The following is a 137,340-nucleotide window of genomic DNA, read 5'->3' as shown; positions in this document are numbered from 1 at the left end:
CTCACACATTACATGACAGTGATTTAGCAGACGCTTTTATCCAAAGCGACTTCCAATTCAGATTCTATCACACCGTAGGCACAGCTACGGGAGACATTTCAGGGTGAAGTGTCTTGCTCAAGGACACATCAACATGCGACTGGTGGAGCAGGAGCCAGGGTTCAAACTGCCGATCCTCTGATTGAAATAATACATTTATATAAGAAACAAATTGAATTGGAAATTAAACATCAAACCCCATTCTTTAACAAACACATTTAAAAGTTTAATTAGCTCTCCATGACAGCTAGCTCTATCATGCACACTCTCCTCTTCTCTCTCACACACACACACACACACACAAACTATCTCTATCTCTCGGTGTGTCTCTTTCTTTTTCTCTTTCTCTCCTTGATGCAAGCAGACCAGTTCATAGCAGTGAAACAATTAGAAAGGGCGAAGGGAGAGACAGAGAACTGCAATTTTTAATGTTGACACACTAAACACTTTTTCTATTTTTCTCTTTCTGAAACTCATTTTCTTGAGAAATGCTAATACATGTGTCCTCTGTATCTGCCTCTCTCCCTGCTGTTTTAGCCCTCAGGAAGTCCAAACAAAGATGGGGAGATCTCATCACTATCAGAACTTTCATCTGAGCCACTTGCAGCTTCCACGAGCTTGGTAAGTGTCAAAACAAACCCTTTGAACTGGTCCTGTCCCTAATGACAGGCCTCCTAATAGTTTACTTCACCCTGTTATTGTTACTTGCCAGTTACAATGCAAGTATCCACCCAGGTAATCAGAAATGATTACTTGCTGGCTGTACTGTAGAGTTGGAAGCTTCAAATCTTCAATCATAAAAGATGATAGGCAAATTCTAAATCAACATTTGAATTCTCCACTGCTTTTTTTTTTTTTGCATGTCTATTCATTCATTGTGTTAAAGCCCGACGGAACCGAATTCGGGTCCGCTGTAGCATTTACCGTTGAAAAAAGTCCATTTATGCATGTGTACAATTTATGAATATGAATATGAATATCCCCCAAAAAAATAAAAGATCTGGGTAAAACGTACAATCTAACACATTTTTACAAACTCCATTCTACACAACTATTATACGCAAATAAAAGATTTATCACAAAATCACGTATTTCTAGCCATAACTCGCTCTTTTTCGAGTTAGCATAACAAAGCTAACGGTTAGCATAGGCAACCGAGATAGCAAAAAGCACGAACATTCGACACAGATTCCAGAACTACCATTAGATCGTCTCTCCGGTAAACCCTCACAAAGCTGTGAGCAAACAAACACCAGAAACACAATGCGTAATATCCTTCAAAATCATCCAAAGCTTTTTCCCTTTTCGTTGTTCTGCTGTAAATCTCCCTTAATTCCGTCAACAATATTTCTACCTATTTCCGGTGCGTCGCTGAAATGTCCCCGTGTAGAAACAAGGGTCTGTCTAGCAAGGCGCCGTGGGGGGAAGGGATCGATTTCTGGCGATCTTTTGCGCAGGTTTCAGGTGACGCGCCACGGTGTGTTTGTTAAATAGCCAGGACTCAGACGCTTCTAAGGAGGGTCCATTGACTGAAATCGACCAACCATAGGCTGAGCTAGGAGACCTGGACTGGAAGCCAGATGAGAAAATCCCATGGATGACAGACATAAACAGGCTCAGAGAGGATCCAGGCTCTCTAAATGATGCCAAACTGCTGCATATGATAGATTGAACACTATTAGTCATAAAGAAAGTGAAATATATAATTATATACTATATAAAATTACAATGGAACAGCTGGAACAAAATTACATTTTGGTTGCCCTTGGCTGAAATCTCTGCACTCAAACCTCTCTAGCGCTTGAATGCTTCACTTTATCAAAGAAAACATTGTGCAGAGAGACTCTCAACCTATTGGGCTATGATCTGGGAGAGGTTTGAGCTTTCAACTACAACATTAAAAAAATATATCTTGTCAAAATTGGATTAATTTATAATCGGAGATAAAGAATTTCAATTTGTGCTGTGTTCCATCTTAATGTACTCTTAACCAGTAACATATATACTGATATTTACAAATCTGAACAAATCTCACAAGTGTTAGCTTTCTAAAATATAAAAACTATGAAAATACACCTTATATTTAGACGAAAATCACTCTCTTTACTATGGGTATGCAAAAATCGAGGAGAGGCCTACAAATAGGCATAGGGCTTAATAGGTTTTAAAGACGATAATTCTTGACAGTTGCAGATGAATATTAGGTAACGCCAATATTAGTAAGCTATTATACTATTTGTGGGTGGGTGGTCCGTTTTTTTACATTCTAAGCTTTTATTGGGGTTTTTGAATGAAGCTTTGAATGTAGGTTGTCATATTTTAAGATGTTATCACCCTAGAATCATGGAAATGGGTTAGGGTTAGTAAATATGATTTAGTGTTTAAGTGGTAATATAAATGTAATTGAAGTTGCTGTCGGTTGACTGCATTGATAAGGTTATTTGGTAATGATGGTGGGGCTCTTTAAAAAGTGATACAGTATTCATAGAACCAAGACTTGAACATCTGACCTTAAATTACAAAGACTTTTCAATGGGGCCTCTTGCACATTATGTTTTAGTTTTAGTAATAAAGAAAATGTGTGTATGAGTGTAGAGATCTGGCTCTTCAGCTCTTTGTGAACGTCTTGTTCTGGAGAAATGGTAATATCTGTTTGTCTCTGGTGTTTAGTCCTCAGGAAGTCCAAACCCAGAGAGGGAGACCTCATCAGCACCAAGCCTTCCATCTGAGCTACTGGAGTCTTCCAAGTGTTTGGTAAGTGTCAAACAAGTAGTGCTTTTAGTTTGTCCCATATGACAGCCTCCTGATAGGTTATTTTAACCTGGCCTTCATGGCTGGTATGTTATATATAGATGGAAATGCATATCTTCCCCCAAATTCTATATACTTTGCCTCTTTGACCTGAAAAACTCACACATTACATGACAGTGATTTAGCAGACGCTTTTATCCAAAGCGACTTCCAATTCAGATTCTATCACACCGTAGGCACAGCTACGGGAGACATTTCAGGGTGAAGTGTCTTGCTCAAGGACACATCGACATGCGACTGGTGGAGCAGGAGCCAGGGTTCAAACTGCCGATCCTCTGATTGAAATAATACATTTATATAAGAAACAAATTGAATTGGAAATTAAACATCAAACCCCATTCTTTAACGAACACATTTAAAGGTTTAATTAGCTCTCCATGACAGCTAGCTCTATCATGCACACTCTCCTCTTCTCTCTCACACACACACACACACACACACACACACACTATCTCTATCTCTCGGTGTGTCTCTTTCTTTTTCTCTTTCTCTCCTTGATGCAAGCAGACCAGTTCATAGCAGTGAAACAATTAGAAAGGGCGAAGGGAGAGACAGAGAACTGCAATTTTTAATGTTGACACACTAAACACTTTTTCTATTTTTCTCTTTCTGAAACTCATTTTTTTGAGAAATGCTAATACATGTGTCCTCTGTATCTGCCTCTCTCCCTGCTGTTTTAGCCCTCAGGAAGTCCAAACAAAGATGGGGAGATCTCATCACTATCAGAACTTTCATCTGAGCCACTTGCAGCTTCCACGAGCTTGGTAAGTGTCAAACAAACCCTTTGAACTGGTCCTGTCCCTAATGACAGGCCTCCTAGTTTACTTCACCCTGTTATTGTTACTTGCCAGTTGCAATGCAAGTATCCACCCAGGTAATCAGAAACGATTACTTGCTGGCTGTACTGTAGAGTTGGAAGCTTCAAATCTTCAATCATAAAAGATGATAGGCAAATTGTAAATCAACATTTGAATTCTCCACTGCTTTTTTTTTTTTGCATGTCTATTCATTCATTGTGTTTAAGCCCGACGGACCCGAATTCGGGTCCGCTGTAGCATTTATCGTTGAAAAAAGTCCATTTATGCATGTGTACAATTTATGAATATGAATCTGGGTAAAACGTACAATCTAACACATTTTTACAAACTCCAAACTCCATTCTACACAACTATTATACGCAAATAAAAGATTTGCGTATAATCAAAAGCGAAAGCCTTAACTCCAAAAAATATGGATTGATGCACAATAGTTTGTTCAATAAAACATGTTCTTTTTTCAATCAATTTTGAGTTTTGGACTGGACAATTACAGAGATGAGGACTGCGTCACTCGCTGTGTGTGTGTGAGTGAGAAAGAAGGTGAAAGGTGTACTATTGCATTCAATGTTTCTGTAAGTTATTAATATTAGTAACTTGAGTGTCAACGTTATGAATGATGCTTAAAAGCTTCAAACTATTCAGTATAGCAAAAGAAAGTTAAAGGAACATTGCATGCAATAGTCCACCTTTTACCTTCCCTTCCCCTCTCTCTGTCACTCTCTCTCTCATTGACAGCAAGCACCACGGCACTCTGCACCTATTGTTATGTCATTTTGTGAACAAAAGTTATTTTCATTCAAGGAAGTTCATTTAATAAAAAGGACTACCTCATTTCATTTGATGAATCACTTCATTCAATGACAATTTTGTTTGAGAAATACATTTTTTGGGTGATGACGACATAAGCAGATGACAGACATTCTGAGCTTCATCCGTAAACCTCAAACAAATGTCAAAAAATGACATTGGGTAGAGCCCCAGCTATATGTGCAGCTACAATGAGATTGCACTATATTTGAGTTGTGGGTGTTTTGAGACAAAATAATTCATTAGTGGTTGTGTGCAAGCTATATGCATTCACCAAACCTAACATTTGGCTACAATGTCTACACCTGGGCAGCGCCTCACATTTTACTTTGCCATTGTTACTAATGGGAAAATCTACTGCATTTGGAACTTGCAGCATGTATCTACTCTTGATATCTGCTTGTTTGCAGCCCATTCACTTTTTTATAATGTACAGTTTGTATCAGAATGAGTTAGGTTGTCATATTTTCATCACATGGGAAAAAATGGCAAACATGGTCCCAACCATACATTCACCGCTGTGTTGTTATCATGTACCTTTACTTAAAACTACAAGGGTTTCATATCCTTCTTCAATGTATAACAGTAACTACTGCCAGTGCTTTATATTGTTTTGTTTTTCCCTTATAGGAAACAAGCCTGGACTTTGAGAGCAACACAGAGATATTATCCCCTGAAAGTCCATCCTCTGGTGTTGGTGATGACCCAGATGTTCCACCTGTGGGGACCTTCAAGATGATGACAAAAGGTTGGACATTGAATTATTATTGAAATGAACATTTCATTAACATTGAAATAAGAAATTCTTCAACTCAAAATGCAGAGAAATCCACTGAAGGGAACATTAACGACACAACCAAATCTTACTTCTTAGTTTCTTCTGCCATTGTCTTCTCTTCACTTGAGCAATCTGGAAAGAATAAAGTTTGGAGAAACACGGTCAAAGCAGAAAGATTGTCTGTGATAGGAAACCGATTCAGTCATGGTGGTTATCACACCCTTACCTAACTCTGACCCGATATGCTTCATGAATCAGCAACCTCCTCTAACACCTCTAACAATGGCGCAGCCCCCCCTCCTCCTCCCCCCGTCTTGAATCAGCGCAAACGTTTGGGGTAAACATGTAATGCCTTTTTAAAGTCCAAACTTTCTAAAAGCGTGACAAAACAGGAGAACTTTGACGGTTCAAACACTTAAACCAGGCGAAGCAACTAATTCTAATGAATAATTCCACTGACACACTACTGTATCAGTTCACATAACTGACAGGGCGCAAATGATTGCGCTAATTGCAGAGAGGTGTCACACTTTTTTTCATTCAATTTCCATTAAAAGTAACGGAGGTAAACACAGAGAGAGAGGGACCTGCTTTTACCGTGTCTGAAGATGAGTGTCGACAGGCCAGAGGTGGGCCGTTCTGAGAAGCTTTACCAAACCCCATACTCTGATTGGCTGAGCAGCTCAGGGGGGCAACGTGACCCCCAAAGTGAGCCCGCTGTCATCATGGAAATTTAAAGAACAAACAATGATGAGATAACGTAAATGTTAATATTCTTATCACTTTCATTATTTCCCCCCATGTTTTAGGGATGCTAGAGGTTTTGACTTGAGTTGTTTTGACCAGAAATAGATTAGCAACCATTTTTCTCAAGCATTTCCATTTGTTGGGCATACTTGTTGATCATTATCAGAGAAAAGACAGATGTGATAGATTGTTTTCGTTCTGACGTTATTTCATGTCTCTTCATACCTTTATCCTTCCCCTCTCTTCCATGCCATCATACTTTTCCTCTCTCGCCATCCTGCACACTCCTTTTCACATTTTCATCGTTCCCTCTCCAGTCCATGTAGATGGAAAGATGGCCTTGTTGATATTGTAGTATCAAACCGAAAAAAAAATCTTTGCATTTCATTTTTTTGTACTTTCTCCGACACTCTTAGACACTCCCAGGTCAGGTGGTGGTCTCTTCAACTCAGAGTGTCAGGTTTCACAGATCATCCAGTCAGAGTTGGTCTTCAATACAACCCCACTCCTGTCCTCTTTCTTTTCTTGATAGCCTAGAGCCTAGAGTTTCGCTCACCAAACCCGTAAGGCACGTGACTATGCTGCCATGGGCAAGTGTGTGACAAATTCATACCTGCTCTCTGAAACGTTTATTGAGGATCAATCGTACATTCGTTAACTAGACATGGGCTATCTAGACATTCTAAATGTTTAGAATGCACATTTCTAGTCACTCTGAACAATCACAGCGACTCAATCAAGAGTGAAATCGACCAGCAATTTCACCTCTGTTGTGACTTCCTGGGCACCACCGCTTTTACGGGTGACAGGTTCCCTGAAAGTGACACGCTGGACGTAGAAGGGTTCTTTACGGGGCAGACACCCTCGCTCTGCTCTATAAGACAAGCTTCCACGCGAAGCACGCAGTAGGACTTTTGACAGACAGCAGTTTGATTCTGCTGTTCCTAGCTCTGGCCAGCAGAGGGCACTCTAGGACCTCTCTTAGAAAATGTCACAGGCCCTTTGAGCAAACTCAAGCTACAGCAGGGACCTCTGACCTCCCATTTGTAGCCACATATCCCCCGTCTACTGTTGAACTTGTCAAGAGTGATTAGGACGTACATTTAAAATGTTTACTTGTATGCATCTCAATCTGTATATTCTTTGTACTTTTAATAGTTTATCAGGTAACTCCTCGTCTCCACCTCAATCCCTATATTTTATGTATTTGTAATAGTTTCATCAGATGTCACTGTGTTTTTACTTCAGAAGATGTTAGACTGCTCCATTAGCCTGCTGGCCTCCAAAATCCCGCTATCACGGGGTTCCTCCACCGCCTCCTCCGTCTCCTCATCCTCCTCCACCGCCTCCTCATCGTGCTCATGTTCTGGACTCAAGTCCATCTCCGTGTGCATGGGGACGGCAGGGTTCGAGGCTCTCAACTGCGCCAGATGCATCACCGTCACCTGATATTTGGCTGCCTTTTGTTGTAGCTCCCGAGCACCACGGTCCAGCTCGAGGTGGCCTTTCATTTTTCAGATGGTGGGGCATGGCCGCACATACTTTCTGACAGAGAGGGCAAGCGTGAACCATCTTTGTGCGAGTCATATCTGGAGGGGGGAAAAGGAAGGAAAAAGAGCCATTTAGATACGGTATTTCATCATGCAATTCGGGGAGAGGCAAACTGTTTGCCTGTTATCTGCTGCTGCTGCCTGCTGAAATGGCGTGGAACCGCCCCGCCCTGAAGTAGAGGAATCGGGGGGCAGTCGCTCCAGCCTTGAAGGCATTCATTCCCCCATGCTCCTCAGTAAATTGCTCAGTATGGCCATCTGTAGGGTTTTTGCTTAGCCTCCAGAACACACCCTTGCTATCAAATCATTCATGCCCACATGACAGCCATGCCATAGGAACAAGCTAAAGCCACCAAACTTGACACACACCTGCTCTGGCTTCATACTAACACGCACACCAAGTTTCAGGAGAATTGCACCACGTGACCCAGCACTATGTGTAGCGTGCACAGAATGACGTCACACAGGCTCAATCTGGTGCTACACATTCAATGAAAGTGCTCTGTAACATACAAAAATATACATTTAGGTGTACAGTCGCTCCACAGCGCGTTCTACTTCTATCCTGTACAGAGATTCTCATCCTCGCGAGACTTCAGTGTGGCTCTCCGTCACAGACACTGCTTATGTCGCAACACTGACACCTACTGGCGATCCACTGGATCTACTGCCTAACATGTAGCTGATGATAAATAACGCTGTACCCTCAATTTTAACTACAATTAACACTTCCTCCTCATAAACACATAGGAAACATAGTAAACTCTCTTAACTTACATTACACCCAAACAATTATTGTACTTTCTGAACGACATATGACTTGTTGTGCCACATATACACCATCTGGGCCTCTTCATCATATATGATGCAGTCTATGACAGCCATGCTGATTCAGCATTCCAAGTATTGTTCTTCGAATCTTTATTCCACTATTTCTTCCGTCGCGCTTGAAACTCTTCTTCTTCTTCAGTTTTTAAGCTACAGAAACCGTTCAACGATGTAAATGTTCAGCTCTTTCAGCTCATGTGTGTTATGTCTCTTCATATTTTCAATCTTTCAACTTTTTGAATTATGAAGCTTTTTGCAACCTATTTTTTGAATGGGATGTCTGTGGAGAATATTTTTAAATCCTCTTAAACTTCTTCAACTTTCAAATCCTTCTACTTCCTCATACTTTCAGCTACAGACACCATTTAAACTTTTGAATGTTGAGAAAACCCTGATCAATCATTGTATGTTATAATCATTTTGATATCTTTTACACTTTTTGAACTGTAGCAATTTTGCTTTTATGTGTTTTTCAGTCCTTTTCTGCTTTTATAATGGGTGTGTATTGCGCAGCTTAGAGTGCGTGATGTCACCGCTAGAGTGAAGAGGAGCTTGAGATTCCTGTGAAAAAAATATTTGTCTTTTGCCACTAACTCCTCAATTTTCACTCTTCATGCATAATTTTTGGATGGAAACGTAGCTAATCTTGTCCTTGTCGTAGACAAATGACTGTGGAATCCCACATATTTACACATTTGGAACAAAAGCCTTTAATTGAGAGGAAAACCAACTTTCTCCTCCATAGACCCCAATGTTAAAACGTACTTCAAAAAAGTCTTGCACAGACAACCGTACCCCATTTCTAAATCGCCATTGAAGCCACTTTTTTTTACACTACAGATCCAATTTTCGCATGATCTGTTCTTCAAGTCATCCTTGCGCTCCACTATTAATATTGGAAGAATAGGGGCTATGGTTATGGGGGTTTGTGGTTTTGTTTGACAGGTGTTTTCCAGTCTTTTTCTCATGAAAAGGCTGCCAGGCTGACAGGTGTTCGTGCTTGAACTAATTACTGATGTTTATAAACACACAGACTCATAGACTCTCCAACCGCTGCGTCGTCACCATGGGAACCAGTAACACACACACACACACACACACACACACTCTCTCTCTCTCTTTCTCTCTCTCTCTCTCTCTGTCTGTCTGTCTGTCTATCTGTCTGTCTCTCTCTCCCACACACTCAGTCCATCTGTCTGTCTGTCTGCCTGTCTCTCTCTCTCCCTTTCTGTGAATGAATCCTGTCATTTAATAACCTCTGTTTGTGTGTTTCATACATTCCGATTCTGTGTCCTCTCCTCCTCTCTCCCCCACCCAGCCCAACTCTTTCAAAATAAAAGCCCCATGGATTAACTGTATTTAAACATTAAGCTCAAAATGAGGCTTTTTTGTTGAAATAATTAATGCTGTTATTAATACTGTGACAACTACTACTACTGCTGCTAATATTTCTAGTATTACTACTACTGCTAATACTACTACTACTACAACTCCAACTTTTGCTGTTGCTACTACTACTACTATTACTGCTACTATCAATATTATTACTACCACTACTGCTATTCCTACCACTACAATTACTTATACTACAACTGCTACTACTACTACTGCTATTCATGCTACTACCAGTACTAATACTACTACAGCTATTAGTAGGACGGCTATAGTACTACTACTACTGCTATTACTGCTACTTCAAATACTGCCATTACAACTACTACTACTACGACTAGTACTACTGTTATATTAAATACTACGACCACTACTACAGCTATTACTACGACAACTGATACTACTACTTCTACTACTTCTTCTAATTACTAATACTTCTACTACTAATAATACTTCTACTACTACTACTCCTACTACAAATATCACTACTGCTACTACTAGTACTTATTCTAATGCTACTAGTACTTCTACTAATGATAATACTTCTACTACAACTACAACTTCTACTACTACTACTACAAATATCACTACTGCTGACATTGTTTAAGCCACAGAAACCGTTAGAATATCAAAATGTTCAGCTCTTTCAGGAGAGGGTGATATGACTTCATATTTGTAATCTTTAAACTATTTATAATATTAAGCTTTTTGCAATTTGTTTTGAATGGGATATCTATGGAGAAAATCTTCAAATCCTGTTAAACTTCTTCAACGTTCAAAGCCTTCTTCTTTCTCATACTTTCTGCTACAGACACCATAGTTAGACGTTTCAATAGAAGGGTTTTCAGCAGTGCAGTTTAAATGCTTTCGGGCTTCAACATTTTTCAGACAGGTAGTCTCTCATTTCTGTATTTTCAGCAATGTTTTTGCAATTCATTTCAGCTTTCAGCATTCCAACGCATTTTTAGCAGGAAATGCATTTTCTAGTTTGTATTTATTCTTTAGTCAAAGCGGAGGAGAAGCAGCCGTTTGAGAAGCTGTACCGACTGGGCTCGGTGCTCGGCAGGGGGGGGGTTCGGCACCGTCTACTCGGCCGCGCGCCTCTCCGACGGGCTGCCGGTAAGAAGAGCGCAAAGAGCCGCTTTTTTTTTGGTCCCACAGCACATGGCCGCTGCTGGGCGAGCACGCGTCAAGCTACACACACCGCAGGCGGCTGGGCTTCCGGTTTCTGCCTTCAAAAATAAAAGCAGCACTAAAGCGTTACAAAATATTAGCAAAAGTTATTTGAATTGTAAATTGACTAAAACAAAAACATTTTCCGATTATCCTAGCTGTTGTAGATAACAGATATATTTCACATATATTAGTTTTTTTTTCCCATATTCTACTTTCTTATTTACCTACATTTCTATTTTGTGATGTTTTTCTTACTTCATTTAATTTTCTCTTCATATATTTATTGTTCAGAACCAAAACACCGAGGTAAATTCCCATGTGTGAAAACCAACTGCGCATTATGGTTTGACTTTGTGCTTTTATTTGGAAGGCGGTGACTATTCCACCTTACTTCCGGTTTCCCCTCATGTCAGCTGTGTAACTTGACTCATCCCGGGTGTGCCTGGCATGTGGTCTTTGTTTTCACAAAGAAACGTGGTCTGTGACGCTTACACTTCCTCTTATAGTGAAAATCAATCGTGTTACTTCGCTTTATTCTCTTTGAGGAAACGGTAATAGTTACATGATTGATCATATTTTTATGAAATTATCCAAAAACTGGTGGGGGAATGCTTTTTAATTCACTATTGAAGAAAAACAAAGAGCTTTGTGTGACTGTTAACAGTCAGAGATTGATATTATGGCAGTTTATGATGTGTTTTTACAGATAACCATCATCTACCCTCTTATATAGTATGTTATAACTGTACGGTGTGTTGATGGCGTTTGTTTACATGCAGGTTGCTGTGAAGCACGTGTGCAGAGACAGAGTGACGGGGTGGGGCTCTCTGGTGAGATCATACATGCAGATATAACTGTTGTATAACAACTTCCTGTCAGTTTAACCACCACTTCAGCTACTATGTTAGTTCATTCATCCTTTTATGAAAAATGCCCGTGTACAAGATGACAACAATGAACAATTAAAACACATTATTTACCAGCACAAAAGACTAATTAGTCCCACATTTAGTAATTGCATGCATTTTAATTCATGCACAGCGAGCTGATGATCCGTTTCTTCCTCAGTGTGGCGCTGTGGTTCCTCTGGAGGTGGTGATGTTGAAGAAAGTGGGCGGGGCGTTCGGCGGCGTGGTGCGTCTGCTGGACTGGTGGGAGCAGGCGGACGGCTGGCTGATGGTGATGGAGCGTCCCGAGCTGAGCCAGGACATCAAGGACGAGAACCTGCTGGTGGACCTGAGGACCGGGCAGCTCAAACTGATCGACTTCGGCTCGGGGGCCCTCCTCAAAGACGAGGCTTTCACCGAGTTCAATGGTGAGTCCGATCAGCTGAGAGAATCTGAAGAGCTGTGGGGATTGTTTCTGAAAATCTAGACGTTTTAAAATATTGGGAAGGTGTTTTGGGTCAGTGACTACCGTCCCATCATGCACCGGTTCTGTAATGTCGTCAGCGTCTCCGGGAGTATTTTCCCGCACGATGGTGATCCGTCACTTCCTGCTCCACTCTGACACACACTGTACCTGTAGTGATGTAACTCTCCTCCCTCCAGGCACGCTGGTGTATGGTCCTCCGGAGTGGATCCGGTTCCGTCTGTACCACGGTCGCTCGGCCACAGTGTGGTCTCTCGGCGTGCTGCTGTACGACATGGTGTGCGGGGACATCCCCTTCCAACAGGACAAGGAGATCCTGAGAGGACGGATCTACTTCAGACGCGACGTCTCCTCAGGTGAGCCGGAGCGTGACGAGATCACGCGACCAGGTTTTTACATCGAAGTCGGAACAAAACCAGAGATGAGTGTTCTTCATCTCCTCCTTGTTTGTTTTTACTTCAGAGTGCCAGCAGCTGATTGGCTGGTGCCTGAGCCAGCAGCCGTCAGACCGGCCAACCCTGGAGCAGATCCTCCTCCACACGTGGGTGACTGGCAGCGACGGGCAGCGCACGGACGCCGCCGACGCCGCCAACGCTGCCAACCCCATCACACCTGACTCCTCCCCCAGCCAGCAGAGCCTCTGATTGGTCAGCGTTTGGCTGCTGGGAAGAGTTTATTTTTTTTGTGTGCTCCACAGTGACCCCCTGCTGTTCACGGGGGACGGAGCAGTTCCTCGTAGAGGCTCGACACTTGTCGAGGGTTCGTGTTCAGAGTGCCTTGAGTTTGAAAAGCTGCAGATCAGGAGTCGGAAAAGATATGTTTTTTTGAATATGTCTGCTCCCCTCTTCAGGTAAAGCTTTATTTTTCTACAGTGTCGGTTCATGGAGACGGTTGGTTGATTGTTTCTGTTGTTAAATGTTTTGTGTTGATAAACTACAACGTCTTCTCTCTGCCCTCGGTCTCTGGGTGTTAAATGCACGGTCAATGCAAATATATATATTTTTTTTATATATATATTTTGTACATTCTGTTATATTTCTTTAGTAAAGAGACATTCCTCATCATTTGTTTATTTATTTAAGTTGTCGAACTTTTCTAAAATGTTTTTACTTTTTGTAAAAAAAAAATCTTTTTTTCCTGAAAACCAGAATCAGGATTCCTCACATTCTGATTCTGTTAGTTCATGTTAGTTCAAACAATTTTTTCATAAAACTTGTTTGTATATAAACTGATTTTCTGTGTGATTTTGTGTGTCTTTTACCTAAAAAAAAATACATAAATAATGAAGTCTCTAATAGAGGAGCAAAATACATGAATTTGAACTTTTGTTTAAGACCGCCCTGAACAAACACTTAATGTTGTGACTATTTAATTGATAATGAAATGAACAATATAGGAAGACACAACTCTTTATTTCTCATTTCAAGGGTTAAAGAAGTCTCATAGTCTTCCATTAAGGCAACGAATGTTGAAATCGCTGAATAACTGAATATAACAATATAATTTATTGATGATTTAATTGCTGAATTGAAGGTAATCCATTTAATAATCATTGAAGCTCCACGAAATGGGCAAACAAACCCCTCAGTGAACACGTGGACAGCATTGGTGTTAATCAGTGATGGTAAAGAAGTAAACTCTTATATTTTAAGCAGCACGTTCTGTGATTATTTTGTGCACATGTGTTGTAGTAATAGCTGGTTGTTGTAGTCACTGCTTGAATTCAAACCGTCACTGTTCACTCTGAATGTGGATCGGTACTTTGACTGGAGGACACACATGACACCCAGAAACATCCCGAAGAACAGAGAAAACAGACCCCACCACACACTTCTAGTGGGCCATAAGAGATCATTGAGAGAGGGATTCTTTTTGTATTTTATCTTTATAAAATTCTGACAAATTAAACTTTTTAATACAAAATATAGTTTCTATGCGGACGACACCGTTGTGTTTAGTTCTAATGAATTTAAACACTTTTTTAAGTTTAGAAGTGGAATCTAAAATGTTGGCATTGACCAATGAATATTTCACAATTATGAAATCACTATTATGGATGATTACAAACAGTACTACGCCTCACACGGGACACCATTATGTTGAAGTTTGAGCTGGTCTGGTTGTTAGGAAATGACAAATATAATAAATGTTATCAATAGAACTCAATGTTTAAAAACATTAGATTTCAATAATAATGGGGAACCACAATGATGTTGGTTCAGTAGTTCAAAAAGGAATGAAAATGTCTACTAAAAGTAATTATTTATTATCAAAATGATACAATGTAATTAACAGGAAATCACATTTTTTACCAAAGGAAACTTTCAGCCATTTAAGGTAGACTCATAACATTGCTAATACTAAACTATCAATTTGTAACTTTGATTAATATTCAAATGAACAAGAACCAAATACCACCATATCAACAGCTGATAAATTGAAGTATTTTAGAGTTCCTGACTAGTAGTAGTAGTAGTAGTAGTCGTAGTTAGTAGCTGTAGCTGCTGATGTTAACACATCTATCGGAAATCATGAGAAAACACCGACAGCATTAATCTGATATACATCTCAGCCTGTCCTGGTTGTCATGGAAACATTCCTATGTCTGCAGTCAGTCAGCAGCTTCTTGTGAAATCAGATATAATCAGTTTCACACAACCGCAGTTCGGAAAGATGTGAATATGATCTGTAAAACTAAAGACGAGTCTCAGTAAAGCTCCACCTCATCCTGTACGCAGACATAAACTGAGGACAGCACATGAGACAATCAGAGAGACAGACGGGCAGAGAGACGGTCCACCTGGACGTCATGGATCACCTGTTGATGATGCTGCTGTTGTTGTTGTGGATCTCAGGTAGGACTCTGAATTAGAGATGATGTGTTTTATTACAATATTTCTGTTGTATCTTTAAATCAGAGAACACACACACACACACACACACACACACACACACACACACACACACACACGGGTCAACCACAAATAACTCTTTTCAAATTGGATGTAATGCATATTTGTGAACAATGTGTTTAAACTCACAAAATAAGGTCTCATTTGTTCACTTTTCAAAGTGGTTAAATATATTTTTAACAGTATTTTTTAACTTCATCTAAAAAATGTCAGGTGGCACCACCACATATTTGTAAAAATATATATATATATATATATATATCTATTTCCCTACTATTCATTATCACTAATACTTTGACAAGTATCCCTCAGAGTGTCTACAATGCCAAACACATACTTATTTTGTAAATGTCTTATTTTGATATTTTCATAAAGTAACACACAAAAGTGATTTAAAAGTATCCAAATGCATTCATCAAACGTATTAACATTACATATAACATTAAATTAAAACGCTCAGCAACTGGAATGCAACACTACTACAGACTAAATACAAATGGATTGTGAACAAATACAGGTTTGAATTTGATTTAAAAAAATACTTGAATGATTTTGAAACTTGTGACAAAATATTTCAAAACGTGTTGAACCATGTAAGGTCAACATTTCAGGTATAAACACACGGAAGAAACAATAAAACTGAAAAACTATTTCATTGAAATTTCACAAAACAGTTCAAGATTATTACAATCAAATAGAAAACTTCTTACTGAAAAATATAAATCGATGTGTTATTAATTATTGACTGCATGAACTGTACCGGCCTCCATGTTTAAATAAAAACACCACGAAAGTTTCCTCTTGGTTTAGAAAACGTGATGATGTTTCCTGAACTTTGTCAAATCGAACACATTCAAGTTAAAAATCCCCCAAAAATGAATCTAATCATAAGTCATTGATTATAATTGTAGTAAATCAATATTCCTGTAATGAATGTATATTCAGTAATGGTCTCTGTGTGCAGTGTTTTATAGTGTTGGTGGTAGAGTCCTCCATAGATTCACACTCATGACTAATAGACAGGAAACGATGCAGCATGTGATCAGTGATATCAGCCTCACTGTTTCCTGTTCACTCTCCTACAGACGGATCAGAGCAGCGTCACGTTACTGCTAATGCTGACTCAACAGTTCCTGCTGATGCTGCTTCATATTAAAACACCTCAACAAGACAATCACAATGGGAGCTTTTATTGTGAAGAACTCACAGGAAACACAATGTATTCATCACTGAAATCATGACTCACTGCCTATATATATATATATATATATATATATATATATACCTTATATAGATACATACATAGAATTATGGATATATTTATATATATACATACATTTATTTGTGTGTATATATATATACACACACACGTACATATACATACATATATTTAAAAATGATGGCAATAAAGTGACACTTAATATATTTGAATAGATTTTAAGTTTGATAAAAAAAAATTGAATAAATTAAAAAAAGAGTATATATAATAATAAGTATATCCAAATCAATTTCTAAAGCAAAACTGATTTATATTTACTAAGTATCGGAGAAAAAGTAATTTTGATTTACTCAATATCTGGGTGAACTTGATTTGGTTTTACTAATCCTCTGAAGGAAATTTAATTATATTTACTGATTATTTGAGATAAATTGATAAAAGCTTACTAAATATCTGGATAAACGACCAGTCACGCTGCCAATATTCTCAACGACACAGTTAAAGACTGTCAGAGGTGAATTTAATGATGAAATATTATACAAAACTTATAAAAAACTTACATTTCTGGTCTGTTTCTCTGCTGCGTTGGTGCTCAGCCTTCTGGTATCTCCGGACCGGGTAGCCTACCTTTGGACTACTGGAACAAAAAAATAAAATCACTCTTCTTCCACCTTAGCTAGACTAAAGTTAGCATATAGCAGACACCTGTAACGCCTGGAAGGGTGGAGCCAATCGAGGGCAGAGTAGGGGGCGGGTCTTTCCACAAGGCATTATGTCCCCTCCATTTACTGCCTGATAATAATCAATATAATATGCTGTTATCATAAGTAGTAGTGAGCTAATGACTGCTTCTGTCTGAAAGCTTCTCACACTGAAGTACACTCAAACAACACAAAGCTTGTTGTGATTGTATGTAATGGTGTGTGTGTGTTGGAGAAGTTTGGATGTGAGCTGCTATCTTCTTAACTTTGGACATTTGTCTTTTGTTAGCCCCTTCCCTCAGGATGCTCTGCCTTCTGAGGGAAGGGGCTGAATAAGAATTACAAATTAAATTAAAGCTGCAAGCAGCATTGATCGGGCCCTCGCAACGTCACACACGTCGAGGGTACTGGCAGGACTCTGGTTGATGCGGCAATAAATTTCTGTGACCATCATACACTGCATGCACAAGTTAGATGATATTTCCTGCGTCGACCAGCAGCATAGCAAGACCATGTTGCCAGGTCTTAAGCCTCAAATGTTTTGAGTGTACCTCCGATACAATCATAAATGTAAGCCTGTTAAGATCATTAAGAAAATGAACGTGTGAATGTGCTTCAGTATTTGTAACATAACAGACTGTCAGGTTACTGGGATGGAGTTCAACTCCCTGCAGTGTCCTACTGATTGTATTTGGACTTACATGAAAGTTAACAGAACAGCAGTGTCATTTGTTTTTACTTTAACACTTTAATTTAACACTGTTTTCATTTTAAGCTCTTCTGTAACTTTAGATTGTAGTGTGAAGCATTCATTGTAACATTTAACCTGATTCTCATGTAGAAGCTCTAGACAGATCATTTATACTAATGCCCACTGACATGGTTTGAAAAACACTGTTGATTAACTTTTGTTCTCCAAGCATCTTAGTTTGCACATATTTAGATCAGAGAAGTCTTTTTCTCATGGTGTGTCCACAAACCCTTTTTTTAAGATCAGTGTTCGGGCCGCTGTTATTATAGAATCCTGCTTACGTCCGTGGTTGCCAGTAGGTGGCGCTATGACTATGAGTTAATATTGGCATGCAGATGCCCTAAAATCATGACAGTAATCAAGCATGTCAACTTTGGGACAGTTTTGACAAAGTACAGTTGAGTTACAACAGCTTGATGGATGATGGCGAACCATGTAAAATGGCTGCTACACCAAGTCCATGTTGTTTGATGAAACCTCAAGCTTTTAGTAACTTTTAATCGCTATGGTCTTTAGATTGTTCTGACCAAATTCTAAGTTGATCGGATTAATTCACTAGGAGGAGTTCGTAGTACAGCACATGGAAATGGAAAAAAACAGGAGAAATTCATACAAAATTCAAAATGGCTGACTTCCGGTTGGGTTTAGAACATGAACCCCTAAGACTTTTTGTTAAGTCTACATGTGATACATCTGCTTACCAAATTTTATACAGCTAGGTGAAACGTACTGCGAGGGCTGCATCGTCAAAAAATTGTAGGGGGCGCTATCGAGCCAACTTGCCGCTCTGAAGCATTAAAATGACATCAGATAACTACATTCAGGATTTTAAATGTGTTTGACAAGTTTGGTTACGTTTTGAGCATTTTTAGCCCCTCAAAAACACTTTTGTTTTTCGTGGCGAAGAATGCGTCGCCACGGCAACGGCCTTTCACGAAACAACAACCTTTGAGTAACTTTTCATCACAAAGATCTTTAGATTGTACTGACCAAATTTGAAGTCGATCTGATTAATTCCCTAGGAGGAGTTCGTTAAAGTAGAGCCCCTGGAAATGTCTAAAATGACACTAGAAATTCATACAAATTTCAAAATGGCTGACTTCCGGTTGGGTTTAGGGCATGGCCCCAAGAGACTTTTATTTAAGTCCACATGTGATACATGTGCCTACCAAATTTTGTTCATCTATGTGAAACGTACTGCGAGGGCTGCTTCGTCGAAATTTTGTAGGGGGCGCTATTGAGCCGATTTAACACTCTGATTGAATAAAATCATATTATAGAACTACATTTTGGCCTTGTGATCTGTGTGTCAAGTTTGCTTGTGTTTCGAGCTTTTTTAACCTCTCCAAATGACCATCGTTTTTCACGGCGAAGACTGCGTTACCACGGCAACGGCGTTCGACGAAACATCAAAAGCTTAGAGAACTGGCATTATGAACTTCTTACATTTGTGTGGAACAAATTTGATGTTGATCTGATTTTCCAACTTAGAGAAACAAGCCAAAGTATAAAGACTTTAACTTACTGTTGCCAGTAGGTGGCGCTATGACTATGATTCAAAATTGGCTTGCAGATGTCTTCAGGCCTGGAGTTTAATCAAACATGTGAAATCTGGTAAAGATCTGATGATGCGGAGTCGAGTTACATCAGTTTATTCGTTCATGGCGAAGGATCGAAATTCGCAGAGCCGCCACGTCGCCACGCTTTGACAACTTCCTACAATTTTCACAATGAAGCATTATCAAGGTCTTAAGGCTTTTGTGACAAAATTTGAGAGGGATCCGATTAATCTGTGAGCAGTAGGGTGTCAAAGTACACAACCTATGACTTCCTGTTGCCACTAGGTGGCGCTATTACTATGATTCTAAATTGTCATATACATGTGTTCAGGGTCAAGATGTTATGACATCTGAGAAATTTGGAGCAGATTAGGCAATGTACAGCCAAGTTACAACAACTTCCTGTTTCATGGCAAATGGTGTTTTTTTGCCGCCACGCCACGGACACATAGTTCGATAACTTTTTGATCTTTGAGTATCGTTTCACTGCCAAGGTCTCAAGAGCATACTGACCAAATCTGAAGGCAATCGGGTTTAATCTCTTGGAGGAGTTTGTTAAAGTACGGTGCCTTGAAACGGTCCAAAAACGTCATAAAATTCAAAATGGCCGACTTCCTGTTTGGTTTAGGATATACCTCCTTTTGACTTTTTTGTACGTCCCATCACGTTCCACACACCTACCAAATTTCATACAGCTAGGTGAAACCCAAAGTTGGGGCTACTCTGTAGGGGGCGCTATCGAGCCAAAATGTCATGCCGCAGCTGGACACCCCAATAATACTGGAATTTTCACCACGATTGAATTTTGTGCCAAATTTCAAAAGATTCCCAGTATCCCAAGCACCTCCTTTTTGCGATGAAACTGGTACGATAATAATAATAATAATAATAAAAAACATTAGAATAACAATAGGTCCTCCGCTCCGACTACGTCGGTGCTCGGGCCCTAATTAAAGCTGCGAGCAGCGATGAACGGGCCCTCGCCTCCTCCCGCACGTCGGCGGTGCCGGCGGGACTCCGGCTTGCGCGGCCACCTGATGCTGGAAAATGCAAATAGTCCACCGCTTCCTGTGTCCACTGTGTGGCGCTACAGAACACGCTCAAACATGTATTATGTTGCTCTATAACAACTGTAAACCACATCGTGTAAAAGTCATGTCAATCGGATGCTGTTTGTCAGAAAGCGCAGATTTCCTTTCGCCAGCAGGTGGCGCTGTGAGTATTAGGGGATATGAGCTTGTAGACATCCTCAGGCAGTTCAGCTATTGGAAGAGAAATAGAGTTGCATGATGTTTGGACAATGATCAAAAAGATGAGTGGGAAAAGAAAATCAGTTAAAATCCCAGTTTTGATAGATGGAGACTATCGGGCAATTACAAACGAGGAGAAAGCTGAGTTATTGGGGAAGAAGTTTGCAAATGTTCATAGCGGACGCCATTTACATGAGATGCACAGACAGAGAAAAGAAGAAATTTTAGCAGCAAATACAGAAGTTAAAAAGAAAAAGGTCAATGAAGGAACACCTCTAGATATGGAGTTTACAATACAGGAGCTGAAAACAGCGTTGGAGGGAAGTGGGTATACTGCTCCAGGTCAAGACCAACTATGCTACGCTATGTTTAGACAATTACCAGAAGAAGCCTTGGAAATAATTCTAAAATTATTTAATAAGATTTGGAGGGAAGGTGTAATGCCAAGCAGCTGGAAGAGTGCTTTGATTCTACCTTTTGGTAAACCTGGTAAAGACCTAGCAAATGCTGGCAATTACAGACCAATAGCACTGACATCTCACTTGTGCAAGTGGATGGAAAAGATAGTTACGCGCAGATTAACTTATTTTATAGAACAAAGGGGCTTGCTAAATAAATCTCAGAATGGTTTTCGTAAAGGTAGATCGACACTTGACGCTTTAATAAAAGTCAGTAACGAGGCAGAGAAAGCAATAAGTATGAAGGAGATTATGGCTATAGTTTATTTTGATATAGAGAAAGCATATGACTCCATGTGGAGAGGGTCTACTGATTAAAATGTATAGAATAGGTATTGGTGGAAGGATGTATAACTGGATATTGGATTTCTTGTCAAGTCGATCATTCAAGGTAAAAGTTGGAGATGCTGTTTCAGATGAATTCAATATTGAAAATGGGATCCCTCAAGGTAGTGTTATTAGCCCTATATTATTTAATATTATGATAAATGACATCTTTATGGATATTGACAGAAATATTGGCTCCTTACTCTATGCTGATGATGGAGCGATATGGAAAAGGGGAAAACATATTAGACAAGTGATCAGTAGCATCCAAAAGGCTATATTTAATGTTGAAAAATGGTCATATGACTGGGGGTTTAAGATGCCTGTTGCTAAGTCCTGCTACATGATAATTACCAGAAAGAGAAATATAAACAATACTCATCTTAAATTATATGGACAAAGTATGGAGAGGGTGGCAGAGTTTAAATATTTAGGTTTATGGTTTGATGAAAAATGTTTGTGGAGAACTCATATTAAGCATATCGAAACTAAATGTAAAAAGGTGCTTAATGTTATGAGAGCAGTTTCTGGTCATGAATGGGGAGCAGACAAACGGTCACTAATGGATATCTATAGGGCCATTATACAATCAAGTATAGATTATGGATGTATGGTGTATGGAGCAGCTGCTAAGAGCACATTAGAAAAGTTAGATATAATTCAGTTCAGAGCTCTGAGACTTAGCTTGGGTGCAATTAAATCTACCCCAAACAACGCTCTTCTAGTGGAAGCTGACGAACTGCCATTGAGCTTAAGACGTTCAAAACTAGCTCTGGCATATTGGGTGAAGCTAAAGGGATCAGGAGAGGAACTTCCCACAACTAATGTGCTGTGTGAATGCTGGGAATACACCCGAATTAAAGGCAAAGGGTTTGGTTGGACAGTCAGTGCAATAGCCAAAGAATATGGTTTAAATGGGTTACAGTATGGTCCCAATGCAATGTGGGGAAATGTTCCTCCTTGGATATTACCAGTTCACAATGTAGATTTATCACTCATAGAACAGAGGAACAAATGGATGGAAAGAAACTCCTATGACATTGGACATCAGACTCAAGTATACATCAACAATAATTATTATAACTATCTGCAGATTTATACAGATGGATCTAAAGACAACGGGAATGGACACGTAGGATCAGGGGTTTTCATTCCAGAATTCAGTGTGACCTTATGTAAACGAATTAATGACAGACGGTCTGTGTTCACAGCTGAAATGACTGCAATCATCTTGGGACTGCAATGGGTAGAAGAGGTCAGGCCTGAGAGAGCGCTCATCTGTTCAGATTCTGCTGCAGCTTTAAACAGCCTAAAGTCAAAACAAGCAATAAGAGAGGATTTAGTGATGGAAATATCTCTGATCATGTTGAGACTTCAAAGACTGGGAATAATTGTTAAATTTTGTTGGGTTCCTGCTCATGTAGGAGTGGAGGGCAATGAGAGAGCAGATATGATTGCAAAGAGAGCACTAAAACTAAAAGAAGAGCAAATATTGAATATTCCTTTTGGGAAGGGGGAAGCCAAAGCATTAATAAGAGAGGCAGTACGGGATTTATGGCAGAAGAAGTGGGACAACGACAACAAAGGAAGACATTATTATAACGTTCAAAAATCCATAAATGTGAAGACATACAAAGGGAAGTATAGAAGAGAGGAGGTAATAATATCGAGGTTAAGATTCGGACATACAGGACTTAACTCAACGCTGTATTTAATGGCAAAAAGGGATTCAGATAAGTGTACTGTTTGTAATGTCACTGAAGACGTGGAGCATGTTATCCTAAAATGTCGAAGATACAATTCAGAAAGGAACATCTTGAAGCAAAAAAATTCGTCAATTGGGACGGAGGTGGAGTTTGGAGGGAGTTCTTGTAGTGGACGAAGAATGGCGTGAGTGTTGCAGGGCACTATTGAGATTTCTTAAAGAAACGGGATTAGACCGTTAGCAGGTGTTGATTAGGTAAATATTATTAGTAGTATTATGTATTTATTTATGCGTTTGAATTTATTTATTTATTTTTTAAGAACAGTAATGAAACTTTTACTCTGAAACTGCACACTCCGGTACAGTAGGTGGCGGTATGCACCTATTCAAGTTGGTTGCGACCCGCCAATCAAATTTAAAGAAGAAGAAGAAGAAGAAGACGGCAGCGGCTCGTGCAGCGGCGTCTGAAACCGGAGCGAGTGTTTACCGAGTTTACCGTGAGTACCGGGATGCAGAAAGGCCTGAAGAAGTACTTCGTCAGCATGGACGAGTACCTGTGCAGTCTAGGCCTCTACCGGAAGATGGTGGCGCGAGACGCGTCCAGTCTGTTCAGAGCCGTGTCCGAACAGGTGAGTCCGTTTAGAGGGGGGGGGGGGGGGGGGGGGTCAGAGCGGCGCTAGCGCGCGCGCGTGCGTGCGTGTGTATACAGTTGTGGTCAAAAGTTTACATACACTTGTAAAGAACATAATGTCATGGCTCTCTTGAGTTTCCCCGTTATTTCTACAACTCTGATTTTTCTCTCATAGAGTGATTGGAACAGATACTTCTTTGTCACAAAAAACATTCATGAAGTTTGGTTCTTTCATGACTTTATTATGGGTTAACAGAAAAAGTGATCAAATCTGCTGGGTCAAAAATATACATACAGCAGTGCTAATATTTGGTTACATGTCCCTTGGCCATTTTCACTTCAATTAGGCGCTTTTGGTAGCCATCCACAAGCTTCTGGCAAGCTTCTCGTTGAATCTTTGACCACTCCTCTTGACAGAATTGGTGCAGTTCAGTTAAATTTGATGGCTTTCTAACATGGACTTGTTTCTTCAGCATTGTCCACATGTTCTCAATGGGATTTTAGGAAGGCCATTCTAAAACCCTAATTCTAGCCTGATTTAGCCATTCCATTACCACTTTTGATGTGCGTTTGGAGTCATTGTCCTGTTGGAACACCCAACTGCGCCCAAGACCCAACCTTCGGGCTGATGATTTTAGGTTATCTTGAACAATTTGAAGGTAATCCTCCTTCTTCATTATCCCATTTCCTCTCTGTAAAGCACCAGTTCCATTGGCAGCAAAACAGCCCCACAGCATAATACTACCACCACCGTGCTTGACGGTAGGCATGGTGTTCTTGGGGTTAAAGGCCTCACCTTTTCTCCTCCAAACATATTGCTGGGCATTGTGGCCAAACAGCTCGATTTTTGTTTCGTCTGACCACAGAACTTTCCTCCAGAAGGTCTTATCTTTGTCCATGTGATCAGCAGCAAACTTCAGTCGAGCCTTAAGGTGCCGCTTTTGGAGCGAGGGCTTCCTTCTTGCACGGCAGCCTCTCAGTCCATGGAGATGCAAAACACGCTTGACTGTGGACACTGACACCTGTGTTCCAGCAGCTTCTAATTCTTGGCAGATCTGCTTTTTGGTGGTTCTCGGTTGACTCTTCACCCTCCTGACCAATTTTCTCTCAGCAGCAGGTGATGGCTTGCGTTTTCTTCCTGATCATGGCAGTGACAAAACAGTGCCATGCACTTTATACTTACAAACAATTGTTTGCACTGTTGCTCTTGGGACCTGCAGCTGCTTTGAAATGGCTCCAAGTGACTTTCCTGACTTGTTCAAGTCAATGATTCGCTTTTTCAGATCCATGCTGAGCTCCTTTGACTTTCCCATTGTAGCGTTTGTGGGCGTTTGTATCCAATGAGCCCTATTTAAATGGCCTCAGAGAAGTCACCAGCTGTAGTCACTCATAATCACTCACAAGAAGTTAAGAGGCCATGCTATGAAGCTCATTTCATTGACACAACTTTCTAAGTCACCAAAATTGCTAATTCATGTTGCTGTATGTATATTTTTGACCCAGCAGATTTGATCACTTTTTCTGTTAACCCATAATAAAGTCATGAAAGAACCAAACTTCATGAATGTTTTTTGTGACAAAGAAGTATCTGTTCCAATCACTCTATCAGAGAAAAATCAGAGTTGTAGAAATAACTGGAAACTCAAGAGAGCCATGACATTATGTTCTTTACAAGTGTATGTAAACTTTTGACCACAACTGTATATATGTATATATGTATATATATATATATATATATATATATATATATATATATATATATACACACACACCGTATTTTCCGCACTATAAGGCGCACTTAAAAGCCTTTAATTTTCTCAAAAAACGACAGTGCGCCTTGTAATCCGGAGCGCCTTATATATGGATCAATTGGTTAATTGGTTGATCCATACTGGTTGTACACGGCGCTCTGTCAAAATGTTTCAGTACGACTGGTAAACTACAAAGCCGCACCGCTTGCAGCATTACGGCTACCGTAGTCAGGGGCGTCGCCGAAGTAATAGCGGTAAACACCGGTACTGTGCTTACCGCTTGACTGAGTTTGACTGAATGATTTATCTGACTGTTTTGTTGACATTCCCTTTAGCACAGCTCCATCTAGTGGATGCATAATGCAACCCCAGTCAAACGTTTGACTGTAGTAGCTTCTATTCTATGCGCCTTATAATCCGGTGCGCCCTATATATAAAAACAGTTCTAAAATAGGCCATTCATTGAAGGTGCGCCTTATAATCCGGTGCGCCTTATAGTGCGGAAAATACGGTGTGTATATATATATATGTATATGTATATATGTGTATATGTGTGTGTGTATATATGTATGTATGTATGTATGTATGTATATATATATATATGTGTGTGTGTGTATATGTATGTATGTATGTATGTATGTATGTATGTATGTATATGTGTGTGTGTGTGTGTGTGTGTGTGTGTGTGTGTGTGTGTGTGTGTGTATATATATATGTGTGTGTGTGTGTGTGTGTGTGTGTGTGTGTTTGTGTGCTACACACCTGTACTACTCAGCACATCTGGTGTCAACTACCTGTGTGTGTGTGTGTGTGTGTGTGTGTGTAGTTGTATTACTCTCAGAACTACCATCAGAGGATCCGTCAGGACTGCGCCGACTTCATGAGAGCCAACAGATGCAACTTTGAACCGGTATGTTACATCATTAACTAGCTAGTTAACAGACACTTACTAGTTAATTAACATACACTAACCTGCTGGTAAACAGACACTAACCGGCTAGTTGACAGACACTGACCGGCTAGTGAACAGGCACTGACCGACTGGTGGACAGGCACTGACCGGCTAGTTGACAGGCTAGTGGACAGATACTGACCGGCTAGTGGACAGGCACTGACCGGCTAGTTGACAGGCACTGACCGGCTAGTTGACAGGCTAGTGGACAGATACTGACCGGCTAGTGGACAGGCACTGACCGGCTAGTGGACAGGCACTGACCGGCTAGTTGACAGGCTAGTGGACAGATACTGACCGGCTAGTGGACAGGCACTGACCGGCTAGTTGACAGGCACTGACCGGCTAGTGGACAGGCACTGACCGGCTAGTTGACAGATGTTGACAGGCACTGACCGGCTAGTGGACAGGCATTGACCGGCTAGTGGACAGGCACTGACCGGCTAGTGGACAGGCACTGACCGGCTAGTGGACAGATGTTGACAGGCACTGACCGGCTAGTTGACAGGCACTGACCGGCTAGTTGACAGACACTGACTGGCTAGTGGACAGGCACTGACCGGCTAGTGGACAGATACTGACCGGCTAGTGGACAGGCACTGACCGGCTAGTTGACAGACACTGACCGGTCAGTGGACAGGCATTGACCGGCTAGTGGACAGGCACTGACCGGCTAGTGGACAGATATTGACCGGCTAGTGGACAGGCACTGACCGGCTAATTGACAGACACTGAACGGCTAGTTGACAGACACTGACCGGCTAGTTGACAGGCACTGACCGGCTAGTGGACAGGCACTGACCGGCTAGTTGACAGGCACTGACCGGCTAGTGGACAGATATTGACCGGCTCGTGGACAGGCAAGGCAAGTTTAGTTGTATAGCACATTTCAACAACAAGGTAATTCAAAGTGCTTCACATAAAACCATTAAAAGCATCAAAACACAAGACAAAAGAAAAGATTTAAAAACAATTAAGAACATTCCTAGAAACATTAAAAACAGTCATTAAAACACTAAGACGCAGTTTAAGAAATAAAATACAGTATTAAAATGCAGGAGGTTGATTAATATCCTTGAATCTGGTTCAGTTATTAAAGGCAGCAGCAAACAGAAAAGTCTTCAGTCTGGATCTAAAGGAGCTGAGGGTCTCAGCAGACCTGCAGCTTTCTGGGACTTTGTTCCAGATATGTGGAGTAGAAGAACTGAACGCTGCTTCTCCATGTTTAGTTCTGACTCTGGGAACAGAAAGTAGACCGGTCCCAGACCACCCGAGGGGTCGGGATGGTTCATAAGATAGCAGCAGATCCCTAAACCATTCAGTGCTTTATAAACCAACAGCAGGATTTTAAAGTCAGTTCTTTGTTGGACAGGAAGCCAGTGAAGACCTCAGAACTGGAGTGATGTGATCCACTTTCTTGGTCTTAGTGAGGACTCTGAATCAGCTGCAGCATTCTGATTGACTTTTTACAGAGACCTGTAAACACACCGTTACAGTAGTCCAGTCTACTGAAGATAAATGATGGACACGTTGAGACATAAGTCCTCTAGTCCTTGATATGTTCTTCAGGTGATAGGACGCTGGTTTTGTGATTGTCTTGATGTGGCAGTTCAGGTTGAGGTCTGAATCCATAACTACACCTAGACTTCTGGCTTGGTTTGTGGTTTTTAATGTCAGTGATTGAAGCTTTCAATCGTTCGTCCTCGATACCAAAACCAATTACTTCTGTTTTATCTTTGTTTAATTGAAGAAAATTCTGGCTCATCCAGTTGTTGATTTGTTCAATGCATTTAGCAGCCCCTGTATGGGATTATAGTCGGCTGGTGATATAGTTATGTAGATTTGTGTGTCGTCTGCATAATTATGATAACACACAGACACTGACCGGCTAGTTGACGGGCACTAACCAGTTAGTTAACCTACACTAACCCACTAGTTAACCAGGTTGTTTACTCTTTCAGTTTGTTGAAGGTTCTTTTGAGAAATATCTGGAGCGTCTGGAGGACCCTAAGGTGAGTGTGTGTGTGTGTGTGTGTGTGTGTGTGTGTGTGTGTGTGTGTGTGTGTGTGTGTGTGTGTGTGTGTGTGTGAGACAGACAGGCGGGGTGTGTATGTGTAACAAGCGGTGTGTGTGTGTGTGTGTGTGTGTGTGTGTGTGTGTGTGTGTGTGTGTGTGTGTGTGTGTGTGTGTATAACAGGCGGGGTGTGTATGTGTAACAAGCGGTGTGTGTGTGTAACAGGCGGGGTGTGTATGTGTAACAAGCGGTGTGTGTAACAGGTGGGGTGTGTTTTCAGGAGACAGTGGGTCAGGTGGAGATCAAGGCTCTGTCTCAGTTCTACAGGTGAGAAACACTCAGGTACACATGATCATGTCTTTCATTGACTACAGACAGTGACTACAGACTTTTGTACTGCAGACTGCAGACATGTGCAGTCTGTAGTACAAATGTGTTTTGTGTGCAGCCGTTGTTTCCTGATCTACCGTTACCCGGGGAAACCAGCCACGGTGATCTCAGAGGACGACTTTGTTGACAAGGTGAAGAAGTTTGTGTCGTTTATTGTATAAAAATCATCTCTCAGTATTTTCTACAATTGTTACTTTGTTGCCTAGGTGACGCTGTGTTGCTCCATCAACGGTCACTATGACATCGTTTACCCGAGGACTTACCCCGTCTCTGCTGCCCTCTGTCAGTGTGAGTACTGGTCACTGATTGGTGGCTCGGAGTGAGTGACAGCTTTAAAGGGACAGTACAACATTTGTGTGTGTGTGTGTGTGTGTGTGTAGCTCTTTTCTATGAGCTGCTCTACACTCAGGTGTTTGGGTTTGAGGAGGCGGAGCTCTGTCAGGCTATGGAGGCCTTCAGGGTCGGAGGTCGTCGCTATAGAAACAGCCCATCAGTGTGTAGTGACGTCGACTTTGGGTATGACACACCTGAGGACCGATGTCACAGGTACGCACACAAACATACACATAGATGATGTCATGAAACAACATTCACCCAAACTTTAGTCCTGCAGCAAAAACATTTAACAAAAAAGCAGTTTGAGTCAAAATTGTATAAATGTGTTGTAGATCATTATAACTGACAATATAATAAGATACTCTTCATCATCACTTCCTCTTTGTTCTCTGTGTTTACTGAGTCACTCTTCATTGTCACTTCCTGTTTGTTCTGTGTTTACCGAGTCACTCTTCATCGTCACTTCCTGTTTGTTCTCTGTGTTTTGATGGCTGCTCACCTGTACTGTGACATCATGTTGTACTCAGGTGTGTGTTTGTTTTGCTCCACAGGGAGGAGGCGGAGTCGGCTGGAGCTGCAGACGATAAACTGCGCACCGTGACAGCCGAGACAAAGGTGAGGGGCCGACTCGTCATGATGTCATGTGACCATATCAGGGTGTTTTGTGGTGGTTAATGAAGAGTACTCAAGTTCTTTTCTATTTTGTTTTCCACTGCAGATAGCCGCCTCTAAATCCTGACTGAAAATCAAATTGTCTAATAAACTATAGTTGTAGTGTAAAAGATTGTTACATGTTCTATTTCAAAGCCAGAATAACGTGTCGCTTTAAAACAGCGAGAGGGTTCATGTTCACTCTTACAAGAAGCCAGTCAAATCTAATAATGAGATAAAGTACTAAAGCTATCATTATCAACGTCCACGTGAATATTAAGATCACCTACAATAAGTACTTTATCTGTTTTAAGGACTAAACTTGATAAGAACTCTGGACCTGAGACGCGGTACAAGATAAATATATAGAAGTGTTTTATTATACAATCCTAAAAGCTGCATTCATCCTGACCCGTTGTTTTTAATTGGTCAGCCTCCTGCTGAAGCCCCGCCCCCTTCCAGACTGTCTCTTCCTTATAAGGTCATGAAGTCTCTGGATGGAGAAGCATACAGAAACCTGGAGTTTGACGTGTGGCAGGACACCTGTAAAGGTACGAGTCCTGGAGAGGAACCTTTTTAAAACCTCAAAACATTCATATTGTATATATAATTTAGTTTTAAATATGAGCTCATATGTACTCACAATGATGGTTTCTAACATATGAATCAATAATCAATGTTTATCTGACAGAGATGCAGAAGACGGACTACGTGGTGTTTGCAGGGAGGCAGTACTTCCTGGGAGACAAGTGTCAGGTAACATTAATACTGGAACCACTATATCCAAATACTGCTTCAGGATCAGTACTGCTGGTAGTACAGCAGTAGAGTAGTTCTCTAAAGGATTCAATGTATCTCGTATCTTTTGTACTTGTAATTCTTTAAAGGATTCGATGTGTCTCGTGTCTTTTGTACATGTAGTTCTCTAAAGGATTCATGTGTCTTTTGTGCTTGTAGTCTTTCTACTTGTGTTTCACCTGCTTTTGAAACCTCCCTCAAGGAGTTGCATCGACCAATTGGCTTGATCGAGGTCAACATGATGGTTGTCATGTGGACGTCTCTGGGACGTTGTCCTCCTGTAAGACAGCCTCAGGTGTCTCCATAGTTCCATCTGTGTCTGTCTCAGGTGCGTCTGGAGCCAAAGGGGAAGTACTACAATGCCTTCATCCAGGAAGTAGAAACACACCCATCAGCTGTCACTGTCTTCATCGAGGAGCTGGGAGAAAAGTAACACACAACCTGACTGAAACTGACTTGAGCTGAGAACCACAAAGACGTCTTTCATGTCCACATGTCCTTCTCTGTCTCAGACAACTGGTTCCTCTAACGGATCTGAAACCAGTCAATCCAGTTCCAGCCTGGAACGTTGCTGCTCCCACCAGAAAGGGAGACCTGGGTTCGTTCACTATGAGGTCCACTTTGTCCCCTCTCCAGATGTTTGGTCTAATACCTCATGTCTCTACTGACTCCATGTTTCTACTGTCTCTATTGTCTTCATGTCTCTACTGACTCCATGTCGTCTTGTCTCCATGTCACCTCGTCGCCTTGTCTCCGTGTTGCCATGTCGCCTTGTCGCCATGTCTCGCAATGTGTTGCCATGTCTCGTTATGTATCGCCATGTCTCGTTATGTGTCGCCATGTCTCGTTATGTGTCGCCATGTCTCGCTATGCGTCGCCATGTCTCACAATGTGTCTTGCCATGTGTCACCATGTGTCGCCATGGCTCGTTATGTCTCCTTGTCCTCATGTCTCACTGTCGCCTTGACTATATGTCTCGGTATATCGTTATGTCTTGTTGTGTCTCGTTATGTATTGCCATGTCTCGTTATGTCGTTATGTCTCGTTATGTGTCGCCATGTCTCGTTATGTCTCCATGTCTTCTTGTCTCACTGTCTCCATGTTTCTTCTGCCAGACACGGACCCTCGTGGTCAGCGACATCATCACCGTCATCGCTACTTCAGGAAGTCTCGTGGCAGCAACGGGTTGAAGGGGGCGGAGCTTCTAATGCCGCCGCCGTCCTACGGAGGCCCGGCTCCCTCCGCCCTGCCCCCCCGCTTCCAGCCAGCGGGCCACCCCCGCCCGCCCCCACCCCTGTCACCGGGAGCCATGACCTACGACCCCTACGCCCCCCCACACCACCACCACCACCATCCCTCAGCCAGACCTCCTCGCTACGGAGCCTCCAGGTGGGACTCAAGCAGACCAACACCTGAGTGTCACCTGTAGGTCACAAACATGTCTGAGGAACTCCGCTCTCTCTCTGTGTGTGTGTGTGTGTGTGTGTGTGTGCGTGCGTGCGTGCGTGCGTGTGTGTGTCATGGATTCCGGTCAGAAGCTCCACCCGTTTCCTGAACCGTCACTTGATTGGTCCTCAGTTGACCTATTACCACCCTGGCAGGAGATATTACCATGACTACGAGAGCTATGCCTTCAGGTCACGGTAAACATCACATGACACATGGTGACCATGACTTTGTGGTAGTCTAACAGGACTACCACAAAGACAAACTTTTGTTGTTAACGTCGTTTGTTGTTGTTCAGTCGCAGTCGCCGTCAGCTGGCGGCAGCCATGAATAAAGACGGTCAGTTTGGTTTCCCCCCGGAGGTCGAGGAGGAGGAGCCGTCCGACCTGGACGCGACCATCACCTTCTACCAGCTGGACGACGCCGACGGTGTCTTCCCTCCACTGGCCGTGAGGAAAATACCTTGTCGTCGTATCTTCATGTCTCCTTGTCGTCGTGTCTTCATGTTTCCATGTCTCCTTGTCGTCTCATCCTCATGTCTCCTCGTTGTCATGTCTCCTTGGCGTCATGTGACTGTGTAATATAATGTGGCTCCTCCCCTTCTCAGGGCCCCACTGTGGCCCCTCCTCCATCCATGGGAGCTCCGCCCCCTCCCACTGGCTCCTCCTACAGAGTTCAGAGAGGCTCGGGGCCCCTCCCCCCCGCTCCTCCTCCAGGGAGCACCCCCGTCTGTTCATCAGAGGAGGACCAGGAGGACACCAGTACTTTGGAGGACCAGGGTAAGTCCTCTTTTATTGTGGAGGAGTCAGCAGGAAGTTGTTCCATGTAATCTGATTACTGTGTGTGTTTCTGTCAGTCGAGTACACTGACGATTACATCTACATCACTCAGGGTGAGTAAAGTTTACCTGGAAGTCTTCACTAAGGGACAAGGTCACAAGAAAAAGATGTGATGCAGTCTGAATGTGACCTGTTTTCAGATCAGAACTACCAGACCTCAGGTGTTTACTCTGCTGCTGAGCCCTCCACCAACCAGGTAACACACCTGACCTCAGACCTGCTGGATGTTTTCATACTGGGTTTGTGTTGTGGCATCTCAAATCTACAAATGAGACAAAACATGTTTTTCTCTTATTTTGAAAGGACGACCAGGAAAGAGGAACTGCTGACTCTCCACCGAGACCAGAGATGAACTACAGCTACACACAGCAGGTACACACCATGTTTACACATGTTGCCCTCGCCTACGTCTCACTTATGTCCCCTCGCCTACGTCCCCTCGCCAACGTCCCCTCGCCAACGTCCCTTTGCCTACGTCCCCTCGCCAACGTCCCCTCGCCTACGTCCCCTCGCCAACATCCCTTTGCCAACATCCCTTTACCTACGTCTAGGGATGCACCGATCCACGTTTTTCACTTCCGATACCGATACAGATATCTGAGGTTTAGTATCGGCCGATACCGATCTAATAGAGAAAAACAGTGCTGAATTGATTTAAAAAACGCAGCCGACGCTACGCGCCCCCAGATTGTCCATCGCTTTTCTCATGTTGCTGGCGTTGTCCCTCAGAATCACGTGGATTTTGCTCAACTGAATTTGCCACTTGTCAAACATTTCCTTCAGGCTAGCTGCTATCGCTTCGCTGGTGTGCGACCCACGAAAGTTTGTTGCATTTAATATTGCACTGTGTGGCACAAAAGTTTCATCCAGCCAGTGTGCTGTTAAACTTAAAAGTGACACAGGGGAAACGTCGGAGCTCCAGATGTCTGTCGTGAAACTTATCGATTTGACATCTTTTATCTCCTTCAATATGTGTTTGCACACTTTACCGTGCAGTTCAGGTAGCGCCGTCTCCGACAAATATTTTCGGCTTACCATGTCGTAGCGTGGTTCCAGGTGGTTAACTAGCAGCCGGAATCCCTTATCCCCGACAACTGAGAACGGCTGCCCGGTTCCAGATGGCTGATCCTTTAGCTCGCTCCATTTTGAAAACAATCTATGCGGCCAGTTCGCTAGCGCATGACGTTACGCAGAGCACAACGCATATAATTGGACTGAATAGATTTGCCTTTATGGATCGGTCACATTGTCACCGATACCCGATCTAGAATTTTTTCCTATATCGGGACCGATACAGATATTGATATCGGATCGGTGCATCTCTACCTACGTCCCCTTGCCTACGTCCCCTCGCCAACGTCCCCTCACCAACGTCCCTTTGCCTATGTCCCTTTGCCTACGTCCCCTCGCCAACGTCCCCTCGCCTCGACTGCGTCCCGTGATCCTCTTCCTCACCCCCCTCTCACCATCGTTGTCAACATTGTCACTCGGCCGACGCATCTGATCTTCTCTTCACTTAAAACACGACGATAGCCGACTGAACTTCCTGAAATGGTTTGATTCTGAACTAATCCCTGTGTGTGTGTGTGTGTGTGTGTGTGTGTGTGTGTGTGTGTGTGTGTGTGTGTGTGTGTGTGTGTTTTTTCAGGTAGTGAAACCATTAGTCATTTGCTCTTCACCCTCCTCTTCCTCCTCCTCACCCTCTTCTCCATCATCACGTGTACCTGCAACTGCCCACCTGCCGGCAGGCACACAGACACGCTCAGGTACACACACACACACACACACACACACACACACACACACACACACACACACACACACACACAGCAATACAACAAATGTGATTGTGTTTTGTTTTTTTTCTGTTCTTAGTTGCCATGGCGATTCCAGCCTCTTCTCCTTGGTTGGTTAATGAGTTAGGTGAGCCTGTCTGCACCAAGGTAGCTCCGCCCCCTTACTCCTATGACCCTAATGGCAACGATTTACCCCGAGGTCAGAGGTCAACCAACATAAACAACACACTGTGTCACTTTTTGTTGCAGCTTGTCGTCTCACTTCCTGGCTTGTGTGTGTGTGTGTGTGTGTGTGTGTGTGTGTGTGTGTGTGTGTGTGTGTGTGTGTGTGTGTGTGTGTGTGTGTATAGACTGCAGAGTTCTCCAGTATTACTTCAACTTAGGAGTCCAGGTAAGAGAATAACTAACTCTGCGCGGCCCCCCCCCCCTTAACTATTTACTAACTAACCCCCCCCCCCCCCTCCTCCTCTACAGTGGTACCATCAGAGCTGTTGGCAGCAGCAGCAGCAGGCGTACCCCGCCACCTCGCCGGAGGCCTCCTACTCCTACCAGCACTACACCCCCTACCTGAACCAGGAGCCCCCCCTGCATGGTAAGACCTACTCACTCTCTGATTGGCTGCTGGGTGAGAGAGAGCTGTCAGTTCATTGGTGGAGGTGTGACCACCAATCAGCAGCATCCTCAGCTCTTATTGTCAAATGTCAAACTGACACTTTTTACTGTACTTAATTAATGAGTGAGTTAATGCGTTAGTTTGAGTGAGTTAATGAGTTGGTTTGAGTGAGTTAATGAGTTGGTTTGAGTGAGTTAATGCGTTAGTTTGAGTGAGTTAATGAGTTGGTTTGAGTGAGTTAATGAGTTGGTTTGAGTGAGTTAATGAGTTAGTTTGAGTTGGTTCATGAGTTGGTTCAGTGGGAGCTGCGTTCACATGCTCTGACTGTATGAAGACAGAAGAACACATGTTGCTGAAACGTGTGGAACATTGTATTCATGTTGCACAGCAGTGGAAGGTTTAAATACAGTCACACACTGAGCACAGATAGTAGAAATATAACCGTGTGAAGAATACTGCTGTTAACAAGAACCTGATCTGTTTAAAGTGATTCAAACCAAATGTTATTGTACTTCTGTTCATATAGCAGTACTTTAAAATACAAGTGAGTAATACACTACTTTTAATTCATTATTGAACTTTGTGCACAACAGTGAGATTAATCAAGATTAAACATTGTAATCGTTGCCCAGCACTAATTATTATATACATTATACTTCTGCCCCCCCAGCCATCCCTCCTTTGTACCCTGAAACAGGAGGACTCCATCAACCCCCCTCCTATTACCCAGAATCCACCAGGGCAGGAGACGGACAGACTGACGGACACAGCGGCGGTCTGTACTCTGTTGTGTCATATAGTGAAGATGTGTGTGTGTATATGTGTATTTGTGTGCGTATATATGTGTGTGTGTGTGTGTGTGTGTGTGTGTGTATATATATATATATATCTCTCTTCTTCCTTCTCAAAACCTGCTGCCTACATTACCCACAATGCACCTCTCCCTGCTGACAGCAGTGTGGTAGGTTGTATTGTTATACAAATAAGCTTTGATATTATTATGGTCATTATTGGTTAATATTAATCGTATTATTAATAACAAAGATTATGATGATTATCAATCACACAAGAAGTTTTTAGATTAAACATGAGGTCATCGATGACCACGCCTTGTGATGAGGACTCATCTCTGACTCGACTGACATCACTGGAGGCTCCTCTGATCTAATGTGATCTGTTGTCTCCTCCATCAGGCCCCGCCCCCTCAGGAGAAGGCTCCTCCTCATCGACTAGCCCCGCTCCTCCAGGCACCGCCCCCTCTCTCCTGTACCAGGATCAGACGCCCCTCCCCTCTCCGTCGCTGCTGCACCTGCCGTACAAAACTTCGCCCCCCGCCACTTACCTGCCCTCGGCCCCTCCCCCTCACCTCACCCATCACTCCTCCTACTGCCTCCCCCCCTCCGCCCACTGGGGGGCGCTGCAGACTGGAGGCCACGCACAGCGGGTCTACTGCCCCGCCCCTAACTCCGCCCACGTGGTCGGTTACATCACAGCGCCGCCCCCCCACTAAGTTCCCCCCCCCCCCCATCTAACATTTGTGTTCAATGAACAGGGCTAGCAGCTAACAAGTCAGCAGGAAAACCTTGTTTATCAAACAATAAAATAATAATAAAGAGCCAAGAAGACCAAAACAAAGTAAACATTTTAATGTTGAATAGACGTTTTAAAAATCTAAATTGAACTGTAGTTTTCCTGTGTTAGCTTCACATGCTAAATGTTAGCTGGTGGCTAAGTGAATTCGAAGTGAATCACTTCCTGTTCAAAAGGTTCGTTATTTTTTTTTTTTAGAGAACCTACAACAACGTCAAGAGTTCTCATGTTTTGTCAGCCAGCCAATCAGAGAAGAGAGGGGGCGTGGCCAGTCCCTGTTTATTGATGAGGGATCTATTTGTGTTGAGTTTGTTTGTTTTTGTTTTTTTGTTTTAATAAAGTTTGTGTTTCACCAGCAGATGATGATGCTTCCTGTCGGGTCACATGACCGTTCTCATGTCTTCACGTGCTAACAGGCTAGCATCCTCAGTTTATTTGGATTTAAACGCGTGTCTCGTTGTCGTCAAGGTAACAGCTCGGGGGGGATCTCCACAGTCCAGAGGTCCCGACCCCCCCGGGTCCTCAGAGGCCCCCTGAGCCAGCGGGGGTTGGACAGGTGAGTCAGGTGTTTCTCCTGTAGACCAATCAGAACAGCCGACCGCTCCAGAGGCCGTAGCTCCTCCTCCTCCTGCAGGGAGGTGGGGCACAGCCAGGTCCCGCCCACATCCACCAATCCTTAAAAAAAGAGGTAGTCGTCACAGGTGAGGTGATGATGCCTTCAGGGACGACTCGTAAACACAGACTGACGTCACATTCTATGGAAGCCCATTCCACCAGAAACAAAACTAAAAACACAAAAAATCTCACAAAAAATCTCACAGTTAAGACTTTAAATCTCAGTTAAGACTTTAAATCTCATAGTTTCTCTTTAGTTCTTGTATTTTTTTTAATGTAAATTTTATTTTTACTAACAGTAATGGGTTTCCATACACGTCCCACCTGCCACCACGCCGCGGCCGAACCTCTCTCCGGAGTCCAGGAGCGCTCGTATCTGGACCCGGTTCATCCCCAGCGGGCCGCTCAGCACCGCCCTCCAGTCCTCATCCTGGTCCCAGTCCCGCTAGGCGATGTGGACCGCCAGGGTCTGGTTCTCCAGCGGGGCCAGCAGGGGCCTCCAGCGGCTCTCCACCGTCTTCAGCCCGTCCAGAACCAGACCTGCGTACGGCTGCCGGAACGACAAGCACCGCACCTGGAGCGACATGTCTGCAAAACAAGCGCACCTTTAACAAATCACGATGTTAATACGTTTAATTATTTCATTAATATAAATGTTTGACCGTTATTACAGTAACACATTCACTGTGATCATGTATTCTTTAATGAATTAGTGTTTGGTTCTAGACAGAGGAACACTAAAGGAGCAGCTCTCTGAATGGAGTCTGGTAGAACGTTAGAACACGGTACTAAAGGAGCAACTGTCCGGAGAGAGAAACGGTCCGTTAATGTTCATCGTTACCGGTCAGTAAAGTATTCACGTCTCTCTTCTGTTGTTCCCGCTGCTTTCACTCACTTCCGGTCCGAGTGAGTTTCTTCTTCACGTTAAACAATGCGCAGCTCTGCTGCCCTCCACAGGTGTGTGTGTGTGTGTGTGTGTGTGTGTGTGTGTGCGCGCGTGTGGATTCCATAGACAGTTGTGTGTGACAATATTTCCTATAATTTTGGCCATAAATGGTGAATAGAGAGTATAAACTGTGACTGGAGCAATTTGTTTGTAAAAGTCACAGAATATTTTCCTGCTCTGCTCCACTCTGACCGTGATGTCATCACTCTAACAAGTGAATGGGGCGATTTTGCTCCGTTCGTGATTTTTGGGAAAATGGGAAAATTGATTTTACACAAATCAAGACACAAACATTCTTCTCCCACATTCCCCCTTGAGTGACTCGAGTCACTCGTACTACAAAAACGTTAGAACCTCCCGCTGGTCTTCAGGTCCATGTACTTTTGTTTCTTCTATGTTTAAATTTTCATTGGTCGGTTATCTAACATAAAGAGCTTATGCATATGTTTGTGGACCGTCTACTGTCCTAAGTTTGTCATGTTTTCTCTGTAATATTTCACTGTATTGTTACTGAATCAGTTACCTAGTTAACATACTAAGTTTACTTTCTCTTCTCTTTTAACCTCTAGCTGTGGTTCTAGACTCTTTTAGACTGGGATCAGGATTAAGGGATACAAGTTATATCTAAAAGAACAACAGTTCCCCTCTTCGGCCATTCAAGTATTTAAAATGTATCAAAACAACACATATCACCCAGAATGGTTTATTATGCACATCATTAATCGATGTTGTAGCTATCAGTGGAATGTTAACTTCAACATGTTGAAATAAATCTCCTGAGATGAGATGAGACGCCTTCATCTCTGGTTAACTGTATAATGAGACAAGTCAGTGAGGTTCATAACAAACAATAAGCAAACAAACAATTTGTAAGAAATGACATCATCTAAGTATTTATATTACATTACATTACAGTCATTTAGCAGACGCTTTTATCCAAAGCGACTTACAATAAGTGCATCAACATTGGTAATCAAAAGAACTATCACCAGAAGTCATAAGTACATTTCCTTTAAACAAGCATCTAAGAGCATGAAGCAGAGCATAACTCAGAGCCAAAGTACAGAAACAAGAAAAACAGTTAGTGCTATAAGTAATACAAATACAATTAAAGCTGCAAGCAGCATTGATCGGGCCCTCGCAACTTCACGCACGTCGAGGGTACTGGCAGGACTCTGCTTGACGTGGCCATACATTTCTGTGACCGTCATACACTGCGTGCACTAGTTAAATGATTTTTCCTGCGTCGACCTGCAGCGTAGCAAGATCATGTTGCCAGGTCTTAAGCCTCAAATGTTTTAAGTGTACCTCCAATACAATCATAGATGTAAGCCTGTTAAGATCTTTAAGAAAATGAATGTGCATGAATGCACTTCAATGTTTGAAATATAACAGACTGTCAGTTTACTGTGACGAAGTTCAACTCCCTACAGTGTCCTACTGATTGTATTTGGACTTACATAAAGTTAACAGAACAGCAGTGTCATTTGTTTTTACTTGAACACTTTAATTTGACACTGTTTTCATTTTAAGCTCTTCTGTAAATTTAGATTGTAGTGTGAAGCATTCATTGTAACATTTAACCTGATTCTCATGTAAAAGCTCTAGACAGATCATTTATACTAATGCCCACTGACATGGTTTGAAAAACACTGTTGATTAACTTTTGTTCTCCAAGCATCTTAGTTTGCACATATTTAGATCAGAGAAGTCTTTTTCTCATGGTGTGCCCACAAACCCTGTTTGGGCCGTTGTTATTATAGAATTCTGTTTACGTCGGTGGTTGCCAGTAGGTGGCGCTATGACTATGAGTTAATATTGGCATGCAGATGTCCTAAAATCACGACACGAATCATGTAAAATTGCCGCGACACCAAGTCCATGTTATCCGATGAAACATCAAGCTTTTAGTAACTTTTAATCGTTAAGGTCTTTAGGTTGTTCTGACCAAATTCTAAGCTGATCGGATTATTTCCCTAGGAGGAGTTCGTAGTGCAGCACCTGGAAAAGGAAATAAAACCACAAGAAATTCATACAAAATTCAAATTGGCTGACTTCCGGTTGGGTTTAGAGCATGGACCCCTAAGACTTTTTTTTAAGTTTACATGTGATACACCTGCTTACTTAATTTCATACATCTAGGTGAAACGTACTGCGAGGGCTGCATCGTCGAAATATTGTAGGGGGTGCTATCGAGCCGATTTGCCACTCTGAAGCATTAAAATCACATCAGATAACTACATTCAGGATTTTAAATGTGTGTGACAAGTTTGATTTTGTTTTGAGTATTTTTAGCCCCTCAAAAACACCTTTGTTTTTCATGGCGAGGAATGCATCGCCACGGCAACAGCATTTCACGAAACAACAAGCTTTGAGTAACTTTTAATCACAAAGGTCTTTAGATTGTTCTGACCAAATTCTAAGTTGATCTGATTAGTTCCCTGGAAGGAGTTCGTTAAAGTAGAGCGCCTGGAAATTGAAAAAACGACACTGGAAATTCAGACTAAATTCAAAATGGCTGACTTCCGGTTGGGTTTAGGGCATGGCCCCAAGAGACTTTTATTTAAGTCCACATGTGATACATGTGCCTACCAAATTTTGTTAATCTCTGTGAAACGTACTGCGAGGGCTGCTTCGTCGAAATTTTGTAGGGGGCGCTATTGAGCCGATTTAACACTCTGATTGAATAAAATCATATTATAGAACTACATTTTGGCCTTGTGATGGGTGTGTCAAGTTTGCCTGTGTTTCGAGCTTCTTTAACCTCTCCAAATGACCATTGTTTTTCACGGCGAAGACTGCATTACCACGGCAACGGCGTTCGACGAAACATCAAAAGCTTAGAGAACTGGCATTATGAACTTCTTACATTTGTGTGGAACAAATTTGATGTTGATCTGATTTTCCAACTAAGAGAAACAAGCCAAAGTATAAAGACTTTAACTTACTGTTGCCAGTAGGTGGCGCTATGACTATGATTCAAAATTGGCTTGCAGATGTCTTCAGGCCTGGAGTTTAATCAAACATGTGAAATCTGGTAAAGATCTGATGATGCGGAGTCGAGTTACATCAGTTTATTCGTTCATAGCGAAGGATCGAAATTCGCAGAGCCGCCACGTCGCCACGCTTTGACAACTTCCTACAATTTTCACAATGAAGCATTATCAAGGTCTTAATGCTTTTGTGACAAAATTTGAGAGGGATCCGATTAATCTGTGAGCAGTAGGGTGTCAAAGTACACAACCTATGACTTCCTGTTGCCACTAGGTGGCGCTATTACTATGATTCTAAATTGTCATATACATGTGTTCAGGGTCAGGATGTTATGACATCTGAGAAATTTGGAGCAGATTAGGCAATGTACAGCCGAGTTACAACAACTTCCTGTTTCATGGCAAATGGTGTTTTTTTGCCGCCACGCCACGGACACATAGTTCGATAACTTTTTGATCTTTGAGTATCGTTTCACTGCCAAGGTCTCAAGAGCATACTGACCAAATCTGAAGGCAATCGGGTGTAATCTCTAGGAGGAGTTCGTTAAAGTACGGCGCCTTGAAACGGTCCAAAAACGTCATCAAATTCAAAATGGCCGACTTCCTGTTTGGTTTAGGATATACCTCCTTTTGACTTTTTTGTACGTCCCATCACGTTCCACATACCTACCAAATTTCATACAGCTAGGTGAAACCCAAAGTTGGGGCTACTCTGTAGGGGGCGCTATGGAGCCAAAATGTCACGCCACAGCTGGACACCCCAATAATACTGGAATTTTCACCACGATTGAATTTTGTGCCAAATTTCAAAAGATTCCCAGTATCCCAAGCACCTCCTTTTTGCGATGAAACAAGCGATGAAACTGATGTAACCAGTAGTCCAAAGGTAGGCTACCCGGTCCGGAGATACCAGAAGGCTGAGCACCAACGCAGCAGAGAAACAGACCAGAAATGTAAGTTTTCCATAAGTTTCGTATAATATTTCATCATTAAATTCACCTCTGACAGTCTTTAACTGTGTCGTTGAGAATATTGGCAGCGTGACTGGTCGTTTATCCAGATATTTAGTAAGCTTTTATCAATTTATCTCAAATAATCAGTAAATATAATTAAATTTCCTTCAGAGGATTAGTAAAACCAAATCAAGTTCACCCAGATATTGAGTAAATCAAAATTACTTTTTCTCCGATACTTAGTAAATATAAATCAGTTTTGCTTTAGAAATTGATTTGGATATACTTATTATTATATATACTCTTTTTTTAATTTATTCAATTTTTTTTTATCAAACTTAAAATCTATTCAAATATATTAAGTGTCACTTTATTGCCATCATTTTTAAATATATGTACGTGTGTGTGTGTATATATATATACACACAAATAAATGTATGTATATATATAAATATATCCATAATTCTATGTATGTATCTATATAAGGTATATATATACAGTTGTGGTCAAAAGTTTACATACACTTGTAAAGAACATAATGTCATGGCTCTCTTGAGTTTCCAGTTATTTTTACAACTCTGATTTTTCTCTGATAGAGTGATTGGAACAGATACTTCTTTGTCACAAAAAACATTCATGAAGTTTGGTTCTTTCATGACTTTATTATGGGTTCACAGAAAAAGTGACAAAATCTGCTTGGTCAAAAATATACATACAGCAACATGAATTAACAATTTTGGTGACTTAGAAAGTTGTGTCAATGAAATGAGCTTCATAGCATGGCCTCTTAACTTCTTGTGAGTGATTATGAGTGACTACAGCTGGTGACTTCTCTGAGGCCATTTAAATAGGGCTCATTGGATACAAACGGCCACAAACGCTACAATGGGAAAGTCAAAGGAGCTCAGCATGGATCTGAAAAAGTGAATCATTGACTTGAACAAGTCACTTGGAGCCATTTCAAAGCAGCTGCAGGTCCCAAGAGCAACAGTGCAAACAATTGTTTGTAAGTATAAAGTGCATGGCACTGTTTTGTCACTGCCACGATCAGGAAGAAAACGCAAGCCATCACCTGCTGCTGAGAGAAAATTGGTCAGGAGGGTGAAGAGTCAACCGAGAACCACCAAAAAGCAGATCTGCCAAGAATTAGAAGCTGCTGGAACACAGGTGTCAGTGTCCACAGTCAAGCGTGTTTTGCATCTCCATGGACTGAGAGGCTGCCGTGCAAGAAGGAAGCCCTCGCTCCAAAAGCGGCACCTTAAGGCTCGACTGAAGTTTGCTGCTGATCACATGGACAAAGATAAGACCTTCTGGAGGAAAGTTCTGTGGTCAGACGAAACAAAAATCAACTGTTTGGCCACAATGCCCAGCAATATGTTTGGAGGAGAAAAGGTGAGGCCTTTAACCCCAAGAACACCATGCCTACCGTCAAGCACGGTGGTGGTAGTATTATGCTGTGGGGCTGTTTTGCTGCCAATGGAACTGGTGCTTTACAGAGAGGAAATGGGATAATGAAGAAGGAGGATTACCTTCAAATTGTTCAAGATAACCTAAAATCATCACCCCAAAGGTTGGGTCTTGGGCGCAGTTGGGTGTTCCAACAGGACAATGACCCCAAACACACATCAAAAGTGGTAATGGAATGGCTAAATCAGGCTAGAATTAGGGTTTTAGAATGGCCTTCCCAAAGTCCTGACTTAAATCCCATTGAGAACATGTGGACAATGCTGAAGAAACAAGTCCATGTCAGAAAGCCTGAGTCAGCATTAGCAGTAACGTGACGCTGCTCTGATCCGTCTGTAGGAGAGTGAACAGGAAACAGTGAGGCTGATATCACTGATCACATGCTGCATCGTTTCCTGTCTATTAGTCATGAGTGTGAATCTATGGAGGACTCTACCACCAACACTATAAAACACTGCACACAGAGACCATTACTGAATATACATTCATTACAGGAATATTGATTTACTACAATTATAATCAATGACTTATGATTAGATTCATTTTTGGGGGATTTTTAACTTGAATGTGTTCGATTTGACAAAGTTCAGGAAACATCATCACGTTTTCTAAACCAAGAGGAAACTTTCGTGGTGTTTTTATTTAAACATGGAGGCCGGTACAGTTCATGCAGTCAATAATTAATAACACATCGATTTATATTTTTCAGTAAGAAGTTTTCTATTTGATTGTAATAATCTTGAACTGTTTTGTGAAATTTCAATGAAATAGTTTTTCAGTTTTATTGTTTCTTCCGTGTGTTTATACCTGAAATGTTGACCTTACATGGTTCAACACGTTTTGAAATATTTTGTCACAAGTTTCAAAATCATTCAAGTATTTTTTTAAATCAAATTCAAACCTGTATTTGTTCACAATCCATTTGTATTTAGTCTGTAGTAGTGTTGCATTCCAGTTGCTGAGCGTTTTAATTTAATGTTATATGTAATGTTAATACGTTTGATGAATGCATTTGGATACTTTTAAATCACTTTTGTGTGTTACTTTATGAAAATATCAAAATAAGACATTTACAAAATAAGTATGTGTTTGGCATTGTAGACACTCTGAGGGATACTTGTCAAAGTATTAGTGATAATGAATAGTAGGGAAATAGATATATATATATATATATATTTTTACAAATATGTGGTGGTGCCACCTGACATTTTTTAGATGAAGTTAAAAAATACTGTTAAAAATATATTTAACCACTTTGAAAAGTGAACAAATGAGACCTTATTTTGTGAGTTTAAACACATTGTTCACAAATATGCATTACATCCAATTTGAAAAGAGTTATTTGTGGTTGACCCGTGTGTGTGTGTGTGTGTGTGTGTTCTCTGATTTAAAGATACAACAGAAATATTGTAATAAAACACATCATCTCTAATTCAGAGTCCTACCTGAGATCCACAACAACAGCAGCATCATCAACAGGTGATCCATGACGTCCAGGTGGACCGTCTCTCTGCCCGTCTGTCTCTCTGATTGTCTCATGTGCTGTCCTCAGTTTATGTCTGCATACAGGACGAGGTGGAGCTTTACTGAGACTCGTCTTTAGTTTTACAGATCATATTCACATCTTTCCGAACTGCGGTTGTGTGAAACTGATTATATCTGATTTCACAAGAAGCTGCTGACTGACTGCAGACATAGGAATGTTTCCATGACAACCAGGACAGGCTGAGATGTATATCAGATTAATGCTGTCGGTGTTTTCTCATGATTTCCGATAGATGTGTTAACATCAGCAGCTACAGCTACTAACTACGACTACTACTACTACTACTACTAGTCAGGAACTCTAAAATACTTCAATTTATCAGCTGTTGATATGGTGGTATTTGGTTCTTGTTCATTTGAATATTAATCAAAGTTACAAATTGATAGTTTAGTATTAGCAATGTTATGAGTCTACCTTAAATGGCTGAAAGTTTCCTTTGGTAAAAAATGTGATTTCCTGTTAATTACATTGTATCATTTTGATAATAAATAATTACTTTTAGTAGACATTTTCATTCCTTTTTGAACTACTGAACCAACATCATTGTGGTTCCCCATTATTATTGAAATCTAATGTTTTTAAACATTGAGTTCTATTGATAACATTTATTATATTTGTCATTTCCTAACAACCAGACCAGCTCAAACTTCAACATAATGGTGTCCCGTGTGAGGCGTAGTACTGTTTGTAATCATCCATAATAGTGATTTCATAATTGTGAAATATTCATTGGTCAATGCTCTCTCAATGATCTCTTATGGCCCACTAGAAGTGTGTGGTGGGGTCTGTTTTCTCTGTTCTTCGGGATGTTTCTGGGTGTCATGTGTGTCCTCCAGTCAAAGTACCGATCCACATTCAGAGTGAACAGTGACGGTTTGAATTCAAGCAGTGACTACAACAACCAGCTATTACTACAACACATGTGCACAAAATAATCACAGAACGTGCTGCTTAAAATATAAGAGTTTACTTCTTTACCATCACTGATTAACACCAATGCTGTCCACGTGTTCACTGAGGGGTTTGTTTGCCCATTTCGTGGAGCTTCAATGATTATTAAATGGATTACCTTCAATTCAGCAATTAAATCATCAATAAATTATATTGTTATATTCAGTTATTCAGCGATTTCAACATTCGTTGCCTTAATGGAAGACTATGAGACTTCTTTAACCCTTGAAATGAGAAATAAAGAGTTGTGTCTTCCTATATTGTTCATTTCATTATCAATTAAATAGTCACAACATTAAGTGTTTGTTCAGGGCGGTCTTAAACAAAAGTTCAAATTCATGTATTTTGCTCCTCTATTAGAGACTTCATTATTTATGTATTTTTTTTTAGGTAAAAGACACACAAAATCACACAGAAAATCAGTTTATATACAAACAAGTTTTATGAAAAAATTGTTTGAACTAACATGAACTAACAGAATCAGAATGTGAGGAATCCTGATTCTGATTTTATTCCCGTTTTCAGGAAAAAAAAGAAAAAAATTTACAAAAAGTAAAAACATTTTAGAAAAGTTCGACAACTTAAATAAATAAACAAATGATGAGGAATGTCTCTTTACTAAAGAAATATAACAGAATGTACAAAATATATATATAAAAAAATATATATACACACACAAATATAATACTGAATATTTGCATTGACCGTGCATTTAACACCCAGAGACCGAGGGCAGAGAGAAGACGTTGTAGTTTATCAACACAGAACATTTAACAACAGAAACAATCAACCAACCGTCTCCATGAACCGACACTGTAGAAAAATAAAGCTTTACCTGAAGAGGGGAGCAGACATATTCAAAAAAACATATCTTTTCCGACTCCTGATCTGCAGCTTTTCAAACTCAAGGCACTCTGAACATGAACCCTCGACGAGCGTCGAGCCTCTACGAGGAACTGCTCCGTCCCCCGTGAACAGCAGGGGGTCGCTGTGGAGCACAAAAAAAAAATAAACTCTTCCCAGCAGCCAAACGCTGACCAATCAGAGGCTCTGCTGGCTGGGGGAGGAGTCAGGTGTGATGGGGTTGGCGGCGTTGGCGGCGTTGGCGGCGTCCGTGCGCTGCCCGTCGCTGCCAGTCACCCACGTGTGGAGGAGGATCTGCTCCAGGGTCGGCCGGTCTGACGGCTGCTGGCTCAGGCACCAGCCAATCAGCTGCTGGCACTCTGAAGTAAAAACAAACAAGGAGGAGATGAAGAACACTCATCTCTGGTTTTGTTCAAACGTCGATGTAAAAACCTGGTCGCGTGATCTCGTCACGCTCCGGCTCACCTGAGGAGATGATGCGTCTGAAGTAGATCCGTCCTCTCAGGATCTCCTTGTCCTGTTGGAAGGGGATGTCCCCGCACACCATGTTGTACAGCAGCACGCCAAGAGACCACACTGTGGCCGAGCGACCATGGTACCGATGGAACCGGATCCACTCCGGAGGACCATACACCCGCGTGCCTGGAGGGAGGAGAGTTACATCACTACAGGTACAGTGTGTGTCAGAGTGGAGCAGGAAGTGACGGATCACCATCGTGCGGGAAAATACTCCCGGAGACGCTGACGACATTACAGAACCGGTGCATGATGGGACGGTAGTCACTGACCCAAAACACCTTTCCGATATTTTAAAACGTCTAGATTTTCAGAAACAATCCCCACAGCTCTTCAGATTCTCTCAGCTGATCGGACTCACCAGTGAACTCGGTGAAAGCCTCGTCTTTGAGGAGGGCCCCCGAGCCAAAGTCGATCAGTTTGAGCTGCCCGGTCCTCAGGTCCACCAGCAGGTTCTCGTCCTTGATGGCTCGGTGGATAATGCTGCAGCTGTAGCAATGACGCACCGCCTCCAGCACCTGCAGGAAGAAGCCGCGCGCAGCCGCCTCGTCCAGCGCGCCGCGCTCCGTGATGTAGTCGAACAGGTTCTGGCTCAGCTCGGGACGCTCCATCACCATCAGCCAGCCGTCCGCCTACTCCCACCAGTCCAGCAGACGCACCACGCCGTCGAATGCCCCGCCCACTTTCTTCAACATCACCACCTCCAGAGGAACCACAGCACATACAACAGTTATATCTGCATGTATGATCTCACCAGAGAGCCCCACCCCGTCACTCTGTCTCTGCACACGTGCTTCACAGCAACCTGCATGTAAACAAACGCCATCAACACACCGTACAGTTATAACATACTATATAAGAGGGTAGACGATGGCTGAAATGAATTGCAAAAACATTGCTGAAAATACAGAAATGAGGTTGCAAAAAGCTTAATAATTCAAAAAGTTGAAAGATTAGAAATATTATGAGCTGAACATTTACAGAGTTGAACGGTTTCTGTAGCTTAAAAACTGAAGAAGAAGAAGAGATTCAAGCGCGACGGAAGAAATAGCGGAATAAAGATTCGAAGAACAATACTTGGAATGCTGAATCAGCATGGCTGTCATAGACTGCATCATATATGATGAAGAGGCCCAGATGGTGTATATGTGGCACAACAAGTCATATGTCGTTCAGAAAGTACAATAATTGTTTGGGTGTAATGTAAGTTAAGAGAGTTTACTATGTTTCCTATGTGTTTATGAGGAGGAAGTGTTAATTGTAGTTAAAATTGAGGGTACAGCGTTATTTATCATCAGCTACATGTTAGGCAGTAGATCCAGTGGATCGCCAGTAGGTGTCAGTGTTGCGACATAAGCAGTGTCTGTGACGGAGAGCCACACTGAAGTCTCGCGAGGATGAGAATCTCTGTACAGGATAGAAGTAGAACGCGCTGTGGAGCGACTGTACACCTAAATGTATATTTTTGTATGTTACAGAGCACTTTCATTAAATGTGTAGCACCAGATTGAGCCTGTGTGACGTCATTCTGTGCACGCTACACATAGTGCTGGGTCACGTGGTGCATTTCTCCTAAAACTTGGTGTGCGTGTTAGTATGAAGCCAGAGCAGGTGTGTGTCAAGTTTGGTGGCTTTAGCTTGTTCCTTTGGCATGGCTGTCATAGAAGGTTAAGTTTAGAGTTAGAGGTAGGGTTAGGGTTATGTAAGGATTTCTTAAAATTTGTGCTAGGCTCCTGAAATTTTGGGAGCGTATTTCTAGCCCACCATACGACGTTTGTGGTAAGTTTGGTGCTTCCAGCTGCTTCCTTTAGTATATGCTGTTGTCTAAGTACAGGGGTAATAACCACGATCACCAAAACGGTGATCGTCTATAACTTCTTGCAAGTTTGTGCTAAAATCCTGAGATTTTGTGTGTGTGTTCCCAGCACTTTGTGGCACCTTCGTATTAAGTTTGGCATTTGTAGCTACTTCCTCTGGTATGGCTGTCATAGACGGCCGTTGTAATAAATCCCAGGCTGCGTCATATATGATGAAGAGGCCCAGATTACCAAGAGCTATTGTGTAAAGCTCTTGGTCACTTAGTGCTATTCTCCTAAAACTTGGTGTGCGTGTTAGTATGAAGCCAGAGCAGGTGTGTGTCAAGTTTGGTGGCTTTAGCTTGTTCCTATGGCATGGCTGTCATGTGGGCATGAATGATTTGATAGCAAGGGTGTGTTCTGGAGGCTAAGCAAAAACCCTACAGATGGCCATACTGAGCAATTTACTGAGGAGCATGGGGGAATGAATGCCTTCAAGGCTGGAGCGACTGCCCCCCGATTCCTCTACTTCAGGGCGGGGCGGTTCCACGCCATTTCAGCAGGCAGCAGCAGCAGATAACAGGCAAACAGTTTGCCTCTCCCCGAATTGCATGATGAAATACCGTATCTAAATGGCTCTTTTTCCTTCCTTTTCTTTTTTCTAGATATGACTCGCACAAAGATGGTTCACGCTTGCCCTCTCTGTCAGAAAGTATGTGCGGCCATGCCCCACCATCTGAAAAATGAAAGGCCACCTCGAGCTGGACCGTGGTGCTCGGGAGCTACAACAAAAGGCAGCCAAATATCAGGTGACGGTGATGCATCTGGCGCAGTTGAGAGCCTCGAACCCTGCCGTCCCCATGCACACGGAGATGGACTTGAGTCCAGAACATGAGCACAATGAGGAGGCGGTGGAGGAGGATGAGGAGACGGAGGAGGCGGTGGAGGAACCCCGTGATAGCGGGATTTTGGAGGCCAGCAGGCTAATGGAGCAGTCTAACATCTTCTGAAGTAAAAACACAGTGACATCTGATGAAACTATTACAAATACATAAAATATAGGGATTGAGGTGGAGACGAGGAGTTACCTGATAAACTATTAAAAGTACAAAGAATATACAGATTGAGATGCATACAAGTAAACATTTTAAATGTACGTCCTAATCACTCTTGACAAGTTCAACAGTAGACGGGGGATATGTGGCTACAAATGGGAGGTCAGAGGTCCCTGCTGTAGCTTGAGTTTGCTCAAAGGGCCTGTGACATTTTCTAAGAGAGGTCCTAGAGTGCCCTCTGCTGGCCAGAGCTAGGAACAGCAGAATCAAACTGCTGTCTGTCAAAAGTCCTACTGCGTGCTTCGCGTGGAAGCTTGTCTTATAGAGCAGAGCAAGGGTGTCTGCCCCGTAAAGAACCCTTCTACGTCCAGCGTGTGACTTTCAGGGAACCTGTCACCCGTAAAAGCGGTGGTGCCCAGGAAGTCACAACAGAGGTGAAATTGCTGGTCGATTTCACTCTTGATTGAGTCACTGTGATTGTTCAGAGTGACTAGAAATGTGCATTCTAAACATTTAGAATGTCTAGATAGCCCATGTCTAGTTAACGAATGTACGATTGATCCTCAATAAACGTTTCAGAGAGCAGGTATGAATTTGTCACACACTTGCCCATGGCAGCATAGTCACGTGCCTTACGGGTTTGGTGAGCGAAACTCTAGGCTCTAGGCTATCAAGAAAAGAAAGAGGACAGGAGTGGGGTTGTATTGAAGACCAACTCTGACTGGATGATCTGTGAAACCTGACACTCTGAGTTGAAGAGACCACCACCTGACCTGGGAGTGTCTAAGAGTGTCGGAGAAAGTACAAAAAAATGAAATGCAAAGATTTTTTTTCCGGTTTCATACTACAATATCAACAAGGCCATCTTTCCATCTACATGGACTGGAGAGGGAACGATGAAAATGTGAAAAGGAGTGTGCAGGATGGCGAGAGAGGAAAAGTATGATGGCATGGAAGAGAGGGGAAGGATAAAGGTATGAAGAGACATGAAATAACGTCAGAACGAAAACAATCTATCACATCTGTCTTTTCTCTGATAATGATCAACAAGTATGCCCAACAAATGGAAATGCTTGAGAAAAATGGTTGCTAATCTATTTCTGGTCAAAACAACTCAAGTCAAAACCTCTAGCATCCCTAAAACATGGGGGGAAATAATGAAAGTGATAAGAATATTAACATTTACGTTATCTCATCATTGTCTGTTCTTTAAATTTCCATGATGACAGCGGGCTCACTTTGGGGGTCACGTTGCCCCCCTGAGCTGCTCAGCCAATCAGAGTATGGGGTTTGGTAAAGCTTCTCAGAACGGCCCACCTCTGGCCTGTCGACACTCATCTTCAGACACGGTAAAAGCAGGTCCCTCTCTCTCTGTGTTTACCTCCGTTACTTTTAATGGAAATAGAATGAAAAAAAGTGTGACACCTCTCTGCAATTAGCGCAATCATTTGCGCCCTGTCAGTTATGTGAACTGATACAGTAGTGTGTCAGTGGAATTATTCATTAGAATTAGTTGCTTCGCCTGGTTTAAGTGTTTGAACCGTCAAAGTTTTCCTGTTTTGTCACGCTTTTAGAAAGTTTGGACTTTAAAAAGGCATTACATGTTTACCCCAAACGTTTGCGCTGATTCAAGACGGGGGGAGGAGGAGGGGGGGCTGCGCCATTGTTAGAGGTGTTAGAGGAGGTTGCTGATTCATGAAGCATATCGGGTCAGAGTTAGGTAAGGGTGTGATAACCACCATGACTGAATCGGTTTCCTATCACAGACAATCTTTCTGCTTTGACGGTGTTTCTCCAAACTTTATTCTTTCCAGATTGCTCAAGTGAAGAGAAGACAATGGCAGAAGAAACTAAGAAGTAAGATTTGGTTGTGTCGTTAATGTTCCCTTCAGTGGATTTCTCTGCATTTTGAGTTGAAGAATTCCTTATTTCAATGTTAATGAAATGTTCATTTCAATAATAATTCAATGTCCAACCTTTTGACATCATCTTGAAGGTCCCCAGAGGATGGACTTTCAGGGGATAATATCTCAGTGTTGCTCTCAAAGTCCAGGCTTGTTTCCTATAAGGGAAAAACAAAACAATATAAAGCACTGGCAGTAGTTACTGTTATACAGTTAGGTCCATAAATATTTGGACATTGACACAATTTTCATCATTTTGGCTCTGTACACCACCACAATGGATTTTGAATGAAACAATCAAGATGTCAGCTTTAATTTGAGGGTATTTAGGTGCCAATCAGGTGAACGGTGTAGGAATTACAACACATTTTATATGTGGCCCCTCCTTTTTAAGGGACCAAAAGTAATTGGACAATTGGCTGCTCAGCTGTTCAATGGCCAGGTGTGTGTTATTCCCTCGTTATTTCATTGACAAGGAGCAGATAAAAGGTCTAGAGTTCATTTCAAGTGTGGTATTTGTGTTTGGAATCTGTTGCTGTCAACTCTCAATATGAAGTCCAAAGAGCTGTCACTATCAGTGAAGCAAGCCATCATTAGGCTGAAAAATCAAAACAAACCTATCAGAGAGATAGCAAAAACATTAGGTGTGGCCAAATCAACTGTTTGGTACATTCTTAAAAAGAAAGAACGCACTGGTGAGCTCAGCAACACCAAAAGACCTGGAAGACCACGGAAAACAACTGTGGTGGATGACAGAAGAATTATTTCCCTGGTGAAGAAAAACCCTTCACAACAGTTGGCCAGATCAAGAACACTCTCCAGGAGGTAGGCGTATCTGTGTCAAAGTCAACAATCAAGAGAAGACTTCACCAGAGTAAATACAGAGGGTTCACCACAAGATGTAAACCATTGGTGAGCCTCAAAAACAGGAAGACCAGATTAGAGTTTGCCAAAAAAACATCTAAAAGAGCCTGTACAGTTCTGGAACAACATCCTATGGACAGATGAGGCAAAGATCAACTTGTACCAGAATGATGGGAAGAGAAGAGTATGGAGAAGGGAAGGAACTGCTCATGATCCAAAGCATACCACCTCATCAGTGAAGCATGGTGGAGGTAGTGTTATGGCGTGGGCATGTATGGCTGCCAATGCAACTGGTTCCCTTGTATTTATTGATCATGTGACTGCTGACAAAAGCAGTAGGATGAATTCTGAAGTGTTTCGGGCAATATTATCTGCTCATATTCAGCCAAATGCTTCAGAACTCATTGGACGGCGCTTCACAGTGCAGATGGACAATGACCCGAAGCATACTGCGAAAGCAACCAAAGAGCTTTTTAAGGCAAAGAAGTGGAATGTTCTGCAATGGCCAAGTCAATCATCTGACCGGAATCCAATTGAGCATGCATTTCACTTGCTGAAGACAAAACTGAAGGGAAAATGCCCCAAGAACAAGCAGGAACTGAAGACAGTTGCAGTAGAGGCCTGGCAGAGCATCACCAGGGATGAAATCCAGCGTCTGGTGATGTCTATGGGTTCCAGATTTCAGGCTGTCATTGACTGCAAAGGATTTGCAACCAAGTATTAAAAGTGACAATTACATTGATGATTATGTTAGTTTGTCCAATTACTTTTGGTCCCTTAAAAAGGAGGGGCCACATATAAAATGTGTTGTAATTCCTACACCGTTCACCTGATTTGGATGTAAATACCCTCAAATTAAAGCTGAAAGTCTGCACTTGACGCACATCTTGATTGTTTCATTTCAAATCCATTGTGGTGGTGTACAGAGCCAAAATGATGAAAATTGTGTCAATGTCCAAATATTTATGGACGTTATATAACACTGACTGTACCGTTACCACAGCAAACATTACTGCTTCATATTGTTGTCAGGATAGTTTGTTAAGTTGATGAAAATGACTTGTTTTATATTAGAAATAACCCGTTAATTAGCTTACTGGTTTCTTGTCAGTTAATAGAGAGATGAAGTCACGCCCTTGCCGTGTCCTGTGGGACTTTATAAATACTATGTATAGCAGCTAACTGTGAGAGATAAATGTATATTTCATCCCGTTTGAATTGTGCCATGAATTACACATATGTTTGTGATTTTAATATTTAATTTTGCAAGTCAAGAAAGTCTCAGATCGTCATACATTTGTCATAGTATCATTTAGTTTTGTGTGAAACCGATCAGTGAACTACATCTCTGGTCTAGCATCATGCAGGTCAGCCGCACGGTCGTTACCGTGGCTAGCTAGCTAGCTAGCTAGGTAACTTAGCTACATTCATCTACAAATGTACCTATCTAACATGTGTTTTATCCTGCTACTGTTTTTATCAGCAAAGAATGGGAAATACCTGTTGTTCATGCAAGTACAGTCTTTTTTACAGTCTTACAGTTCAACACTTTGACAACAAAATGCTATGTTCTTGACTTAGAAATTAATATTTTACATTGACAAACATCATATGTGTAATTCATTCAGAAAATTCCACAGTCACGGCCGGCACGTGGTGCCCGTAGGCCCAGCAAGTGGACGTGGCGTTTGGTAGTTTAACACTTACATGTACACTTTACATGTCTAGGGATAATACAAAATAGGCCAATTTGTTTTAGATGCTTTCGAAACAGGTCTTCAAAATCTCAATATAAGTAAATATTTTGCAGCCTTTGTTTCTTCATAACGCATGTAATACTTGACAATTTCTTTACAGTGTTTGTATTAAGGCAATAAAGTAGTCCATGAATATGAGATATGAGTTGACAGATAATTACAAAGCCTCTTCATTGTAGATGTTTGATTATGGCGGTTTTGGTACACCTACAGTATATGAGCATATATATGACTTACACATGTTGTCTTTTTAATTCTTCAAGTTAATTTTATTTGTTTGCCCTCTGGCGTTTTTGAGAATAATGCAGCGCTTAGCATAGAGTATAAACGCCTCAGTTCATGCTAGGAGCTCGCGCTACGGCGCGAAGCGAGAGTATAAACAAAGTTTAGGGTCACGTGGTCAACCGGAAAGAGCCGGACTTCGCCTCTCTGTATGACGAACGTTAGCGTTAGCAGCTATGCTAGCGTTAGCACTTCGCTAGTATTAGCAAGTCAATAACACAGTTTTACTTTGATTCACCGGGAAAAAGTTTGCTCTTCTTGCTAAATTTGAATCTTGTTTGAGTTAGAACCCAATTGCAATGCCATTGTAAATGAGAAAGCTTAATTTTTCACGTTGAGTATAGAAACACACTTTGTTACTCACCGGTCAAGACTCAAGAGAACAATGTAGAAGGTCTGTTTAGTTCCGGAGTGAGGTTAAGATGAGGCGTTTAAGGGTACTTGGAAATTCAAGAGTCAAAAAAAATTGATACATCATGTCTTTTACTTTTCATACAACATGTACACATCAAAATATATAAACGTGCTCTTTAACCATAAAGCAAGAGTACTTTGTCACAGTTGATTTTATACACTTTTGCTCTGGGTTTATAATGTCTAATACTCACCTCATCACTGCTTCTGCTTGACTCAGCAGTTCAAGGTGGATAATCTTTTAGAATTTTGAGAATTCTTTCCATTTTTTAAACTATTTATACAGTCAAACCTTAAATTGTTTCAGGCCCTAGATTCATTAACACAGAGCCAAGAGGAAAATATTGTACTTTTACTGCACTACCTTTGTCCAACAGCTTCACTTTCTTTTCAGATTGAAAAGCTTGAACTGTACTGCTGAAAACTGTCGGAAGCTAAACTGTATTATCTAAAGAAGCTAAGAGCTGAATTACAATGCAGGAAAAGCTTGAAGCTAAACGATTTTACTGTCAAAGTTATAGTAGTAGTGGTAGTAGTAGTAGTAATAGTAGAAGTAGTATAACTATTAGTAGTTTTAGTAGTAACAGTAGTAGTAGTAGTAGTAGTAGTTGCAGTAATAGTAGTAGTAATAGCAGTTGTAGTAGTAGCAGTAAAAGTGGTAGTTGTACTATACATAGTATTAGTCATAAAAGTATTCATATAATATATAGTCATATTAAAAGTAGTAGTAGTACTAGTAGTAACAGTAGTGGTATTTGTAGGAGTAGTAGTAGTAGTAGTAGTAGAAGTAGAAGTAGAATTATTTTTCCCAAGGGGCGACATTAGAGACTGAGAGACTGAACTCAATCCTGCTCAATATTATTCCAACCCTTTATAAAAAGCAGTAAATTGTATGGTTTTGATAAGCTGCGAGTGGTAAGAGTAAATATTATGATCAGTGGTGGAATGTAACTAAGTATATTTGCTTAAGTACTGTACTCATGTACAAATTCAAGGTACTTTACTTGAGTCTGGCAGCTTAAGTGCTACTTGCACATTACAATTTTCCAAACTCTTCCTAACTAACAACAGAGTATAAGGGAGTAAAAATGAGCTCCACCTGAAACATCTGCAGCAGGAATAATGATCCAAACAAATATGTAATATCCATATATAATAGTAAAACACTGACAGGGATCATGTTTCTGATAAATTTGTACTTTTATTACTATTGTTTATAGTCCTGTGACCTCATGTTCAGTTCTTCAGTTCAGTGAACGATGCTCTGAAGTCAGGTTGAATGTGTGAGGTGAGATGTGAAGAACAGCTGACAGCTGATCGTCAGTGAGAGAGGATCTGGATCTGAATTTGTTAAACTTCATCACGGAGAAGGTTTGTTCACATATGGAGATCGATCCAAAGAGAACCAATGTCTTCTGAGCGTGTTGCTTTTGCAGTTTAGCTAGCAAAGCCTCAGATGTCCGTGTCCGCTCAACACATCCCACGTATCCAAAATGACCTGGCCCAGCTCCGGCGTAAGCTCGGCATGGCGGAAGAAACATGTCGGGCTGAATCCGGTTGCCGACTCGGCTGTGATACGGCCGGCTGATACACCGGTCCTCTTCCGGGGGAATGTGATTGCAGTGACGCTGCTGCTCGCACACATCCACGAACATACTAACGTACGTAAATTGAGATACACAATTATAAAACAGCAACAGTCGCCTTCAAAATAAAAGCAATACAGCTGTATTCCGTGCATGATGTACAATTATTTACATTTTATTCCTAATTTCCCATTGACGTCCCACAGCCAACGGGCCGGGTATGGCCCGCCGGCCGTTGAATGCCCAGATCTGATTGGAGAAGGTCATGGAATACATCTGTATGCCCAGTACTACATAGATACCGCCCTCATTAAATTTAGTGGCAAACTCTTCCCTTCCGAAACTGTGGCCAATACATTCTTTTCAGTTGACGCTGGTACCGCAACAGTAGAGTCAAACTCCCAGGCCACCACCTGGGGTGCTCCTATACCACCACAACACAAGAAAACATGAGGAAATTTGGCTTTGGAGGCTTTGTCCTCCAAACTAAATTTGGAAATAGAAACACATAGTTTCAGACAGATGACAGATGACTTCTGTTTGGAAATACCGATTGCTAAGCAAGATATAGCCATAATGTTTCAAAAAATTCTGGCAATTTCATTCATCTTTAAAAAAAACAACTTTGAGACATAGGCTAATTTGTGACATGTTTTCTTAATATCACTCGATAATTTATAGGTTAACTTACGATTTGAATCATCACATTTTGAAAAGAGCAACAGTCACCTCTTACAACTTGCATCAGGCTGGACACAGCGTACCACAGAGAACATCTGTGCAGTCACTGAGCCTTTTCATCCCACCGCTTTGGACCTTGTGTGTGTGTGTGTGTGTGTATGTGTTTTGTTTTTGTTTCTTTGCCAGTCACAAATTAACATTGCTAGCTAGATATCTCGGTTAGCAATCGTTATTTCCAAATATCAAACATCTATCTCTTGTTTTAGGTAAACTGTAAGAACTCTTTAATACGAAACACTAGTTTCTAATAATAATGTGCTAAAGAGGCAACACACTGTGAAATAAAAGAAATGTTACAGATAAAAACGTGTAGGCTACTGGCCTACTCCTTAACTTATCCTATAACTTTGTGTGTATTGTATTATTTCAGAATGGCGTTACAAAAACTTCTCTGGACTAAGCCCCCAACGCCTTATTTCAAGCCGCCGCCAATTCACGTATGTGTGTATATACACACATACGTGAATTGGCGGCGGCTTGAATAGATATCTCGGTTAACGATTGCTAACCGAGATATCTAGCTAGCAATGTTAATTGTTTTTAGCAATTTCATGGTTTTCGTCATTAATATATATATATATATATATATATATATATATATATATATAGAGAGAGAGAGAGAGAGAGAGAGAGAGAGAAAGAGACAGAGAATTAGAAATTAAAATATTATTTCACATGACCTTCTACAGGGGGATACACAGATGTGTCTCTGTCTTTGGAGGGAAGCTGCTGGGGACAGTAAGCTGCAGATTGGGACACGTATCAAGGTGTCCCATCTTAAAGGCACGCAGACTGACTATGGAATGCAGCTGCAGTCCACGAACTATACCAAAATTGAGGTAGGCCTACTTGGTTGTTGCTGTTGTATTTATTATTAATTTTTTTTAAATAACATTGACATTTGTTTTTTTAGACAATTCTTTTTACACAATCACATCTTCAAAATACACACAGTGAAGTCTGCTGAAGTGATGTAAATAAAATGTATTTGAAGTGACAATAAAAAAACAAATATGAACAAAGGGTGACATTTAAAATGAATAAGCAGCACCTACGGGCTGTGTAGTTTATTTGGATTTAAAAAATGGTAAAAAGTACGATTGATGTTTGGGTGATTGGTGACAGAGGGAGAATATCTAACAGAAGGGTATATGTCTACATTTCTCACGACAGGAGGTCAGCTCTGAAGACGTGGTGGGGGCATTGGGCGTGATGGACGTCGAGGGTGAGCCAGGCACCCTGAGCCTCCTCCTAGATGACGGTCGGACAGTTCTGATTGCAGAAGCTCTCTGGACACCAATCGAACCACACATGATTGAACCCCCAATCCAAGTATCAATAAAATTGACGGGCAATCGTGTCGGAACGATAGAAATTGTAAAATAATACATTGTTTAATGTTGTTGTATTCGCGTTCCTTAAAGTTGTTATTATAATGTAATAGTTGTGTATTCCATTTTTCATTGTGGTGTTATTTATGTCACTTCATATTCAACTGTTTTTATATCTATGAATTGTTATATATCCCATTAAATACAAATATTTAAATTCAAACTCTGCCTTAGTAATGGTGTGTGTTGTTTCACGTGAACTTCATTTTTAATTTAAATGCTGTGATGCTTATATGTGATGCATATTTTCTATAGACGTTTATATGCGTCTGAGTCAAGCCGGGTCCGCAGAGCATGTTGGAGAACCAAACGGAGGGCGGGAGGTCTGCGGAGTCCCCACGGCAGAGTGCCAGCCATCAGCCGCTGTACAGTGTGTCGTACTCCTGCGGGTGTGGAGCCTTCAACATGCTTTGGGGGACCCTGCTCTCCTCTAACCCGCTATGACTGCCTCTAAAGCCCCGGCAAAATACATCCAAGCAACACATTAATATCATAATACGCACATGTTATTATAGTCAGATATATCGTGCTTTAGAGAGGCAGTGATATTAGAAACCCGTCTATTTACACATTCACGCCGTCGATGATTTATAGCCAGTTGTGATGGTAATACATCGTAAATAATAGTACTTTCTGCATTTGGCAGCTTCAACTGTTTCTTTTAGCCTAGATTAGGCTATGTGTTTAACTTCTTCGTAGGCTATCATACTCTTTTTTCACTATTGCCTACATAAAGATTTCCTTACTTATGGATCACAGTCGTCAGTTATTCTGCCTCTGTGTATTCTCTGATTAGGACTAACAAACAATCCAATTTTTGTTGGTTGATTCTCTCTGTTGTGTCAAGTAGTTTTCTTTTTCTTAAAGCATATTTCCTCGTTTCTTCTCTCCTCGCATGATTTCCTTGAGGAGGGACTAAGACGCAAGGAAAGGACCCAAGTAAGGGAAACGGGGATGCAATTAAGAGACTTGGGATGTACCCATAAACTATCATAACAAAGACAGAAACCCCCATTTGTAGGAGCAGATCGGCTAAGTAGAGAGCAGGGCCGCCTTTCAATCAGACGTCATCTGTTCGATCCCCTGCTCTGCTAGTCTCATGTCAATGTGTCCTTGAGCAAGACACTTAAGCCCAAAATTGCTCCCTTAGCTGAGCCTATGGTAGATAGATACTGAATTGTAAGTCGCTTTGGATAGAAGCGTCTGCTAAATGACTGAAATGTAATGCTTTGAATGCTTTTGCCATTGAGTGTTGTGTTTTTGTTACCATACCCCGTATCCCTTGGCTTGCCTTACTCTGACGATACGGCTGTCAGATTGAGAGATGACGAGTTTATCTATTGTCCGTATGAAGCAGACATCGGTGAAACAACAATATAAAACAAATAGTGGCCCAAATAGATCATACAAAGCAAAGGAGCGATGCTGTCTAGCATACAACTGTGGTCACAGTGGTGATATGTTATCATATTCAAAATATTGTTGTCATACAAACATTAGGAAAAAGCCTTCGGAGCGCTTTTCCATTGAAAGGGTGGGTTGAAGCGCTGTCCAGCGCCCTGCGGCTGATGTGTGGAGACAGGCCCTTAGAATAAACTAAATTAAGATACATGAGCCGTCCTTTCTTCTGAAGCGTAAAATGAAGCGATGTCTGTTTCTGATGACGGCCGATCAGCTGATCACAGCTGTCAGCTGTAGAGACTTTTCAGAAGTTTGTGTCTGTACACATGATCACTGTACTTAATAATAGTAACTAATAATACTAATAACTAATAAATACACACAGTTTTCATCACTGTCAGAGTAGAGATGTGTTATATATACTGTTACCTCTTGAACAAACTGTGTCCTGCTTACAAGCTCAGGACCGATACCGACGGAATGCGTTTGTCATTTTTATGAATTATTTGCGTCTGTACGTTTTGAATTTCTGATTGTGACGTCATTATTGAATGACACAGAATATTATTATGGTTTCTCTTTTGATGTACCCTATATCCGAAAAACTTTCAGGTCTAGCCGTAGTACGTAGGAAATATCAATTACCATAATATCACTCATCGCTAGCACTACTAATACGAGTCTAGCAGAACAAGCGGTCAATTACAGGATCCAAGGTTATTGAGTGCACTGAAACAAATTCCTAATCAACTGCGGTTAGTACATAAATTATTGAATAATGATGAAACTGTTGGTAAACTGTTGCAATTTTGAACTATGCATTATTATTTGCATTGCTGCCACTATTACTGAAGCAATATGCCTTTAACCATGAAGCAGAATATGACTACCAACTCAGGGTAATATTTTATCACGATAAAAAAACAGGAATACATAATAATTCTGCTAGTATGTTGAATTTCAATTGATTTAATTAAAATACATTTATTTTTTGTCAAGTCCAAGGTTTATTTTGTCTTCTGGAAGATTCTTTCTTCTAAATGACAAAACAGACTATTGTACAGATTATAAAGCACGAAAGCATTTAAACTGCACTGCTGAAAACCCTTCTATTGAAACGTCTAACTATGGTGTTTGTAGCTGAAAGGATGAGAAAGAAGAAGGCTTTGAACGTTGAAGAAGTTTAACAAGATTTGAAGATTTTCTCCATAGATATCCCATACAAAACAAATTGCAAAAAGCTTAATATTATAAATAGTTTAAAGATTACAAATATGAAGTCATATCACCCTCTCCTGAAAGAGCTGAACATTTTGATATTCTAATAGTTTCTGTGGCTTAAACAATGTCAGCAGTAGTGATATTTGTAGTAGTAGTAGTAGTAGAAGTTGTAGTTGTAGTTGTAGTAGAAGTATTGTTTAAAGTATCATAATGTTAGATAAACACAAACAGGTTATTAAATGACAGGCTTCATCAGAAGCATTTCAGTTGGAATTCATTCAGTGGGGCTTGTATTTTAAAATGGTGTGTGTGTGTGTGTGTGTGTGTGTGGGGGGGGGGGGTCCTCTAAAAGTCCCTAATATCTGAATGACTGTATGACAGAGAGACACACACACAGAGAGAGAGAGACACACAGAGAGAGAGAGAGACACACAGAGAGAGAGAGACACAGAGAGAGAGAGAGACACACAGAGAGAGAGAGAGACACACAGAGAGAGAGAGAGACACACAGAGAGAGAGACACACAGAGAGAGAGACACACAGAGAGAGAGAGAGACACACAGAGAGAGAGAGACACACAGAGAGAGAGAGACACAGAGAGAGAGAGTGAGGCTTGTGTCTGTGAGTCTGTGTGTTTATAAACATCAGTAATTAGCTCAAGCACGAACACCTGTGAGCCTGACAGCCTTTTCATCAGAAAAAGACTGGAAAACACCTGTCAAACAAAACCACAAACCCCATAACCATAGCCCCTATTTTTCCAATATTAATACTGGAGAGGGAGGATGACTTGAAGAACAGATCATGCGAAAAATTGGATCTGTAGTGTAAAAAAAAGTGGCTTCAATGGCGATTTAGAAATGGGGTACGGTTGTCTGTGCAAGACTTTTTTGAAGTACGTTTTAACATTGGGGTCTATGGAGGAGAAAGTTGGTTTTCCTCTCAATTAAAGGCAATTAAAGGCTTTTGTTCCAAATGTGTTCCACAGTCATTTGTCTACGACAAGGACAAGATTAGCTACGTTTCCATCCAAAAATTATGCATGAAGAGTGAAAATTGAGGAGTCAGTCGCAAAAGACAAATATTTTTTTCACAGGAATCTCAAGCTCCTCTTCACTCTAGCGGTGACATCACGCACTCTAAGCTGCGCCATACACACCCATTATAAAAGCAGAAAAGGACTGAAAAACACATAAAAGCAAAAATGCTACTATTCAAAAAGTGTAAAAGATATCAAAATGATTATAACAATCATTGATCAGGGTTTTCTCAACATTTGAAAGTTGAAATGGTGTCTGTAGCTGAAAGTATGAGGAAGTAGAAGGATTTGAAAGTTGAAGAAGTTTAAGAGGATTTAAAAATATTCTCCATAGACATCCCATTCAAAAAATAGGTTGCAAAAAGCTTAATAATTCAAAAAGTTAGAAATATTATGAGACATAGCACACATGAGCTGAAAAAGCTGAACATTTACATAGTTGAACGGTTTCTGTAGCTTAAAAACTGAAGAAGAAGAAGAGTTTCAACAAACTAGAAAATGCATTTCCTGCTGAAAATGCGTTGGAATGCTGAAAGCTGAAAGCTGAAATGAATTGCAAAAACATTGCTGAAAATACAGAAATGAGAGACTACCTGTCTGAAAAATGTTGAAGCCCGAAAGCATTTAAACTGCACTGCTGAAAACCCTTCTATTGAAACGTCTAACTATGGTGTCTGTAGCTGAAAGTATGAGAAAGAAGAAGGCTTTGAAAGTTGAAGAAGTTTAACAAGATTTGAAGATTTTCTCCATAGATATCCCATTCAAAACAAATTGCAAAAAGCTTAATAATTCAAAAATGGTTTCCACCATAACAGGCACCAATGACCTACTGGACACAACTTTGAGCAGCTCAGCTCAGCCGGGGGCTCGTCAGTACCTCCACACCGTCCTTCACCCTGGACACTCCTTCAGGAGAGAGTCCAGCCCCATCTCTTTCACATTTTAGGGATCATTTTATGAACAGATTTATATTCTGGGTCACAGATCTTCTAAGAAAAATAAGACAGAATGTTATTTAATGTCTGGTGTCTTTTATCTCTCGTCTCTTTCATCTTCTATCATCTCTCCAGACTCTGTCAGGCTGGTGAATGGGACTAGTCTGTGCCCAGGCAGACTGGAGGTGAAGTCTAACCAGTCTAACAGGTGGTGGTCTTCAGTGTGTGAAGATGACTTTGACCAGAAGGATGCAGAGGTGGTCTGTAGGGAGCTTGGCTGTGGAGCTCCATCAGTCCTCCAGGGGGCGCTCTATGGAGAAGTGGAGGCTCCAATGTGGACCAAAGAGTTCCAGTGTGGAGGCCATGAGTCTGCTCTCCTGGACTGTAGAAGCTCAGGCTCAGATAGAAACACCTGCTCACCTGGCAAAGCTGTTGGACTCACCTGCTCAGGTAGAATTTGGCAACAAGCTACAGCCACCAAACTTGACACACACCTGCTCTGGCTTCATACTAATACGCACACCAAGTTTCAGGAGAATTGCACCACGTGACCCAGCGCTATACACCATCTGAGCATCATATATCTATATCTATATCTATATATATATATATATATATATATATATATCTATATCACTTTATATATATATATCTATATCTATATATATATATATATATATCTATATATATATATCTATATATATATATATCTATATAGATATATATATATATATCTATATAGATATATATCTATATAGATATCTATATATATAGACATCCTAAGCAGATGGCTGCATTTTTTGCAATTGATAACATCCCATTGGTTGCCACACTTAGTGTACCGTCCACTGTATCTACAATAGCAGAGCCTGCAATTTTCAGGCCTTCTCCTGCCGCAAAGAATATGCCCTGGATCAAACTCAAGTTTGTTAATTCATATGATTTTCTGTTCATGCAGATAGGGATACAGTTTCCAAACCCTATTTTAAATTTCCATCTGTTGGTGAGGGTCACAGTATCTTCTCTAAAGATAATGTCGCTGTGTGGATTATGTGCTTTTGGCTGTATCCACGACAGTTCTGTTTCCCCACATACCTCTGTCCATAACTGGTAGCCCCTTTTCCATCTTAAATCCCAAGGCACTGGGCTAGGCCAATTCGTTGAATCTCTCACTATGTTTCTAGCACTTGTCTCCAATTGTACAGCATTTTTACTACACCGGGTGGCCCATAATCCAGTGGTATTATTGTATTATGTATGAGCTAATACAGTTCACGCATATGGTCCCGTTTTTGTATCGGGGATAGGCTTGCTGTGGACTGAAGAGCAACTGGTTTTATATATATATATATATATATATATATATATATATATATCATTATAGAGATATATATCTATATATATATAGATATATATCTATATATATATATATAAATATATATCTATATAGATACATATGTTTATATAGATCTACAGTGCTATAAAAAGTATTTGCCCCCTTCCTGGTTTTTTATTTTTTTGCATATTTGTCACACTTAAATGTTTCAGATCATCAAACAAATTTTAATATTAGACAAAGATAACCCGAGTAAAGACAAAATGCAGTTTTTAAATGATGATTTAATTTATTAAGGGAGAAAAGCTATCCAAACCTACTTGGCCCTATGTGAAAAAGTAATTGCCCCCTAAACCTGATAACTGGTTTTGTCACCCTTGGCGGCAACAATTGCAATCCAGCGTTTGCGATAACTGACAATGAGTCTTTCACATTGCTGTGGAAGAATTTTGGCCCACTCTTCTTTGCAGAATTGTTTTAATTCAGCCACATTGGATGGTTTTCGATCAGAAACAGCTTGTTGAAGCTCACGCCACAGCATCTCAATCAGATTTAAGTCCAGACTTTGACTAGGCCACTCCAAAACCTTCATTTTGCTTTTGTTGAGCCATTCAGAGGTGGACTTGCTGGTGTGTTTTGGATCATTGTCCTGCTGCATAACTTAAGTGCGCTTGAGTTTGAGGTCACGAACTGATGGCCGGACATTCTCTTTCAGGATGTTCTGGTAGAGAGCAGAACTCATGGTTCCATCAATTATGGAAAGTCGTCCAGATCCTGCAGTTGCAAAGCAGCCCCAGACCATCACACTACCACCACCATGTGTGACTGTTGCTATGATGTTGTTTTTATGAAATGCTGTGTCAGTTTTACGCCAGATGTAACGGGACGCACACCTTCCAAAAAGTTCAACTTTTGTCTCGTCAGTCCACAGAATATTTGCCCAAAAGTCTCGGGGATCATCAACATGTTTTTTGGCAAATGTGAGACGAGCCTTTGTGTTCTTTTTGCTCAGCAGTGGCTTTCGCCATGGAACTGTCCCATGATGCTATTTGTGCCCAGTGTGTTTCTTATTGTTGAATCATGAACACTGATCTTAACTGAGGAGACTGAGGCCTGCAGTTCTTCAGATGTTGTTCTGGGGTCTTTCCAGACTGAGTCATGTCAGTTACTTTGTTTCTCATCTGTTCTTGAATTTCTTTACAACATCATCAGCATGATGTGTTGCTTTTTGAGATCTTTTAGCCGACTTCACTTTGTCAGACAGGTTCTATTTAAGTGATTTCTTGATTCAACAGGTCTGGCAGTAATCAGGCCTGGGTGTGGATAGTGAAATTGAACTCAGCTTTCCAAAAAATCACAGTTCATTCTTGATTTATCAAGGGGGGCAATTACTTTTTCACACAGGGCCAAGTAGGTTTGGATAGCTTTTCTCCCTTAATAAATGAAATCATCATTTGAAAACTGCATTTTGTATTTACTCGGGTTATCTTTGTCTAATATTAAAACAATTTTGATGATCTGAAACATTTAAGTGTGACAAATATGCAAAAAAATAAGAAACCAGGAAGGGGGCATATACTTTTTCACAGCACTGTATATATCTATATAGATATATATAATATAGATAGATATAGCTATATAGATATATAGAATATAGATAGATATAGCTATATAGATATATAGAATATAGATAGATATATATCTATACAGATATATATAGATATATAGAATATAGATAGATATATAGAATATAGATATATATCTATATATATATATCTATATCACTTTATCTATATATAGATCTATATCTATATAAATATATATATATCTATATAGATATACATATATCTATATATAGATATATATCTATAGATATATAGATATAGATATATATATATATATAGATTTATATATAAATATAGATTTATACATAAATATAAATATATATATATATAAATAAAGTGATAAAGCAAAAGTCAGTCCAAGTTAACAGATGTTAAACTTTATTTAATTCACAGCAAATCTATAACAAGAACATATTACAGCTCTCATATATTCATCTTATTATTTAAAGAGCTCCTAGAAAAGTCTCTGCTTAAATATACATGAGCATCTTAAATAAACATGTAATAAATAACAGAGGATGTTGGTAGCCATACGAGCTTTTAGAAAAAGAGACTCAGAGAGACAGAAAGTGCAAACGTGTGCCTGAGGACAGAAACTCAACTTCCTTCTTAATTTGGTAAATATTCAATGTAATTCTGTGGTCACTGGGATGTGTAGGGAGGTGAGGGGGTCTCAGCTGAGGACAGACCGGGGGTCTCAGCTGAGGTAGGTGAGGATGACCGACTGGATGGGCAGCCTGCAGACGGGACACAGCTTGTTCCTCTTCTTCAGCTTGCGGGCGCAGACGTAGCAGGACATCAGGTGTCCCGTCCGGCCGTGGACGATGCAGCCGTTCTTCGGCCGGGACTGACAGATGAGACAGGGGTTCAGGCACGAGTCCGGCAGCCGCCACTCCGCCGCAACGCTGCGGTCCAGCTGGGGGACCACGGGGTGAGGAGTAGGGGGGGAGGGGGGGAGAAGCTCCTGGGAGTCCATGGAGGAGGAGGACTGGGAGTCGGGGGTCCAGAGTGTCTGCTGTGAGGAGAAGGAGTGTGTGTACCTGGTCATCTGCAGACAGAGGACGGTGTCTGTGTGTGTGTGTGTGTGTGTGTGTGTACCTGGTCATCTGCAGACAGAGGACGGTGTGTGTGTGTGTGTGTGTGTGTGTGTGTGTGTACCTGGTCGTCTGCAGACAGAGGACGGTGTGTGTGTGTGTGTGTGTGTGTGTGTGTGTGTGTGTGTGTGTGTGTGTGTGTACCTGGTCGTCTGCAGACAGAGAGGCGTTGTCTTCTCTGTAGTCGTCAGAGTCGATGGACTCCACCTCAAACTCCACGCTGAAGTTGTCGCTTTCTGAGTCCGAGGCCGCAACCGTGACTTCCGACCTCCCGGACTAAAACACACACACTGCGTTATAAACAAACACAACATCAGCTAAATAACAGTGTGTGTGTGTGTGTGTGTGTGTGTGTGTGTGTGTGTGTGTGTGTGATACTCACTGTGCTGTGAGAGTCTGACGATTGGCTGCTGTGTCTGTCCAGAACACTGTCGGACCACCGCCTCCTCTTCCTTCCTTCCCCTTCCTCTTCCTCCCCTGACTCCCCCTCCTCCTCCTCCTCCTCTAAACTGTCCGAGGGCCCTGAAGAGACGAAGCAGAGTTCAACATCACAGGTTCTGTGTTCATGAGCAATAACGAGGAGGCGGGAGGAGAAACTCACCTGGATCACTGCTCCTGCAGCTCCTCCAGCTCCTCCTCCTCCTCCTCCTTCCTCTCCTGTCTGGTGATGAAGAGCGACTTTCTGAAGCTGCCTCCTAAAAGCAAAAAAAAACAACACAAATTCAGTCTCACTTTTAGTGATCTTTTAAAATAACCCTGAAGAGAAGTGTGAATGTTGTCCATTTGAAAGCCTGTAGGACACTGTGTGCGACATGTTCTTAAAGTCTTATTGTCTTCTACTAAAGTCAGCATTAAAAGTACTTCATTAAGCTTTTCTTACCCAAAAGTGTAAGACGCTCAAAACAAACCAACACAATGATGTCTGAGAGGCTCTTTTGAATTTGGTGCAACACAACGTGGCTGCATTATTATGATATTATTATTATTAGTCTTACCTCTGTCCCTCTGTCTGTCTGAGGTTCACTCGAGCTCGGCGGCGACTCTGAGAAAGAAAGAGAGAAAATCTTCAGCATCAAAGAGTTGAAGTGGAAGAATAGAGCTGAATCCAAATGTCCACTCTTCAAACTTCATTCTCAGGAGCAGTGGGATGGTCATGGTTAAGTTTGGGGATGAATTAGCACACGCCTCACATATAAAGTTCATGATCCTGTTTAGAACTATTCATGTGAAACAATAAGGACATTCATGTGAGATTTGTGCAAAGTCTGTAGCTTGTTATTAGAGTATGAGGAGCAGAGGGGCAGACTCTCTTCAGGCCTCTCGTGGACGCGATGAGCGGCGGTTTGTAAACTCACTCGGCTCTAACTGAAGTCTGAAGACTGTGGAGACATGTTGGATCCGACCAGAGAGAAAAGAATCGGTCCTACCTTGGTTCTTCACGGCCACCAGGTTCTTGGTGATCATAGCAAACAGAGCTCTGGAGAACACAAACACACCAAATACATGTACATCATACTGTACTTTTATTACACGTATATGAATCCAAACAGACAGTTAATCATCTACTTCCTGTTCTGTGTGCGTCTATTTCTCACCGCGGCTCTTTAACAGAGAAGCTGTCGACTCCCAGCACCCGCCCCAGTGCATCCTGGGAGCAGTGGACGATGTGCTGCTGCTTCTGGTCGTACAGCTGCTTCTGGATGATGTACTGACCCAGGTAGAATATCACCTGCGAGACAGACCATCACAGATGCATCATGGGAGACGTGCAAAACACCCGACTGTGCAGAACACCAGCTCCCGATGTCCCCCATCACGCTCAACGAAGCGTTCAAAAGTGCAGGAAACTGGATTTAGACGAGTACTTTTTTAACTTTCCGTTCATAAATGCGGTCCTTTTTTTTTTTTTACCTCCTTCATGGTAAAAACTTCTTTTGTAGCTCCTGCATCTTGCAGCAAAGTCTGGAACTCTACCTTTGGTCTCACCTAAACACACACACACACACACACACACACACACACACACACACACACACACACACACACACAGGCTAAAGTTAATTCAAACCCTGAAACAACCAGTTAACCAGTAAAGAAGTGAGTTAACTAGTTTCTCTCACCAGTTGCTCAGCCGTGTCCGTGTTGAGCTCCTGATCAGCTGACATCGTGACGCTGATTGTTTCTGATCATAAAGACACAAACCGGTAGTTAGTACCTCTTAGAATACTATTTAATATCCGTATGAGCACGACAGTACGATGGAAAACACCAAATATAGAACCTAATGATGCGCTACAAAGTGTACGGATGACAAATTATGAATTGAAGTCTATTTAGGTTTCTGCTGTAAGCTACTGTAGCTAACACATATCATGTGAAAAACAGAGGAAAACATCTCTATACCTGTGGTGATAATTAAAACATATGTATGTTCCCTGCACTAGTTCAAGCCTGACAGAAGTGCTCACTTAAAGGTGTACTCCCTCTTGTGGCCAAATGGGTCAATAACGCTTGTCTTCAATATGTACTATTCCTGGGTGCAGAAAACTGGAGCAGTCACTATTTTGTAAACTACAACACCACATGAACAATACATATTTTGGAAAACAGTATACAGTTTAGGTCATGCTATGGAGCTTTAATGAGATGAAATAAAATGAAATCAAAAACCATATGTTGGGGTGGCTTCTTGCCATTAACTTTGAAGTCCTTGTCCGAACATACATTCATTTGTTTTATTTGTTTATTTATTTTGCAGGGACAATGCACACCAATCAACAGTAAAACTGTAAGTGAGCCAGAGTTAGCCAGAGAGGCTAGTTTCATCTGCTGTCCCCGGCCAGATATTTGAAGGCTGCCTAAAAATTACAAAATTTCAAATAAAAATAGAATTCAAATTCATAGATAGACAGTAACGTATAGACAAAACCAATACACATATAAGCAAAAGCAAAGTGTACAACACCATTCAAAACAAATTGCAAAAAGCTTAATATTATAAATAGTTTAAAAATTACAAATATGAAGTCATATCACCCTCTCCTGAAAGAGCTGAACATTTTGATATTTTAACGGTTTCTGTGGCTTAAAAATGTCAGCAGTAGTGATATTTGTATTAGTAGTAGTAGTAGAAGTTGTAGTTGAAGTAGAAGTATTATCATTAGTAGAAGTACTAGTAGCATTAGAATAAGTACTAGTAGTAGCAGTAGTGATATTTGTAGTAGTAGGAGTAGTAGAAGTTGTAGTAGAAGTATTATTAATAGTAGTATTAGTAATTAGAAGAAGTAGTAGAAGTAGTAGTATCAGTTGTCGTGGTAATAGCTGTAGTAGTGGTCGTAGTATTTAATATAACAGTAGTAGTAGTCGTAGTAGTAGTTGTAGTAGTACTATAGCAGTCGTACTAATAGCTGTAGTAGTATTAGTACTGGTAGTAGCATGAATAGCAGTAGTAGTAGTAGCAGTTGTAGTATAAGTAATTGTAGTGGTAGGAATAGCAGTAGTGGTAGTAATAATATTGATAGTAGCAGTAATAGTAGTAGTAGTAGTAGTAGCAACAGCAAAAGTTGTAGTTGAAGTAGTAGTAGTATTAGCAGTAGTAGTAGTAGTAATACTAGAAATATTAGCAGCAGCAGTAGTAGTAGTTGTCGCAGTATTAGTAAGAGCATTAATTATTTCAACAAAAAAGCCTAATTTTGAACTTAATGTTTAAATACAGTTAATCCATGGGGCTTTTATTTTGAAAGAGTTGGGCTGGGTGGGGGAGAGAGGAGGAGAGGACACAGAATCAGAATGTATGAAACACACAAACAGAAGTTATTAAATAACAGGATTCGTTCACAGAAAGGGAGAGAGAGAGACAGGCAGACAGACAGACAGATGGACTGAGTGTGTAGAGAGAGACAGACAGACAGACAAACAGACAGACAGATGGACTGAGTGTGTAGACAGAGACAGGCAGACAGACAGACAGACTGAGTGTGTAGAGAGAGACAGACAGGCAGACAGACAGACGGACTGAGTGTGTAGAGAGAGACAAGCAGACAGACAGACAGACAGATGGACTGAGTGTGTAGAGAGAGACAGACAGACAGACAGACAGATGGACTGAGTGTGTAGAGAGAGACAGGCAGACAGACAGTCAGATGGACTGAGTGTGTAGAGAGAGACAGACAGACAGACAGACAGAGAGAGAGAGAGAGAGAGAGAGAGAGAGAGAGTGTGTGTGTGTGTGTGTGTGTGTGTGTTACTGGTTCCCATGGTGACGACGCAGCGGTTGGAGAGTCTATGAGTCTGTGTGTTTATAAACATCAGTAATTAGTTCAAGCACGAACACCTGTCAGCCTGGCAGCCTTTTCATGAGAAAAAGACTGGAAAACACAAACCCCCATAACCATAGCCCCTATTCTTCCAATATTAATAGTGGAGAGGGAGGATGACTTGAAGAACAGATCATGCGAAAATTGGATCTGTAGTGTAAAAAAAAGTGGCTTCAATGGCGATTTAGAAATGGGGTACGGTTGTCTGTGCAAGACTTTTTTGAAGTACGTTTTAACATTGGGGTCTATGGAGGAGAAAGTTGGTTTTCCTCTCAATTAAAGGCAATTAAAGGCTTTTGTTCCAAATGTGTTCCACAGTCATTTGTCTACGACAAGGACAAGATTAGCTACGTTTCCATCCAAAAATTATGCATGAAGAGTGAAAATTGAGGAGTCAGTCGCAAAAGACAAATATTTTTTTCACAGGAATCTCAAGGTCCTCTTCACTCTAGCGGTGACATCACGCACTCTAAGCTGCGCAATACACAGCCATTATAAAAGCAGAAAAGGACTGAAAAACACATAAAAGCTAAATTGCTACAGTTCAAAAAGTGTAAAAGATATCAAAATGATTATAACATACAATCATTGATCAGGGTTTTCTCAACATTCAAAAGTTTAAATGGTGTCTGTAGCTGAAAGTATGAGGAAGTAGAAGGATTTGAAAGTTGAACAAGTTAATAATTCAAAAAGTTGAAAGATTGGAAATATGAAGACACATAGCACACATGAGCTGAAAAAGCTGAACATTTACATAGTTGAACGGTTTCTGTAGCTTACAAACTGAAGAAGAAGAGTTTCAAGCGCGACGGAAGAAATAGTGGAATAAAGATTCAAAGAACAATACTTGGAATGCTGAATCAGCATGGCTGTCATAGACTGCATCATATATGATGAAGAGGCCCAGATGGTGTATATGTGGCACAACAAGTCATATGTCGTTCAGAAAGTACAATAATTGTTTGGGTGTAATGTAAGTTAAGAGAGTTTACTATGTTTCCTATGTGTTTATGAGGAGGAAGTGTTAATTGTAGTTAAAATTGAGGGTACAGCGTTATTTATCATCAGCTACATGTTAGGCAGTAGATCCAGTGGATCGCCAGTAGGTGTCAGTGTTGCGACATAAGCAGTGTCTGTGACGGAGAGCCACACTGAAGTCTCGCGAGGATGAGAATCTCTGTACAGGATAGAAGTAGAACGCGCTGTGGAGCGACTGTACACCTAAATGTATATTTTTGTATGTTACAGAGCACTTTCATTGAATGTGTAGCACCAGATTGAGCCTGTGTGACGTCATTCTGTGCACGCTACACATAGTGCTGGGTCACGTGGTGCAATTCTCCTGAAACTTGGTGTGCGTGTTAGTATGAAGCCAGAGCAGGTGTGTGTCAAGTTTGGTGGCTTTAGCTTGTTCCTATGGCATGGCTGTCATGTGGGCATGAATGATTTGATAGCAAGGGTGTGTTCTGGAGGCTAAGCAAAAACCCTACAGATGGCCATACTGAGCAATTTACTGAGGAGCATGGGGGAATGAATGCCTTCAAGGCTGGAGCGACTGCCCCCCAATTCCTCTACTTCAGGGCGGGGCGGTTCCACGCCATTTCAGCAGGCAGCAGCAGCAGATAACAGGCAAACAGTTTGCCTCTCCCCGAATTGCATGATGAAATACCGTATCTAAATGGCTCTTTTTCCTTCCTTTTCTTTTTTCTAGATATGACTCGCACAAAGATGGTTCACGCTTGCCCTCTCTGTCAGAAAGTATGTGCGGCCATGCCCCACCATCTGAAAAATGAAAGGCCACCTCGAGCTGGACCGTGGTGCTCGGGAGCTACAACAAAAGGCAGCCAAATATCAGGTGACGGTGATGCATCTGGCGCAGTTGAGAGCCTCGAACCCTGCCGTCCCCATGCACACGGAGATGGACTTGAGTCCAGAACATGAGCACGATGAGGAGGCGGTGGAGGAACCCCGTGATAGCGGGATTTTGGAGGCCAGCAGGCTAATGGAGCAGTCTAACATCTTCTGAAGTAAAAACACAGTGACATCTGATGAAACTATTACAAATACATAAAATATAGGGATTGAGGTGGAGACGAGGAGTTACCTGATAAACTATTAAAAGTACAAAGAATATACAGATTGAGATGCATACAAGTAAACATTTTAAATGTACGTCCTAATCACTCTTGACAAGTTCAACAGTAGACGGGGGATATGTGGCTACAAATGGGAGGTCAGAGGTCCCTGCTGTAGCTTGAGTTTGCTCAAAGGGCCTGTGACATTTTCTAAGAGAGGTCCTAGAGTGCCCTCTGCTGGCCAGAGCTAGGAACAGCAGAATCAAACTGCTGTCTGTCAAAAGTCCTACTGCGTGCTTCGCGTGGAAGCTTGTCTTATAGAGCAGAGCGAGGGTGTCTGCCCCGTAAAGAACCCTTCTACGTCCAGCGTGTCACTTTCAGGGAACCTGTCACCCGTAAAAGCGGTGGTGCCCAGGAAGTCACAACAGAGGTGAAATTGCTGGTCGATTTCACTCTTGATTGAGTCGCTGTGATTGTTCAGAGTGACTAGAAATGTGCATTCTAAACATTTAGAATGTCTAGATAGCCCATGTCTAGTTAACGAATGTACGATTGATCCTCAATAAACGTTTCAGAGAGCAGGTATGAATTTGTCACACACTTGCCCATGGCAGCATAGTCACGTGCCTTACGGGTTTGGTGAGCGTAACTCTAGGCTCTAGGCTATCAAGAAAAGAAAGAGGACAGGAGTGGGGTTGTATTGAAGACCAACTCTGACTGGATGATCTGTGAAACCTGACACTCTGAGTTGAAGAGACCACCACCTGACCTGGGAGTGTCTAAGAGTGTCGGAGAAAGTACAAAAAAATGAAATGCAAAGATTTTTTTTCCGGTTTCATACTACAATATCAACAAGGCCATCTTTCCATCTACATGGACTGGAGAGGGAACGATGAAAATGTGAAAAGGAGTGTGCAGGATGGCGAGAGAGGAAAAGTATGATGGCATGGAAGAGAGGGGAAGGATAAAGGTATGAAGAGACATGAAATAACGTCAGAACGAAAACAATCTATCACATCTGTCTTTTCTCTGATAATGATCAACAAGTATGCCCAACAAATGGAAATGCTTGAGAAAAATGGTTGCTAATCTATTTCTGGTCAAAACAACTCAAGTCAAAACCTCTAGCATCCCTAAAACATGGGGGGAAATAATGAAAGTGATAAGAATATTAACATTTACGTTATCTCATCATTGTTTGTTCTTTAAATTTCCATGATTACAGCGGGCTCACTTTGGGGGTCACGTTGCCCCCCCTGAGCTGCTCAGCCAATCAGAGTATGGGGTTTGGTAAAGCTTCTCAGAACGGCCCACCTCTGGCCTGTCGACACTCATCTTCAGACACGGTAAAAGCAGGTCCCTCTCTCTCTGTGTTTACCTCCGTTACTTTTAATGGAAATTGAATGAAAAAAAGTGTGACACCTCTCTGCAATTAGCGTAATCATTTGTTGTTGTTGGTGTTAGAGGAGGTTGCTGATTCATGAAGCATATCGGGTCAGAGTTAGGTAAGGGTGTGATAACCACCATGACTGAATCGGTTTTCTATCACAGACAATCTTTCTGCTTTGACCGTGTTTCTCCAAACTTTATTCTTTCCAGATTGCTCAAGTGAAGAGAAGACAATGGCAGAAGAAACTAAGAAGTAAGATTTGGTTGTGTCGTTAATGTTCCCTTCAGTGGATTTCTCTGCATTTTGAGTTGAAGAATTCCTTATTTCAATGTTAATGAAATGTTCATTTCAATAATAATTCAATGTCCAACCTTTTGTCATCATCTTGAAGGTCCCCAGAGGTGGAACGTCTGGGTCATCACCAACACCAGAGGATGGACTTTCAGGGGATAATATCTCTGTGTTGCTCTCAAAGTCCAGGCTTGTTTCCTATAAGGGAAAAACAAAACAATATAAAGCACTGGCAGTAGTTACTGTTATACATTGAAGAAGGATATGAAACCCTTGTAGTTTTAAGTAAAGGTACATGATAACAACACAGCGGTGAATGTATGGTTGGGACCATGTTTGCCATTTTTTTCCCATGTGATGAAAATATGACAACCTAACTCATTCTGATACAAACTGTACATTATAAAAAAGTGAATGGGCTGCAAACAAGCAGATATCAAGAGTAGATACATGCTGCAAGTTCCAAATGCAGTAGATTTTCCCATTAGTAACAATGGCAAAGTAAAATGTGAGGCGCTGCCCAGGTGTAGACATTGTAGCCAAATGTTAGGTTTGGTGAATGCATATAGCTTGCACACAACCACTAATGAATTATTTTGTCTCAAAACACCCACAACTCAAATATAGTGCAATCTCATTGTAGCTGCACATATAGCTGGGGCTCTACCCAATGTCATTTTTTGACATTTGTTTGAGGTTTACGGATGAAGCTCAGAATGTCTGTCATCTGCTTATGTCGTCATCACCCAAAAAATGTATTTCTCAAACAAAATTGTCATTGAATGAAGTGATTCATCAAATGAAATGAGGTAGTCCTTTTTATTAAATGAACTTCCTTGAATGAAAATAACTTTTGTTCACAAAATGACATAACAATAGGTGCAGAGTGCCGTGGTGCTTGCTGTCAATGAGAGAGAGAGTGACAGAGAGAGGGGAAGGGAAGGTAAAAGGTGGACTATTGCATGCAATGTTCCTTTAACTTTCTTTTGCTATACTGAATAGTTTGAAGCTTTTAAGCATCATTCATAACGTTGACACTCAAGTTACTAATATTAATAACTTACAGAAACATTGAATGCAATAGTACACCTTTCACCTTCTTTCTCACTCACACACACACAGCGAGTGACGCAGTCCTCATCTCTGTAATTGTCCAGTCCAAAACTCAAAATTGATTGAAAAAAGAACATGTTTTATTGAACAAACTATTGTGCATCAATCCATATTTTTTGGAGTTAAGGCTTTCGCTTTCGATTATACGCAAATCTTTTATTTGCGTATAATAGTTGTGTAGAATGGAGTTTGTAGTTTGTAAAAATGTGTTAGATTGTACGTTTTACCCAGATCTTTTATTTTTTGGGGGGATATTCATATTCATATTCATAAATTGTACACATGCATAAATGGACTTTTTCCGACGGTAAATGCTACAGCGGACCCGAATTCGGGTCCGTCGGGCTTTAACACAATGAATGAATAGACATGCAAAAAAAAAAAAAAAGCAGTGGAGAATTCAAATGTTGATTTAGAATTTGCCTATCATCTTTTATGATTGAAGATTTGAAGCTTCCAACTCTACAGTACAGCCAGCAAGTAATCATTTCTGATTACCTGGGTGGATACTTGCATTGTAACTGGCAAGTAACAATAACAGGGTGAAGTAAACTATTAGGAGGCCTGTCATTAGGGACAGGACCAGTTCAAAGGGTTTGTTTGACACTTACCAAGCTCGTGGAAGCTGCAAGTGGCTCAGATGAAAGTTCTGATAGTGATGAGATCTCCCCATCTTTGTTTGGACTTCCTGAGGGCTAAAACAGCAGGGAGAGAGGCAGATACAGAGGACACATGTATTCGCATTTCTCAAGAAAATGAGTTTCAGAAAGAGAAAAATAGAAAAAGTGTTTAGTGTGTCAACATTAAAAATTGCAGTTCTCTGTCTCTCCCTTCGCCCTTTCTAATTGTTTCACTGCTATGAACTGGTCTGCTTGCATCAAGGAGAGAAAGAGAAAAAGAAAGAGACACACCGAGAGATAGAGATAGTTTGTGTGTGTGTGTGAGAGAGAAGAGGAGAGTGTGCATGATAGAGCTAGCTGTCATGGAGAGCTAATTAAACCTTTAAATGTGTTCGTTAAAGAATGGGGTTTGATGTTTAATTTCCAATTCAATTTGTTTCTTATATAAATGTATTATTTCAATCAGAGGATCGGCAGTTTGAACCCTGGCTCCTGCTCCACCAGTCGCATGTCGATGTGTCCTTGAGCAAGACACTTCACCCTGAAATGTCTCCCGTAGCTGTGCCTACGGTGTGATAGAATCTGAATTGGAAGTCGCTTTGGATAAAAGCGTCTGCTAAATCACTGTCATGTAATGTGTGAGTTTTTCAGGTCAAAGAGGCAAAGTATATAGAATTTGGGGGAAGATATGCATTTCCATCTATATATAACATACCAGCCATGAAGGCCAGGTTAAAGTAACCTATCAGGAGGCTGTCATATGGGACAAACTAAAAGCACTACTTGTTTGACACTTACCAAACACTTGGAAGACTCCAGTAGCTCAGATGGAAGGCTTGGTGCTGATGAGGTCTCCCTCTCTGGGTTTGGACTTCCTGAGGACTAAACACCAGAGACAAACACATATTACCATTTCTCCAGAACAAGACGTTCACAAAGAGCTGAAGAGCCAGATCTCTACACTCATACACACATTTTCTTTATTACTAAAACTAAAACATAATGTGCAAGAGGCCCCATTGAAAAGTCTTTGTAATTTAAGGTCAGATGTTCAAGTCTTGGTTCTATGAATACTGTATCACTTTTTAAAGAGCCCCACCATCATTACCAAATAACCTTATCAATGCAGTCAACCGACAGCAACTTCAATTACATTTATATTACCACTTAAACACTAAATCATATTTACTAACCCTAACCCATTTCCATGATTCTAGGGTGATAACATCTTAAAATATGACAACCTACATTCAAAGCTTCATTCAAAAACCCCAATAAAAGCTTAGAATGTAAAAAAACGGACATTCAGTGCAGCCTTACCACCCGCCCACAAATAGTATAATAGCTTACTAATATTGGCGTTACCTAATATTCATCTGCAACTGTCAAGAATTATCGTCTTTAAAACCTATTAAGCCCTATGCCTATTTGTAGGCCTCTCCTCGATTTTTGCATACCCATAGTAAAGAGAGTGATTTTCGTCTAAATATAAGGTGTATTTTCATAGTTTTTATATTTTAGAAAGCTAACACTTGTGAGATTTGTTCAGATTTGTAAATATCAGTATATATGTTACTGGTTAAGAGTACATTAAGATGGAACACAGCACAAATTGAAATTCTTTATCTCCGATTATAAATTAATCCAATTTTGACAAGATATATTTTTTTAATGTTGTAGTTGAAAGCTCAAACCTCTCCCAGATCATAGCCCAATAGGTTGAGAGTCTCTCTGCACAATGTTTTCTTTGATAAAGTGAAGCATTCAAGCGCTAGAGAGGTTTGAGTGCAGAGATTTCAGCCAAGGGCAACCAAAATGTAATTTTGTTCCAGCTGTTCCATTGTAATTTTATATAGTATATAATTATATATTTCACTTTCTTTATGACTAATAGTGTTCAATCTATCATATGCAGCAGTTTGGCATCATTTAGAGAGCCTGGATCCTCTCTGAGCCTGTTTATGTCTGTCATCCATGGGATTTTCTCATCTGGCTTCCAGTCCAGGTCTCCTAGCTCAGCCTATGGTTGGTCGATTTCAGTCAATGGACCCTCCTTAGAAGCGTCTGAGTCCTGGCTATTTAACAAACACACCGTGGCGCGTCACCTGAAACCTGCGCAAAAGATCGCCAGAAATCGATCCCTTCCCCCCACGGCGCCTTGCTAGACAGACCCTTGTTTCTACACGGGGACATTTCAGCGACGCACCGGAAATAGGTAGAAATATTGTTGACGGAATTAAGGGAGATTTACAGCAGAACAACGAAAAGGGAAAAAGCTTTGGATGATTTTGAAGGATATTACGCATTGTGTTTCTGGTGTTTGTTTGCTCACAGCTTTGTGAGGGTTTACCGGAGAGACGATCTAATGGTAGTTCTGGAATCTGTGTCGAATGTTCGTGCTTTTTGCTATCTCGGTTGCCTATGCTAACCGTTAGCTTTGTTATGCTAACTCAAAAAAGAGCGAGTTATGGCTAGAAATACGTGATTTTGTGATAAATCTTTTATTTGCGTATAATAGTTGTGTAGAATGGAGTTTGTAAAAATGTGTTAGATTGTACGTTTTACCCAGATCTTTTATTTTTTTGGGGGATATTCATATTCATATTCATAAATTGTACACATGCATAAATGGACTTTTTTCGACAGTAAATGCTACAGCGGACCCGAATTCGGTTCCGTCGGGCTTTAACACAATGAATGAATAGACATGCAAAAAAAAAAAAAGCAGTGGAGAATTCAAATGTTGATTTAGAATTTGCCTATCATCTTTTATGATTGAAGATTTGAAGCTTCCAACTCTACAGTACAGCCAGCAAGTAATCATTTCTGATTACCTGGGTGGATACTTGCATTGTAACTGGCAAGTAACAATAACAGGGTGAAGTAAACTATTAGGAGGCCTGTCATTAGGGACAGGACCAGTTCAAAGGGTTTGTTTTGACACTTACCAAGCTCGTGGAAGCTGCAAGTGGCTCAGATGAAAGTTCTGATAGTGATGAGATCTCCCCATCTTTGTTTGGACTTCCTGAGGGCTAAAACAGCAGGGAGAGAGGCAGATACAGAGGACACATGTATTCGCATTTCTCAAGAAAATGAGTTTCAGAAAGAGAAAAATAGAAAAAGTGTTTAGTGTGTCAACATTAAAAATTGCAGTTCTCTGTCTCTCCCTTCGCCCTTTCTAATTGTTTCACTGCTATGAACTGGTCTGCTTGCATCAAGGAGAGAAAGAGAAAAAGAAAGAGACACACCGAGAGATAGAGATAGTTTGTGTGTGTGTGTGTGTGTGTGAGAGAGTAGAGGAGAGTGTGCATGATAGAGCTAGCTGTCATGGAGAGCTAATTAAACTTTTAAATGTGTTTGTTAAAGAATGGGGTTTGATGTTTAATTTCCAATTCAATTTGTTTCTTATATAAATGTATTATTTGTTCAAGTATTTGTTTCATTACACTTCTATTGAGCTGTATTAACACATAGTTTAGTCATGGTGTGGTGACTGTGGCTAAGTGGAGAGCAGGGCCGTCCTTCAATCAGAGGATCGGCAGTTTGAACCCCGGCTCCTGCTCCACCAGTCGCATGTTGATGTGTCCTTGAGCAAGACACTTCACCCTGAAATGTCTCCCGTAGCTGTGCCTACGGTGTGATAGAATCTGAATTGGAAGTCGCTTTGGATAAAAGCGTCTGCTAAATCACTGTCATGTAATGTGTGAGTTTTTCAGGTCAAAGAGGCAAAGTATATAGAATTTGGGGGAAGATATGCATTTCCATCTATATATAACATACCAGCCATGAAGGCCAGGTTAAAGTAACCTATCAGGAGGCTGTCATATGGGACAAACTAAAAGCACTACTTGTTTGACACTTACCAAACACTTGGAAGACTCCAGTAGCTCAGATGGAAGGCTTGGTGCTGATGAGGTCTCCCTCTCTGGGTTTGGACTTCCTGAGGACTAAACACCAGAGACAAACACATATTACCATTTCTTCAGAACAAGACGTTCACAAAGAGCTGAAGAGCCAGATCTCTACACTCATACACACATTTTCTTTATTACTAAAACTAAAACATAATGTGCAGGAGGCCCCATTGAAAAGTCTTTGTAATTTAAGGTCAGATGTTCAAGTCTTGGTTCTATGAATACTGTATCACTTTTTAAAGAGCCCCACCATCATTACCTGCATTTGGTGTTTTACATATTCCATGTGCCTGAATAAGCATTGATTGTGATGCTTCCTCAGGCGATCTAAGCGTGCGCTCAGCCTGGTGGATGGTGCACTCTGTCTGCAGGAGGTTAAACACAGAACAGTTGATGTGACGTCTATTTACCTAGAGATCCATCACTTTTAACTTCTAATAGAAATATCTGTCATTTGAGGTGTGACCAGCTCTACAGTTAACCTGGCTATATTTAAGTCAAGAAAACTTCATGTTTACAGCTTGTGGAGATAAAGTGAATCAAGTCCATGCTTGAACCTATTCAAAGTAATAATCTTCCATACTTAAACACTTGTTATAGAGATAATAAACTGGCTTGAGTGAAGTTCAAGAAGCTCTAGTCAGTGTGTTAACCTGCACTTAATTCATCAGCTTACAGTGGCTTTCTCCAGTCAGCTGGCTTCTTAACTGGCATGACTGTCAACAAGAAGTATGGTTTCTGGGGACAGGGTAGTGGATTTCAGAGACCAGTGCAGGTAACGCTAAACGGGTTTCTAGCCTGCTTCTTACATGAGTGAGCACTTGCAGAACAGATGGAGCGGATGAAAGCAAAGATCTTTAATCGAAACGATGCGTCCTCGTATTTAAAATAGCTGCAACCAAAGTCCGACTGAAACTTAAAGTAACAAAGCAGACTAAGTCCGTTTCCACTAGTGCCCAACTGACTGTTTCTACATTTAGACCCGTTCATCGTTGAGAGGCTCTCTGTCTAACTCACTGCGCAGTTCGGCTCCGACACGACCCCCCCCCCACACACACACACACACACACACACACACACACACGCCGCCAGCAGCGTCTATCAGTAATAATTTGATAAGTAATTATAAAAAATATTCGAAATTCAAGTCTGTTACTGATCTGCAGAACTATGTAATAACCTGGTTACCTGGTGCATGCAAACACATTGGGAAGAGTAATTGAACAAAATAAGTTATGGTAACTTGAGATACTCAATATAAAAAGCTAATGATAGCTACTGGTGGCTGTAAAGTAGCAGGTGAAAAAGCTTTTATTTAAATATTTTATTAGCAGTCCATAATCTGGAAAATGCTGACAACATAGTCCAATGCTGGCGGGAAGCTATGTCACGTTAGCATAACCATCCCATGCTAATATACAATTGAGTGAGATTTTGGCCGCAAACATGTGCTTAGCCGAACAAATATCAACTAAAACGGTTAACGGTTTAGTTTTATGTAATGTTACTTACTTTGTTGTCATTTGTTTACCCTTCTTGGGCATCAGTTGCGTTTCTGTCCTGTGCGGCCTGCTGCTGATGCGTCGTGATCCTTCTGATTGTCATCAGGAAGGAGAAACTTATAGACTGCGGCGAGTGGGGGGTGGGGACAGGTGAACCGGGGAGCGCAAATGTCAGGAAAAGTGTGTTCCTCCCTCACTTCTTTGAGTCAGTGCAGAAATAGTACCATTGCATTGCTTAATTCGTGTTTCTTTAAAATATCAGTGCTTCGAAATAAAAAATATTTAAGCACATTTTGAATATCCTTATTTCTAAATTAATATTACAAAGTTGTGCTGATGTTGCAAACTATGTAAAAAAAACATAGCAAGTTGACGATCATAGTGTGCTGTATTAATAGTTTGGTATTGAATGCTTGTGTCTATAAATAATATTAATAAACATTATATAACGCATGTTCCTAATGTGTGTGTGTGTGTGTGTATATATATATATATATATATATATATATATATATATATATGTTTATATTGCAGGTCATTTGGAGTAAGCAGAGTGGAGTTATGAATTTTTCACACACTTACCCATGCCAGCATAGTCACGTAACAGGGGTTTCGTGACCGTTAACTGACCCTTAAATAATGAATAGCGTTTGAGGAGTTAGTGCTAGACTTACGAAATTTTGTGTGTGTGTTTGTCTTATGCCAGTGCTAATGTTATCCGATTGTGGTGTTTCTAGCTCTTTCCTTTGGTATAGCTGCCATTGGCTCCCATTCAATAAGAGGATTTTTTTCGCATTTTCGGGGGCGGGTTCACACACGCTGTGAGCATTTGTGTCAGCGGCAAGAAGGATGGACATGGATGATGAGCTCTATGATGTGGGCACCGAAAACACAACCAATCTCCTGGATAAATTTGAAATGTATGAACAACTGACGGATTTCATGCATGCGGATGTGCACGTGCCCGTGCACTGCACTACGGTGTCGCATCCGCATCATTTTCTCAGATATATGTTTGATATTGATGAGGTGGTAGTCGGGTTCAAGAAACTTCAAGGCTTGCATCGTGGCCTTCACTATCTCCTACTACCACGCCTCTTCCCGAACACACTCAAGGACCATTACCATTTTCTGAAGAAACATATGGATATGGGCACTTACAGCCAAGATGGCAAAAGGGCACTGCGGAATGTAGTTGGACACACTCTGGGATACTCACTTAGCCACACACACACACACACACACACACACACACACACACACACACACACACACACACACACACACACACACAGGTTCAAGTTTCAGTTGGGGCAAAGCCACTCATCCTTGATAAAGAGCTATTAAGAAATGTGTATCCACCTTTGCTGTTTACTGATTATCACTAGATTGTAGTGGCAGACAGATTATGTCAAGTACTTGACTTAATTATGGCAGACACTTGTGTATATTGTAAATAGTTTGAACTTTTGTGCACACACTTATGTATATTGTAAATAGTTTGAACCTTCATCCACACACTTGTGTCTTCATGCACACACTTGTGTATATTGTAAATAGTTTGAACCTTCTTAACACACTTGTGTATATTGTAAATAGTTTGAACCATCTTAACACACTTGTGTATATTGTAAATAGTTTGAACCTTCGTGCACACACTTGTGTATCTTGTGTATATTGTAAATTGTTTGAACCTTCATGCACAGACTTGTGTATATTGTAATTAGTTTGAACCTTCATGCATTGACTTGTATGTATTGTAAATAGTTTGAACCTTCATGCACACACTTGTGTCTTCATGCACACACTTGTGTATATTGTAAATAGTTTGAACCTTTGTGCACACACTTGTTTATATTGTAAATAGTTTGAACCTTCTTAACACACTTGTGTATATTGTAAATAGTTTGAACCTTTATGCACAGACTTGTGTATATTGTAAATAGTTTGAACCTTTATGCACACACTTGTGTCTTCATGCACAGACTTGTGTATCTTGTAAATAGTTTGAACCTTCACGCACAGACTTGTGTATATTGTAAATAATTTGAACCTTCACGCACAGACTTGTGTATATTGTAAATATTTTGAACCTTCATGCATACACTTGTGTAAATTGTAAATAGTTTGAACCTTTGTGCACACACTTGTTTATATTGTAAATAGTTTGAACCTTCTTAACACACTTGTGTATATCGTAAATAGTTTGAACCTTCATGCACACACTTGTGTATATTGTATATAGTTTGAAACTTCATGCACAGACTTGCGTATATTGTAAATAGTTTGAACCTTTATGCACAGACTTGTGTATCTTGTAAATAGTTTGAACCTTTATGCACAGACTTGTGTATATTGTAAATAGTTTGAACCTTCATGCACTCTTGTGTATATTGTAAATTGTTTGAACCTTCATGCATACACTTGTGTATATTGTAAATAGTTTAAACCTTCATGCACAGACTTGTGTATCTTGTAAATAGTTTGAACCTTCATGCACAGACTTGTGTATATTGTAATTAGTTTGAACCTTCATGCATTGACTTGTGTATATTGTAAATAGTTTGAACCTTCATGCACACACTTGTGTCTTCATGCACACACTTGTGTATATTGTAAATAGTTTGAACCTTTGTGCACACACTTGTTTATATTGTAAATAGTTTGAACCTTCTTAACACACTTGTGTATATTGTAAATTGTTTGAACCTTCATGCATACACTTGTGTATATTGTAAATAGTTTAAACCTTCATGCACAGACTTGTGTATCTTGTAAATAGTTTGAACCTTCATGCACAGACTTGTGTATATTGTAATTAGTTTGAACCTTCATGCATTGACTTGTGTATATTGTAAATAGTTTGAACCTTCATGCACACACTTGTGTCTTCATGCACACACTTGTGTATATTGTAAATAGTTTGAACCTTTGTGCACACACTTGTTTATATTGTAAATAGTTTGAACCTTCTTAACACACTTGTGTATATTGTAAATAGTTTGAACCTTCATGCACAGACTTGTGTATATTGTAAATAGTTTGAACCTTTATGCACACACTTGTGTCTTCATGCACAGACTTGTGTATCTTGTAAATAGTTTGAACCTTCATGCACAGACTTGTGTATATTGTAAATAGTTTGAACCTTCACGCACAGACTTGTGTATATTGTAAATAATTTGAACCTTCACGCACAGACTTGTGTATATTGTAAATATTTTGAACCTTCATGCATACACTTGTGTAAATTGTAAATAGTTTGAACCTTTGTGCACACACTTGTTTATATTGTAAATAGTTTGAACCTTCTTAACACACTTGTGTATATCGTAAATAGTTTGAACCTTCATGCACACACTTGTGTATATTGTATATAGTTTGAAACTTCATGCACAGACTTGCGTATATTGTAAATAGTTTGAACCTTTATGCACAGACTTGTGTATATTGTAAATAGTTTGAACCTTTATGCACACACTTGTGTCTTCATGCACAGACTTGTGTATCTTGTAAATAGTTTGAACCTTCATGCACAGACTTGTGTATATTGTAAATAGTTTGAACCTTTATGCACACACTTGTGTCTTCATGCACAGACTTGTGTATCTTGTAAATAGTTTGAACCTTCATGCACAGACTTGTGTATATTGTAAATAGTTTGAACCTTCATGCATTGACTTGTGTATATTGTAAATAATTTCAACCTTCACGCACAGACTTGTGTATATTGTAAATAGTTTGAACCTTCATGCATTGACTTGTGTATATTGTAAATAATTTGAACCTTCACGCACAGACTTGTGTATATTGTAAATAGTTTGAACCGTCATGCATACACTTGTGTATATTGTAACTAGTTTGAACCTTGTAATGGAGTGAGACCTCTGCTCGCAGGAGGCCGCGGACCTCTCGCTCTTTTGTTGTTGTTTGAGCAACGAAGTCACGCTAAGAAAAATCAGCTGGATCCGGCTTACAATGAAAAAGTATTTATAATTCACAAATGCTAAAAAGACAATTACAAACTGAATTACACTGTCGACAGAAAGGAATCGCGAAACCGAGTTCAAACACTCTCCCCCCCTAACCGGCCAACAAACGCCAGTTTACAGTAAAGAAGATCGCCAAGAACTGAATAGCGTCTCTCCGAACAATGTTTTTATACCCAAAAGTCAACGGTTTACATTCAAAATCTAGTAACAACTTCAGTGGCTGGCTAAAATTCAATTGTCTCCTCCTGGCCTCAGACAATGCTCTCCATTGGTCCATATGATGATCCTTGTAATGTCCGTTGGTCCACCTCCTCGTAAAAGCTTCGTCCATCCGACCCCCGCTTGACCACCGTCCTGTCTCCCGCGGTGCCGATTCACCTCCGACCCATCACATCTCCATATATGGTCATGAAAAACTCTGAAACTCTCACCCTTCCTCTCCTTGCCCTCTCTCTACTCCAAACAGTCAACTACTATACTTCTAGTCTAATACATTCAATTGATTAAGATTGTGTGGTTTATCACTTTTGTAAGTAATATATGTTGCACTTATACTATCCTTTACAAGTGAATATACTGTAAACCTATTATACATTTCATAAGTGAATATTTTGTGAACATATGATATTTTATACTTTCTTTAGGTGTGCTTTAAATCAAACTATTGTACTTCTAAACTTAAATTCCTCACAAATTCCCCCCTAACTCACTGTTCACAGTGAGTTATCAAATCCCTGATATAACTGTCCCTGTTCAGACAGTATTCAACAACAGTTCTAGTTCTTCCCCATCATCTACACGTATCTGATTGCCCTGCATATGTGTTTCCCTAAGCGCAGTATCAATTAATCGTTGCAGGAGTCCTCGGATGCAAGGGATGCAGCAGCATCCACAAAGGATAAGAGCTGTGGCGACAACACAAAGAGAGATTAAGATTGACAAGAATGCATTTTTGTATTTACCAAACATACCATCCAACCAGTCGGTGAACGGATCATCAACACCAGAATTCTCTGCTAGCTCTTGGCTGAGAGCTGTCAATCCAGCCAGCGCCTTGGTCACCGATCCATCAGGAGCTGTGTTGTTCGGAATGAAAGTACAACAGGCAGATCCAAACATCTTGCAAACGCCGCCTCTCTCTGCTAAAATCATATCTAATGTCATTCTGTTCTGCCAGGCCATTAAACTAGTTTTATCTAACTGCTCATGAAGCCCTGCTATGGCATCACGGGTGAAGTTTACAAAACGCTGCTGATTGTAATATATATAATTAATCCAATCGACATTTTTATTAATTGTCACCCACCAGAAAAAGGCAGATTCTAAACCTGCTGCAATTTGATTTCTGGCTTTAAATTTGTCAGGCACCCCCCTGGGCACCCCAATAGTATCTATATATACTTGATTGTCAAATGAGCCTCCCGGGCTATCAGCACCTCTTTTGGATCGTCTGTTTATCCGTGTGCGCGGGGAGATAAGATCTTGATAAGTTTCGTCATTGACAGGCAAAATATAAAATGGCAGGATAAGTTGTACTAGCGCGCATGTGCCTGTCCAATTACCAGGTAAAATGGGGTATATGATTCTACTACCACACCACCACCACAGGTCAGCTCTGGCAGTTGTCTGAGTTAGCACGCTTTTATATTGATAATCCTTGGCACTGTGAGTACTGTTGCAATTTGCTTCAGTAATATTGCCTACTGAGGGTCCTTTAGCATTGTTGGAAACTATGCAGTCAAACGCACCTTCTGAAATCACAAACAAAGGTGGAGTACTCAATACCACAGGCGGGTAAGCCCAATGATACTCTTGACATGTGTGATGAAGGGGCAGAACCCTGTCAGTAAATAGAGCCAAAATACAACCAAATGCAGAGCTAAGGGGCTGGAATTTTGACGGGACAGGGGTGAGTAAAGGTCTAGGTTCAGAGCACACTATGCAGTCTGTACCTCGTACACTTGAGGTCGAATATTGTACCCACTGGAGCCATAAATTCGAATCGCCGAACCCAGTCTCCATACTCAATACATTACGCCATGAGGTGTCAGTCAAACGTTGAACCCGATCATCAGTGGTCACCTGTTTGTTATTAATAGCGGGTTTGACAATAATTCTAAGGAGTCCCAATGGATCATAGTCAATGCCAGATCCCCTACCTGCTAATACGTAAACTCCGCTGTCTTTCAATTTAGGGTTTTTTAAAGTGAGTATTAAGGGGTTACAATTCCCCTTCTCGCATCCAGGGTTAATAGTCAAAGATTTAATCATTGTTAGTCGGGCTTTAAGATCTGGGTTGGGGTTATTCCCCCAATCTTCTTTCCCAGTGGACAAAAAAGCCCATCTCCATTCCTCACATTCACACCCATACACTTGTACGATTGGACCGCCACATTGGTTATTAGCGATACACATATATTTGATCATCCAATGGTAGGTGGCACCATTCCCTAAGCAGGGAACTACAGCACAGAAATCAAATTGTACCGATGATGTTGTGCCTTCTATAAACGTAAGATTAAGGGAAACCTTTGTGTTAGGAGTTGGTGACAGAGAGGTGTTTCGTCGTCTTCTGAGTTTAGTATGGTTTGTTACAAGAGTCAAGCTTTGAGTCTTAGTCTGGTTGCATTCATTTTGTGGTTCCTGATTATATTTAACTTCCCACACTAATATCGGAAGTACTACTACTACTGAAATCAAGAAAAGAATAATTAATGACCTCCCTAGCTCACTGAATTTAGGGTCTCTAAATGAATGCCATTGTTTAGTCTGTGGGGAAGGCATCATTTTTGGTACCATCTAACCCCTCTTTTGGTGTATTTACTGCTTCAAGATTTGCTCGGGCGATGTTTAATCTAGTCTCTGCTCTGGTTCGGCTTGGTGCCTCAGTTGTTGCACAGTGAGTGAGGTGGTGCCAATTATTTCCAGGTTTATTTTTTACCTTTACCGCATGCGAGGTTGCCAATATTACCTCCCATGGACCAGTCCACCTTGGTTCACTCCACTTACGCTTATGGACTTTTATCCACACCCAGCTTCCTGGTAATACAATAGGGGACTGCTTTCCCTTGTCAACGGCTGCCTCTGCGTTCGTCACCTGTGAAAACAAAACTTGACTCATTTTAGTTAGCGCCCTAGTATACTCCTCAATTTCTAGGGTTAACAGATCTAAGTTAGGGCCATGACTGCTGGACCTTGGTGGACCAGGCATTGGCCTGCCTGTAAGTATCTCATGTGGTGTTAAATGAGTGTTATTGTGTTCTGTGTTTCTCATGGACATCAGTGCCAATGGTAAGGCATCCGGCCATTTAATGGATGTGCTGTGGCAGATTTTAGCAATTTTTCTTTTCAAAGTTTGATTGGCTCTCTCCACTATACCTTGAGATACTGGATGATAAACTGATCCAAACCTATGTTGGATCCCTAGGCACTTTTCTACCGCTGCTAGATGTTCATTAGCAAAATGAGAGCCATTGTCTGATTGAATAACTCTCGGAAAACCATATCTCGGGATTAGTTCATTTCTAAGCCATTTTACCACTGTTGCACCATCTTCATTCCGGCAAGGTATCGCCTCTACCCATCGGGAGAAACGATCCACCATTACCAACATGTAACGCATTCCTCGCACTCTGTTATCAATTCCCATGTCTGTATAATCGATACAAATTTCCTGAAAAGGAGCTTGTGGTACCGGATAGCTCCCCATAGGACACTTATATACTGGTTTGTTGTTAAAGCCATTACAGGATACACAGTCTGTAACAAAGATTTCCACCATCTCTTTTAAATACGGATGCCACCAATTCTTCTCCAAAGCTGCACATGTCCGCCTTTTTGACTCATGAGATGGACCATGTGCTTCAATCATCAGCAAGTGCACTAGTTCGGGAGAAGCTACCATTCGTCCATCATGGGACCTCCACAATCCTTCCTTGCAGGTTGCTCCCTGAGCCAACCACTGAGAATGCTCATGAGCACCAGCCTTTTTCTGCAATAACACAAGATCACCTTTAGTCGGGGATATTTGTAATTCATTTTGACTTACCACCAACATTTGTGTTTCATCACCAATGTACCCTCCAGCTTTCTTAGCTGCGAGGTCGGCAGCATCATTTCCCCTTGCTTCTTGGTCGTCCTCCTTTGAGTGACCTCTGCATTTTATGACAGAAATTTGTGCTGGCAACATTACTGCAGCCAGTAAAGTTCTTAATGCCTCATGGTGCTTAACCAGGGCTCCTGAACTAGTCAAAAACCCTCTCCTCAGCCACTGAGGCCCATCTAAATGCACTGCACCATGAGCATAAGCCGAATCAGTATAAATGTTTACTTTTCTGTCCTTGGCCAAGCTAAGGGCTCGGGTTAGCCCTACCACTTCTGCCAATTGAGCTGAGGCAGGTTGAGGAATGATAGCAGCTTCCGCCTCCACCAATGTCCCATCAGGTAATTGCTCCACTACTGCATATGAAGCTATGTTACCTGCTGGACCTCGATAACAACAACCATCACAAAAGAGTGTCATATCTGCGTCTGGATCCTTTTCTCCTTTAAGATCTGATCTTAACTTTATCTCCTTTCTAGCCACTTCTGCACAGTCATGAGTGCCCTCATCATGTGGCAATCCAGACGTCATATTCACTCCTCCTGAGGTGAAAGATAGGTGGGGTTGTGTCAAAGTATCTGATAATTTAGCTCCTCTCATAGCTGTTTGTGAGAAGGCTTGAGTCTCCAGATAGGCAACTACACCATGCTGTGTGTGTATTTTCAAGGGGTGGCACATAACTAAGTAAGCGGTCTTTTGGACTGCCCTAGCTATTGCTGCTAGGTGTCTAGTACACCCTACTTGTCCTAGTTCTATGGGGTCTAATTTGGAACTATGGTAAGTTAAAACTGCCCTTCCCTCTCTTCTCATCTGATATAAGACTGCGTTTACTACTCCTTGCTTTTCTCCTACATCTAAATGAAAATCTGCTTCATAATCTGGAACTGCTAGAGCGGCTGCATGAGCCAAACACTGCTTGGTCTTGATGAATGCTTCTTCTCCTTCAATTGTCCAGATCAATTCTGCCCTCAGATTTCGGTTTCCAACTTTGGTCAGCATGTCTCGCAGTGGCTGGGTGAGATTGACATAGTCTGGTACATAGCTTCGGCTGTAGCCTGTCAGTCCCAGAAATCCGAGCATTTCTTGGACGATTCTAGGTTTGGGATAGGTCAGAGCCGCTGATTTCTGCTCAGGTGATATCTTCTTCTTATTTCCTGAGAGTACTCTTCCCAGGAATGTCACTTGCCTTCTTCCAACTTGAGTCTTTTGTCGTTTGATTTTGTAGCCACATTCCGCTACTCTTTTCAGCACAGCTTCCGTTGCTGCTAGACAGCTTTCTGCTGATGGAGCTGCCAACAGTAGATCATCAACATACTGAATCAGGGTCACTCCTTGTGGCAATTTGAGTTCTTTCAGATCTTCTTTCAATGCCGCATTGAATATGCCAGGGCTATCCTTAAACCCTTGAGGCATTCGGTTGTAGGTGTATCTTTGGCCTTGAAAGGTAAATGCAAACATTTCTTGACTTGAGGGGTCGAGTGGCAGGCAAAAAAATGCGTTTGCCAGATCCAGTACAGTGAAATACTGGTGTTGTGGACTTATGTTCTGTAGCGCCACATATGGGTTGGGCACTGCGATCCCTTTTGTCTTGGTAGCTTGATTTACTTCCCTCAAATCATGTACCATTCTCCAACCTTTTCCTCCAGCTTTGGGGACAGGCAATATAGGCGTGTTCCAGGGAGAGTCTGATGGTCTCAACACTCCTGCTTCGAGCAGACCATAAATGGTGTCTGTTATCCCTTCTACAGAATCTTTGTTGAGTCGATACTGTGGTTTCCACACAGAAGGCTGTCCAGATTTCTTTTCTATTTTCACTGAATGGTGGGGGGTGCAGCCGACATCATAGTCTCCTTTTGCCCATAGATGTTCTGGCATTCGGTTTAGCAAATCTTCCGCTGCTGGATGGTCTGACAACTCACGACCATGGTGTCTTTCCAGTTCCTGCTTTTCCAATATGCCTTTTTCTCTGCTACAATGTGATATTTTCCAAATTATCTTATCTGGGCTATGGTGAAGTAATGGGGAGGCGGTGGGACACCAGTTTGTTGTTTCCTGGGCTCTTTTCATCATCGGTCCTAATGAACGGGCTTCTTGACCGGCTGCTATGGCCAGCGTGACATGAGGTACACTTTCATGGTCCAGCTCATACCATTGTGCTTGGGTTTCAGTGAGTTCACAATATGCTGCTACTCCTTCTGGACCCACGAAGATATCAGTAATCCTAATCATTTCTTGAACTCCTTCTCTTTCTTGCTCCCATGCATCTGTATATTCTTCATCAGGTGTTCTCAGGTAGTTGTAGGTGCAATGAAATGGGTCAATAGGAGGGCCATATGCTCCTTGACTGTTGATCCATGGCTTCCAGTCTTGATAAGTTTTGTTGACACAAGGCTGTTCCCTTTCTCCTGGTAACAGCCTGGCCCAAAACACCTCAGTCTTTTCCTCTTGTTCTTCGGAATTTGTCATAATGAGAATTCTTTCTCCGTGTGTCTGCCATGGAGTGAGAGGCTGACCCTTGAAAGTATCCAGCGCTGTTTGAACTGGTAGGGGCAGGCCTTTCCGTACTACATCTCGCCATACTACCATTGTAGGTTCACTGCTGTCATGTCTCCCCCCTGTGGCCATATACCACTCTGATTCCACTCTTTTTAGATACTGATGCATCTCCTCCTCTGGTTTCATCTTCATTCCAGTGAGAGCAGCCATGTTTGGTCTTGTAGGCCACATTTCTCGCATTACTTTCCAAAAGATTCCTCGGAAATTATCGAATGGAGTCTCTTCTGGTCTGCCAGACGTTCCTGTTCCTGCTTCCAGGGCATTTATTTTGACTGTTCCCTCCGCTCGAACTATTATGGCCCGTATGTCTCCAAGTGCCAATTTATCTGCTGCCGTAAGTTTTTCAAAGAGGCAGATCCACGGGTTGGCTCCTCCTCCCAGCGATGGCAGTGCTTCCTGTAGCATGTTCATATCTCGATGTCCCCACGGCACAAACTCAGCTTGTCCGTTGGATTTCACCAGCAGAGGGCACTGTTGGGCTGGAGATGATGTTGACATTTCACCTCTTACTGGACAAACCCAATTTGCATAGCGGTTTGTTTTCTTCTTTTCTCTGGTGGAACGTCTGAGAGGTTGAGGACCTCCAGATGCTCCTTGCATCTCCTCACTTCCATCTTCCTCGTCAGTGCTATTAGGATAGTCATCGTCATCTGAGGATGTTTTTGATCTACTAGGTTTGAGGTACAGGACTCCTTCCGTCTCAAACTTCTCACCCTTGTCCTTCTGTTCAACTTTCTTCTTCTTTGTTTTCTCTACTTTACTTTTTCTTTGCTCTACCTCTAGTCGCAGACTTGCACAGGTTCGTTCTAGGTCTGTGAGGTCTGCCTTTACATCTGCATTTCTTCTTTCTTCTTTCTTTCTGTACCCTTCTTCTTTCTCTGCACGTACTTGCTGTTTCAGTCTTTCGAACTGTCTTCCTTCTTCATCCATTCGATACAATGCGTATTCTGTGTCAATCTCCACTAGTCTGCTCTCTTCTTGACTTTGGGGCTCACTTCCTTCAGCATCTTGTTCTCGCACAGATTCCAAATTACACAAGCCCTCTTTATTACTTTCTTCTCCTTCTCTGCTCACGATGGAATCCTGGCGCCCTGCTCCGTCTAGATTCTCTCGTTCTTGAGTCAATATTCTCACTTCTTCCCGCATCATTTCCAACACAGACTTGGTTAGGTCTTTGGATTTAGACTTCATCCTTCTCCTAGTTTCCCCTTCGTCATCTGTTTCCATGTCCAACTCTCCTCCCCTGATTTTGCGCACGGGTGCTTGGATTGAGAAGTTTTCCAAGAAGGGATTGTTCATTCTCCGTTTCCTCTGATCATATGGTGGGGGAAGCTCAGACTGCGCCTGTGCTTCCGTTAGCAATGACGGGTACAATGGTGAGTAGACCGGGTTGTTCGGTTCGAGACTGGTGATGTCCTTATGGGGTTTGAAATCTGTCACTTCTGGTTTCAGGACTTCAGGCAGTCCCACAGCAGATGCAGGGGTGGTCGGATCGACTGCCTTCCAGTAGGTGAGCAGCCGTTTGGTCTCTGCGCACCTCTTGTCTTCTTTGTCGAGGGCTCTTTTCTTGCCGTGCTTGCTTGTGAAACTGGCTCCTTCATACTCAGCAGTGGCATCGTTTCTTGCCCTTGCAGCCTCTTTCCACACCTTGCGTCTGTGATCAGCAGTAGGGGCCACCACTTCCGGAAACCACCCATTCTTTTGCCATTTTTCCAGATATTTCTTCATTTTCTCCCATTCCCTTTTCCTTTCTTTGGGCTCCGTCTGATCCTCCATTCTTTCTCTGGCTCTTCCCAGCATTTCCTTAGTGTTCAGTGTGACCATCATGCAGCCTGGGAGTATCTTTAATCTGTTTTATTGTTTCTTTATTTTTTACCTCACACTTCTCACTGTCTACGAAGCTCTTCTCTAATCATAATTCTGACCGTGTAAAACTGTATGCAATGGAAATGTATAAAAAAAATTTTTTTTTAATATAAAATCTAAATTAAAATTAAAAACTCCAAAACTTGAAAATTTTAATTTTAAATTTAAAATATCGAATCAAAATCTCAATGGTCTATGGTAATTGAAATCAAAACTCAGGATCAATTTCAAATTCAACAACGTAAATTAAAATATTGGATTAAACCAGCCTTACAATTGAAGAAGCGAAATCAAAACTATCAATAAAATATAAAACGTTGAATTACAATTATTTTAACAATTACTGGATTAAAATTGTTTTAATTATCTAACAAGTACAATTAAATGTATCAGTGATAATTAGAAACATCTAATTAAAAACTAACTTCATCAACTAAATCAAAATGTTGAATTTATGCTTATAAAATTCACCCTACTGTAATTATCTGAAACACGTACTTCCTTTTAACTATTTTGTGCCTACTTCTTCAGCCCACCAGATGGCAGACTTTCTGTAGTCCTAATGCACTTACTATTCCGGGTCTATAGGGGGCAAACTTTTGTAGTTCTACTTTCTGCAAAAACCATGTGCTCACAGCACGTGCCTCGTGGCTAAAACAAAAGGCTAAGCTAACTACTAGCATGAGCCAATAATTAACACACAACTAAAGCCTAACTAGCCGGGAACATGTGCTGCAAGCTATCTCGATGCTAACACAAAGACTTTACCGGCCACAGACATGTGCCTGAAGTCCTCTCACAGAACAAAGGGCTCAACCACCTTTCTCTCAGTACTCCACACACACTCTTTATTTCACTAGACCGGGACTTGGCTTTTCACCAACGTACCGGTTATTTCTCATAATCTCCTCTTTTATCTAAATATATAAGGTTAGACACCAGAGCCTACAGCCTCCAGTACAACCAATACATCCACGCCTTACTCAATCACCATGTATTCTACTCTATATTATCTAAGCCACTCAGTAGCCTTATTTATAATACTATACTCTCTCTTATCACGTGATGTAAACAACACAGCGACACTCTCAGAGAATACAACACCAGCAAACCACACTTCAGCAATCAGTATTCTCTCCCATCACGGGTGGAGAATAGACTGACTCGTTAGCGTGACTTCGCTCTGAAAAGAAAACACGATACTAAACTACAAATCCCCAATGTACTTTCCCCTGTTCCTCCCCGGAATTCAGTCTCCTTAGACCCAAGTCAAAACCAGCGAACTACCACCCGAGAATCAACCCCCCCCCTTTTTCGGGCAGAGTTACGGCGAATCCTCGTTGGCTTAGCTTCGCTAGTCTCAGCCAATATTTCGTCTGTTACTAATTCGTTCCCACCCAGTACATAAGCCCCCGCATTGTTAAACACAGAACGCCAGTATAGGACTACTCAGAGATCGTCACCTGTTGAGCGTAATCTATCCGCAATTCACTGTTAATCGTTTAATCAATCGGTGCTTTTAAGCCCCAGGCTTTTTCCTCGGCGATCGCTCCGTTCTCTTGACGGACGTCCCGGTATATTTTCTCTCGTCCAGCTCGGTGTCTGGACGGTATTTACAAACATGCATCACACTCAAATTTGTAATCAGTTTGTAAGTGTGTTTCCGCACTCAATACAGTCCCATCACTTTAGATTTCAAGTTATTATACTTCACCGGCCTCCTGCAGCTTCTCCTCTTATCCGGCCGTCAGAAGCGCCGACCCCCGACACCTTCGCTAAGTTTTTCCTATATAACTATACAGATTTTATTAAAAAGGTTCTGCCTACCTTTCGTCCGTTGGGCCCCGAAGGTATCGCCGGTCAACGCCTCGTCCAGTCCGTGTCCTGAGGTCCACTGAGAAATGCCCACCCAGGGACGCCAAATTGTAATGGAGTGGGACCTCTGCTCGCAGGAGGCCGCGGACCTCTCGCTCTTTCGTTGTTGTTTGAGCAACGAAGTCACGCTAAGAAAAATCAGCTGAATCCGGCTTACAATGAAAAAGTATTTATAATTCACAAATGCTAAAAAGACAATTACAAACTGAATTACACTGTCGACAGTAAGGAATCGCGAAACCGAGTTCAAACACTCTCCCCCCCTAACCGGCCAACAAACGCCAGTTTACAGTAAAGAAGATCACCAAGAACTGAATAGCGTCTCTCCGAACAATGTTTTTATACCCAAAAGTCAACGGTTTACATTCAAAATCTAGTAACAACTTCAGTGGCTGGCTAAAATTCAATTGTCTCCTCCTGGCCTCAGACAATGCTCTCCATTGGTCCATATGATGATCCTTGTAATGTCCGTTGGTCCACCTCCTCGTAAAAGCTTCGTCCATCCGACCCCCGCTTGACCACCGTCCTGTCTCCCGCGGTGCCGATTCACCTCCGACCCATCACATCTCCATATATGGTCATGAAAAACTCTGAAACTCTCACCCTTCCTCTCCTTGCCCTCTCTCTACTCCAAACAGTCAACTACTATACTTCTAGTCTAATACATTCAATTGATTAAGATTGTGTGGTTTATCACTTTTGTAAGTAATATATGTTGCACTTATACTATCCTTTACAAGTGAATATACTGTAAACCTATTATACATTTCATAAGTGAATATTTTGTGAACATATGATATTTTATACTTTCTTTAGGTGTGCTTTAAATCAAACTATTGTACTTCTAAACTTAAATTCCTCACAACCTTCATGCAAACACTTGTGTATATGTGTATATTAGAAATAGTTTGAACCTTTGTGCACACACTTGTGTATCTCATCCCTCCAGACACAGTTTCTCCATCTTCGACTTGGCCAATGTTTTTTTTTAATATTTTAATTTCTGTACCTGTGCACAAAGAGTCACTTTTGGGTAGCTTCTAATTTAAAGGGACCCGGTGTCCTCAGGGATATCCAGAATGCCCTGGCGTTAAACAGTGTCTTGAGAGACAATCTGGCTGATTTATTGTTACCAAATGGTTCTGCCTTGTTACAATATGTTGATGACATCATGATTTGCAGCCCAACAGAAGAAGCATGCAGATTAGAGTAATTTACAATTACAGTTATCCTACTTAAATGTTGGCTGCAAATGGTCACAAGGCTATCCGTCAAATTGAAATTTGCTCTGGATAGTTTCATATCTGGGACATGTGATCACAGCAGAGGGCAAAACCCTCTCTCCCAAGAGAATACAGGCAATTCAAAATGTGCCTAAAACACAACTAAGAAACAAATGATGAGCTTTATATGAATGACGTCATATTAGATCAGTGGATCCTAAACTTCTCAGAAAGAGAGGCATCCCTCTCTTCTATGATTCATGGTAAACATCTTTCTGCTCAGAACAAACTGACCTGGACTGACTGCTCGACTGCTGCCTTTAATGACATAAAGGACGCTTTACTGTCAGCTCCGACACTTGGACTACCTAAACTAGACGTGGACGAAAGAGACGTTTACATGACATCAGTTTAGACTCACGAACATGGGGAGCTCATGGTTCCTTTCTGCCGTTTCACATATTAGATTAGATTAATACATTAGATGTGCCTAACATTACTGTGGAACGATGTATTATCCATTATTTTATTAATATGTTTAGCTCTATTAATCGTGAATACAGAACTCATGTAACTCTTGTTGCTTTATGAATAAGAGGAAAAAGTAACTAGAGTAAAGACAACATTTTGAATTGAAAGTCACCATGAATAAACAGAGATATTCCACCTCCAGATCCATCCTCTCTTGCATGGTGAACTGAACTGTATTTTGTTATTTTAAAGATGTATCTAGAGTCCTCAGTAAACCATGTTTCTGACAGGCCAATAAATGCAAATTCATGCTTAAGTAAAGACAAATAATTAATTAATTTGTCATAGTTGCTAGGAAGACTTCTTATATTCAGATGACAAGTAAAGAAGGTATTCCCTAAAACTGTCTGTGTTATGAAATGTGATGTTCACACTAACGCTTCTGATCCCATTTCAACAGGAAATGCTGCAGCTGATGCTACGATTAAGCAAGCGGGTTTTTTATTATCAGGTTACTCTTTTTAGCTCACAACACTTATGCTAGGTGAGCCTACAGAAGTATCCCTCACTTATGATATTCAATTATTGCAGACAATTGCCACATGCTCTCTTCCAGTAGCACACTAAATTAGCTCACAGCAGAGATAACATGGTACAGGGGAAATATGAAGTTTTAAGTCCCATTGCAGGATGAATAAAGTATCTATCTATCCATCCATCCATCCATCTATCTATCTATCTACTATCTAAACTCTCAAGATAACATGGTGACATGATGAGCTGAGCCTCTACATTAAATAATATAAATATCACTGTATTCAAATTAGTTGTTAACTGGCATTAAGGAATGTAAAAGAACTGCAGCGATAAATATTTGTATTTTATTAAGTTATTATTAGGAATTACAATACAATACGTTATGATGTATCACAGCAGGGATTTATCAGAATAGACTAAGTAGCATCATTCATCTGTGGATTTCAGGATTTTAAGAAGAGACTTAAAGTAACGGTCAGTGGAAACAAAGCAAAGAAATATGCTATGTTATTGTATTAATTCATTATAATCTTTTAACGGCAGACATGGGATGATTTTATTTGGCACAATTTTACACATTTTTAAAGCACTTATCCCTTTAACCAGTGTTTCCTTATCCTTTTGCATGGTTTTACTTTCCCCCCTTTTTTTCCCCTCAGCCCAGTTTTAAAGCACTTACCTTTTAGATGTGGTGTCTGTGTATTTATACTCTTGTTGTGTTTTATAATTTATTTTATTATATATTGTGTTATATTTATGTTTTTATTTATATATTTATTAAGGAAACACAATGTATTATTTTGTTCTTGTTCTTTTATCCCCTGCTGTCTGTTTTTATGAATTTTATTTCCAGTCTTTTAAAGCGAGGGTTTCTTTCAGTGGATGGACCTGGTGGACGGATCCAACCGCCACGCTGCCTTCCTGACGGGCCTGGGCAAATTGATCCATTTGAAGGACTGCGATCCAGACCAGATCTTCCTCGGAGGACTCGACCAGTACGGAGACGATGGAGAGTTCACCTACTGCTGGTCACCCTCCAGGGTCGCAAAGACCTAGAAGGATTAGTTGACACGACCGTGGCCAAAAATGTTTTATTTCTTAATTGTTTTTAAACTCTTATTGTTATTTTATTAAAAAATAATCTTTAATATTGTATTCCTTTATTTCTATTTTGTTGGGTTTTAGGTTGTTGTAACCTCTTTTTATTACAGCTCTTAGTTTTGATTTGATTTTTATTTCTTAAATGGTTTGAAACTATTATTATTATTTTTATTAAAAAACAACTTTTAATAATTTATTCTTTTATTCCTTTTTCTCATTTATTTTAGGAGTCTTTTATCAAAGCTTTTTTTAAAGGGCAGCCCCCTTGTGCCAGTGCCCCTCGTGGCCCTCTTAGGAGGGCCGCGCCCCTAAATGAACCTAACCCTGCCAGTGCCTAGGAGGCATAGGACCCCAACCAAAGCTACCCTTTAGTCAAAGGCAAAACCCTTTTATCAATTGTCACAAGAAAAAAATGTCACAGGCCCTTTCAGCAAACTCAAGCTACAGCAGGGACCTCTGACCTCCCATTTGTAGCCACATATCCCCCATCTACTGTTGAACTTGTCAAGAGTGATTAGGACGTACATTTAAAATGTTAACAATTTCCTGCATTTTACTACAGTATTTTATTTCTTACACTGCTTTGTATTGTTTTAATGTTTCAATGAAAGTTATTAATTGTTTTTTAAATCTCCTTTTCTTTTGCCTTAAGTGTTGATGCTTTTAATGGTTTTATGTGAAGCACTGGGAAACTGTACAGTTTGTGTGTATTGTGATTTATTTATTGATCGATTTACGTAACGTTTGATTTTATGGGTCTATAATTATAGATAATAACATTTCCTGGAAAGAATATTCATTTCTTTCCAGGAGACTTTTTGTAAAATATTATAAATTATTCAGAAATGATGGACCCATGAAATGAAGCATTACCTTTTAATCTTACAGGTCTGTACTTTTTCTAATAATTTCTTTGACAGTTTCCTGGAAAGACGAATGTGATTTGGTTGTAATTATTGTAAAAAAAAATAAATAACTTCATTTAAATCGTCATTAAGTTATTATTAGAAACTTTATTTGCCATATATTTAATTTTATTTGTGTGCGTGTATTGACTAAAATACCCTCCAGGTTAAACTAAAATAAAACATATTATAAAGATATGTATGTATGTGTGTGTTATAAATGCACAAAGTCTCTTTCTTAATTGGTACCAAATGTTCTTTACAGGAAACATTCATAAATTACAGCCCATAAAGTTAACATCGTGCCTGAAGATGTTCAGGCTGTGTGCGATCAAGATGACATCAAGCCAATGGCGAGTTCACAGGCAAAGTACCTGTCGGCCAAAACGAGCAAAGCTTGGACCGATTTGGAGATTTCGCTGATGAACACGGACAAAGTGACAACAACCAAAACGGCATACGAAGAGTACCTTAAACGATGTTCACAAGAGAAGATACCAGCCAGATGATTTGAGGCATTCAGAGCAAAGAGGAGAACAGTGCAGAAGAAAGACAGACAGTGATAATGTAAGAAAGATAGACAAGAGACATGAGTAAACATTACACAGAAGAGAAAAGTCATGGACAAAAATTAGATGAAGACAGTAAAGACAGTTAATGTAGTCAATTTTGTTGAAGTTTGGAATTTTTGATGTTGTAATTTCCATTTTTGTTGTTCAAGTTTGCAGTGGTAATGTATAATGTTCTGTTGAAACAAACAAGAAAAGTAACTGCAACCCTTTGTAAATAAGTCCTCCAGAAGATGAAACACCTATAATTTCTAGAATTATTATTTTTATTATTTAAAAAAATAAAAATAAAAAAACTCCACATGGACTCTGCTTTGACGTGGCGTGGGGGCTTCCAGTACCAAAGAGTCCGAAAACGGTTAGGGTTAGTAAAAAATGACATGTAGGGTTAGGGTTGGGTTAGGTATAGGGGTAATAAGGGAGGATTGACCTCCTCAACTGCCTTGTCGAACAAGGACAGGATGAAGGTGAGGTCCTGCCGCAACACATGGTACTTTGCCGTGTCGCCAGAGCACTGTTTCTGGACAGTGGGCCTGACTTTGTAGCAGAGATGCTGTTCAGCAACTTCTTGAAGTTGTAAGTGACTGTTTTCAACACCTCATTGGCCATTACGTTGTACAGGTCTTTCCTAAAAAGCCTGGGGTCTTTCCATCATTACAAGATGGAAGCTATCATCCACATATCCTAAAGTGTGTCCAACTACATTTCGCAGTGCCCTTTTGCCATCTTATTTATTTATTATTTATTTATTACACTATATTTATCCCGTTGAGGGAAATTTTTTCTCTGCATTTGACCCATCCCTGTACCAGGGAGCAGTGGGCTGCCCATGACAGGCGCCCGGGGAGCCGCTAGGGGGACAGTGTCTTGCTCAAGGATACTTCGACTCAGCTCACGTCCCAGCCAAGGATCGAACTGCCGACCCTCCGGTTCCCAGACAACCATCTTAGCCTAGTGAGCTCGTCGCCCCAGCTAGTGGCTGTAAGTGCCCATATCCATATGTTTCTTCAGAAAATGGTAATGGTCCTTGAGTGTGTTCGGGAAGAGGCGTGGTAGTAGGAGATAGTGAAGGCCACGATGCAAGCCTTGAAGTTTCTTGAACCCGACTACCACCCGTGGTGCAGTGCACGGGCACGTGCACATCCGCATGCATGAAATCCGTCAGTTGTTCATATATTTAAAATTTATCCAGGAGATTGGTTGTGTTTTCGGTGCCCACATCATAGAGCTCATCATCCATGTCCATCCTTCTTGCCGCTGACACAAATGCTCACAGCGTGTGTGAACCCGCCCCCGAAAATGCGAAAAAAATCCTCTTATTGAATGGGAGCCAATGGCAGCTATACCAAAGGAAAGAGCTAGAAACACCACAATTGGATAACATTAGCACTGGCATAAGACAAACACACACACTAAATTTCATAAGTCTAGCACTAACTCCTCAAACGCTATTAATTATTTAAGGGTCAGTTAACGGTCACAAAACCGTAAATTATGTGACTATGCTGGCATGGGTAAGTGTGTGAAAAATTCATAACTCCACTCTGCTTACTCCAAATGACCTGCAATATAAACATATATATATATATATATATATATATATACTGCGGCGAGTGGAGGGTGGGGACAGGTGAACTGGGGAGCGCAAATGTCAGGAAAAGTGTGTTCCTCCCTCACTTCTTTGAGTCAGTGCAGAAATAGTACCATTGCATTGCTTAATTCGTGTTTCTTTAAAATATCAGTGCTTCGAAATAAAAAATATTTAAGCACATTTTGAATATCCTTATTTCTAAATTAATATTACAAAGTTGTGCTGATGTTGCAAACTATAAAAAATGTGTGCTTACATCATGCAAAAAGTGAGACATTTAAATGAATTAAATTTGCATTAATTGTAGTTCCCATCCATCCTTCCATTTTCCTCCGCTTATCCGGGGCAGGCCAAGCAGGCTAACCCAGACTTCCCTCTTCCTCCCAACATTTTCCAGCTCATTCTGGGGGATCCCGAGGTGTTCCCAGGCCAGCTGGGAGATGTAATCCCACCAGCATGTTCTGGGTCTTCCCCGGGGTCTCCTACCAGTTGGGCGTGCTTGGAAAACCTCCAGTGGGAGGCCAAACAATATGCTGAGCGAGAGGAATATCTGCTGTGTAAGTACTCCAATCTATAAATACTCCAATCAAACAATCCCTCAAAACCAGCAATTCATTTAGTGTGACAAATTACTGGCATGGCTGAAGGATATTTGTAGCTGTGCCTACGGTGTGTATGAAGTATCTGAATTGTAAGTCGCTTTAGATAAAGGCGTCGGCTAAATGACTGTCATGTAATTGGGGGCGACTAGCTCACTAGGCTAAGAGGGTTGTCTTAGCAAGACACTGTCCCCCTAGCGGCTGAAGGCATCCAACCGCAAGTGGATGTAGTACACCTGACCAGGGTGTGTATGAAAAACAACACGCCGACCGAGCTTGAGCGGATGAAGGCATCCAACCGCAAGTGGCTCCAGTCAGGCAGGCGATGGGCATACAGGCTCCTCTGTGACCTCGTCCCAAACGGTCCGAGCCGCTCTAGGCTCACGGCTGAGATGCTTCGGCGTAGCGGCTCCTCGGGCGCCTGTCATGGGCAGCCCCCTTTTTCCCCCTCAACGGGATGAATATAGTGTAATAAAATAAAAAAAGTAATGTGATGCATTATTTCCATCAGCAAACTTCAGATGTCGCAAGCCCTTGCCCGGGAGGGTGGCTCGGTTCATCCGGATGGAAGGGCAACCATCCTACGGCCGAGGACGTTTTGCGTGCCTGGGAGCCTCCCTCCAGACAAGCGGCCGAGGCAAACGAGGAGCTGATCCGCAACGTGGCCCTGCAGCAGTGGACGGGAGTCGCTCTCAAAGACTTTGGTGGACAGAAAGGCCTCGGTAAGAAAACCGGTTGATTTCTTCTTGTCGGGGAGACACTGAAATGAGCATTGTAGCATTTCCCGCTAACCTTTAAATCCACCCGTAACAAAAGAAAATATTGAAAAGTTTGTCCATCTCCAATGTTCCTGAAGTTGATACTTTGATCTAACTCCAAGTTTTGCGATTGCTTGATTACAGGAGTGGTGGCAACCAGGCCGTTTTGCAAGGGCGACATAGTGTGCGACTACCATGGGGAGGTATTCTCAGCTAAGGAGGAGAAAGCAAGTAAGTGTAACTTTAACTGTCTCTGTGTGTTTTTTTGGTCTTCAATGAAACAACAGCACACGGTGCATCATTTTGTTACTCTCAGAACTCAATAGTATCGGCAGTGGTGTCGAAGAAGAAGTGCTGGCAGTGGTAAAAGCAGAGTAGGATACTAGCAACGGCGGTATCGGATCAAATCAACAAGCGCTCGCTGGTGTATAATTGAGTGAAGTGTCCAATTTCAGCCTGCGGGGGGAGACAGAGACCACTGTCTGTGTGATGACATGTCTGGATATGAAATACCTTTATTGACATTTTGTTATCAACAAACTGTGTGTGAACTTGACATGAAGTGATCAACACAATCTTTATTTGTACCGACTTCACACGGCAGATCACAACAGTTATAACATACTATATAAGAGGGTAGACGATGGTTATCTGTAAAAACACATCATAAACTGCCATAATATCAATCTCTGACTGTTAACAGTCACACAAAGCTCTTTGTTTTTCTTCAATATTGAATTAAAAAGCATTCCCCCACCAGTTTTTGGATAATTTCATAAAAATATGATCAATCATGTAACTATTACCGTTTCCTCAAAGAGAATAAAGCGAAGTAACACGATTGATTTTCACTATAAGAGGAAGTGTAAGCGTCACAGACCACGTTTCTTTGTGAAAACAAAGACCACATGCCAGGCACACCCGGGATGAGTCAAGTTACACAGCTGACATGAGGGGAAACCGGAAGTAAGGTGGAATAGTCACCGCCTTCCAAATAAAAGCCAAACCATAATGCGCAGTTGGTTTTCACACATGGGAATTTACCTCGGTGTTTTGGTTCTGAACAATAAATATATGAAGAGAAAATTAAATGAAGTAAGAAAAACATCACAAAATAGAAATGAAGGTAAATACGAAAGTAGAATATGGGAAAAAAAAACTAATATATGTGAAATATATCTGTTATCTACAACAGCTAGGATAATCGGAAGATGTTTTAGTTTTAGTCAATTTACAATTCAAATAACTTTTGCTAATATTTTGTAACGCTTTAGTGCTGCTTTTATTTTTGAAGGCAGAAACCGGAAGCCCAGCCGCCTGCGGTGTGTGTAGCTTGACGCGTGCTCGCCCAGCAGCGGCCATGTGCTGTGGGACCAAAACAAAGCGGCTCTCCGCGCTCTTCTTACCGGCAGCCCGTCGGAGAGGCGCGCGGCCGAGTAGACGGTGCCGAACCCCCCCCCTGCCGAGCACCGAGCCCAGTCGGTACAGCTTCTCAAACGGCTGCTTCTCCTCCGCTTTGACTAAAGAATAAATACAAACTAGAAAATGCATTTCCTGCTAAAAATGCGTTGGAATGCTGAAAGCTGAAATAAATTGCAAAAACATTGCTGAAAATACAGAAATGAGAGACTACCTGTCTGAAAAATGTTGAAGCCCGAAAGCATTTAAACTGCACTGCTGAAAACCCTTCTATTGAAACGTCTAACTATGGTGTCTGTAGCAGAAAGTATGAGAAAGAAGAAGGCTTTGAACGTTGAAGAAGTTTAACAGGATTTGAAAATTTTCTCCATAGATATCCCATTCAAAACAAATTGCAAAAAGCTTAATATTATAAATAGTTTAAAGATTACAAATATGAAGTCATATCACCCTCTCCTGAAAGAGCTGAACATTTTGATATTCTAACGGTTTCTGTGGCTTAAACAATGTCAGCAGTAGTGATATTTGTAGTAGTAGTAGTAGAAGTTGTAGTTGTAGTAGAAGTATTATCATTAGTAGAAGTACTAGTAGCATTAGAATAAGTACTAGTAGTAGCAGTAGTGATATTTGTAGTAGGAGTAGTAGTAGTAGAAGTATTAGTAATTAGAAGAAGTAGTAGAAGTAGTAGTATCAGTTGTCGTAGTAATAGCTGTAGTAGTGGTCGTAGTATTTAATATAACAGTAGTACTAGTCGTAGTAGTAGTAGTTGTAATGGCAGTATTTGAAGTAGCAGTAATAGCAGTAGTAGTAGTACTATAGCCGTCCTACTAATAGCTGTAGTAGTATTAGTACTGGTAGTAGCATGAATAGCAGTAGTAGTAGTAGCAGTTGTAGTATAAGTAATTGTAGTGGTAGGAATAGCAGTAGTGGTAGTAATAATATTGATAGTAGCAGTAATAGTAGTAGTAGTAGCAACAGCAAAAGTTGGAGTTGTAGTAGTAGTAGTATTAGCAGTAGTAGTAGTAGTAATACTAGAAATATTAGCAGCAGTAGTAGTACTTGTCACAGTATTAATAACAGCATTAATTATTTCAACAAAAAAGCCTCATTTTGAGCTTAATGTTTAAATACAGTTAATCCATGGGGCTTTTATTTTGAAAGAGTTGGGCTGGGTGGGGGAGAGAGGAGGAGAGGACACAGAATCGGAATGTATGAAACACACAAACAGAGGTTATTAAATGACAGGATTCATTCACAGAAAGGGAGAGAGAGAGAAAGGCAGACAGACAGACAGATGGACTGAGTGTGTAGAGAGAGACAGACAGACAGACAGACAGATGGACTGAGTGTGTAGACAGAGACAGGCAGACAGACAGACAGACTGAGTGTGTAGAGAGAGACAGACAGGCAGACAGACAGACGGACTGAGTGTGTAGAGAGAGACAAGCAGACAGACAGACAGACAGATGGACTGAGTGTGTAGAGAGAGAGACAGACAGACAGACAGATGGACTGAGTGTGTAGAGAGAGACAGGCAGACAGACAGTCAGATGGACTGAGTGTGTAGAGAGAGACAGACAGACAGACAGACAGACAGACAGAGAGAGAGAGAGAGAGAGAGAGAGAGAGAGAGAGTGTGTGTGTGTGTGTGTGTGTGTGTTACTGGTTCCCATGGTGACGACGCAGCGGTTGGAGAGTCTATGAGTCTGTGTGTTTATAAACATCAGTAATTAGTTCAAGCACGAACACCTGTCAGCCTGGCAGCCTTTTCATGAGAAAAAGACTGGAAAACACCTGTCAAACAAAACCACAAACCCCCATAACCATAGCCCCTATTCTTCCAATATTAATAGTGGAGCGCAAGGATGACTTGAAGAACAGATCATGCGAAAATTGGATCTGTAGTGTAAAAAAAAGTGGCTTCAATGGCGATTTAGAAATGGGGTACGGTTGTCTGTGCAAGACTTTTTTGAAGTACGTTTTAACATTGGGGTCTATGGAGGAGAAAGTTGGTTTTCCTCTCAATTAAAGGCAATTAAAGGCTTTTGTTCCAAATGTGTTCCACAGTCATTTGTCTACGACAAGGACAAGATTAGCTACGTTTCCATCCAAAAATTATGCATGAAGAGTGAAAATTGAGGAGTCAGTCGCAAAAGACAAAAAAAATTTTCACAGGAATCTCAAGGTCCTCTTCACTCTAGCGGTGACATCACGCACTCTAAGCTGCGCAATACACAGCCATTATAAAAGCAGAAAAGGACTGAAAAACACATAAAAGCTAAATTGCTACAGTTCAAAAAGTGTAAAAGATATCAAAATGATTATAACATACAATCATTGATCAGGGTTTTCTCAACATTCAAAAGTTTAAATGGTGTCTGTAGCTGAAAGTATGAGGAAGTAGAAGGATTTGAAAGTTGAACAAGTTAATAATTCAAAAAGTTGAAAGATTGGAAATATGAAGAGACATAGCACACATGAGCTGAAAGAGTTGAACATTTACATAGTTGAACGGTTTCTGTAGCTTACAAACTGAAGAAGAAGAGTTTCAAGCGCGACGGAAGAAATAGTGGAATAAAGATTCAAAGAACAATACTTGGAATGCTGAATCAACAGTCCAACAATAAAGATTCAAAGAACAATACTTGGAATGCTGAATCAGCATGGCTGTCATAGACTGCATCATATATGATGAAGAGGCCCAGATGGTGTATATGTGGCACAACAAGTCATATGTCGTTCAGAAAGTACAATAATTGTTTGGGTGTAATGTAAGTTAAGAGAGTTTACTATGTTTCCTATGTGTTTATGAGGAGGAAGTGTTAATTGTAGTTAAAATTGAGGGTACAGCGTTATTTATCATCAGCTACATGTTAGGCAGTAGATCCAGTGGATCGCCAGTAGGTGTCAGTGTTGCGACATAAGCAGTGTCTGTGACGGAGAGCCACACTGAAGTCTCGCGAGGATGAGAATCTCTGTACAGGATAGAAGTAGAACGCGCTGTGGAGCGACTGTACACCTAAATGTATATTTTTGTATGTTACAGAGCACTTTCATTGAATGTGTAGCACCAGATTGAGCCTGTGTGACGTCATTCTGTGCACGCTACACATAGTGCTGGGTCACGTGGTGCAATTCTCCTGAAACTTGGTGTGCGTGTTAGTATGAAGCCAGAGCAGGTGTGTGTCAAGTTTGGTGGCTTTAGCTTGTTCCTATGGCATGGCTGTCATGTGGGCATGAATGATTTGATAGCAAGGGTGTGTTCTGGAGGCTAAGCAAAAACCCTACAGATGGCCATACTGAGCAATTTACTGAGGAGCATGGGGGAATGAATGCCTTCAAGGCTGGAGCGACTGCCCCCCGATTCCTCTACTTCAGGGCGGGGCGGTTCCACGCCATTTCAGCAGGTAGCAGCAGCAGATAACAGGCAAACAGTTTGCCTCTCCCCGAATTGCATGATGAAATACCGTATCTAAATGGCTCTTTTTCCTTCCTTTTCCCCCCTCCAGATATGACTCGCACAAAGATGGTTCACGCTTGCCCTCTCTGTCAGAAAGTATGTGCGGCCATGCCCCACCATCTGAAAAATGAAAGGCCACCTCGAGCTGGACCGTGGTGCTCGGGAGCTACAACAAAAGGCAGCCAAATATCAGGTGACGGTGATGCATCTGGCGCAGTTGAGAGCCTCGAACCCTGCCGTCCCCATGCACACGGAGATGGACTTGAGTCCAGAACATGAGCACGATGAGGAGGCAGTGGAGGAACCCCGTGATAGCGGGATTTTGGAGGCCAGCAGGCTAATGGAGCAGTCTAACATCTTCTGAAGTAAAAACACAGTGACATCTGATGAAACTATTACAAATACATAAAATATAGGGATTGAGGTGGAGACGAGGAGTTACCTGATAAACTATTAAAAGTACAAAGAATATACAGATTGAGATGCATACAAGTAAACATTTTAAATGTACGTCCTAATCACTCTTGACAAGTTCAACAGTAGACGGGGGATATGTGGCTACAAATGGGAGGTCAGAGGTCCCTGCTGTAGCTTGAGTTTGCTCAAAGGGCCTGTGACATTTTCTAAGAGAGGTCCTAGAGTGCCCTCTGCTGGCCAGAGCTAGGAACAGCAGAATCAAACTGCTGTCTGTCAAAAGTCCTACTGCGTGCTTCGCGTGGAAGCTTGTCTTATAGAGCAGAGCGAGGGTGTCTGCCCCGTAAAGAACCCTTCTACGTCCAGCGTGTCACTTTCAGGGAACCTGTCACCCGTAAAAGCGGTGGTGCCCAGGAAGTCACAACAGAGGTGAAATTGCTGGTCGATTTCACTCTTGATTGAGTCACTGTGATTGTTCAGAGTGACTAGAAATGTGCATTCTAAACATTTAGAATGTCTAGATAGCCCATGTCTAGTTAACAAATGTACGATTGATCCTCAATAAACGTTTCAGAGAGCAGGTATGAATTTGTCACACACTTGCCCATGGCAGCATAGTCACGTGCCTTACGGGTTTGGTGAGCGTAACTCTAGGCTCTAGGCTATCAAGAAAAGAAAGAGGACAGGAGTGGGGTTGTATTGAAGACCAACTCTGACTGGATGATCTGTGAAACCTGACACTCTGAGTTGAAGAGACCACCACCTGACCTGGGAGTGTCTAAGAGTGTCGGAGAAAGTACAAAAAAATGAAATGCAAAGATTTTTTTTCCGGTTTCATACTACAATATCAACAAGGCCATCTTTCCATCTACATGGACTGGAGAGGGAACGATGAAAATGTGAAAAGGAGTGTGCAGGATGGCGAGAGAGGAAAAGTATGATGGCATGGAAGAGAGGGGAAGGATAAAGGTATGAAGAGACATGAAATAACGTCAGAACGAAAACAATCTATCACATCTGTCTTTTCTCTGATAATGATCAACAAGTATGCCCAACAAATGGAAATGCTTGAGAAAAATGGTTGCTAATCTATTTCTGGTCAAAACAACTCAAGTCAAAACCTCTAGCATCCCTAAAACATGGGGGGAAATAATGAAAGTGATAAGAATATTAACATTTACGTTATCTCATCATTGTTTGTTCTTTAAATTTCCATGATTACAGCGGGCTCACTTTGGGGGTCACGTTGCCCCCCTGAGCTGCTCAGCCAATCAGAGTATGGGGTTTGGTAAAGCTTCTCAGAACGGCCCACCTCTGGCCTGTCGACACTCATCTTCAGACACGGTAAAAGCAGGTCCCTCTCTCTCTGTGTTTACCTCCGTTACTTTTAATGGAAATTGAATGAAAAAAAGTGTGACACCTCTCTGCAATTAGCGTAATCATTTGTTGTTGTTGGTGTTAGAGGAGGTTGCTGATTCATGAAGCATATCGGGTCAGAGTTAGGTAAGGGTGTGATAACCACCATGACTGAATCGGTTTTCTATCACAGACAATCTTTCTGCTTTGACCGTGTTTCTCCAAACTTTATTCTTTCCAGATTGCTCAAGTGAAGAGAAGACAATGGCAGAAGAAACTAAGAAGTAAGATTTGGTTGTGTCGTTAATGTTCCCTTCAGTGGATTTCTCTGCATTTTGAGTTGAAGAATTCCTTATTTCAATGTTAATGAAATGTTCATTTCAATAATAATTCAATGTCCAACCTTTTGTCATCATCTTGAAGGTCCCCACAGGTGGAACATCTGGGTCATCACCAACACCAGAGGATGGACTTTCAGGGGATAATATCTCTGTGTTGCTCTCAAAGTCCAGGCTTGTTTCCTATAAGGGAAAAACAAAACAATATAAAGCACTGGCAGTAGTTACTGTTATACATTGAAGAAGGATATGAAACCCTTGTAGTTTTAAGTAAAGGTACATGATAACAACACAGCGGTGAATGTATGGTTGGGACCATGTTTGCCATTTTTTCCCATGTGATGAAAATATGACAACCTAACTCATTCTGATACAAACTGTACATTATAAAAAAGTGAATGGGCTGCAAACAAGCAGATATCAAGAGTAGATACATGCTGCAAGTTCCAAATGCAGTAGATTTTCCCATTAGTAACAATGGCAAAGTAAAATGTGAGGCGCTGCCCAGGTGTAGACATTGTAGCCAAATGTTAGGTTTGGTGAATGCATATAGCTTGCACACAACCACTAATGAATTATTTTGTCTCAAAACACCCACAACTCAAATATAGTGCAATCTCATTGTAGCTGCACATATAGCTGGGGCTCTACCCAATGTCATTTTTTGACATTTGTTTGAGGTTTACGGATGAAGCTCAGAATGTCTGTCATCTGCTTATGTCGTCATCACCCAAAAAATGTATTTCTCAAACAAAATTGTCATTGAATGAAGTGATTCATCAAATGAAATGAGGTAGTCCTTTTTATTAAATGAACTTCCTTGAATGAAAATAACTTTTGTTCACAAAATGACATAACAATAGGTGCAGAGTGCCGTGGTGCTTGCTGTCAATGAGAGAGAGAGTGACAGAGAGAGGGGAAGGGAAGGTAAAAGGTGGACTATTGCATGCAATGTTCCTTTAACTTTCTTTTGCTATACTGAATAGTTTGAAGCTTTTAAGCATCATTCATAACGTTGACACTCAAGTTACTAATATTAATAACTTACAGAAACATTGAATGCAATAGTACACCTTTCACCTTCTTTCTCACTCACACACACACAGCGAGTGACGCAGTCCTCATCTCTGTAATTGTCCAGTCCAAAACTCAAAATTGATTGAAAAAAGAACATGTTTTATTGAACAAACTATTGTGCATCAATCCATATTTTTTGGAGTTAAGGCTTTCGCTTTCGATTATACGCAAATCTTTTATTTGCGTATAATAGTTGTGTAGAATGGAGTTTGTAGTTTGTAAAAATGTGTTAGATTGTACGTTTTACCCAGATCTTTTATTTTTTGGGGGGATATTCATATTCATATTCATAAATTGTACACATGCATAAATGGACTTTTTTCGACGGTAAATGCTACAGCGGACCCGAATTCGGGTCCGTCGGGCTTTAACACAATGAATGAATAGACATGCAAAAAAAAAAAAAAGCAGTGGAGAATTCAAATGTTGATTTAGAATTTGCCTATCATCTTTTATGATTGAAGATTTGAAGCTTCCAACTCTACAGTACAGCCAGCAAGTAATCATTTCTGATTACCTGGGTGGATACTTGCATTGTAACTGGCAAGTAACAATAACAGGGTGAAGTAAACTATTAGGAGGCCTGTCATTAGGGACAGGACCAGTTCAAAGGGTTTGTTTGACACTTACCAAGCTCGTGGAAGCTGCAAGTGGCTCAGATGAAAGTTCTGATAGTGATGAGATCTCCCCATCTTTGTTTGGACTTCCTGAGGGCTAAAACAGCAGGGAGAGAGGCAGATACAGAGGACACATGTATTCGCATTTCTCAAGAAAATGAGTTTCAGAAAGAGAAAAATAGAAAAAGTGTTTAGTGTGTCAACATTAAAAATTGCAGTTCTCTGTCTCTCCCTTCGCCCTTTCTAATTGTTTCACTGCTATGAACTGGTCTGCTTGCATCAAGGAGAGAAAGAGAAAAAGAAAGAGACACACCGAGAGATAGAGATAGTTTGTGTGTGTGTGTGAGAGAGAAGAGGAGAGTGTGCATGATAGAGCTAGTTGTCATGGAGAGCTAATTAAACCTTTAAATGTGTTTGTTAAAGAATGGGGTTTGATGTTTAATTTCCAATTCAATTTGTTTCTTATATAAATGTATTATTTGTTCAAGTATTTGTTTCATTACACTTCTGTTGAGCTTTATTAACACATAGTTTAGTCATGGTGTGGTGACTGTGGCTAAGTGGAGAGCAGGGCCGTCCTTCAATCAGAGGATCGGCAGTTTGAACCCCGGCTCCTGCTCCACCAGTCGCATGTCGATGTGTCCTTGAGCAAGACACTTCACCCTGAAATGTCTCCCGTAGCTGTGCCTACGGTGTGATAGAATCTGAATTGGAAGTCGCTTTGGATAAAAGCGTCTGCTAAATCACTGTCATGTAATGTGTGAGTTTTTCAGGTCAAAGAGGCAAAGTATATAGAATTTGGGGGAAGATATGCATTTCCATCTATATATAACATACCAGCCATGAAGGCCAGGTTAAAGTAACCTATCAGGAGGCTGTCATATGGGACAAACTAAAAGCACTACTTGTTTGACACTTACCAAACACTTGGAAGACTCCAGTAGCTCAGATGGAAGGCTTGGTGTTGATGAGGTCTCCCTCTCTGGGTTTGGACTTCCTGAGGACTAAACACCAGAGACAAACACATATTACCATTTCTCCAGAACAAGACGTTCACAAAGAGCTGAAGAGCCAGATCTCTACACTCATACACACATTTTCTTTATTACTAAAACTAAAACATAATGTGCAGGAGGCCCCATTGAAAAGTCTTTGTAATTTAAGATCAGATGTTCAAGTCTTGGTTCTATGAATACTGTATCACTTTTTAAAGAGCCCCACCATCATTACCTGCATTTGGTGTTTTTCATATTCCATGTGCCTGAATAAGCATTGATTGTGATGCTTCCTCAGGCGATCTAAGCGTGCGCTCAGCCTGGTGGATGGTGCACTCTGTCTGCAGGAGGTTAAACACAGAACAGTTGATGTGACGTCTATTTACCTAGAGATCCATCACTTTTAACTTCTAATAGAAATATCTGTCATTTGAGGTGTGACCAGCTCTACAGTTAACCTGGCTATATTTAAGTCAAGAAAACTTCATGTTTACAGCTTGTGGAGATAAAGTGAATCAAGTCCATGCTTGAACCTATTCAAAGTAATAATCTTCCATACTTAAACACTTGTTATAGAGATAATAAACTGGCTTGAGTGAAGTTCAAGAAGCTCTAGTCAGTGTGTTAACCTGCACTTAATTCATCAGCTTACAGTGGCTTTCTCCAGTCAGCTGGCTTCTTAACTGGCATGACTGTCAACAAGAAGTATGGTTTCTGGGGACAGGGTAGTGGATTTCAGAGACCAGTGCAGGTAACGCTAAACGGGTTTCTAGCCTGCTTCTTACATGAGTGAGCACTTGCAGAACAGATGGAGCGGATGAAAGCAAAGATCTTTAATCGAAACGATGCGTCCTCGTATTTAAAATAGCTGCAACCAAAGTCCGACTGAAACTTAAAGTAACAAAGCAGACTAAGTCCGTTTCCACTAGTGCCCAACTGACTGTTTCTACATTTAGACCCGTTCATCGTTGAGAGGCTCTCTGTCTAACTCACTGCGCAGTTCGGCTCCGACACGACCCCCCCCCCCCACACACACACACACACACACACACACACACACGCCGCCAGCAGCGTCTATCAGTAATAATTTGATAAGTAATTATAAAAAATATTCGAAATTCAAGTCTGTTACTGATCTGCAGAACTATGTAATAACCTGGTTACCTGGTGCATGCAAACACATTGGGAAGAGTAATTGAACAAAATAAGTTATGGTAACTTGAGATACTCAATATAAAAAGCTAATGATAGCTACTGGTGGCTGTAAAGTAGCAGGTGAAAAAGCTTTTATTTAAATATTTTATTAGCAGTCCATAATCTGGAAAATGCTGACAACATAGTCCAATGCTGGCGGGAAGCTATGTCACGTTAGCATAACCATCCCATGCTAATATACAATTGAGTGAGATTTTGGCCGCAAACATGTGCTTAGCCGAACAAATATCAACTAAAACGGTTAACGGTTTAGTTTTATGTAATGTTACTTACTTTGTTGTCATTTGTTTACCCTTCTTGGGCATCAGTTGCGTTTCTGTCCTGTGCGGCCTGCTGCTGATGCGTCGTGATCCTTCTGATTGTCATCAGGAAGGAGAAACTTATAGACTGCGGCGAGTGGGGGGTGGGGACAGGTGAACCGGGGAGCGCAAATGTCAGGAAAAGTGTGTTCCTCCCTCACTTCTTTGAGTCAGTGCAGAAATAGTACCATTGCATTGCTTAATTCGTGTTTCTTTAAAATATCAGTACTTCGAAAAAAAAAATATTTAAGCACATTTTGAATATCCTTATTTCTAAATTAATATTACAAAGTTGTGCTGATGTTGCAAACTATGTAAAAAAAACATAGCAAGTTGACGATCATAGTGTGCTGTATTAATAGTTTGGTATTGAATGCTTGTGTCTATAATTAATATTAATAAACATTATATAACGCATGTTCCTAATGTGTGTGTGTGTGTGTATATATATATATATATATATATATATATATATATATATATATATATATATATGTTTATATTGCAGGTCATTTGGAGCAAGCAGAGTGGAGTTATGAATTTTTCACACACTTACCCATGGCTCCCATTCAATAAGAGGATTTTTTTCGCATTTTCGGGGGCGGGTTCACACACGCTGTGAGCATTTGTGTCAGCGGCAAGAAGGATGGACATGGATGATGAGCTCTATGATGTGGGCACCAAAAACACAACCAATCTCCTGGATAAATTTTAAATATATGAACAACTGACGGATTTCATGCATGCGGATGTGCACGTGCCTGTGCACTGCACCACGGGTGGTAGTCGGGTTCAAGAAACTTCAAGGCTTGCAGGGTGGCCTTCACTATCCTACTACCACGCCTCTTCCCGAACACACTCAAGGACCATTACCATTTTCTGAAGAAACATATGGATATGGGCACTTACAGCCACTAGCTGGGGCGACGAGCTCACTAGGCTAAGATGGTTGTCTGGGAACCGGAGGGTCGGCAGTTCGATCCTTGGCTGGGACGTGAGCTGAGTCGAAGTATCCTTGAGCAAGACACTGTCCCCCTAGCGGCTCCCCGGGCGCCTGTCATGGGCAGCCCACTGCTCCCTGGTACAGGGATGGGTCAAATGCAGAGAAAAAATTTCCCTCAACGGGATAAATATAGTGTAATAAATAAATAATAAATAAATAAGATGGCAAAAGGGCACTGCGAAATGTAGTTGGACACACTTTAGGATATGTGGATGATAGCTTCCATCTTGTAATGATGGAAAGACCCCAGGCTTTTTAGGAAAGACCTGTACAACGTAATGGCCAATGTTGAAAACAGTCACTTACAACTTCAAGAAGTTGCTGAACAGCATCTCTGCTACAAAGTCAGGCCCACTGTCCAGAAACAGGGCTCTGGCGACACGGCAAAGTACCATGTGTTGCGGCAGGACCTCACCTTCATCCTGTCCTTGTTCGACAAGGCAGTTGAGGAGGTCAATCCTCCCTTATTACCCCTATACCTAACCCAACCCTAACCCTACATGTCATTTTTTACTAACCCTAACCGTTTTCGGACTCTTTGGTACTGGAAGCCCCCACGCTACGTCAAGGCAGAGTCCATGTGGAGTTTTTTTATTTTTATTTTTTTAAATAATAAAAATAATAATTCTAGAAATTATAGGTGTTTCATCTTCTGGAGGACTTATTTACAAAGGGTTGCAGTTACTTTTCTTGTTTGTTTCAACAGAACATTATACATTACCACTGCAAACTTGAACAACAAAAATGAAAATTACAACATCAAAAATTCCAAACTTCAACAAAATTGACTACATTAACTGTGTTTACTGTCTTCATCTAATTTTTGTCCATGACTTTTCTCTTCTGTGTAATGTTTACTCATGTCTCTTGTCTATCTTTCTTACATTATCACTGTCTGTCTTTCTTCTGCACTGTTCTCCTCTTTGCTCTGAACGCCTCAAATCATCTGGCTGGTATCTTCTCTTGTGAACATCGTTTAAGGTACTCTTTGTATGCCGTTTTGGTTGTTGTCCCTTTGTCCGTGTTCATCAGCGAAATCTCCAAATCGGTCCAAGCTTTGCTCGTTTTGGCCGGCAGGTACTTTGCCTGTGAACTCGCCATTGGCTTGATGTCATCTTGATCGCACACAGCCTGAACATCTTCAGGCACGATGTTAACTTTATGGGCTGTAATTTATGAATGTTTCCTGGAAAGAACATTTGGTACCAATTAAGAAAGAGACTTTGTGCATTTATAACACACACATACATACATATCTTTATAATATGTTTTATTTTAGTTTAACCTGGAGGGTATTTTAGTCAATACACGCACACAAATAAAATTAAATATATGGCAAATAAAGTTTCTAATAATAACTTAATGACGATTTAAATGAAGTTATTTTTTTTTTTTTACAATAATTACAACCAAATCACATTCGTCTTTCCAGGAAACTGTCAAAGAAATTATTAGAAAAAGTACAGACCTGTAAGATTAAAAGGTAATGCTTCATTTCATGGGTCCATCATTTCTGAATAATTTATAATATTTTACAAAAAGTCTCCTGGAAAGAAATGAATATTCTTTCCAGGAAATGTTATTATCTATAATTATAGACCCATAAAATCAAACGTTACGTAAATCGATCAATAAATAAATCACAATACACACAAACTGTACAGTTTCCCAGTGCTTCACATAAAACCATTAAAAGCATCAACACTTAAGGCAAAAGAAAAGGAGATTTAAAAAACAATTAATAACTTTCATTGAAACATTAAAACAATACAAAGCAGTGTAAGAAATAAAATACTGTAGTAAAATGCAGGAAATTGTTAACATTTTAAATATACGTCCTAATCACTCTTGACAAGTTCAACAGTAGATGGGGGATATGTGGCTACAAATGGGAGGTCAGAGGTCCCTGCTGTAGCTTGAGTTTGCTGAAAGGGCCTGTGACATTTTTTTTTTGTGACAATTGATAAAAGGGTTTTGCCTTTGACTAAAGGGTAGCTTTGGTTGGGGTCCTATGCCTCCTAGGCACTGGCAGGGTTAGGTTCGTTTAGGGGCGCGGCCCTCCTAAGAGGGCCACGAGGGGCACTGGCACAAGGGGGCTGCCCTTTAAAAAAAGCTTTGATAAAAGACTCCTAAAATAAATGAGAAAAAGGAATAAAAGAATAAATTATTAAAAGTTGTTTTTTAATAAAAATAATAATAATAGTTTCAAACCATTTAAGAAATAAAAATCAAATCAAAACTAAGAGCTGTAATAAAAAGAGGTTACAACAACCTAAAACCCAACAAAATAGAAATAAAGGAATACAATATTAAAGATTATTTTTTAATAAAATAACAATAAGAGTTTAAAAACAATTAAGAAATAAAACATTTTTGGCCACGGTCGTGTCAACTAATCCTTCTAGGTCTTTGTGACCCTGGAGGGCGACCAGCAGTAGGTGAACTCTCCATCGTCTCCGTACTGGTCGAGTCCTCCGAGGAAGATCTGGTCTGGATCGCAGTCCTTCAAATGGATCAATTTGCCCAGGCCCGTCAGGAAGGCAGCGTGGCGGTTGGATCCGTACTCGTTTGACAGGATGGCGACCTCATTGCTGACCTGACCGGCTCTGACAAACACTACTCGCATTATGAGGAGGTGTCTGGTCCAGGACCTTCACAACGCAGTCAATCACCTGAGTTTTGGGCAGCAGCAGAGGCTTGTTCGCTTCGTTTCCAAAGAAAGGGGAGTGGTACAGCTAGAGGAACACGAAACTGGGGCTCAGTGTTAAAACAGCTTCGCAGCAGAGCACCCACCAGCGGGGCAGTCGGAGAGGGAATGTTTAAGGGAGAGGAGGTTAAAAGTTAAAACAGGATAAGAGCTCCATGTTCCCCCCAGCCGGGGGGGGGGTGGGGGTGGGGGGGGGGTGGGGTACAGGTCCATCCACTGAAAGAAACCCTCGCTTTAAAAGACTGGAAATAAAATTCATAAAAACAGACAGCAGGGGATAAAAGAACAAGAACAAAATAATACATTGTGTTTCCTTAATAAATATATAAATAAAAACATAAATATAACACAATATATAACAAAATAAATTATAAAACACAACAAGAGTATAAATACACAGACACCACATCTAAAAGGTAAGTGCTTTAAAACTGGGCTGAGGGGAAAAAAAGGGGGGAAAGTAAAACCATGCAAAAGGATAAGGAAACACTGGTTAAAGGGATAAGTGCTTTAAAAATGTGTAAAATTGTGCCAAATAAAATCATCCCATGTCTGCCGTTAAAAGATTATAATGAATTAATACAATAACATAGCATATTTCTTTGCTTTGTTTCCACTGACCGTTACTTTAAGTCTCTTCTTAAAATCCTGAAATCCACAGATGAATGATGCTACTTAGTCTATTCTGATAAATCCCTGCTGTGATACATCATAACGTATTGTATTGTAATTCCTAATAATAACTTAATAAAATACAAATATTTATCGCTGCAGTTCTTTTACATTCCTTAATGCCAGTTAACAACTAATTTGAATACAGTGATATTTATATTATTTAATGTAGAGGCTCAGCTCATCATGTCACCATGTTATCTTGAGAGTTTAGATAGTAGATAGATAGATAGATGGATGGATGGATGGATAGATAGATACTTTATTCATCCTGCAATGGGACTTAAAACTTCATATTTCCCCTGTACCATGTTATCTCTGCTGTGAGCTAATTTAGTGTGCTACTGGAAGAGAGCATGTGGCAATTGTCTGCAATAATTGAATATCATAAGTGAGGGATACTTCTGTAGGCTCACCTAGCATAAGTGTTGTGAGCTAAAAAGAGTAACCTGATAATAAAAAACCCGCTTGCTTAATCGTAGCATCAGCTGCAGCATTTCCTGTTGAAATGGGATCAGAAGCGTTAGTGTGAACATCACATTTCATAACACAGACAGTTTTAGGGAATACCTTCTTTACTTGTCATCTGAATATAAGAAGTCTTCCTAGCAACTATGACAAATTAATTCATTATTTGTCTTTACTTAAGCATGAATTTGCATTTATTGGCCTGTCAGAAACATGGTTTACTGAGGACTCTAGATACATCTTTAAAATAACAAAATACAGTTCAGTTCACCATGCAAGAGAGGATGGATCTGGAGGTGGAATATCTCTGTTTATTCATGGTGACTTTCAATTCAAAATGTTGTCTTTACTCTAGTTACTTTTTCCTCTTATTCATAAAGCAACAAGAGTTACATGAGTTCTGTATTCACGATTAATAGAGCTAAACATATTAATAAAATAATGGATAATACATCGTTCCACAGTAATGTTAGGCACATCTAATGTATTAATCTAATCTAATATGTGAAACGGCAGAAAGGAACCATGAGCTCCCCATGTTCGTGAGTCTAAACTGATGTCATGTAAACGTCTCTTTCGTCCACGTCTAGTTTAGGTAGTCCAAGTGTCGGAGCTGACAGTAAAGCGTCCTTTATGTCATTAAAGGCAGCAGTCGAGCAGTCAGTCCAGGTCAGTTTGTTCTGAGCAGAAAGATGTTTACCATGAATCATAGAAGAGAGGGATGCCTCTCTTTCTGAGAAGTTTAGGATCCACTGATCTAATATGACGTCATTCATATAAAGCTCATCATTTGTTTCTTAGTTGTGTTTTAGGCACATTTTGAATTGCCTGTATTCTCTTGGGAGAGAGGGTTTTGCCCTCTGCTGTGATCACATGTCCCAGATATGAAACTATCCAGAGCAAATTTCAATTTGACGGATAGCCTTGTGACCATTTGCAGCCAACATTTAAGTAGGATAACTGTAATTGTAAATTACTCTAATCTGCATGCTTCTTCTGTTGGGCTGCAAATCATGATGTCATCAACATATTGTAACAAGGCAGAACCATTTGGTAACAATAAATCAGCCAGATTGTCTCTCAAGACACTGTTTAACGCCAGGGCATTCTGGATATCCCTGAGGACACCGGGTCCCTTTAAATTAGAAGCTACCCAAAAGTGACTCTTTGTGCACAGGTACAGAAATTAAAATATTAAAAAAAAACATTGGCCAAGTCGAAGATGGAGAAACTGTGTCTGGAGGGATGAGATACACAAGTGTGTGCACAAAGGTTCAAACTATTTCTAATATACACATATACACAAGTGTTTGCATGAAGGTTGTGAGGAATTTAAGTTTAGAAGTACAATAGTTTGATTTAAAGCACACCTAAAGAAAGTATAAAATATCATATGTTCACAAAATATTCACTTATGAAATGTATAATAGGTTTACAGTATATTCACTTGTAAAGGATAGTATAAGTGCAACATATATTACTTACAAAAGTGATAAACCACACAATCTTAATCAATTGAATGTATTAGACTAGAAGTATAGTAGTTGACTGTTTGGAGTAGAGAGAGGGCAAGGAGAGGAAGGGTGAGAGTTTCAGAGTTTTTCATGACCATATATGGAGATGTGATGGGTCGGAGGTGAATCGGCACCGCGGGAGACAGGACGGTGGTCAAGCGGGGGTCGGATGGACGAAGCTTTTACGAGGAGGTGGACCAACGGACATTACAAGGATCATCATATGGACCAATGGAGAGCATTGTCTGAGGCCAGGAGGAGACAATTGAATTTTAGCCAGCCACTGAAGTTGTTACTAGATTTTGAATGTAAACCGTTGACTTTTGGGTATAAAAACATTGTTCGGAGAGACGCTATTCAGTTCTTGGTGATCTTCTTTACTGTAAACTGGCGTTTGTTGGCCGGTTAGGGGGGTAGAGTGTTTGAACTCGGTTTCGCGATTCCTTACTGTCGACAGTGTAATTCAGTTTGTAATTGTCTTTTTAGCATTTGTGAATTATAAATACTTTTTCATTGTAAGCCGGATTCAGCTGATTTTTCTTAGCGTGACTTCGTTGCTCAAACAACAACGAAAGAGCGAGAGGTCCGCGGCCTCCTGCGAGCAGAGGTCCCACTCCATTACAATTTGGCGTCCCTGGGTGGGCATTTCTCAGTGGACCTCAGGACACGGACTGGACGAGGCGTTGACCGGCGATACCTTCGGGGCCCAACGGACGAAAGGTAGGCAGAACCTTTTTAATAAAATCTGTATAGTTATATAGGAAAAACTTAGCGAAGGTGTCGGGGGTCGGCGCTTCTGACGGCCGGATAAGAGGAGAAGCTGCAGGAGGCCGGTGAAGTATAATAACTTGAAATCTAAAGTGATGGGACTGTATTGAGTGCGGAAACACACTTACAAACTGATTACAAATTTGAGTGTGATGCATGTTTGTAAATACCGTCCAGACACCGAGCTGGACGAGAGAAAATATACCGGGACGTCCGTCAAGAGAACGGAGCGATCGCCGAGGAAAAAGCCTGGGGCTTAAAAGCACCGATTGATTAAACGATTAACAGTGAATTGCGGATAGATTACGCTCAACAGGTGACGATCTCTGAGTAGTCCTATACTGGCGTTCTGTGTTTAACAATGCGGGGGCTTATGTACTGGGTGGGAACGAATTAGTAACAGACGAAATATTGGCTGAGACTAGCAAAGCTAAGCCAACGAGGATTCGCCGTAACTCTGCCCGAAAAAGGGGGGGGGTTGATTCTCGGGTGGTAGTTCGCTGGTTTTGACTTGGGTCTAAGGAGACTGAATTCCGGGGAGGAACAGGGGAAAGTACATTGGGGATTTGTAGTTTAGTATCGTGTTTTCTTTTCAGAGCGAAGTCACGCTAACGAGTCAGTCTATTCTCCACCCGTGATGGGAGAGAATACTGATTGCTGAAGTGTGGTTTGCTGGTGTTGTATTCTCTGAGAGTGTCGCTGTGTTGTTTACATCACGTGATAAGAGAGAGTATAGTATTATAAATAAGGCTACTGAGTGGCTTAGATAATATAGAGTAGAATACATGGTGATTGAGTAAGGCGTGGATGTATTGGTTGTACTGGAGGCTGTAGGCTCTGGTGTCTAACCTTATATATTTAGATAAAAGAGGAGATTATGAGAAATAACCGGTACGTTGGTGAAAAGCCAAGTCCCGGTCTAGTGAAATAAAGAGTGTGTGTGGAGTACTGAGAGAAAGGTGGTTGAGCCCTTTGTTCTGTGAGAGGACTTCAGGCACATGTCTGTGGCCGGTAAAGTCTTTGTGTTAGCATCGAGATAGCTTGCAGCACATGTTCCCGGCTAATTAGGCTTTAGTTGTGTGTTAATTATTGGCTCATGCTAGTAGTTAGCTTAGCCTTTTGTTTTAGCCACGAGGCACGTGCTGTGAGCACATGGTTTTTGCAGAAAGTAGAACTACAAAAGTTTGCCCCCTATAGACCCGGAATAGTAAGTGCATTAGGACTACAGAAAGTCTGCCATCTGGTGGGCTGAAGAAGTAGGCACAAAATAGTTAAAAGGAAGTACATGTTTCAGATAATTACAGTAGGGTGAATTTTATAAGCATAAATTCAACATTTTGATTTAGTTGATGAAGTTAGTTTTTAATTAGATGTTTCTAATTATCACTGATACATTTAATTGTACTTGTTAGATAATTAAAACAATTTTAATCCAGTAATTGTTAAAATAATTGTAATTCAACGTTTTATATTTTATTGATAGTTTTGATTTCGCTTCTTCAATTGTAAGGCTGGTTTAATCCAATATTTTAATTTACGTTGTTGAATTTGAAATTGATCCTGAGTTTTGATTTCAATTACCATAGACCATTGAGATTTTGATTCGATATTTTAAATTTAAAATTAAAATTTTCAAGTTTTGGAGTTTTTAATTTTAATTTAGATTTTATATTAAAAAAAAATTGTTTTTATACATTTCCATTGCATACAGTTTTACACGGTCAGAATTACGATTAGAGAAGAGCTTCGTAGACAGTGAGAAGTGTGAGGTAAAAAATAAAGAAACAATAAAACAGATTAAAGATACTCCCAGGCTGCATGATGGTCACACTGAACACTAAGGAAATGGGTGGTTTCCGGAAGTGGTGGCCCCTACTGCTGATCACAGACGCAAGGTGTGGAAAGAGGCTGCAAGGGCAAGAAACGATGCCACTGCTGAGTATGAAGGAGCCAGTTTCACAAGCAAGCACGGCAAGAAAAGAGCCCTCGACAAAGAAGACAAAAGGTGCGCAGAGACCAAACGGCTGCTCACCTACTGGAAGGCAGTCGATCCGACCACCCCTGCATCTGCTGTGGGACTGCCTGAAGTCCTGAAACCAGAAGTGACAGATTTCAAACCCCATAAGGACATCACCAGTCTCGAACCGAACAACCCGGTCTACTCACCATTGTACCCGTCATTGCTAACGGAAGCACAGGCGCAGTCTGAGCTTCCCCCACCATATGATCAGAGGAAACGGAGAATGAACAATCCCTTCTTGGAAAACTTCTCAATCCAAGCACCCGTGCGCAAAATCAGGGGAGGAGAGTTGGACATGGAAACAGATGACGAAGGGGAAACTAGGAGAAGGATGAAGTCTAAATCCAAAGACCTAACCAAGTCTGTGTTGGAAATGATGCGGGAAGAAGTGAGAATATTGACTCAAGAACGAGAGAATCTAGACGGAGCAGGGCGCCAGGATTCCATCGTGAGCAGAGAAGGAGAAGAAAGTAATAAAGAGGGCTTGTGTAATTTGGAATCTGTGCGAGAACAAGATGCTGAAGGAAGTGAGCCCCAAAGTCAAGAAGAGAGCAGACTAGTGGAGATTGACACAGAATACGCATTGTATCGAATGGATGAAGAAAGAAGAGAGTTCGAAAGACTGAAACAGCAAGTACGTGCAGAGAAAGAAGAAGGGTACAGAAAGAAAGAAGAAAGAAGAAATGCAGATGTAAAGGCAGACCTCAGAGACCTAGAACGAACCTGTGCAAGTCTGCGACTAGAGGTAGAGCAAAGAAAAAGTAAAGTAGAGAAAACAAAGAAGAAGAAAGTTGAACAGAAGGACAAGGGTGAGAAGTTTGAGACGGAAGCAGTCCTGTACCTCAAACCTAGTAGATCAAAAACATCCTCAGATGACGATGACTATCCTAATAGCACTGACGAGGAAGATGGAAGTGAGGAGATGCAAGGAGCATCTGGAGGTCCTCAACCTCTCAGACGTTCCACCAGAGAAAAGAAGAAAACAAACCGCTATGCAAATTGGGTTTGTCCAGTAAGAGGTGAAATGTCAACATCATCTCCAGCCCAACAGTGCCCTCTGCTGGTGAAATCCAACGGACAAGCTGAGTTTGTGCCGTGGGGACATCGAGATATGAACATGCTACAGGAAGCACTGCCATCGCTGGGAGGAGGAGCCAACCCGTGGATCTGCCTCTTTGAAAAACTTACGGCAGCAGATAAATTGGCACTTGGAGACATACGGGCCATAATAGTTCGAGCGGAGGGAACAGTCAAAATAAATGCCCTGGAAGCAGGAACAGGAACGTCTGGCAGACCAGAAGAGACTCCATTCGATAATTTCCGAGGAATCTTTTGGAAAGTAATGCGAGAAATGTGGCCTACAAGACCAAACATGGCTGCTCTCACTGGAATGAAGATGAAACCAGAGGAGGAGATGCATCAGTATCTAAAAAGAGTGGAATCAGAGTGGTATATGGCCACAGGGGGGAGACATGACAGCAGTGAACCTACAATGGTAGTATGGCGAGATGTAGTACGGAAAGGCCTGCCCCTACCAGTTCAAACAGCGCTGGATGGAGTAGTGGGTATGAGTACCATGGAAGATGCCATATGGAGGGAACACCTCACCCATCACCTTCAAAGATATTTAGCTGTTGAAGCAAACGGAAAAGAGGAGTTAACGAAACTGTCGCAGAGACTGCTGAGGAGTCAATTAGCAGAGGCTGATGCAGAAGCGAACAAGAGGAAACAGCAGATAAGGAAACAGATGGCACTAACAGAGACTCAGACCCCTCAGCAGCCTCAAAATCAAGCTGCACCTCTGGCCACATGTCCAGCAGCCCCAGTTCCCCCAGTGGTGTACTACCAACCCCCTCCACAGTACGGAGGTAGAGGTAGAGGCAGAGGACGTGGATATGGTAGAGGGAGAGGATATCAACAAGGCAACTATGTGAGACCTGGTGATGAATGTTACATATGTGAACAAAGAGGACACTGGGCAAGAGACTGCCCATATGGACAAGGAGGAGGAATACAGTTCAGTGCACCACGAGGACGCGCTACATTTCCACCACGACAGCAGCAGTATGCAAGACCTGGTCCAGTAGAACCAACTGTAGCTCCCCTCATGAGACCTCAACATCAACAGATGTCCGTGCTGCCACCAGGAACATGGAACGGTGCTGACCAACAAGGTCAGTACTGAGGAGGCCCAGAAGATCCAGAAGCATGTGTGGTTTACAGGGCTCAGACAGAACCAATGGTGACCTGTAGCGTTGCCGGAGTTGAAATTGAAATGATGGTTGACTCTGGTGCCGCAGCCTCATGCTTACGAAACCTTAGTGGGAAAACACCCCCACTCTCAGAAGACACCATGAGAACGGTTGGATATTCGGGAAAGACAGAGGTGCAGAGATTCACAACACCATTGGAAACCACACTAGGAAGACAAAACTTGTTACATCAATTCCTGTATTCTCCGAAATGCCCTGTCAATTTAATGGGAAGAGATCTAATGACAAGAGTCGGAGCTGAAATTAAATGTTCAGCGGACGGGTTAAGGATCACTTTCAAGGGTCAGCCTCTCACTCCATGGCAGACACACGGAGAAAGAATTCTCATTATGACAAATTCCGAAGAACAAGAGGAAAAGACTGAGGTGTTTTGGGCCAGGCTGTTACCAGGAGAAAGGGAACAGCCTTGTGTCAACAAAACTTATCAAGACTGGAAGCCATGGATCAACAGTCAAGGAGCATATGGCCCTCCTATTGACCCATTTCATTGCACCTACAACTACCTGAGAACACCTGATGAAGAATATACAGATGCATGGGAGCAAGAAAGAGAAGGAGTTCAAGAAATGATTAGGATTACTGATATCTTCGTGGGTCCAGAAGGAGTAGCAGCATATTGTGAACTCACTGAAACCCAAGCACAATGGTATGAGCTGGACCATGAAAGTGTACCTCATGTCACGCTGGCCATAGCAGCCGGTCAAGAAGCCCGTTCATTAGGACCGATGATGAAAAGAGCCCAGGAAACAACAAACTGGTGTCCCACCGCCTCCCCATTACTTCACCATAGCCCAGATAAGATAATTTGGAAAATATCACATTGTAGCAGAGAAAAAGGCATATTGGAAAAGCAGGAACTGGAAAGACACCATGGTCGTGAGTTGTCAGACCATCCAGCAGCGGAAGATTTGCTAAACCGAATGCCAGAACATCTATGGGCAAAAGGAGACTATGATGTCGGCTGCACCCCCCACCATTCAGTGAAAATAGAAAAGAAATCTGGACAGCCTTCTGTGTGGAAACCACAGTATCGACTCAACAAAGATTCTGTAGAAGGGATAACAGACACCATTTATGGTCTGCTCGAAGCAGGAGTGTTGAGACCATCAGACTCTCCCTGGAACACGCCTATATTGCCTGTCCCCAAAGCTGGAGGAAAAGGTTGGAGAATGGTACATGATTTGAGGGAAGTAAATCAAGCTACCAAGACAAAAGGGATCGCAGTGCCCAACCCATATGTGGCGCTACAGAACATAAGTCCACAACACCAGTATTTCACTGTACTGGATCTGGCAAACGCATTTTTTTGCCTGCCACTCGACCCCTCAAGTCAAGAAATGTTTGCATTTACCTTTCAAGGCCAAAGATACACCTACAACCGAATGCCTCAAGGGTTTAAGGATAGCCCTGGCATATTCAATGCGGCATTGAAAGAAGATCTGAAAGAACTCAAATTGCCACAAGGAGTGACCCTGATTCAGTATGTTGATGATCTACTGTTGGCAGCTCCATCAGCAGAAAGCTGTCTAGCAGCAACGGAAGCTGTGCTGAAAAGAGTAGCGGAATGTGGCTACAAAATCAAACGACAAAAGACTCAAGTTGGAAGAAGGCAAGTGACATTCCTGGGAAGAGTACTCTCAGGAAATAAGAAGAAGATATCACCTGAGCAGAAATCAGCGGCTCTGACCTATCCCAAACCTAGAATTGTCCAAGAAATGCTCGGATTTCTGGGACTGACAGGCTACAGCCGAAGCTATGTACCAGACTATGTCAATCTCACCCAGCCACTGCGAGACATGCTGACCAAAGTTGGAAACCGAAATCTGAGGGCAGAATTGATCTGGACAATTGAAGGAGAAGAAGCATTCATCAAGACCAAGCAGTGTTTGGCTCATGCAGCCGCTCTAGCAGTTCCAGATTATGAAGCAGATTTTCATTTAGATGTAGGAGAAAAGCAAGGAGTAGTAAACGCAGTCTTATATCAGATGAGAAGAGAGGGAAGGGCAGTTTTAACTTACCATAGTTCCAAATTAGACCCCATAGAACTAGGACAAGTAGGGTGTACTAGACACCTAGCAGCAATAGCTAGGGCAGTCCAAAAGACCGCTTACTTAGTTATGTGCCACCCCTTGAAAATACACACACAGCATGGTGTAGTTGCCTATCTGGAGACTCAAGCCTTCTCACAAACAGCTATGAGAGGAGCTAAATTATCAGATACTTTGACACAACCCCACCTATCTTTCACCTCAGGAGGAGTGAATATGACGTCTGGATTGCCACATGATGAGGGCACTCATGACTGTGCAGAAGTGGCTAGAAAGGAGATAAAGTTAAGATCAGATCTTAAAGGAGAAAAGGATCCAGACGCAGATATGACACTCTTTTGTGATGGTTGTTGTTATCGAGGTCCAGCAGGTAACATAGCTTCATATGCAGTAGTGGAGCAATTACCTGATGGGACATTGGTGGAGGCGGAAGCTGCTATCATTCCTCAACCTGCCTCAGCTCAATTGGCAGAAGTGGTAGGGCTAACCCGAGCCCTTAGCTTGGCCAAGGACAGAAAAGTAAACATTTATACTGATTCGGCTTATGCTCATGGTGCAGTGCATTTAGATGGGCCTCAGTGGCTGAGGAGAGGGTTTTTGACTAGTTCAGGAGCCCTGGTTAAGCACCATGAGGCATTAAGAACTTTACTGGCTGCAGTAATGTTGCCAGCACAAATTTCTGTCATAAAATGCAGAGGTCACTCAAAGGAGGACGACCAAGAAGCAAGGGGAAATGATGCTGCCGACCTCGCAGCTAAGAAAGCTGGAGGGTACATTGGTGATGAAACACAAATGTTGGTGGTAAGTCAAAATGAATTACAAATATCCCCGACTAAAGGTGATCTTGTGTTATTGCAGAAAAAGGCTGGTGCTCATGAGCATTCTCAGTGGTTGGCTCAGGGAGCAACCTGCAAGGAAGGATTGTGGAGGTCCCATGATGGACGAATGGTAGCTTCTCCCGAACTAGTGCACTTGCTGATGATTGAAGCACATGGTCCATCTCATGAGTCAAAAAGGCGGACATGTGCAGCTTTGGAGAAGAATTGGTGGCATCCGTATTTAAAAGAGATGGTGGAAATCTTTGTTACAGACTGTGTATCCTGTAATGGCTTTAACAACAAACCAGTATATAAGTGTCCTATGGGGAGCTATCCGGTACCACAAGCTCCTTTTCAGGAAATTTGTATCGATTATACAGACATGGGAATTGATAACAGAGTGCGAGGAATGCGTTACATGTTGGTAATGGTGGATCGTTTCTCCCGATGGGTAGAGGCGATACCTTGCCGGAATGAAGATGGTGCAACAGTGGTAAAATGGCTTAGAAATGAACTAATCCCGAGATATGGTTTTCCGAGAGTTATTCAATCAGACAATGGCTCTCATTTTGCTAATGAACATCTAGCAGCGGTAGAAAAGTGCCTAGGGATCCAACATAGGTTTGGATCAGTTTATCATCCAGTATCTCAAGGTATAGTGGAGAGAGCCAATCAAACTTTGAAAAGAAAAATTGCTAAAATCTGCCACAGCACATCCATTAAATGGCCGGATGCCTTACCATTGGCACTGATGTCCATGAGAAACACAGAACATAATAACACTCATTTAACACCACATGAGATACTTACAGGCAGGCCAATGCCTGGTCCACCAAGGTCCAGCAGTCATGGCCCTAACTTAGATCTGTTAACCCTAGAAATTGAGGAGTATACTAGGGCGCTAACTAAAATGAGTCAAGTTTTGTTTTCACAGGTGACGAACGCAGAGGCAGCCGTTGACAAGGGAAAGCAGTCCCCTATTGTATTACCAGGAAGCTGGGTGTGGATAAAAGTCCATAAGCGTAAGTGGAGTGAACCAAGGTGGACTGGTCCATGGGAGGTAATATTGGCAACCTCGCATGCGGTAAAGGTAAAAAATAAACCTGGAAATAATTGGCACCACCTCACTCACTGTGCAACAACTGAGGCACCAAGCCGAACCAGAGCAGAGACTAGATTAAACATCGCCCGAGCAAATCTTGAAGCAGTAAATACACCAAAAGAGGGGTTAGATGGTACCAAAAATGATGCCTTCCCCACAGACTAAACAATGGCATTCATTTAGAGACCCTAAATTCAGTGAGCTAGGGAGGTCATTAATTATTCTTTTCTTGATTTCAGTAGTAGTAGTACTTCCGATATTAGTGTGGGAAGTTAAATATAATCAGGAACCACAAAATGAATGCAACCAGACTAAGACTCAAAGCTTGACTCTTGTAACAAACCATACTAAACTCAGAAGACGACGAAACACCTCTCTGTCACCAACTCCTAACACAAAGGTTTCCCTTAATCTTACGTTTATAGAAGGCACAACATCATCGGTACAATTTGATTTCTGTGCTGTAGTTCCCTGCTTAGGGAATGGTGCCACCTACCATTAGATGATCAAATATATGTGTATCGCTAATAACCAATGTGGCGGTCCAATCGTACAAGTGTATGGGTGTGAATGTGAGGAATGGAGATGGGCTTTTTTGTCCACTGGGAAAGAAGATTGGGGGAATAACCCCAACCCAGATCTTAAAGCCCGACTAACAATGATTAAATCTTTGACTATTAACCCTGGATGCGAGAAGGGGAATTGTAACCCCTTAATACTCACTTTAAAAAACCCTAAATTGAAAGACAGCGGAGTTTACGTATTAGCAGGTAGGGGATCTGGCATTGACTATGATCCATTGGGACTCCTTAGAATTATTGTCAAACCCACTATTAATAACAAACAGGTGACCACTGATGATCGGGTTCAACGTTTGACTGACACCTCATGGCGTAATGTATTGAGTATGGAGACTGGGTTCGGCGATTCGAATTTATGGCTCCAGTGGGTACAATATTCGACCTCAAGTGTACGAGGTACAGACTGCATAGTGTGCTCTGAACCTAGACCTTTACTCACCCCTGTCCCGTCAAAATTCCAGCCCCTTAGCTCTGCATTTGGTTGTATTTTGGCTCTATTTACTGACAGGGTTCTGCCCCTTCATCACACATGTCAAGAGTATCATTGGGCTTACCCGCCTGTGGTATTGAGTACTCCACCTTTGTTTGTGATTTCAGAAGGTGCGTTTGACTGCATAGTTTCCAACAATGCTAAAGGACCCTCAGTAGGCAATATTACTGAAGCAAATTGCAACAGTACTCACAGTGCCAAGGATTATCAATATAAAAGCGTGCTAACTCAGACAACTGCCAGAGCTGACCTGTGGTGGTGGTGTGGTAGTAGAATCATATACCCCATTTTACCTGGTAATTGGACAGGCACATGCGCGCTAGTACAACTTATCCTGCCATTTTATATTTTGCCTGTCAATGACGAAACTTATCAAGATCTTATCTCCCCGCGCACACGGATAAACAGACGATCCAAAAGAGGTGCTGATAGCCCGGGAGGCTCATTTGACAATCAAGTATATATAGATACTATTGGGGTGCCCAGGGGGGTGCCTGACAAATTTAAAGCCAGAAATCAAATTGCAGCAGGTTTAGAATCTGCCTTTTTCTGGTGGGTGACAATTAATAAAAATGTCGATTGGATTAATTATATATATTACAATCAGCAGCGTTTTGTAAACTTCACCCGTGATGCCATAGCAGGGCTTCATGAGCAGTTAGATAAAACTAGTTTAATGGCCTGGCAGAACAGAATGACATTAGATATGATTTTAGCAGAGAGAGGCGGCGTTTGCAAGATGTTTGGATCTGCCTGTTGTACTTTCATTCCGAACAACACAGCTCCTGATGGATCGGTGACCAAGGCGCTGGCTGGATTGACAGCTCTCAGCCAAGAGCTAGCAGAGAATTCTGGTGTTGATGATCCGTTCACCGACTGGTTGGATGGTATGTTTGGTAAATACAAAAATGCATTCTTGTCAATCTTAATCTCTCTTTGTGTTGTCGCCACAGCTCTTATCCTTTGTGGATGCTGCTGCATCCCTTGCATCCGAGGACTCCTGCAACGATTAATTGATACTGCGCTTAGGGAAACACATATGCAGGGCAATCAGATACGTGTAGATGATGGGGAAGAACTAGAACTGTTGTTGAATACTGTCTGAACAGGGACAGTTATATCAGGGATTTGATAACTCACTGTGAACAGTGAGTTAGGGGGGAATTTGTGAGGAATTTAAGTTTAGAAGTACAATAGTTTGATTTAAAGCACACCTAAAGAAAGTATAAAATATCATATGTTCACAAAATATTCACTTATGAAATGTATAATAGGTTTACAGTATATTCACTTGTAAAGGATAGTATAAGTGCAACATATATTACTTACAAAAGTGATAAACCACACAATCTTAATCAATTGAATGTATTAGACTAGAAGTATAGTAGTTGACTGTTTGGAGTAGAGAGAGGGCAAGGAGAGGAAGGGTGAGAGTTTCAGAGTTTTTCATGACCATATATGGAGATGTGATGGGTCGGAGGTGAATCGGCACCGCGGGAGACAGGACGGTGGTTAAGCGGGGGTCGGATGGACGAAGCTTTTACGAGGAGGTGGACCAACGGACATTACAAGGATCATCATATGGACCAATGGAGAGCATTGTCTGAGGCCAGGAGGAGACAATTGAATTTTAGCCAGCCACTGAAGTTGTTACTAGATTTTGAATGTAAACCGTTGACTTTTGGGTATAAAAACATTGTTCGGAGAGACGCTATTCAGTTCTTGGCGATCTTCTTTACTGTAAACTGGCGTTTGTTGGCCGGTTAGGGGGGGAGAGTGTTTGAACTCGGTTTCGCGATTCCTTACTGTCGACAGTGTAATTCAGTTTGTAATTGTCTTTTTAGCATTTGTGAATTATAAATACTTTTTCATTGTAAGCCGGATCCAGCTGATTTTTCTTAGCGTGACTTCGTTGCTCAAACAACAACGAAAGAGCGAGAGGTCCGCGGCCTCCTGCGAGCAGAGGTCTCACTCCATTACAAGGTTCAAACTAGTTACAATATACACAAGTGTATGCATGACGGTTCAAACTATTTACAATATACACAAGTCTGTGCGTGAAGGTTCAAATTATTTACAATATACACAAGTCAATGCATGAAGGTTCAAACTATTTACAATATACACAAGTCTGTGCGTGAAGGTTGAAATTATTTACAATATACACAAGTCAATGCATGAAGGTTCAAACTATTTACAATATACACAAGTCTGTGCATGAAGGTTCAAACTATTTACAAGATACACAAGTCTGTGCATGAAGACACAAGTGTGTGCATAAAGGTTCAAACTATTTACAATATACACAAGTCTGTGCATAAAGGTTCAAACTATTTACAATATACGCAAGTCTGTGCATGAAGTTTCAAACTATATACAATATACACAAGTGTGTGCATGAAGGTTCAAACTATTTACGATATACACAAGTGTGTTAAGAAGGTTCAAACTATTTACAATATAAACAAGTGTGTGCACAAAGGTTCAAACTATTTACAATTTACACAAGTGTATGCATGAAGGTTCAAAATATTTACAATATACACAAGTCTGTGCGTGAAGGTTCAAATTATTTACAATATACACAAGTCTGTGCGTGAAGGTTCAAACTATTTACAATATACACAAGTCTGTGCATGAAGGTTCAAACTATTTACAAGATACACAAGTCTGTGCATGAAGACACAAGTGTGTGCATAAAGGTTCAAACTATTTACAATATACACAAGTCTGTGCATGAAGGTTCAAACTATTTACAATATACACAAGTGTGTTAAGAAGGTTCAAACTATTTACAATATAAACAAGTGTGTGCACAAAGGTTCAAACTATTTACAATATACACAAGTGTGTGCATGAAGACACAAGTGTGTGCATGAAGGTTCAAACTATTTACAATATACACAAGTCAATGCATGAAGGTTCAAACTAATTACAATATACACAAGTCTGTGCATGAAGGTTCAAACTATTTACAAGATACACAAGTCTGTGCATGAAGGTTTAAACTATTTACAATATACACAAGTGTATGCATGAAGGTTCAAACAATTTACAATATACACAAGAGTGCATGAAGGTTCAAACTATTTACAATATACACAAGTCTGTGCATAAAGGTTCAAACTATTTACAATATACACAAGTCTCTGCATAAAGGTTCAAACTATTTACAAGATACACAAGTCTGTGCATAAAGGTTCAAACTATTTACAATATACGCAAGTCTGTGCATGAAGTTTCAAACTATATACAATATACACAAGTGTGTGCATGAAGGTTCAAACTATTTACGATATAAACAAGTGTGTGCACAAAGGTTCAAACTATTTACAATATACACAAGTGTGTGCATGAAGACACGAGTGTGTGCATGAAGGTTCAAACTATTTACAATACATACAAGTCAATGCATGAAGGTTCAAACTAATTACAATATACACAAGTCTGTGCATGAAGGTTTAAACTATTTACAATATACACAAGTGTATGCATGAAGGTTCAAACAATTTACAATATACACAAGATACACAAGTGTGTGCACGAAGGTTCAAACTATTTACAATATACACAAGTGTGTTAAGAAGGTTCAAACTATTTACAATATACACAAGTGTGTTAAGAAGGTTCAAACTATTTACAATATACACAAGTGTGTGCATGAAGACACAAGTGTGTGGATGAAGGTTCAAACTATTTACAATATACATAAGTGTGTGCACAAAAGTTCAAACTATTTACAATATACACAAGTGTCTGCCATAATTAAGTCAAGTACTTGACATAATCTGTCTGCCACTACAATCTAGTGATAATCAGTAAACAGCAAAGGTGGATACACATTTCTTAATAGCTCTTTATCAAGGATGAGTGGCTTTGCCCCAACTGAAACTTGAACCTGTGTGTGTGTGTGGCTAAGTGAGTATCCCAGAGTGTGTCCAACTACATTCCGCAGTGCGCTTTTGCCATCTTGGCTGTAAGTGCCCATATCCATATGTTTCTTCTCAAAATGGTAATAGTCCTTG

General features: G+C 41.1%; 3 protein-coding genes and 2 pseudogenes across 8 annotated transcripts; 2 read left to right on the top strand and 3 right to left on the bottom strand.

Moving 5' to 3' along the window:
• Window positions 1-4,969: 4,969 nt before the first annotated feature.
• On the top strand, window positions 4,970-13,424 carry LOC137868511 (serine/threonine-protein kinase pim-3-like; annotated as a pseudogene).
• A 10,226-nt stretch (window positions 13,425-23,650) lies between these two features.
• LOC137868515 (UDP-N-acetylglucosamine transferase subunit ALG13-like) lies at window positions 23,651-37,349 on the top strand. 5 transcript variants are annotated; one of them, XM_068705330.1, is made up of 25 exons: window positions 23,651-23,828; window positions 26,408-26,491; window positions 28,495-28,545; window positions 28,828-28,874; window positions 28,996-29,068; window positions 29,144-29,225; window positions 29,318-29,483; window positions 29,825-29,888; window positions 30,358-30,475; window positions 30,616-30,680; window positions 31,051-31,151; window positions 31,235-31,320; window positions 31,838-32,111; window positions 32,261-32,365; window positions 32,467-32,617; window positions 32,776-32,947; window positions 33,025-33,060; window positions 33,148-33,203; window positions 33,311-33,379; window positions 34,656-34,773; window positions 34,883-35,002; window positions 35,154-35,194; window positions 35,278-35,395; window positions 36,087-36,191; window positions 36,610-37,349. In XM_068705330.1, exons 1-25 carry the CDS (start codon window positions 23,709-23,711, stop codon window positions 36,924-36,926), a joined length of 2,739 nt encoding a protein of 912 aa, XP_068561431.1. In that variant the 5' UTR covers window positions 23,651-23,708; the 3' UTR covers window positions 36,927-37,349. The 5 variants fall into 5 exon arrangements, with proteins under 5 accessions (XP_068561431.1, XP_068561430.1, XP_068561433.1 ...); XM_068705329.1 differs by having other exon boundaries at window positions 32,258-32,365; XM_068705332.1 differs by lacking the exon at window positions 28,495-28,545 and having other exon boundaries at window positions 32,258-32,365.
• LOC137868517 (protein EOLA1-like) lies at window positions 37,336-38,500 on the bottom strand. The gene is given in 3 exon segments (XM_068705334.1): window positions 37,336-37,681; window positions 37,946-38,209; window positions 38,463-38,500. Coding segments are annotated over 2 exon segments (474 nt in total). The 5' UTR covers window positions 38,208-38,209; window positions 38,463-38,500; the 3' UTR covers window positions 37,336-37,469.
• An 8,393-nt stretch (window positions 38,501-46,893) lies between these two features.
• On the bottom strand, window positions 46,894-112,826 carry LOC137868503 (serine/threonine-protein kinase pim-3-like; annotated as a pseudogene).
• Window positions 67,563-78,950, bottom strand: LOC137868502 (E3 ubiquitin-protein ligase Mdm2-like). 2 transcript variants are annotated; one of them, XM_068705315.1, is made up of 12 exons: window positions 78,899-78,950; window positions 78,092-78,175; window positions 76,448-76,565; window positions 70,416-70,477; window positions 70,207-70,281; window positions 69,891-70,024; window positions 69,723-69,772; window positions 69,291-69,337; window positions 68,897-68,990; window positions 68,678-68,817; window positions 68,440-68,571; window positions 67,563-68,216 (listed from the first exon to the last, which is right to left on the bottom strand). In XM_068705315.1, exons 3-12 carry the CDS (start codon window positions 76,458-76,460, stop codon window positions 67,899-67,901), a joined length of 1,065 nt encoding a protein of 354 aa, XP_068561416.1. In that variant the 5' UTR covers window positions 76,461-76,565; window positions 78,092-78,175; window positions 78,899-78,950; the 3' UTR covers window positions 67,563-67,898. The 2 variants fall into 2 exon arrangements, with proteins under 2 accessions (XP_068561416.1, XP_068561415.1); XM_068705314.1 differs by lacking the exons at window positions 76,448-76,565; window positions 78,092-78,175; window positions 78,899-78,950 and having other exon boundaries at window positions 69,651-69,772; window positions 70,416-70,669.
• Window positions 112,827-137,340: the final 24,514 nt, after the last annotated feature.

The sequence above is a fragment of the Cebidichthys violaceus genome, unplaced genomic scaffold (assembly GCF_023349555.1).
Source record: "Cebidichthys violaceus isolate CVI_PGR_0920_01 unplaced genomic scaffold, fCebVio1.0.p SCAF_114, whole genome shotgun sequence".
In the NCBI taxonomy this organism is placed as follows: Eukaryota; Metazoa; Chordata; class Actinopteri; order Perciformes; family Stichaeidae; genus Cebidichthys; species Cebidichthys violaceus.
Note: the sequence above shows the minus strand (reverse complement) of the source record. Positions and strands in the feature narration are given on the sequence as shown.

Excerpts from the sequence above, each read along its gene's own strand:
- LOC137868515 (XM_068705329.1), top strand. The coding sequence starts at position 23,709 with ATGCAGAAAGGCCTGAAGAAGTACTTCGTCAGCATGGACGAGTACCTG. Across the intron at positions 33,061-33,147 it reads TTACATCTACATCACTCAGG|ATCAGAACTACCAGACCTCA; the intron begins GTGAGTAAAGTT and ends ACCTGTTTTCAG. Across the intron at positions 33,380-34,655 it reads ACTACAGCTACACACAGCAG|GTAGTGAAACCATTAGTCAT; the intron begins GTACACACCATG and ends GTGTTTTTTCAG.
- LOC137868502 (XM_068705314.1), bottom strand. The coding sequence starts at position 70,460 with ATGTCAGCTGATCAGGAGCTCAACACGGACACGGCTGAGCAACTG. Across the intron at positions 70,025-70,206 it reads AAGTTTTTACCATGAAGGAG|GTGATATTCTACCTGGGTCA; the intron begins GTAAAAAAAAAA and ends TCTGTCTCGCAG. Across the intron at positions 69,338-69,650 it reads CAGACTTCAGTTAGAGCCGA|AGTCGCCGCCGAGCTCGAGT; the intron begins GTGAGTTTACAA and ends TTTCTTTCTCAG.